This window comes from Cibotium barometz, chromosome 7, assembly GCF_041138505.1.
Source record: "Cibotium barometz isolate CiBa-2024 chromosome 7, ASM4113850v1, whole genome shotgun sequence".
Taxonomy (NCBI): Eukaryota; Viridiplantae; Streptophyta; class Polypodiopsida; order Cyatheales; family Cibotiaceae; genus Cibotium; species Cibotium barometz.
Window position 1 is genome coordinate 10,854,535 of NC_141052.1, and position 117,375 is coordinate 10,971,909.

Consider the following 117,375-nt stretch of genomic DNA (forward strand, 5'->3'; position numbering starts at 1 on the left):
TGCTCACTAATTAGATAATCACAAGCTTACTAATTAGCTAGGCACAAGAGGTACTTCAACACAAGTTATAGAGTAAAATGGGGTAATCACTCTCCCTCACCTCTCACACTCACTAATTAGATAATCACATGCTTACTAACTAGCTAGTCACAAGAGGTTCTTCAACACAAGTAATAGAGTAAAATGGGGAGAGTCCTCAATTATGACACAAATTTGATATATATACAAGGCAATAGTATTCACCCTCACTCAAAGTGTGTCCACTCAAGATGCCCAATACAATATGCAATGCTTGGCTCATAATTTTGCCTTATACAATAAGCAAATACACTTCTCATAATACATTATTCATTGTTTATCCTCGAGAAGCTCTTGCCTCTTGCGAACACATCACTTATGGCCATAAACAGGCTTCGGATAGGATGCCATTAGATTGGGCAGTCAAACTTCGTGTAGATGAGCATAATGCATGTTTGTCGTTTACTGAGAGTGGTGTCCGAAACCATGTTAACCAAGGTGGTTAACATAGCCTCCTTTATCTTGTAGATTCCATCCTCGGAATTTGTTAGTGAAAATAAGTTGATGCCGTATGGAGGAAGTTGTGTTGAGCAGCCTTCATTAGATTTGCAAGACAAGAAGACCAACAGTGACATGTTATTGAAGTAGACACATAAACATGAACATTAACATAGCAATTATATAATTTCACATGCACATATTGCAAATACAACTGGTCTTCATCTCTTATGTTTGGTACTAAAATGAATCATTGTTGCTTAGGCTAGGTAATGGAATAGGACTAATCTATCAAAACTTAAACAAGATTTTAGAGCATGCCTATGGTTATGACCTTAGTCTCTATATTATTTTCTAGGTAAACCAACCCAATCATATCTAGCCTATCTGAGAAGCTGTTATGTGGTAGGGAAATGTTTTATTGTCAACACTCTTTTTTTTCTTTTCTTTTCTTTTTGTTGTTTTCATTTGGCTTTTCTAGCCCTTTTAGCATTGTTGTTTAAACACAAGGTCCCACACCATGAAGACCTAGGCTTCGGTCGTCACTCTCAGGGTGTCCAAAGGGCCTACCAAGTATCTGCATGGCGATGGTTATCTTCTTGGTCTTTTTTTTTAAAATTTTTTTAAAAGTTTGTAATATCATAAGAATGTTTCCTCCACTTTTTTCACTTTACACTCAACAAACTTTCCTTTGCGTGTTGGGATTGTATTTATGTCTTAAAAAGGTATCTCTCTCTCTGTGTCTTTCCTCGTGCTCTTTGCCGAGCATATATATATATATATACACACACACACACACACACACACACACACACACACACATATATATATCTCCACCCCTCTCTCTCTCATGATTCTGCTCTTTTACTTACTGGATTCCTAGAATTCTTTTTTTGCACAAAAGAATTTATTCTAGCTTGTAGATGTTCCCCTCATTGTCACTATCATCACCTTCACTCTCTATAGTAATGTTGTTCTCTTTTAGTATCTCTATTATTTTAATTTTTTTATTATCTCTTATATAAATTCTTTATTATTTCACCTTTATTGAAAGCATACCTCAAATCATCAACTTTATTCTCATTACTTTTTCATCTATTCATGAACTAATCTAATCTTAGATGTAAAGCATTGAAAATTTTTTTGTTAATAAAAATATCAAAGATATCTTTAATTGTTATGTTGGATGGATATACCATTGTCTTCCATAAAGCATCAACTTTTTGTAGCTCCGTTCGTCTTCCTTGATATGGTATATCCAATTAGAAGATGGATAGTACTTTTCTATCTTGATCATTTTATGAATGGTTGTACAAAAATTATTGCCTAAAAGATGCTTTAAATGAAACTAAACCTCATTACTTTGATTGTTTGAATTTCTAAAATTTTCAATCCTTGTTTCTCTTGCTCTTTTCTTCAATTTTCACATTTCACTACATCATAAACAAAAGAAGTAAATCAGAACATAAATCTAATTAGAAGTGTTATTTAAAACATGTCACGCGAAAAGAGAACAATAATAGACATAACAAAAGTATATATACAAAAGTACATATGAGCTGGGTAATATAGACAGAGTGATAGTTCAAAGACGAGTGTGGGAATGGGTGAACAAGGTGTGAAACGGATTGGGAAATGTTTAACAACACTAGGCCTGTAGCAATGAGTTGGGAAACGTTTAACAAGCCCAGGCATGCTGCTCATGCTTGGTGGGCGAGAATGCTGCAATCGTTGAGGAGCATTTGGAGGGAGCACCCACGGAGTCAGCGGGCGTCTTGAAGTCAAAGGCGGGCGTCCGCCTTCGGTGTTGAACTGGTCAAAGGGAACATTGTAAAGGCGATCTGCCGTCTTTCAACGTCGACGTAAAAAAGTGCCTATGAATGTATGTATGTATCATGGTGAAAGAGAAGCAGAAGGCAAAATAGGCATTCCTTGAACAGACACGTCCTCAACGAACGGCTTCCAACATTTAATTATTTTTTCACCAAAAATCTCTTACTACTAAGGTTTTAGAGAAAACCCATCACTAAGGTTCCCCTCAGTAATTAATTGATTTTCTTTTTTTAAATCACTGTTGCAAGCAAGACAAAATGATAAATATATAAGTCACAAGCCATTGGCGGATTTAATTAAGCAAATCCAGTTCGTTGATGTCAAATGGCTATTACTTACATACATACACTCGATATATTTGGAGTTGATGTGCGTCTACTACAAGGTTTCTCTCTGCGTATTCACAATTCTGGGTTGGATGTTCTTCGAAGTTCATTGGAACCTGGTGCGTATAACACGCTCAAACGAAGAGAGATCATGCATGCGCTAATCTATCTTCGCGGATGCAGCAGTTATATGTACAGCAAATGGTAAATATATAGTGTAGTAAGAAGCTTGCGGGTGGATGTGTTCAGAAATTCTCCTTGTGAAAGACGAATTTGGTCTTGGACTTCTGCGTGAACTTCTGTGACAACGAGTCCAGCTCCTTGGTGAGACGGGCAGGCCCACAGTAGAAAACGCCTGGAGATTTTACATAAGCCGGTGTTATTAATGTTGAAGGGGGGCAGCAGCAGCAGCAGCAGCAGCAGAGCGCGCGCGCGCGCACACAGAGAGAGAGAGAGAGAGAGAGAGAGAATATTTGTGGGGCTATACTCTACTTACCGATGGTTTCAAAAGGATGCCTAGCTGCCAACCTTGCAAACACCTTCCTCCAATTAGGCCTAGCGAAGTGGGTTCGTACCTGTCGAATTCCAAAACCTTTCTAATTAAACAATCAATAATATAATATAATTATATATATATATATATATATTAGCCACCAATAAGCTTTTTTAATTGAAAGCCCTCCTCTCGAGACTTTACCCTCGTCCCAGATACAATGTCCATTCCATTCCTTGCATGGTGCAAGGCTTGTACCATGGTGATCAAGGCTGACCTTGCATCACCCTCCTCATACACACTTGTCAAATGGTTGTGCATCTCAATAATAGCCTGCACAAAATTCTCAACCACTAAGTTTACCAATAATTAATTCCACATTAAATTGATTGAGTTTTAGCAAACGTCGTGGTTACCTTTTGGTCGTTCTCGGCCACTTCATTCATGACTTCTTTGAACCATTGGAAAGAGCTCTGTTCCCTAGTCACCCAATAGAAATATACATTTTTCCTATTTCGAGATTTCCTGGGCTTACTTGGTGATGCTGCGCTACTCAACAAAGGGGAGCCACTAAATAGAGGTGATCCGGTGAATAAAGGAGAGCTGAACAATGGCGACCCGGTCATCAAGGGCGACCCACTAAAGCTCGGAGATGCACTAAACGTATCCTGCTACAAACACCGTTAAAAACATCAGGCTACAAGCTTCAAATAATTCTACTCCTCCCGTTCTAACCCCAACACACCTGGAATTTTCAAAAGACAAACACAATTTCTTCTTCTCTTTTTTGTGCAAGCGAAAGATAACTTTAAATTATATAGCGAATTTGAGTTTTTTTTAAAAGAAAATGTCGCCTGTCAACCACAGACCAACTACTAGAGGAGCTTTTTGTAGGCGCCCTCAATCTATAGGGGTTCGTGTGAATTCTGAGTTCGTTCAGCAAGAAAGTAATGGGTTAGGGCACCGATGAAATACTATGTGATTACGAATAAGCCACAACTGGTTCATGATGTGGAAACGAATCCGAGGCGATATGCTCTTAAGAGCCCGGTTCAAGCTCTTGCTCTCCCCAAGTAGAGCTTACTTCAATGTGAATTGGTATTGCCTGCCCAGTGCCCACCGCCTTGAGCCACCGTCTGACTCTGTTCCACAAAGTCTTGGCATGGGGATAGGCCCAAAGGAGATGGAAAGCAAATTCCTTGTGCGTCTTATAGAGCGGGCATAGGTGTGAAACATGGGTCCATTTAACCAGTCTCTCGTAGGTAGCCAGCTTCTGATGTAGAACCCTCCATAGAAATATGGTAATCTTCCACACCTTAGTAGTGTGACGTGACCACATTACCACCAAGTCCTAGGTGCCCCAACAGAGTTGAGAGGTGTACCATGGGGGTTCCACTTAAAGCCATACTTGTGATCCCATTGTTCACAGTCTCCTCGATCTAGTAAGAGGGCTTCTGCTTTCTCAGTGCTATTAATTGACCCGGATAATTGACAAAACTCTTCAACAACCTGCAAGAAAGCATCCACATTAGACTCTTCATAAGCAAGGATCAAGCTATTATCATCAAAGAACTGCGTAGTCATCTCTTGATCAGCTTCTAGAAGGGGGGGGCCTTTGAGAATACCTCGTTCTTAGGTACCACATGTTAGCAAGTAGGGGTTCTGTTACCACCAAGAACAACAACGGCACTAGAGGGCATCCTTTAAGGACTGACCTTTGCAATGAGAATTCCCCGGCGGCAACCCCATTTATAATAACCTTTGAATTGGCATTCCCAAGCACGGCCTTGACCATCTATATCAAGTCTCTTCCAAACCCCATTTTGTCGAGTACTTCCAGCATAAAGTCCCATCTAACCCTATCATATACTTTGTCTAGGTCCAGGTTAAGCATCATGCACGGTTTGTTAAGGACCAGGGCATAATCAATACAATATTGTACGTTGAGCACTACCCATAGTCACAAGGGACGGGGGACGGCCATATGTAGGGAACGGGGACGGGGGTAGGAACGGCACTTAAAAATTACTTTGTCAGTACCACCCACTCCCCTATACGGGCAAAGCTTGCATGTCCATGGATGTGCACCATCTCCGTGAGGGGATGGGGTGTGATTGACCTCATCCCACCATGTCCATCCCGTCGTCCTTCTACGGGTAGTTGGAACTTGAAGAGCCATTGCCACGAGGAGGATGCCATGGATGATGGATGTCTCCTTGTCACTTGATAGCTTGAGAGAGAGAGAGAGAGAGAGAGAGAGTGAGTGAGGCTTGAGCCTTGAAAGTTGAGGGAGGCTTGAGAGGCTACGGCTTGCTTGTGTGAGAGCTTGAAACTTGAGACCTTGGCCCTTGAGGCTTGCCGCTTGAGGGAGAGAGAGTGTGTGTGTGTGAAGCTAAAGCTTGAAGTGTGAGAGGAAGTGTGTATGTGTGTGCCTTCTTATAGGGAGGGAGGCAAGAGAGAGGCCAAGGCCCAAAGCCTCAAAGGCTCAAGGCCTATGGGCCAAGGCTAAAGGCCCATGAAAAGCCCCTCCCAAACGGCCAAAAAAAAAGGTCAAAAATGTGACCATTGCCCAAACAGTAACCTGCAAGCGTTCCCATGCAGCCGTCTCCCACAACCATCCCCTCTTGGATCCGTCCTCGGAACGTTGTCCCTTGTGAGGGACGCCGAGCTTGGGACGTCCGCCCGTCCATGTCCCACAGTGTTCCCGGGACGGCGTCCCCCCATTCCAAGGGTCCGTCCCCTCTGTCCCTTGTGACTATGGCACTACCTCATGAATTTTCCTGCCGTATACAAACCCAAATGATTGGAGTCCACCACCCTTGGTAGAATGTACTTTATAAAAGAGCAACTGCCTTAGTAAATATCTTATACGGGGTGTTAAGCTTTGTGAGCGAGCGCCAGTCCCCTACCCTCAAGCGATTTGCTTTCTTTGGAATCAGTTTGATGTAGCATCTATTCACTTCATAGGTGAGTTCACCACTCCAACATACAGTGTTGATCATAGAGCACATGTCTTGACTAACGAGCAGCCAGAAGTGCTAGTAAAATTTGATGGGAAGCTCATCAGGTCCAGGGATCTTTTCCTTACCTATCTTGCTGATGTTGAAATAGGTAAGGAAAAGATAGTGGAGAAGCTCAAGGAAGCACACAATAAGATGATAGATAGATAATGAATGTATGTTGTACAAAAATGATAAGTATACCCCAAGATGGGTGTATACTAGTACAGGGAAAAAACCTCCTAAAAAGGAAAAAAGTGTCCTGACTGGTCCTAATGTGTTCACACACATCACTACCAAATATGGCTACAAATCCTCCCTGGGAAAGATAATGTGAACAAGAGGTGAGTTGGTACTAAAAGTACAAAGACATACCAGGCTCTTTGGACTATGAGAGGGAGCCTATACTAATCTCCAAAGGGAAGGAAGTTCAAAGCTTTGCAAAAAGCTTCAAACTTCTCTTTTGAGACAGTCTTTCTACGGAGCATCTCTCCCTGACATAATGATAATGCACCTCAATGTGCTTTGCGCGAGCGTGAAAAATTGGATTCCTTGCCATAGTGCTCTGACTGTTAGTAAAGATGGTAGTGGCTAAGGACTCACCAATATCCAAATCAGCAACAATAAGGCATTTGAACCAAACACACTCAACCATAGCTATAAATGTTGCCCTGTACTTAGCTTCATAGCTAGAAGTGGCCACAATGGGTTGCTTCTTGCTAAGCCATAATATACACGAATCACCAAGGCCAATGTAAACCGGCCTGACGGGCGGTGAAACAAAACACTCGCACATAAAACACTTCAATGCCATTGAGGACCTAGAAAAGGAAAACAAACAGGGGGAGCTAGAGTGCTCCTGCAAACAGTACACGGACACCGATTGGCCCCAAATCGCAGTGGCGCCCCTTGCGGTATTTCTTTAATTGATTATAAGAGCTTTGATTACAATATAAGGCTAGGAACTCAGCCGTCGCAGTAGAACCCTTGAAGCCTGCAAAGAACATGTATCTGGCTTCTTGTCCACTCGGCATCCACAAACAAGTCCAGCCATTGTTCGCATCGAAAGACTCTTTCACATTGAGTCTGCATACAAAAGCTTTCTCCCATGATCACGGCTGCCACAACCATCCATAGCCTCTCACACTATGAACAGCATCACACCCTGACACATCCAGTGCTTTTGCATCACAACACAAACTCCCAAACTGTCTCTCAAAAGAGAACTCGTATCACAGCACAGCATACCATACAGTCGACACACCTGTTCCAACCCTCTCTACCTTCCAAGGGTACTATCCATCTCTGTCATGGAATTCCTTGTCCCTTGTCCAATCAGTAGCAAGGCTGTACCAAACATGTGTCCAGTCCTGTACCTTCTGCCTGCATGTGACCTATCTCCTGGAGAAACCCAAATACATGTTTCCTCGAGAAACCTACGACCTGTTTCCACATGAAACCCTTAGGCCTCTTTCCCTTTGAAACTTCTGTCCTGTTTCCATACATCTAGTTACCTGTTCCCTCATGAAACATCTGGCAACATAGAGATGCCCATAACTGTAGGTCCCACTGTTCCTTTCTAGCAGAGGAAGAAAACAATCTGCTCCATGAGCACGCAGCCATGCGAGCTTGCATCTCTCCCATGCCAAGAAACATAACCAAAAGATCTGTACTTGTAGCCAGAAACCCAAGTACATTGCTGAATTTGCAGCCAAACAAAAACAGCCCATAAACTGTCCCAAAACAGTCCCGAACCCAAAGCAAAGAGAAGCTGAAAGTTCCATCAGTTGAACGCCATCGAGATGATGTCTATGTTCATGAAAAACCAGCCCCTGTCCACCTTTATGTCAAGAGAAGCCAGCCCCTTTCCACTCAGGAGCAGAGCACACACTGTCTGTCCCGCACCGCCTGCATCTGCTCATTTGCCAAGGGAAAGAGAGAGAACATGACGTGCTGACACCCATACCTGCAGTGGCTATTCAGTCCACCTGCAGCCAGTCCAGCAGCCACCTAACACTTTCCCTTCTGCAACCATCAAGAGCTTGTAGAGCCTACGGTCCTTGAGAAAGAGAACCAGCCCACGTGTGCTCATCTATCCAGCAGCCGTCTCTGTGCACAGGAGAAAACCATGCGCTGCCTGCAGCCACCTGTTTGCCAAGAGAGAGAGAGAGAAAAGAGGCTTGTATTCTGTCCTGTAGCGCAGCACAGCAGCCAGCCTTCACTCTCCAAAAAGCATGCATAAGGAGGTATTAAGCTGCGCATGTACACTCTGCAGTCCATCCAGCATGCATAAGGAGGTATTAAGCTGCGCATGTACACTCTGCAGTCCATCCACGTGCATCCTCCACGCAGCCGACTTGTACCTGCAGTTCAGCATGCCTCTGTCTCCTGCCCTGCCCTACACAGACACCTGGGAGAGAGAAAGAGCTCAACGTGTTCTCCTATGTACACTGCCGAACAGCCCTCCTCAGCGAAAAAGCACACACACATCTAGAGATAGGCGCCCCTTTCTGCCTGCCAGCCCCTCTTTTTCCCAAAAAGCACACGTGGCCCCAAAATAGCATATGGGCCACGTTTTCTTTCATGAAAGGCATTAAAAATGATTTTAAAGGTTTTTAAAACCTTTTAAGTTAAAATCTCTTTGCCCCCCTTCAGACTTGGGGTTGTCCACATATGGGCTCCCTTTTTGACTCCAACCTGATGCCATTCACACTGTCCACCATGTCCCCGTGCACACCTGCATCTTGTCTAGAGAAAAACACAGGGTCGTGACAGCCAAAGCAAAAACCACTCGTGGACACTCGTGTGTTGTTTAACATCCAGCCCAATCTAATAATCTAAGTCTGTAAATGTATGCAGCTGTGATTTACCTCCATTAGGATAAAACAATCCAAAGTGGTTGGTGTCCTTTAAGTAACAGAACACCCATTTGACAAACTATCAATGCCTTGTGCTTAGGCTATGCATAAATCTGCTCAATACTAAGACCCTAGCATACTGAATGTCAAGCTTAGTGTTACATAAGAAGATAAGCATTCAACAACTTCTTGATACATCCCATCATCAAAAGAGTCACTTGTATCTTCAAGACTAATTCGCAAACCAAGTTTCATACGTGTAGCAACAGGTTTGTAGTCTCTTAGATTGAACCTCTTCAACAATGCCTCTATGTATTGTGTCCACAACATAATAATACCATCATTACACTCCTGAAACTCAATGTCCAAATAATAGTGTAACGAGCCAAGGTCTAACATTTCAAAAGACCACTGTAAGTTAGCTATAAAAGCTAAAATATGATAATCATCATCAAGACCTGTGAGTAGCATGTCATCAACGTATAGAACGATGACCAAAGATTCATCTTTCGTTCTCTTAATGTAGAGGATACTATCAGTGGGATTGTTACAAAAACCTTGTGCAACCAAGTATATATGTATCTTCTCATACCATGCTCTGGAAGCCTGTTTAAGACCATACAAAGTTTTTTTCAATCTATATACTTTTGATTTCTGACCTTTATAAACAAAACCATGAGACTCAGATATATAGACCTCCTCATGCAAATCCCCATTCAAAAAAGAAGTTTTGATATCCAATTGACATACATTCCAACCTTATGTACTGCTAATGTAATGATACTCTCCATGGTAGCCATACGACATGGAGGTACAAAGGTCTCACCATAGTCAATGTCTTTTTCGTGTGCATAACCCTTTGCAACGTCAACTTTACGTTTAAGCTTGTAAACACATTTCGTGCCAATGGCCTTTTTGCCATGAGGTAAATCAGACAACTCCCAAGTATCATTTTTTCGTAAAGCAGGATATTCAAATTGCATAGCACTCATCCATTGTTCTAACTCGTTGCTTCATCAAAGAAGACAGATTTCTCTTTATTACATAAATTAGCAATAAGAGCATGACCTACATCAACATGAGATGCATGATGAAAACCTGCACGTATTTTTCTAGGTGAAAGAGTGACCAATTTGCTATCACAGTGCTTACACCAACCATTTTGGTATACTTTTTGACTTCTCAATTTTTCTTTTTTCCTCATTAATTGTATTATCCACATTTGCCTCATCAATAGGTTGATCTATGGACTGAATAACATGCTAATTTTTAACTTGCGTGGATTGATTTTCACCATTCCTTTGAGTACCCAAATGCTCTACATCAATGTGTCCTGCTTTGAACAATGGAAAAAGAGTGTCGAATATGTTCTGTGTGAACACACATTTTACTATTTTTTACACATAAGCAAGGACTGAATTGCATCTTCCACAGATACAATATCTCTACTTACAAGAATCTGCTTAGTAGCAGGATGAAAGATACAGTAACCTTTACTTTTCGAGCTATACTCCACAAAAATTCTTTAATAACTAAGCTTGCTACGAATTTGCTCAAGCACAAGTATAGAAGCAAGATAACCAAAAATTTGTAAGTGAGCCACATACAGCTTTCTACCATTCCAAGCTTCAAAAGGCTTAATTGTATGCAAAGCCTTTGTAGAACACCTGTTCAGAACATATGTTGCACACGTGACTATTTCTAGCTAAAAACATGAGGTAACTCCTAACATTTGACCGTACAACATGCCATCTCCATGAGAGACATGTTTTTGCGTTCAGCTATACCGCTTTGCTGAGGTGTATAAGACACAATACATTGCGTTTTATCCCATGATTAGCCATGTATACATGAAACTCCTTAGACATACACTACCCCCTCAATTAGTACACGTAGGATACCAATCTTACATATAGAAACATTTTCAACCATAGCAACAAAGTGCTTAAAGCACATAAAAAATCTCTGATTTCTATTTCAATGAATATGCTCAGGTATGTCTGGAATAATCATCTTTGAATGTGACAAAATAGAGGTAGTCCCCAATAGATGGTGTCCTTATAGGTCCACATACATCATTGTATATAAGCTGTAATTTTTGGATAGCTCTATTTGAAGTTTAAACCATCTTTGGGAAATGATGTCCATTACATTTTTCCAAGAATACACCATGTCATGCTTAATGTAAACACAGCAAACTACGAAAGTTCAAGTCACCAAAGCATGCTTTCCACAACTTAGTATCACCCATTGCCTTTGGCAAAAAATGCTCTGACTCTAATTGCTTGTGTAGATAAGCAACACGTGCTTCATTATATACCTGGTACAATGACGCAAGCGCATCCAATCATGTTTAGTAGTCCTGCATGATTGAATGTGAGGAATGAAGATCCTCTTGACTAACAAAGCAAGAAATGCATATGCATGCGCATCTCTTCCATCCCACTTTGTTTGTTCTTGCGTAGGAGGTATGCTATCCTGTGATAATGTACCATATGAAGCTGAGTCCGTATTTGAAAATGTGCCTTCTTCATCATGTTCATAAGAGGAACCAAGATGTTTCTCAGTACCAACCACAACATTCCATAGCCCTTTGGCTACCAATACATGCCGCATCATATAGGACCATAATGGGTGTCTCAGTGGCGATGAATAACATCCAAAATACATCACTGACTGTCATTTCTGATAATATCCGAGCAAGTAATCGTGCTACTTGCAAGTGCTAAGTGATCCTTTGATGCAACCAAGGTGATTGCTAATAAGGCCACTGACAATGTACACCTGCAAGGTGTATGAAAGAAATGCAGAGTAAAGTGAGTAGAAAAGATGTAGAGATCGATGTTGCTAAAGTATAGCTCGTAAAAAAGATCCGGTGTGGTGAGTGTCTGATGATGCTTTCACGTGTATCTGCACACCCATCTGTAGTAGATCTAATAATACTACTCCAAAATCTGATGAAGAACAATGCAAATCTCGTCCCCGAAGATGTTTGAAAACACTGAAACCACGCGTTAATGACTAGGACCAACCGAGGTACTTTTTCCCGCTTTAGGAGGTTTTTTCTCCGTGTGCTAGTATACACCCATCTTGGAGTATACTTATCATCTTTGTACATCACACATTCATTATCTATCTATCACCTCATTGTGTGCTCCCTTGATCTCCTTCACTGTGTGCACGCGCATTCTTACAACCTTGTTTTTAACATTTGGTATCATAGCATATGCTCCTTGCTCCTGTTGATGATGTCTACCCTTCACCTTGAGTCGCTTGTTTTTTTGAATTGAATCAAGGAGCCAGAAGTGTGTAGTACTTTGTACTGCAACAAATTTTCATTCCGAGCACATTTTGGGAGCGTGTTCAAACTTCACACACATCACTACCAAATATGGCTATAGCCGTCAACAAATTTAAGTTCATCTACTATGTAGACTCTTCTTAGCACAGGGATACAAGGGCTATCCACCTTTCTGGTAATCCATGAAAGGAAATTATCAAGCCTCTCAAGGTATCCAATCTTCACCAAGGGCACAGAACCGCTGATCGAAGAGAGATGTGCTCTGAGCTGTGCGGCAATCTCCCTCTCATCTTCTGTTATAAATTCATCAGAGTTGTACCTTGTTGATCCGCTCCTACTGGTGTTTCTCTTTCACTTGTCAGAAAAAGAAGCTGGTAGGAGCATCCCCTTTGGAGACCCATTTGATGTGGGCACGGATCCTTAGTGCTTCCTCTTTCGCGTGAGCTTGGGCATGCAAGTATGTGTCTACGTCACTAACTAGTGTGGTGATTATCGGATTTGGTCTCTCTTGGTCAATTATCCTTATTAGGGTCTCTCTCAAACTCTCCGTAGTCACGTAGCACATCTTCCTCTCTTGGGAATTTTCTTGGCCACATTTCTTGTAGAAATTGGTGGCATACCTTATGCATCTGTCCCAACATTCAAGGGGGGGGGGGGGGGGGGGGGGGCACCAAGGGCAAAGCTTTGCAACACCCCACGGATCGGAAATCCCTGCATCAAAGCTCTCCTTCCCCAAGTGGGATATATAAAGCTTGAAGGGGGGAGGGGGAGGGTAGTGCTTCGAGATGTAGGGTCAGGCAGAGCGAAGGAAAGGAAGATGGATGCATGGTCCAGAAGAGTCCAAGTGGCCCAGGGTGGTCATTCACTGTTAGAAACATACCCTCAATTGAGCCTAGCCACCCTCCATTCTCGTCCAATTTGCTTGTTGGACATGTAGGTGCATGCGATGTTGAACTCACACATCTATTTAGTATCTACCACCAAACAAAACTGGGTGAACTTCTGCCATGCATCCTTTTCCGTATGGCTCGTGTCCAATCGGGGGTGGGTAAAATTTTTTGACATCTGAGTTATGTTGAAATCCCCCACAAGGATAACATCCTCCCCCTCCAGGATTGAGCTCAGGTGGTCCTAGAGAGTTGCTTTCTCAGCAGAGTTGTTCGAGGCATGAACTAAGCAAATAGTCAGATTGATAGATGAACTAAGCAAATAGTCAAATTGATAGATGAACTAAGCAAATAGTCAAATTGCTTACCTTGAGAGAGCATGACCATTTTGTTCATTATACTGTGGCATGCATGTCCACCTGGCCCTGCGCAAGATGGCCATTATTCCTCTAGACCGGTTTCAAGGAGCGTTAATGAAGAAAGAAGTTCCACCCGTCTCGAGATTAAGAGTGCAGTCTCCGCTCTTGCAAACATAAAAAATCAGCTTGCCATTTATCAAACAAAGATAAAGCCTCTCTTCTCTTTCTGGATGCACATAGCCCTCTGATATTCCAAGAAAGAGCTTTGATCTTGGTATAGATGGGAATATTAACCAACATCAATGATATCCTGGGGCATATCCAGGTCAATGGGATTAAAGACTGCTAGGGCTTCATACTTGTTCCCTAGAGTACTTGTTCTTTGGCTCGAGCTTCCTTTTTAAGAGATCCTTTACCTTGGCCTTTGGAGGGGGATATTTGTGTAAGCTTACACTATCCCGCAGCCCGCTGCAACGCAAGGACAAATATAAGTTGAGCAGTAGCAAATCATTAGGATGAGATTTCACTCGGGTCCAAGAGTTCGCAAGTCCTTTTGTTAAAGAAGGGGCACTTACACCTTTAGTTTAACCATTCGCAATGGAAGGAACTATTTCTTAACAAGTAGCAAGTTCCAACCACACGTGCCAAGACTCTAGCCCTCGTGGGCGTGTCGACCCAAGTTGGAATAACGATTGGGGCAACCTATTTTGCTTACACAGGGATTGTAGCCTGCACCACCCGCCGATCATGGTGTGAACAAAGCCATGAGCCTCAACACTAGGAGTTTATGCATCCGAATCGACAAGCTTCAACTCAACAACAAACATCAACAGGACTTACATCAAATTTCAATAGAAGGTCACACAAGTCACGCGACTCACATTTAGACACCTCAAAGGTTTTATGGACCTTCGTGGTAAAGTTGAAATCTCATGTGGCTTTACATTACACCTACCTACTTTTCCTATTAATTGTTATTCATCATACCTCCTCTTTTAACTTTCGAGGGGTAACACACTTATACGGTGAATCCTGAAAGCCCTTTGTAGAAGAAGGAAGATGGACTAGGGAGACTCCTTGTCTACGACCATGCCCTGTGGGGCTGGGTGTGGAGATCTTCCCTCATTTTAGGGATTTTCCCTAAAAGTTCGGTTCCACCACAATGGCCCTTAGAGACATTGATATTTCTCTCAACACACTTTGAATGATTAAAGTCACTATATAGATCTTTCCATAAAACATTGATAAAGCATCAAAATGATACATGAAGTTCATCGATATGCTTTATAGTGTGCACGTGTGCTCTTTATAGTGTGTATACGTGTGCTTTTAACTATACTATTCCAGTGGTAGCCAGATGTTGAGCACTCCACGTGCCTCTCCGCCCAGTCCTTAAGCGCGGTCACTTCCCAAGGAGCTTGAGGCTCACGCTCATGCATGCTTCTCAAATCATCTTCCCAACAAGTGCTGCTATTGGTGTCCTTTGTGAAGGTCCAAAACCTGCTAGACAAAGTCCCTTATGTTTCTTCTCAGTCTAGGGCTCTCGCCAACCTGCTGTGAGGCCACCATCAATAAGCAAATCAAGTAAGTGCTCCTTTCTTTTGCCGCCTCCTTGTCATTTCTCCACTAAGGAATGAAATGCTGTTGCGACTCAGGATTCATGCAAGCTTCTATGAAGTATTGCATATTCTCTGTAGATTTGAGGTCACCATCAAGGAGCAAATCAAGCAAGTGCTCCTTTTCTTTTGCCTCCTAATGAGCTATGGCTCAAAGCACTACTCCTTCCTGTCGTTTCTCTATTGAGGAACCAAATGATGTTGTGACTCAGGGTTCATGCAAGCTTCTATGATGTGCAATGCAGCATCCTGCCAGCATTTATGATCCATCATGCCATAATGTATGCATCTATTGTCACATTGATGTCATTCGGTTACATACCATCAGATTTCAGCTATCATGTATCATGCACCATGCATGTGCACACTGCAAATTCATGTCGCAGAATGCATGGAGGATGAAAACTTATCACATACAATGCAAAATTCTAATATCTGATTCTGATTCAGGTCTTTTTCTTGGATAGCACTCTCACTAGGTTTCCCACATTAGTTCAGGACGGCGTGTCTGGGTCTCCATATCTATGTGGTTCTAGGCACATTGTTATGTGATGAGATTGATGACGGTCATCTGCCCAAGTTGTTTCCCATGATCAGGTCGAAATGTTCAGGTCTCCGTATCTCTATGGCATAGTTCATTGATGAGATTGATGATGGTCCTCTGCACTAGGTGTTATGCTGGGCATATGTTGTGGTGTCTATTGAAGACATTTCCTGTACAATCTATTATTTTTACTGTATTCCAGTGGTAGCCAAAGGATGCTCCACATATCAACTCACTTCCCTCCGTCAGTCCCTTAGGCATGGCCACCTCCCAAGGAGCATGAGGCTCACGCTCTCATACACCATCCTTCTCAAAGCATCCCTCCCAATAAGTGTTTCTGGTCATTGTAATCGTTATAGTGGTTATTCTGAAAACCCTAAGTGCAACTTAGCCAGTGAAAGCATTGCCTGATTTTTTGCCCTTGATTTTCCCCCAATTTCCGTGGTGGACACTACCAATCCCAACCAAGGCACGGTCGTGGAGGTATAAGGAGGGGTGCCGCACTTCCCCATCTTGGATAACCTCTTCTAGCTGTTGAAAGTGGTGGAATCCTGCTTCAACTACAACTTCTTTGTGTCAGTGGTCTTAATGGCCTCAATAGAGGCGCAGTTCTCCCCTTCCAACCTCTACCTTTTGCACTACTAGGTGGTGCCTTTCCACCTGCCTTGACTGCCTCGCCCCCTTGCCCCCCACTTTTTGCATCCCTTCCTTCCTCACCTTCCTTCCTCAATGGCTCCTACCTCCTCGTCACCAACAACAGCACCACCCCCACAAGCTCACCATGTGAACTACATTTCCTTCAACTACCAACACTTGATGGCCCTTGATCTCTTCTGTGTCTGACTTCATGGTTGTCCACAACATCACTGGCTTATTAGCCCCCTTCACCTTGGCCATCCCCTTCCCTACAAACACAGAAGGTACCTCTCTCTCTCTCTCTCTCTCTCTCTCTCTCTCTCACACACACACACGCTAAGATAGGTGCTTCCTTGACTTTATCTTTTAAGGTCTGAATGATATTTCTACTATATGGGTTGATCTTCTAGTTTTTTTGTCGATTTGTCCTCCGAGAGTTTGTGTTCTCGGCGGCAAAAACTACTTGGTTGTACGGCGTCGAAATTGCCGTCTTTTTGCTCACGTCCTTTTTTTTAACAAGTGATAAAACTAGCAGCAGCAATTGACTGCAGAGAGAAGACTGGTGTCGCAGTTGGCGTTGCGGTACTGGGTGCATGCCTTGCTGGCCAGGGAGTTAAGAAAGTGCAGCTTCCTCTTCTCCAGGGGGGAGAGATTTTCTGCTTTGAGTAGAGCATCCTTGTTGTCTAGGATACAGTGGAGGAGGGGGTTGTCATGGAGATGGTTCTACAGGCCCTCCCCTAGGAGGGCCTGCACAGCTGCATGGGGTGCTCCCATGAAATGTGCTCTTGTTGGGACTGGATGATGGACAACACCTCCCAAAAAGAGCCGTTTCTGCCCCCAGCATCGTGTGCTAGCCCTTGGATCTGTTCCAGGATCTTTGCATCTCAACTTCGTCCAAATGATGGAAGAGGAGGCCATGTTCTCATCTTTATTTTCTTCGTCTGCATCTTCTTGTAGCTGATAAACTTGGAAGGCAGAAGCCCACATGTATTCTCATGGTTGGGTGGCTAATGTATACAATCTATTCTTCATGCTATTTTGACATGCCACATGGCAACCAGAGGGATGCTCCACGTGGGAAATGTCTATTCCACTACCTTGAGAGATCTCATTTCATTGAGGGCTGCAGGATGAAGACGACATCATCTGCATTGATGCAGCGAGACCCATCAAAAGGTGGGTTTTCTGGAGCTTGGCAAAGGGTTTCTCTGTGCCTTGCTATTTTCAGATGGTGCAGGTTAGAATACTGGGATCAAGAATTGGCGATGCAAGTGTAAAAGTGGTACGGTTTACCGCGGATCAATCAAGAACCAAGCCATTCCCTCCAAGAAGCCAGATTATGTGGAAATCCAAATGCAGAAACCCTGAACATGACTAGACAAAGGAAGTCGACAAAGCCCTCTGGCTGACGCAGACAAACTACAGCTATATGAAGATCTTGGAAAATTGGATTCAAAGTTGGGGAGAGCCAGTTCGAGCATCTACTGAGTGCAATTGATGGTGGAAGGAAGCAAGTGCAGAGAGCCTTCAAATCATTGCATGAAAGGGAAGATGGCTTGCAGAGAAGCCTTGAGGTAGACTATGATTCTGGTTGGAAAAGCTTGAAGTTCGAACACCTGCAAGTGTGATCAGCAGTTGCAGCAAGGTGGCTACCTCCATGCCCCTTCAGCAAGTTGAAATCCTTCATCCCGATCTAGGTTCCAAGCTTGATGAATTGACCATGGACCCTCTACATTGTCTTGCAGGTGTCACGTGCATCCCACACTTTGATGCCGCGTAGACATATCTGAACAAGAAGGTGCAGGACCTGGAGTGGAAACTGGTCCCATGTGAGCCCAGTCTTTAGCACAGCTATGGAGGCTCAAAGATGTCCATGGCTAGGAGATAAAAGGGAGAGAAATAGAGAGAAACAGTAAGATGTGATAATGCTCAAGATTACACGACTCAATGACGATTAGATTGATATGTTTAAGCTTAACCAAAGTACAATGCTTTAAAGGCATAAAGCCTTTTTTTAAAAAAACCCATTCAAACACACTAAGCTAATGACACATGATATATCCCATGACCTTCTTACTACACACACACATAATATCTAGCCTTAGAGGATATAAACACAACTACACACTTAAGGGGTGGTTCACACACATAAACTTCAGAGGTGGTTCACACACAAAGTGGACACACAAATAAGGGTATACACACACATGAAGCTCTGATTTCCCAACACAACTTGCACAAAGGAAGCAACCTCGACAAGGAAAGCACTAACCCCCACATCGTAAAGCCCATAAAAAATGGATGCTTACATGTTTATTCATTGCTCAAGGGTATTATGATGGTGATTCCATCATCTAGCCATTTTAAAAAAAGCCTCACCACCAACTTCTATGTCAAGAAGAAGCACACCCATGTCTCGAGTGGTGTGGCAACCAAATCAATAGCAAGTAGACCACAAAAACCCTCTCCCTAAAATGGAGAAGCCATAAGAACTTACTTGCACTCTAAACTACACCATTTGTGGTGGGGGGCCTACAGAGGGTATTTGGGACCCAATACGTGTCCTCTTCTCCCTCTCTCTCTCTCTCTCTCTCTCTCTCTCTCTCTACATTTTCAGTCTTCATTTTCAGATTTACATCATTCTAATAAAGCAAATACACCATTTGTGGTGGAGGGCCTACAGAGGGTATTTGGTACCCAATACTATGTCCTCTCTCTCTCTCTCTCTCTCTCTCTCTCTCTCTCTCTCTCTCTCTCTCTCTCTATATATATATATATATATATATATATATATTCTGCACATCTTATTGTGCGTTATATTCATCGTGAATGATTGCTGAGTTCTGAGCATTGAAGTTACCCATTCTTCCACCAAGCTTCCGCATGTTACATTTGTATCACAGCCTTCTTCAAGTGTGAAGATTCAGCCAGAAAACTAGAAAAAAAGAAGAATTTTTTTTCTTGCTTGTGTGGTTGGTTTCTAGACTCCAACAGACCACCCCTTTTGGTGCGACTCCCACACGCAAAGTGGATGGTCAGATTGTGCTCCGGAAAGGAAGTGCATTTTCCTACTATGGCAAGCTACGACAAAAAGAGAGAGAATGACAAACTTTGGAAAAAAGTGCACCAGGCAGTCCTTCGAGGGTGGCAGACTTGAGTGTGCATGATATGTTCCAGCAGATGATGCGAGCACTCGCTGAATAGAGCACCAAGTTGGAAGAGCAGAAGGCCCAGATCTTGGACCTAGAAGAGTGCACCCGTTTTCCAACCCCTTTTTTCTGTCTCCTCCTCCCTCGCCTTCCGTTGCCCAGATCCCACCAGCAGATCCTCTACTGAATGACCCTTTTGAAGGGTTATGACCGCAGCCAAGTTCGACGCTCGAATTGCAGATGCAAGTAATGGAGATATTCTAATGATGGAAGACCGTGCGGCAGCATCCCATGCTACTGCACAAGAAGATGCCAAGCGACATGTGTACCACAAACATACCTTGCAGCTTTGGACGCAAGAATGACGCCAATAGCTTCCTCCAGTCATTTTCCTGAGAAAATGAAATTCAGTAAGTATAATGGTAAACTCGACCCCACAACTCTTTATTCCTGGTTGCATCAGTTTGAAGCTTATTTTGCTAGCATTAGAAAAAATGATACTAACAGAATGATCTTGGCTAGTTGGTATTTGGAAGGTGAGGCCATTCCTTGGTGGACCTAGTGGATTCATGCCCACACCAAATAGGTATAGCGGCTTATTTTTGGGACGAGTTTATCATCAACCTTAAAGCGGCAGTTTCTACCACCCCATTACCTTGATCGACTTGAAGACGAGATTAGGAGGGCGCGCCAATACGCACAACCAGTCCTACAGTTTGCCAATAAAATTTCAAACTTATGTTTGCAATTGGGTTTATATAACAAGGATAAGAAAAGAAAGTTCCTTTATGGCCTTGACATGTAAATCCAATGGGAAGTGTGTATGTTTAGGCCATCCACCTTCGAAGACGTACTCTCAATTGTGCAGAGTGCTGAAATGAAGCACAATGGCAGAAAGCCCAAGACTTCCCAGCTTGCCACTCCCAAGGCAACCACCTCACGGGTAAAAGGCCAAAACCCAACGGGGTCTTCCCCAAGACAGAGCACAGAAGCCTCTGGCTCCAAAAACTTAACTAATGCACCAAAGCTTACTCCAGACCAAAAAGCTCATGCAAGCAAGACCGATGGAAAATTCAATGCTGAGGAGACAGCTCAGTACGAGGGTAGGTGTTTCTTTTGTCACACAAAAGGACACACTTCTAGGGATTGTCCAAAGAAGACTTACCACTCGACAGTCAACCACCCTAGTCTCCATAGCTTCCGTGGTGAGCCCAGCTCCCACACACACCCCAACGGTGGTCGCTAGTTCTTCAGATCCCAGTGCTTCCTTCAATGGACAAGAAAGTTAAGGGTTTTGGCACAGGCATGACGACAAGCATCAAGTTTGAAGCTCAAGGTGCTAAATTAGTGATTCAAGGCATAGAGTTTGTGCGAGAATTTATGGTTGCCCCTTTTGTAGGAATTCAGTGGTTTCACAAGTTCCAGCCAGATATCGATTGGGACAAGACACACTTTCCGATTATCCAAAATGTGTCCAAAGTCCCAGTGACCATTAAGTGTGAGCCAAGAATCCCGAACTTTTCTCTCATAAGCCACTTGCACGCTAAACAAGAAATCAAGATAGGCGCACAATGTGCAATGATATACATCCAAACTGCCCAAACGGTGGTCAATGCTTCAGGCTCTCCATGACACGTTCTAGAAGATTTTTGGGACAATCTCCCTCCCCAACTTCTTCTGTCACGATTGTGACGTATATCCTCTCTTCATTGCTGATTCCTGTTGCACATGCAAAGAGTAACCAGCCAAGGGAACCCCTCCCCTCGACTGGTTGTTGCAACTCTTTGCCAAAGGATGTACCTCTTCATCGAATAGCCACATCCCTTCGACGAATGGTTGTATCCCTTGATGAATGGTTGTGCCTCTACATCGAATAGACACATCCCTTAGCCTAAAGTTGTATCCTTTCGTCTATGGTCATGTCCTTTCGTCAAAGGACATGCCTCTTCAAATGTCTCTCTCCATCTCCTATATAAGAGACCTATTGTACTCAGTTTAATCAATTCAATTCAATATTCTCTCAAGTGTTCTCTTGAAGTCTCTTGTTCTCTAAGTTAAGTACTTAAGTAGTAATTAGTACACAATATGAGGGATTAACAACATAATCCTCACAGTGGTATCAGAGCGAAAAACCTTTCCTACCCGTGGGCTGTGAAGCCCTCACCCTCTCCGTGGCACTCTTTCACTCCTCTTCTCAGTGTTGTATGGAAGCAGCGGAGCGATGGTGAACTTGGCGTAAAGCTTTGCCCATGGTGATGTAAAATAAAATTAAAAATAAAATTCCACACCCACACACACGCACCTTGTGTGTCTCAGAGAGGGAACCCTTTCTGCACACCTAGATTACCCCCTCTCTGCTGCTGCCGGTGGTGGTAGCCGTTCGTTGCATGTCAGGAACCCCCCCCCCTCTGCTGAGTATGGAGCACCCCCCCTCCTCGCTTCGTTCGCTGCAGGCCATGAGCCCCCTCCTCGCTTCGTGCAGCTGCCGGCCCTGAGCCCCCCTCGCTGCTGAGTGTCGACTGCCCCTCCCTCTTCGCATCGTGCAGATGCAGCTGGCGGCGCCTTTTCGAAGAGGCGCACCCCCTCTTCCGGTCGGGTAACGGACGATTCTAGGCCACCGTCACCCTTATGCCATAAACAAAAAAAAAAGAAAAAGAGAGCATACTACGTGGCATTTGGGCCTCTAATCAAAAAAAAAAAAAAGAGTGAGCGCAAGTGTGAAGCCCCCCCCCCGCCCTCCTTTCCGTTGGCGATTCGACGCTTCACCCTTCCCCCCCCCCCCCCGCTTTAAAGATGCCGCCGACTGCACTTTCGCCTTCATCCTCTCTCCCGGCTCTGCCCGCGTCACACTGTGTGCACGCTCTTGCCATTCACGTGCATGCTTCATGGAAAATTTTCCGGAGGAGCCCTACATGGACATCCCCTACCTGAGTTACATCGACGAGATCCCGGAGGCTCTCCTTCCCGAACACAGCCCCCTTCGTGCCCCCACTCCGGGACTGGGGCCACTTTCCGCCGATGCTGGCTCGATTCCAAGTCTCCCGGACTCAAGTCTCCCAGACTCTCCTATCCCAGTAGCCCCGGCCTCACAGGTGTACCGCATACGTGTCAACAGCCCGCATGTAACTGAACCCGACACTTGGGCGATCTGGACTATTTTCCTCACCTGCGAGCCACTGCACCTTGCTCATTTCGAGTACTTCCTGTCACGGTACCCTCTGTTGGCACACTTTCTTCCAGAGTGCAATGTGGATGGCCTCCGCAATATCTCCTCCATGCGCCCTCCTGTGACATTCTACTGTGAGATCTTCGTCCCCGATTATACTCCATTATCTCCGGTGCCCAGCCCTTTGGCGGAACCAAACGAGGAAGCAGACAAAGTAACCTCCGAGGACGATCCCGAGGAAGTGGAGGACCCCGACTTCGAGTACGAGGATCCTATTACTGCTTCTCCAGCAGCTGTTCCTTCCATCCTACATCCCGGGTGGACCTTTCCTACTTCATCTCAGTACTCTCTCTAAGTTCTCCAGATGTCGACTTCGCACGACAACGTGCCATCCGCCGATCCTCAGATGGAGGCCTTGCAGATGACCACTCTTCAACAACAGATGGAGGACTTGCAAAGGGCCCTTTTAAACAGTATGGCATCAATGCGATCACAAATGGAAGACATGCAACAACGGCACCAACACCAGCGGGAGGGATCCAGGAAGTCACAGCGAGCGCGTCGATCGCGTTCTCCAACATCATCATCATCCTCGGTGGGCCGGCAAGACGATCCCTTAACTCCTCCCGATCCAACCGCCGAGGTAGACAATGTTGAACTCAAACTTTTGTATAAATTAATGACCACAGCACAGACAAGAAAGATGGATATCAAGTTACTTGAGCCCTACAATGGCCGCCGCGATAAGCGATTACTCGATCACTAGCTCTACAAGATGAAGGTTTATTTCTCAAATACCGAATTGCTCGAAAATAAAAAAGGTGGCATTGGCCAGTACCCTCTTGAAAGATACCGCCTTCCTTTGGTGGCGACGCAAGATTTCAGATGGCAAGTCTACTCGGACGTGGGATAAATTCCGACGTGCTTTTCGCAAGGCTTTTGAGCCTGCAAATGCAAACTTTCATGCCAGGTCTTCTCTCCGCCGCCTGAGTCAAACTGGCTCCGTGGGCCGCGTACATCTCAGAGTTTCAAAAACTGGCTCTCGAGATAGAGACTCAGCCTCTCTGACCAGCTTCACAACTTCATTGACGGGCTTGAACCCACGATCCAAGACGAAGTCCATAAGTACAATCCTGCCACCCTGGATGAAGCAATCTCGTATATCAAGCGCATTAGTGATTACAAGCGTCCTCCCATGAACTTTTCCTCCGGCGCCCGTTCTTACTAGCGGAATCGACCCAATGGGACTAGCCAACCCCAGCGTCCCAATCCTGGACAACCAAACTCTTGGCAACCATATTCTGGACCACAGTCCTTCCGGTCACGCTTCTCCGGGCAAGCTCCCGCATCAAACGCAGGATCCTCTCAGACCGAATCCTCTTGCAGCACAAACTGAGATCGGTCCCGACAGGACCGTCGTAGCAATGATCGGCGCCACTTCAAGCGAGAAACCTCTTCAGGACAGCAAACCTCTTCATCGACTGCCACTTCATTCCAACCTAGTCGTCCATGCCTATGTACGATTTGTTCTGGCGATCACCGGTGGTATGAATGTCCTCAACGCCCTAAACCCTCCAACACTCGGCGCAATTCTCAGGTGGACAGTTGCCACCATGCTGATCATAACCCGCCTCCTGTGAAAGACAAAAACAATCAAATAGCTTGCTCTGTTCGCGTTTCTGAAGTTGTCAGTACCCTGATGCTTAATGGCCAAAGTACCAACCCTGTCCCGGTGAATCTTTCCAAGCAGGTCCTTAGTCTTCTGGGTTTCAATGGCGATCATCCCATCAATGTGCTGGTGGACAGTGACTGTTCCACTAATTTTGTGGCACTTCTTTGGTTCACAAGCTTCGCCTACAGTCCTTCCGTAATTGTAACAAAAAGGTGCAACAGCTTCAGTTCCAGATTCAAGATTACCAAGATCACCTTAATTTTTCAATGATGCCGTTGTCACATTATGACATGATACTAGGACAATCTTGGCGGTATCGATATGATCCAGTGATCAGCTTTCGTTCTCATTCAATCCAGTTATACCATGATGGTCGAGAGCTGGAATTTCATGGCTTTTTTAGTGCCAAACCCATCACTGTTGTTTTTGCCCTGCAAGTCAAACGCCTCGTCCGCAAACGTGACTATACAACATCCTTGGTTATGTTATGGGAGATTGAAGCAAAAACTAGTAAGCACTCTCAAATCTCGTCATCAACAACTGCTTACTTCGAGCAACCCTTCTTCAAGCCTTTTCAGGAACTGTTTTCGAATGAAATGACATTGCCTCCTCGTCGTCCTGTGGATCACCCGATTGATCTTATCCCAGGTCAAACTCCTCCAACCCGAGCTCCATACCGTGTTTCTTACTCTGAATCTCAGGAGATACAAAGGCAATTACAGGATGCTGGACAAAGGTCACACCGCTCCAGCAAAAGTCCCTTCGGAGCCCCAGTTTTGCTTGTCAAAAAGAAGGATGGATCAATGCGGCTTTGCATTGATTACCGTGCTCTCAACAAGCTGACAATCAAGAACAAATTCCCTTTGCCTCGCATCGATGAGTTGTTCACCAGCTGCTTGGTGCAAAGGTGTTTTCCAAGATTGATTTGAAGTACGGCTATCATCAAATTCGTATCTGTAATGGTGATGAATACTAGACAGCCTTTCGGACAAAATATGGCCATTATGAATTCTTGGTCATACCTTTTGGGTTAACCAATGCCCCGGCCACTTTCATGACCCTGATGAATGAAATTTTTGGGCCGTACTTGGACAAATTTGTGATCGTTTATCTCGATGATATTCTGGTTTTTAGCCGATCTATGGTTGATCACAAAGAGCATTTACAGATTGTCTTTGAAGTACTACGCACCAATGTGCTGTACATCAACAAGAAGAACAGCGAATTTTTCAAGAACCATGTGGAATATCTTGATCACATCATTTCTGCTAATGGGATTGCAGTGGATCCTAAGAAGATTCAAGCGATTGTGGATTGGCCTTTGCCTCTCACCATTTCAGATGTTCGATCTTTCTTGGGACTTGCTAACTTTTATTATCACAACAAGGTGCATAGGTTTTCAGAGATTGCTGCCCCTTTGACAGAATTGACAAAGCTAGACAAACTTCAGTGGTCTTCTGAAGCTGAGCAATCCTTCAATGATCTCAAGCATGCCTTGACGACAACCCTGTCTTGGCCATTGCAGATCCCACCCAACCCTTTGATGTAATGACAGATGCCTCAGATCGTGCTTCTGGTGGAGTTTTGATGCAGAATGATCATGTCATTGCTTTTGACAGCAGGAAGTTTTCAGCCATTCAAAGCAGGTATCCTGTGTATGATAAGGAGTTTTTGGCAATCGTGCATGCTTATCGGACTTGGAGACATTATCTTCTTGGAGCAGATTCAGTTGTACGTACAAATCATCAATCTCTGACGTACATTTTCACTCAGCCTGTAATGAACTCTCGACAAGGCCGATGGGTTGAATTCTTGGCTAATTTCCACATGACTATCTAGTATGTTCCTGGTCTTCAGAATGTGGTTGCAGATGCTTTGAGCCGCATGCCTCGAGCCACTAATTTTGCCATCACAGATGTGCAAATGGAAATCCCTGCTTGTTTCAAAAATGAGTATTTGACTGATAGAGATTTTGGAGATGTGTTCCGTGCTCTCAAATCTTCTAATCCCAGTCTTGCAGAAATGAACATGTTTGCAGCCTACACCATCATAGATGAATTGCTGTTCTTTTCTGATCGCATTTGTGTGCCTCAAAATACTTCATTGCGAAAGATTCTCATTCAAGAGCATCATGAAGTTCCTTATGCTGCTCATCTTGGTATCAACAAGACATATCGGCTTTTGTCTGCTACATACTTCTCGCCTCAAATGCAGCAAGATGTTATCAAATTTGTCAAAGCTTGTCATTCGTGTCAGATAATGAAAGCCTCTCGACAACTTCCTCAAGGGTTACTTCAACCGTTGCCATTTCCCAATGAGAGATGGGAAAGTATCAGTATGGATTTTATTACCACTTTGCCTCGTTCATCTTAAGGCAATGCTCAGATTCTTGTGGTGGTTGATCGATTTTCCAAAATGGCACATTTCATTCCTTGCAAGAAAGCTGCTTCAGCCCCAGACGGGCGTCATTGTTCGTGCAACATGTCTTCAAATTGCATGGTTTGCCGAAGACCATCATCTCTGACAGAGATCCAAAGTTCACTAAACATTTTTGGACGTCTTTGTTCAAATCTCTTGGCACAAATTTGTTGTTCAGTTCAGCCTATCATCCTCAAACAGATGGACAAAGACTGAAAGAGTCAATCAGATTTTGGAAGAAATGATTCGACATTACATTCAATCCCGTTTGGCATCATCATTCAGCAATTGGATTAACTCCATTTCAAGCAGCATATGGGCATACTCCTCTTGTGCCTACAAACTTTGTTTTACAACACAAAGTGGCGTTGGCAGATTAGTTGGTTCAGGAGATGCAAGATGTGCTTGTGCAAGTTCGAGATAAATTGGTCCCTGTGCAACAAAAATATCAAAAACAGGCCAACAAGCATCGTCGACATACAGATTTTCAAGAAAGAGATTTGGTCTTGTTATATGTGGCACCTCACCGCTACAAAACAGTGAAGTCAGTTTTTCCAAAGTTGCGACCTCGCTTCTATGGGCCTTTCAAGATCCTTGAGAAAAATTCAGTTGTCAGTTACAAGTTGGAACTTCAACCTTCATGAGGGAAGGTTCATCCGACTTTTCACATTTCTTGGCTCAAACAGTATGTTCAAGGAGATTCGCCTGTTCCAGACTTATCTTCATATGTACCAGAAATTGAAGATGACCATATTATCCTTGTTCCAGAAGTAATTCTTGACGTGCGACAGAAGGAAACAAGAAGAAAGTTGACTACAGAATTTCTTGTGAAGTGGATGGATTTGGATAAGTCTGATTTCACTTGGCAAACAGATGAAGACATGCAGCAGTACCCTAATCTTCTTCAGGAATTCTTTGACAAACGGATGTCTATCATTTGACACATGGGTTTTATTTTAAATGGGAGGGAATGTCACGATTGTGACGTATATCCTCTCTTCATTGCTGATTCCTCTTGCAGATGCACAGAGTAACCAGCCAAGGGAACCCCTACCCTCGACTAGTTGCGACTCTTCGCCAAAGAATGTACCTCTTCATCGAATAGCCACATCCCTTCGACGAATGGTTGTATCCCTTGATGAATGGTTGTGCCTTTACATCGAATAGAGACACATCCCTTAGCCTAAAATTGTATCCTTTCGTCTATGGTCATGTCCTTTCGTCAAAGGACATGCCTCTTCAAATGTGTCTCTTCATCTCCTATATAAGAGGCCTATTGTACTCAGTTTAATCAATTCAATTCAATCTTCTCTCAAGTGTTCTCCTAAAGTCTCTTGTTCTCTAAGTTAAGTACTTAAGTAGTAATTAGTACACAACATGAAAGATTAACAACATAATCCTCACATCTTCCGTCCAGACTGGAGGACCACAAGATAGACCTTCTCCAAGGCTCGAATCCCTCGAGCAAGTTTCCATACCGCTTGTCTAAGGCAATGGAATCGGAGTTAGACCGCCAACTCCAAGAGCTGTTGTTGCAATCTGGCTTCATATACCCTAGGATATTGCCATTTGCACCACTGATTCTGTTTGTCAAGAAGAAAGATGGTTCTTCTCGATTGTGTGTCAATTATCATGCACTCAATAAGCAGTCTTGATAAGCATAATACGCAGTGCCTAACTATTGTTAATAGATTTAGCAAATTTGTTATGCTTATTCCATGCAAGGTCAATGTGACCGCCAAAGATGTTGCCCATTTATTCATTTGGCATTGATACCCGATTGGCAAGATCCCTAGAACCATAGTGTCAAACCAAGATGCCAAGTTTACCAATCATTTTTGGAGGGCATTGTTTGATAATTTTGGTACTAAAGTGAATTTTTTCAATGCATTTCACCCACAGATTGATGGCCAGACAGAAATCTACAACCAGTTGGCCTTTTGATGTACTGAAGTGTTATGTCCACGATCAGCAAGGTAAGTGGGAATCATATTTGCCTTTAGTACAAGTTGTTTTGAATGATTCTTTTTCTTCAGCTATTGGTAAGACTTCATATGAAGTAGTGCTTGGAAGACCATTCCAATCGCTATTGACTAGAACCTCATCTTCAATACCTAAAGCGAACAGAATGATGGAGTCTTATCAAGATATTTTAGAGTTAGTGAAAGAAAGGTTGGCTAAAACGCAAGAGGCCTACACTTGCCAAGCCAACAAAGACCGAAGAGATGTGAAGTTCTCGAAAGGAGATTGGGTTTATCTTCGGATTATGAAGCAAAGACTAAAACAAGTGGACAAGTGATGCCCAAAGTTATCGTTCAAGAGCTTTAGACCTTTTCTTATCTAGGGAAAGATCAATGAGGTATCAATGAAGTTGAAGCTACCATTGAGTTGGACTATGCACGATGTGTTCCATGTCAGTTGGCTAAAACCATATACAGGTCCGATCTCTTCAGAAGTGAAAGATGAAGCAGAACCAGATATAGTGGATAAAGCTAAAGTAATGATTCCAGAATAGATCCTTTTGGAACGCTTCAAGCATGACTCCAGTCGAAGACAAAGACAGTTTCTCACAAAGTTTCAGAACCGAGAGAGACAGAATTCTTCCAAGACTATCCGGCTTTATTAACGAACTATTTGGAGGCTACACAGATTCTGTCAAGTTAAGCAGAAGGGCATGTCACATGCATCCCGCACTTGGATACCACATAGACATATATGAACAAGACAATGCAAGACTTTAAGTGGAAGCCCCTAAATCCAAAGCACGTGCGTAGCTAATACAATGGTGAGTTAACAGCGTTGTTCCTAGTTTGCATGGGTAGAGAACACGACCTGATGACTCAATATTACAAGTAAGATTCAATTTTTTCAATTGAACACTTAAGGGCACTGAAAAGTAGATTTAGTTTTAAAAAAAGGGAGCTGAACACTTGAGTTAAAATAACACATAGAAAGTTATGCTGTGTAAAAACCAAATAGGCAGGAACTAGTGCTAGCACGTGAACGTGAAGCTACGCAAGAACCAGTGCTAGAGAGTTATGATGCATAAAAACCAAATAGGCAGGAACTAGTGCTAGCACGTGAATGTGAAGATAGGCAAGAACTAGTACTAGCACGTGAATGTGAAGGTAGGCAAGAATTAATGCTAGCATGTGAATGTGAAGCTACGAGTGGGCCGTGAAGTTCATCAATTACCTTTCACCTTCAAGAGTACTATGAGGCTCTCTAAGTTGTAAAGATGGAACATTCCCAAACATTATAAAATTATAATAATATTAGCTACAATTAAAGAGGAATCTATGAAAGTGTACTCCACATTATTGTAGCAAAAAGAGCATAATCATTATTAAGACAGTGCCAATTTCACATTTCATTGTTTATCCTACTCAAATATATCACCAAAATCTCCGTGAAGGAGCTTATATTGGTACTAATCATGTGAGAACTTACCGAGTTTGCCTTGTCTTCTTTCCAATCATTTAGAATGTCTCTGAGTATGCTAATAAACGGGGTTGCTCCAATACCCAATCCTACTAGTAGCATCACATTGTATTTCTTGTAATCTTGTGCTGGAGCGCCGTAAGGTCCATCCACTAAGAGCCTTGGGTACCTATATTGACATTGAAAAGTCCATTTTAACCCCACTAAATTAACGAAAAAGTTATTGAACATCATCATAAGGTTATTATCATTCAATACTTACAACAGCAAATTGCACGTAGGCTACCTTTTAATGTAGTTCTGAGCAGGGTTCTTTCTAGCCAAAGTCTATATTGGTATGAAAAGCAAAGAATACCAAATCAGTTTTTCTTGCGCAATGTATTGAGGCCACCAAGAGAATGCAAGAGTCAACAATTTAATAATTAACGATAATAGACCTGGGAAAACATTCGCATAAGCTCCCTTGTCCAATCCCCACAAGTTCGTACATGAACACTCAAATAATCATCTCCTGGAGCAGAAGTGATGGTGAAGGGATGCCTAACAGAGGTTATCAAAATAATAAGGTGTATTATAAAACCATGGCCAAGGCTTGACTGTGTAACCAATTTGCACTATTATTATTCACCCAAAAGAAGCTAGAAAAAAATAGAACGAGATGCGTTAATAATCTTGTGTATGGTTAGAATCAAAGAGGAGGTTAGACTCCTTGAATGCTTCTGCCCTTAATTCTGTGATTATGGTGTTGAACTTACCATTCAAATGGAGATACATTTGGGCATTGCAAAAAGATATACATCCCACTGTGATACTTGAAACCAAGAGGCTTGGTCATGTAGAGGGCAAGTACCTCCCCCGGGTAGATTGCAGCCTATGTATGGAGCGACACAACAAATCAAGTAAGGCGCGGACAATAAATACTGGAAGGGGAAACAATATACAAAAGGAATTTTGAAAAGGCAAAGGACATCAATAAATAATAATGCTTACATTTAGTAGATCAACCTTGTATTGCGTTGCTCTAACGGCCCGAAGCGTCCTTTCTCCACAATACAAACCCAAGGGAAGAGCAATATACATCCATGTCTGAACAAGGTAAAAAAAAGTCAAGGTTTTTCCGTATCATCATCATGGATAAGCAGCTGATAACATACATATCAATAATAATAATAATAATAATAATAATAAGAGAAAAATGGTTCTCCTCAAAACACAAAATCACATTGTGCTTCCTTTTTTTTTAATAAAATAAAAAAAAATCCTACAGATATTCTTACCGACTTTTGTGTCCAATCATGGGTGAGGAATAGGAAGATGGAGTGGATGATGAGGAGAGCGTAGACGAGGATGAAGAGGTGGTGAGAGTACCAGAAGGCATTGAAGCCAGTAAGCCTATGCATGGGCCAAGGTAGCTTGATAATATTCCTGCGTGAGGACCTTGTGGCAAGTAAGTAGGCTATGGCCATTAGGAAGACCATTAAGATCCCTGTCATCACCTCGCTCGTCGCTATAATCTCGCCGTATGATGGTTGATGGTTGTCAAAATCCGCGCCTATTGTTGTGTAGAACGTGAACGCGTTAGCATTTGCCACACGTGGGAAGTCACACGCCAAGTGCACACCCCCATGCAAAATCACCCCGAACACTATGGCCCCTGCTATGAGCTGCCCACCCACCATCATCATCATGTAGTAGTAATTCTATATTAGCCACACTATCTTTATGAAAGTCAAGCAGCAATAATACACAAAATAAAGTCGTGCTACTTGGAACAAAATGCAACAACATTGCTTTTGATATAACTCAGTGCACTATTTATTATTTTATTCATGCAACAAGAACCTTGAAAATTTTGTCAAGACAACGACTGTGATAATAATAACACTCTTGAATTTTAGCATATCCAGCATTGAGAAACAAGAACAACAATGAGTCAAGTCAAATAGCATTCAATGTAGGGAATGTGTACTAGAGGCCACACTAGATAAGAGTAGATTTCCATGGGGCCATTGAGCTAGGGTTCCTATATTCTTGCGATACTGATATTACCAACAACAACAAAATATAGAAGTGAATACACTTACATACAAGTCAAATAACATTCAATGTAAGGAATGTACTAGAGACCACAATAGTTAAGAGTCGATTTGCATGGAGCTATTGAGCTAGAGAAAGTTTAAATATTACACATGGGGCTCCTATATTCTTGCAATAGTGCCATCATAAACCACTTTTGCTTCACTCGAAAGAAAGCATAGATAACCGCACCATTGTTAGCCAAGGGCTTGCAATAGTACAACAGCACCACACACCCACATAGTTCAACAAGTACACAGTCATGAGAGAGAGAGAGAAGCACACAACTCAATAGTGATAGCATTTGTGATAATGAGTGGTACCAAGTACAAACCGTAAAGAACACCCAAATGATAAGAGAGGAGAGGATGTTCACATGTAGGGGAAAAGACCTCCTAGTAAGGGGAAAAGTGCCCCAGCTATACACACCGTTCACACACATCACTACCATCTACTAAATCTACCATGTTGTCATGTAGACACCTTTGACCAAGCTAATCGCTCGTGTAGAGAGTCTCTCTCTGGCATAATGATAGTGCACATCAATGTGCTTAGTGCAAGCATGAAATAATGGGTTCTTATGCACTCTAACTATCACTAAAGCTGTAAGAGAGAATGGTTGTCCAACACTCTAATCAGCTAAAAAGTGTTTAAGTCATACATGCTCAACTGTCGCTATAAAAGCTATCCCCTGTAGTCAGCTTCACAACTCGAAGTGTTTTGGATGCTTGTGCTGAGCCATGATACACATGAATCACCAAGATGAATGCAAAAGCCACTAGTGGACACTTTGGTGTCATAACATCCAGCGCAGTCAAAATCACTAAAGGCGAGCCAATATGACACACCCCCCCAAGATAGAACAATCCAAGGTGCCAAGTGCCTTGCAAATAACGAAAAACCCACTTGACAGCCTACCAATGCTTGATAGGTTGTGCATAAATCTACTCAATTAAGACACCCCATACTAAATGTTTGGCGGAGTGAGACTTCTCGACACCTTCACCACAGAGGGTCTTCGGGGTTGGTTTGGAGGGGGGAAATCACAATCTAACTAGGGCCATATACAGGCTAGGTGATTCCTGATCCTATCCTTTATAAAGCTGCACTCTACTCTAGCCATATGGTATGCTTGCTCTGTGATCCATGCTTCGCAAATAGAGGAAACAGAAGAAGGGCCTGAAAAGAACAATGATTGCCATGTGGATGAAAACACATACAATATCATCTTCAAGCTCACGGCATCAATGTCTCCATCTTGATATCAAAGGTAGGATCCCTGCTATCCCCATGCAGGCTAAGGCCCAAAAATGGGTGACAATGTCAACAAGATGGCTATCTTCCAAGTGCTAAGCTAGGGAGACTGCTTGAGAGTGGATGGTGTGACCAAATCCAACTTGCAATCCCATTCCTTGTCAAGAGTGACACTGAGAGGGAAAGACAAGACCACCGCTCCACTCCCTCGGGTGTGGTGAAGACCACACCAATGCTGCAGAGAGATGCAAAGAGGCACCACAATCTCTAAGAACTCTCCTGCCCCAACTGGTAAGCATCTGAAAAGACCATAGACCGCATGTGCCCCATGATGAGAGAGGGGGTGTTGAAGATTCGGGGAGGCTGCAATGGTCATCTCCATAAGATCTATAAACTAATGTATCTGTCGCATGGCTCTAGTAGGGGTTAGGATTAGTGGGGAGTGCTAGAATGTAACAAGGAGCCTAAGGGAAGGAGAGGGGGGAGGAGACCCATGGAGGAGGGGAGAGGAGGGGGAAACCTTAGAAAATGGGTTGGGGGGAAAGGGATCGGGGACCTCAGCTTTGCAGGGGGGAATATTTGGAGAGGGAGGAAAACCAAGGGGAGGAGCTCTATAAACTCAGAAAATGAGCCAAATTTTATAGTAATCTCCTGGACAACGTGGAGGGGGCACCTACCCAGTAGCACTCCTGGGGAGGAAAGACTGTTTGCCAATGGCTAGTTCCCTCCACCTACTGAGCTTGGGAGGGGAGGCTAGGCCGCTAGGATTGGATGATCATGAGCCTCCACCATACGCTTAGGTCCTACATCTCCTACTCTTGTCAAGCGCTCCTACTAAGGCCTCGGGCAGGGGCTTGTGGGGGGCTTTTGGGGGGGGGGGAGCATCCTCTTTGGGCTTGATGCTGAGGGTAGGACCAAGAAATGTGGTCCATCTACTGCAGATGAAACACATGCTAGGGAAATTGACATACTCTAAAGGCTTGGGAGCGTGATTACCTACAAAAGATCCTCTATGGAAAGCAATGCAACACCTGATGTCATGGTGCTTACTTTCCTAGCCATCTGATGTGGTCATCTTGTGGGACTCCAAAACCTGCCCTATTAACTGTCCAATCGATTGAATCAGAGGGCGACACTCCTTTTAGAGGTTGGGGAAGCTTACCATCTCACCGAGGAAGCCACATACATTGCCAGGGGATTGGATGCATGGTCAAAACCCATGGTGCCATCTCACAAAGAATGCCTGAGCATTGCATTTTGCAAGACGGGACTCTATTATTGCGCGAGTGTATCAAACTCCACGTGAGAGTAGCCAAACCCAAGAAAATAGATGCCAATAAATTTTCAGGGTGCGCCGATGAGAGTTACCTGGAGAAAATTCCAAATTTGTCTGTACGCAAGGCGACTCCCTACACTCTTACAAACCAAAGAAGAGCCGCGAGGATATAGTCGAAGCTAAGAGCTAGAGGTCCGTCTGAAACTAGGCAGGGATAATGGCGGGATGATGGAGCGCCTGCTACCATGGAGTCCTCCTATAAGGCAAAAGACCAACGGCGCCTATTCTTGCCAATGAAGAACAACCTAGAAGAGAAACACGAGTGTTAATGAAAAGGGGTAACGAGAGAGGGAGGGCTGGCGAGAGGGAAATCTTGCAAGAGGAAATGATAGGGAGTCGGTCAAGGAAAGGGGAGGCGAGGGAAAAAGGTCCCACTTTGCATATCGACAAGACTCTATTGTTTCACACGATTGCGGGTGAATGGAACACTTGAGGGTAGCAAAACCCAAGAAAATGAATGTCCGTGATTTTTTTGGGCTCGTCTCAATGAGGGCTACTTGGTGAAAATCCCATGCACAGGGTGGCTCCCTACAATCTTGGAAACCAAAGATGCCAGAGGGAGGATACACTTAAACCTAAGAGCTGGAGGTTTTCCTTTGAAAATAGGCAAGGGAAGATTGCCTTGGTTGGGAATGATGGAGCCACTGCCATGGAGCCTTCCTATAAGGCAAAGACCAGAGGTGCCTACTCTTGCTGGAAGAAGAACCCAGAAGGAAGCACCAGTCGTGAGGAAAAAGGGGTGACAGAAGAGCAAGAAATAGTGAGATGGAAAGCTCGTAGGAGGAACTGACAAGGAGTCAAGTAGAAAAGGGGAGGTGAGGGCAAAAGAAAGCGAATAGAGGAAGAGGAGGGCGATGCGGCCCAATGGAGGGAACTCAAGGTGCTGCGCACAACCAAGTGTGGGCTATGCAGCAGGTGAAGGAGCTGGCTACAAAGAGGAACGAAAAAATGATAGGAGGCTAAGGCAAAAGAAAAAAAAGGATTGAGACAAGCTCAAGAGGCAGGCAACAACGGCAACAATGTGAAGAGGAAACCGGATGTGGGGGGGAGATGGCAAAGGCGAGGGAAGGACAGAGGGGCTCGAGCAAGAGGTGCAGAGCAAGGGGAGGCTCTTCAACTTCCACTACTGTAGTCTTTGTCAAGATTTTTCTTTGGTGGCAGCTATATGAAGTGCAAAAATTGACTCCTTATGAAGTTTTGAAAAGCAAGAAGCCCTCAATAATAACATTGGTGCCAGCTCACATGCATGTTTCAATAATAGTAGTGGTGCCAGCTCACATGTATGTTTTGGGTGTCTTGCTTATGCTTTTGTGCCTAAGTAAGATTGTAGTAAGCTTGATAATAAGGCGGCCCTCAAATACATTTTTGTGGAATAGACTTTGGAAAGCAAGGGGTATATACTCTATCATGTGGCAACAAAGTATATTTTATCATTTTAGTGAGTAGAGATGTGGTTTTTGTGGAGAACTCAATGCAACCCATTATTTCATGAAATAAACAACAATGTATACCCACAAAAGCTCTTTGATACACTCCGCTTATACAACTTGGATTAGCCATATCTGGAGCATTCAAGTGCTCAACAAGGTGATGAAATTCAACCCTTAATAACTATAGATCCTTTGCCTAAGATTCAGCCTGTTTTTACAGTCCATAAATGAGCCCGTAGATGATGCTATTGTGGAGGATGCAGTGGATGAGGAATGGACATCCATTCAGGAGTCCAGAAAGGTGCCTAGATGGTTGTTGGATATATTACTTGATAGCAAACTCCTTTGCCCTACTAGCAAGACGCGTGTGTAGGTTCTCATTATGCATCTACTTTCATTGCCAGCGTATATAATGATAAGGAACCTAGCCTATGTAGGAGGCCTAATGATAATAAAAAATTGGTAGGAACATCACCTCTCGATAGGGCACACCATACTTTTTGGTCCCATGCCTTTGGCCTTGAGGGAAACCATGGAGGGGTATGCATTTTGGTCAGTGAGAAGTTGTTTTCGGAGGCACCATTGTTCAGGGAAGGGTGTTGTGGATTATAGTCTGGGTTGGGGAAGACCATGTGGGTTCCCTCAACATTGATGCCCCTAACAAGGTGGTGGGATGAATTAAGTTCTAGACCCAGGTGAGGCAGACACTTTCCCATGCAGATTTTTGGTGCTCAGGGAGAGATTTTAACATGCTAGAGGACCCATAGGACATGAAGGGAGGAGGCTTGGATACTATCACATGGATAGAGTGCATGACGTGGGAGGAGCTAGTCCTTTCCCTATGAGGGTCTAGGATCCATGGCCCTTACTAGAGTTTGGTTGCATGGTGGAGAGTCTTCGCTTCTCTAGATCAGACCAAAGGATACATGGACCAACCATCTCACACATTGATAGATTTTATGTGGATGAGTGGTCATGCAATAGAGGTGGTGTGATTGTTATTCTCACATGCACCACATTATCAAGCCAATTTCTAGTTGTTCTTCTTTTGGAGGACACATGGAGATAGTAGAGTGTCCTTCTTTTGGAGGATGCATGGAGATAGAAGAGTGTCTACATCCCTGATTACTTGGTCTAGGATCAAGAGATCGTAGAAGAGTCAAGGAGATTTGGGAGTCCCTTGCTTTAGGCCGGGAGAGGCCGACTATGGACTGCAGGAGATCAACACACTTCTATAGAACATAGCGTAAGATAGACTCGCCATGTTCTAAGATTAAGTGAGGAGATCAACACACTTCTATAGAGAATAGCATAAGATAACTTGCCAATGCTTGACTATAGATTGTAGGAGATCAACACACTTCTATAGAGCATAGTGTAAGATAGACTTGCCATGTTCTGAGAGATCAAGTGAGGAGTCTTTGTAGGGGCCTAGCCTTCCTCCAGTAGTACAAGATCAAACCCCAGACAACCTATGGGTAGATTCTCAGTTGGAGGCCATGCACAAATATCCAAACAATCGAGGAGAGGATGGTCGAACATCAATACCATGCCAGGGCCTCCTTTTGGACTCAAGTAGAGGACAAGTTTACTCATCATTTCTTTGAGGCTATAGACTCTCACCATCACAGAGACATGATTTGGAGGTTGAGGGGCCCAGACGATACCATTGAGGCATATCCCTCTAGGCTTTAGTCTATAGCCATAGGCTTTTTTACACATCTCCTTTTAGCAGACATCCTCACCTTGTAGGTGGAGGCGACAAGGGAGAGAGTGGCAGCATACATGGGAGGTGGTGCCTCCAACCCTCTAGGCTCTCTTGTGCTCCCCTTTGTTTCTCATCAAGCTGTGAGATTCACTTTGTGCCCTTCCATTAGGGAAAGTGTCCAAGTGGCGATGGCTTACTTGTATGTCTTTTTCTAAGCCACTGGGATATCATGAAAATGGTCGGTTTCATGGCCACCTTCATCGATGAGATCATGACCTCCGGACAAATGTCAACAAGACTTTCTGAGTGGATGTGCTCCACTTGATCCTGAAGGAGAGTTACTAGGATATCATGGAAGGTGGTTTCATGGATGCCTTCAATGAGATCATGACCTTAGGACACATGCTGAAGAGACTCTCTAAGGGGCTGATCCACTTAATTCCAAAGGAGGGTGATAACCATTTCGAGATTAGTTCGTATGGCACCCCATCACCCTCTTACGAAATGCTTGACAAATCCTTGGCCCATCATCGTCTTAACAAATGCTTACAAATTCCTCGCCAAAGCCATCAGCCAGATGCTTGCACCCTCATCTCCTTGACCTACTTTAGACAAATTTTGTAGGAGGACAAGACAATTCTACTTATGAATTTTGAGAAGGCTTATCAAAGAGTCGATTGGGCTTTCTTGGAGGGTACCATGCTTAGGATGGGCTTCTGGATGGATTACATGTGTTTCTGGCCTTTATTTGATAGGTCATAGCTAAGTGTTGATTTAGGGGGCCACCATGGATAGGTTTTTGATTTCTAGATTAGTGAGACAACCCATTCCTCTTCCTCTTCATAGATGAGGTAATGAGAAGTTTTCTCTCCATAGAGCAGACATGATTCTAGGGTCTCCGTCTCTCCATCAAATCTTAGGAGGAGCTTCTTAACTCCGAGTTCGGAGATGACACAACCACCTAGGAGGGGAACCTTTAGAGATTTCCTTCACCATCAAGACTTTCTACTTAGCCTTTGGAGCTCAAATCAACTGGCACAAGTCATGTGGTTTTTGGGTAGGATCTTTATCCAGCTAGGCTTGGCACCCAGTTGAGTCACCCTAACAAATCCCTGGGGCAGCACGATTAGATATATCGTGTTGTTAGGTTAAGATTAACATCTCATCCAAGCAATAGATTGGTCCCTCTTCTTCTGATTATTTCATAACAAGATTTTGTATTGGAGCACTGCCATCCTCTTCCTCGCCATTGGGGCCGCTGCATGCTTATGGGTAATCATGTGCTCCTAGCACCATGTACATCACATCTTGTGGGCATTTTCCATTGCATGCATGGGTCAAATTCAACAACTTATTTGAAACTTTCTATGGGCTGGGATCAAGGGGCCGATTGGATCAGACCAAGGTGGCTTGGAGGGTGATCACTTAGCTGCTTTTTGTAGACACCCAACTGTGCAAGGCAAGTTGATTGTTCAGAGGTCTTCTTCCTGTGTGATAGATGGGGAGCCAGAAGGTTTTTCTGATTGATTGGATTTGATCTCGAACCCCTCACTTGTTGGTAGCCCCTAGGCTCCTAGTGTGATGGATTTTCATGGATGCTGGATCTCGAGGCTTGAGCATTGCTTTTTTGAGAACAGATTTACAGTAGCTTGTTTGATGTGAGAGCTTGGGGCCACCTCAAGCCATCCCCTTAGCATCTCCCTTGGCCTTAGATGAGAAGAGATTCTGCTAGCCATTGATCTAGAACTGCCTCTTCAAGATAGCCAGCGGCCACCCCTTGGTGTGTGTTCTCACATAGCTTGGGGGGCCCCTCAACTTGGGCCTTGCTTGATCTCTTGGTGAGAGGACTAGCTTTAGGTAGCTTCCTTAGGAGACTCAGGATAGACATCTTGCTAAGATCCGAGGTAAAGAGTAGATAGTCCTCATCACCATTGACTCAGTCATCCACACCTCTACTATAGTTGGCTCCCTTACAGGAGCCCTCCCTTCCTCAGTGGGGCTAGGAGATTTTACACACCATGACATCCCTCTACAGGTTCTAGGATTAGATGGGGATCCAGCTCTCATTTTCTTAGTTGGATTCCATGGGCATGTGACACTCTTCCCATACAAGAGGACTTTAGTGGTGGCTCACTTCAAAGGGTCCGAATCATTGGCTTCCATGCACACCGCTATGGCACATTGAACCCCCTCTACTATCATAGGTGGCTCGAGATAGATCATAGAGACAGTAGCTCTAGGAGAGCCCGTAGATCCAGTGGAACCCTGGTGAATGGGAGTGGGCAGGCCCCTTTAGCCTTGAGAGCCCTGCCACACTCTTTTCCCACTACTTGATGAGGCTAGGCCGACAGATACTCATGAGATTGACGTAGATCACCAGTCCTCCTAAGACATCTCACTTGCTTCCTTAGAGACTATTGGAAGAAGTTGTGGGGCACTTTACGACCTCAAAAGGTCACTCTGTTTCTTTGGTAGGTTGCCCACATGAGTTTAACAGTTGGCACATGGTTTGCTATTTGGTGGTCGTGTAGTGTGTCAGAATATGCAGCGGAGATGATGACCAAATCTGGAACACAAGAGCAAAAACGCAGGTAGAAAAACAGCACAAGAGAGAGAGAGAGATGTAGGCGTGTAACTCTGCTCTATATACACAAGAAGATCCTGAGAAATGATACAAATAAGGTATGGGGGCTGGGGTCCTATATATACATCCCATAGAGGGTAGTTGGCCAGCAGAAAGAGTGCCCATGACTGAAGAAAAAGTCCCACGACTGCATAAATGCAGTCGGCTAGCATACAGATGCCCACGACTGATGAAAACCAGTCGGCCAGTAGCCCTGTAGCCCACGACTGATGAACATCCAGTCGGCAAGCACTGGAGTGCTCCTGGCATCATCTGGCAGCCCTCCCAAGCCTCAGAAAAATGGAAAAAAATAGGGGAAAAATGCGGGGAGTGAGGAAAAATGATAAAACACCTGATAAGGGCGGGCTCACCCACAACAAAGGCCCTGGTGTATAAATCTAAATAGGTTGTGTAACCAACCACTGGGAGTTGGGGTGCGGCCGCCTGAGCAAATCCTGAGAGAGCGACTTCGTGAAGAAGAGGTCCACCGTACTGTCCTCCGTCGAACAGAACTCTAGCAAGATGTCATCAGACGATCTGTTCACGAACAAAGTGCCTCTGGATGACCATGGGTTCCTCCAGTGGAAGCCCAAACCTGCAATGTAACCTCCTGTTGCTCCGTAAAACTGCTCCTAGGCTTGAAGTAGATCCCCTCGTGTCCGGATCTCCTCCCCAAAATGAGTCACTCCAACCGTGGAGTCCGACTTCATCCAACAATCCCCCTCCTGTGTACAAGAGTCCATGATCCTTCGCATGCCACAGAAACCACAGGAAACGCAATCCTGCCTCCCAAAGAGACATCTGCAACCATGAGCTCAACCGCCTCGTCAGGAAGCTCCCGTCCAATCTGGTGTCCATCAACCAGATCCATGAACCATACAGCTTCTGAGTCACAGAGACATCACACTGCTCACAAGGATCAACACCTGTTACAGTGCACAAACAAGTCCTGGAAACCTGATGAAACCTGTCAACCACCCCCTCTGAATCCAGAACCACTAAGCCTGGAGAAACCACCTCCTTCTGCAAGTAAGCACCTGTCACCTGCCTGGCTTTCCGAAAGGTCCCCGTGGAAAGAACATCCTCATCTACTGGAGGTTCTATGTCCCGAACACTACGAGACATCAGAGCATAAGTGACCTGTTTAGCTTCCTCTGACTCATTAACACAAGAACTACCAACATCAGTACTGGAAAGTTCCTGCCAACTGCTGCCATCTATTGGCAAGCTATCCACCACTTGGTCTCGGAAAGCCCGCACCTGCAGCGTATCCACACTTGAGTAGCCATTACCAGATTGCCACTCATCACATACCTGAGGACCTGGGAGAGAGAGTGCTGAAAGCCTGTAAACTCATTTCTCCACTCTGCCTTCCCAAACCACTAGGCCTGTTGCTTTGTCCTGGAGAGCAACAAAATGCTCGTCAAACTCCACCCGTACGCCAGTCTTGCACACTTGATGCACTGACAACAGATGAAAACCAAGTGCCGGAACATACAACACCTGGGAGGAATGCTTCCCCCCTCTGCCATCAAGAACTATCTCCATCCTGCCCTCACTATGAACTGGGATAGTGGATGTATCACCAGTAAGAATATGACCAGAAAGCTTGCAGAGATCCTGTAAACCGGAACGGGAAGGAGTCATGTGCCTGGAAGCACCACTATCGAGAATCCACTCCCAAGTATCCGTTGCGGAGAGTATGACCAGAAAGCTTGCAGAGATCCTGTAAACCGGAACGGGAAGGAGTCATGTGCCTGGAAGCACCACTATCGAGAATCCACTCCCGAGTATCCGTTGTTTGCGGAGAGTCCTCCAATCTTCTCCCTGCCTGAAGAAAATGAAGCATCGGTGTCCATCACCTCCAGGTGCAGAAAAGCCGGAGTCTTCATGATTGCTACTGAGGAATCTTCACCCTTCTCGGTCTTCTGCTTGGGACACTACCTCCAGTAGTGGCCTTTCTCGCCACAATCATTACAGGTCCTCTCTGCCTTCAGTTTCTCGCGATCAGCGTCACACTTCTTCTCAAAAGACTTCTCCGATGAAGCCTTCCCTTTGCCCGAGTTACGGCCTTTCGACCGTTGGCCAGTTAAGGCCTCCGAACCTCCACCCTGAGGAGGGTTCGTGAATCGTTCCTCCTGGTCCAAGACCATCGGCACAAGCTTCTCCCAAGTAATGGTGCTGAGCCTACCACCACTGGTAATCAAAGAGGAGTAAAATGCTAAGTACGAAGAGGGCAAATGTGACAGCAATGTTATGGCCATGTCCTCTGATGATATCTCCTTCCCAGCCTGAAGAACTTCCTGCTGAAGAGCCTGCTGCTTGTTAATATGCTCCCGCATCGTCGACGTGCAGGGCTCATAACCCGCATCTGTACTTCCAAGGAAATCCTCTTCATGGGCGATACCCTGTTGTAAAGTGAGGCCAAATGCTGCCATATACCTCTGGCCAGCGTCATATGCTTTACATGATTGATTACCTGTGGTGTGCAGTTGAGGAAAATAAACGAACGGACCCTGGCGCGTTGACACGGTCCCACATGTGTGTCTGAGCCTCCCGGTCCTTTCGGGTTGACGATAACTCCCCTTCCTCTATGTCCGGCCGTGGAACACCAACAATGATGAAATCGGCGAGGTCGTAAGACTCCAGAACAGATTCCATCATCACCTTCCATATGCCGTAGTTGCTCCCGTCCAACTGACGGTCCACCAGGAACGTGGGGAGTGTCGGGATCTTCACATGTCTCTTAGCCATCTCAAACAGATCTATCATAGCGGGGATGTACTCTGAAAAGGGTGGGTTGGTGGGAACAAAGAAGAACTAAAACCTGCAAACAAGTGGCTGTCCAGCAAATCAGCCTGCCTTCCTCTTGCTTCTCCTCTTCCCGATCAGCCCAAAACAGTCCACCAATCAGCCACAAAAAACAGTTCCCCTCTTGCTCACACAAATCCCAAGACCTATCTAGAGCCTAGGCTCTGATACCATGTCAAAATATGCAGCGGAGATGATGACCAAATCAGGGAACACAAGAGCAAAAACGCAGGTAGAAAAACGGCACAAGAGAGAGAGAGATGTAGGCGCGTGAGAAATGATACAAATAAGGTATGGGGGCTGGGGTCCTATATATACATCCCATAGAGGATAGTTGGCCAGCAGAAAGAGTGCCCACGACTGAAGAAAAAGTCCCACGACTGCATAAATGCAGTCGGCCAGCATACAGATGCCCACGACTGATGAAAACCAGTCGGCCAGCAGCCCTGTAGCCCACGACTGATGCAACATCCAGTCGGCCAGCACTGGAGTGCTCCTGGCATCATCTGGCAGCCCTCCCAAGCCTCAGAAAAATGGAAAAAAATAGGGAAAAAATGCGGGGAGTGAGGAAAAATGATAAAAATGATAAAACACCTGTGATAAGGGTGGGCACACCCACAACAAAGGCCCTGGTGTATAAATCTAGACAGGAGATGACTTCTAACATAGTGCTCATGAGATGTAGCCACCCATAGGAGCCGTAGAACAACATTGCCTTTGGGACTATCCCAAAGTGCAGTAGGTGTGGTAGAGGATTCTTCAACTATTCACCACCTCTTGGGATGCCTCCCGCATCATCACCTGGAAAGTAGTCGCCCCTGGGTGACAGAGTTAGGGCCCGCCCTCCATTATTAGGAAATAGTTGATGCTACTGATGACCAGGCGCTTAGTAAGCTCACGCATTGTAGGATAGAGTCTATCCCCTCCCCCAAGTCTCTAGGAGAAACTTGCTCCCTTGGCACTTGTCATAGATGAGGGATCATCAACATGGTAGATGGCACATGCTAATTTAGCCTAGTACCTAGTTTTCATATAACTAGTGCTTGGTTTTCAAATAACTAAGAAAAGGATCTTTTAGAAGGTAGGAGTGTATCGAATTTGTAGGCATTCATTTTACTGCTTTTTACATAAAAACATGTGCTAAATTGAGTTTTTAACAGACAACATCTCTACTCACCTAAAATCTGCTTTGTGGCCAAATGGTAGAGTCTATACCCTTTGCTTTTTGAGACGTATTGCACAAAAATGAATTTTATCATCTTATCATCTAACTTATTGTGTTGTTGGTTCAAGCACAAGAGAATAAGCAAGACTACCGAAATGAGCCTTCCTACCATTCCATCTTATTTCGTTATTCGCTCAGGCACAATAGCATAAGCAAGACTACCAAAATGAGCCTTCCTACCATTCCAAGCTTCGCAAGGGGCAATTGTTTGCAAGGCCTTAGTGGGCCATCTGTTTAGCACATAAGTGGCACACATAACTACTACTAACCAAAAAATATAAGGCAAATCTTGGCCTTAAACCATGTAATGTGCCATCTCCATGTGCGAGGCATGTTCTTCATCTCAGCCACACTATTTTGTTGAGGTATGTAAGGCATGGCGCATTGATGTTTTATGCATCTTTCAGCCATATATACATGAAACTCGTTTCACATATACCTCCCCTTCGAATTTGTATGAAGGGTATCAACTTTATATGTAGACACCATTTTAACAATAGAAACAAAGTGTCTAAAGCATGTAAAAACCTCTGACTTTGCCTTCAGTGGATACACCTATGTGTGCTTGAGTAGTCATCAATAAAGGTCACAAAGTAGAGATATCCCCCAATTGATGGTGTCCTCATAGGACCACATATATCACTATGTAGAAGCTATAATTTTTAGATAGCCCTTACTGATCCATCTTTCGAAAATGATACCCATTGCATCTTGCCCAAAATTTACCCCTCACATACATGTTTGACAAGAGCCTCAACTTTGGTAACTCTGACACCATCTCTTACCTTTTAAGGTGGTGCAACGACGTACCAAAATTTAAGTGACACCATCTCTTGCCTTTTAAGGCATAACAAACTACCAAAATTCAAGTAACCAAAGCGGGCATGCCATAACTCCATATCACTTACATAACACATGTGGTAGTAACTAAACAAGCATTATGTGATAATCTCTCATACCTATCCAACCTACAAAGTCCATGGCTTAGAGAATTGGATATATCACAGTGATGTCTTCATCACTCTGGTCATGAACTGTACACCTATCATCAACAAATTTAACCACTATCCTAGCAATGGCAGAGACTAAGAGTAAGATCTTTTTGATGCCTGAAATAAACAAGGCTTTAGAGAGAGTGATTTCCCCACCATTTGGCAATGAGAGCATAACCTTACAAACTCCTTTCACTAGTGTTGGCCGTTGGCCAGCTTGTGCCATGGGCCAGAGCCGCAATAGTAGCCAGGCAGTCGCCCCCCTACATGTTTTAGCACTACCAACAACAACACTTCCTTAACACCAGTCTCGGCACACCTTAATACCAACGGAATCCTAGTACCAACGGATACCTCAAGTAGGCAATATAAAAGGATGGATCTTGAGTTCGTAAGGTTGGCTTCCAATCGTATCATATTTACTCTCTTAAATAAAGCAAGACTATTCTTCTATTTCTTCTATTTCTTCTATTTCTTCTATTTCTTCTATTTTGTATATGCGTTTCTTTCCTAATTGTGTCTCTGTATATATATATATATATATATATATATATTGTTTGAGTACAGTTATCTGTTAAGTCATCCTGTCATTGTACTTCTTTCAGTATGCGATCACTGTAGCCTACGGGTAGTGTCTGTTTTGCCGCTCTCTAGGCTGCTCAATATGAGTACAACCATTTCCCCACTTATGATGCCATCTGTGATGCCTTTCTTCAATGGTTCAGGGAGGACAAGACATCTGTGCATGTGCTGGATAAGCTATGGAGGATGAACCAAAAGAGCTTAACAGTGGAAGATTATGCTGCAAAATTTAGGTAGCTTCTCCGTCGGTTGGATGTAGCGAATTGGCCAGTGGAAGAAATCCTCAATTCTTACTTCATGAAGGGTCTCAGCAAACAACTCAAACGCTCCATCTTGCCGGTGCCGACCTAACTACCATAACTATGGAGTAGCTTGTTGACCCAACCCTTAGAGTCGAGCGTGTGCTGGTAGGCTCTGTCAAAGGCAAAGGTAAGTCCAAGAGTAAAAGGAAGTCCAAAAAGTCATCCAAATCTTCAGATGAGGAGGATGATTTTGATGATTCCACAGCAAGTGAGGAGGAGGAAGAGATGGAGGAGAAAGATCGCAAGGCACGGTTGAAGAGCAAGAAGGTAGGAAAGATAGCCAAGGAAATGGTTGGCATAGCTGACATGACCATGGAAGGTGTGAAGTCCACTCCTACCGTCCGGTTAGGCACTTGGTGTGCAAGGTGTCGCAATCATGGACACGGAGCCAAAGAGTGCAGCTTAAGTGAACTTTGGTGTGCCATTTGCAGAACGGCCACACATACAATTGAAGCCTACCACTACAATGGCAGGAGAGCCCCTTTGTAACCAGTGATCCCAGCTCTCGTTGTGGCTGTTGTCCTCCAACTTGACGAGACAATGGCTCCACTGGTGGATTCGTACTGATGAAGGCCCCAATTCCGCCCACGCAAAAATAGTGCTCTAAGTACTACTTTCACATGCTTTTATTGCCATGAGCAAGGCCATTGGAAGTCGGGCTGGCAAATCTGGAGGAAGCATAGGGTAGAAGTAGAGGGAGCCTAGGCTTCAGTATTCGGCCCATTGGCCGTAAATGCCGCAGAAGTTCAAGCTCTGGATGAGCAAGCAGTAGCCCGGACCGATAACACAGGAGGCCGAATCATCAGCCGTGGTGGTGGTGACAAGATCCATGCAACCCAAGACTCTGAAGGTGGCGAAGGAACCAACCTTGGATAAGAAGGGGAAGAAAAACATGGTCACCTGCAGGAACATCATAAAATCTGAACAGAAGTGTCCGATTGGGTGGAAAAGTAGCAGGCCAAAGAGGGCTGTGGAAAAGCAGCAGGCCAAAGAGGGCTGAATCACCATTGAATGTCTCAGAGATGAACCCATTAGAGGAAGGTGAACTATCCTCGCCAGTGGAGATGCAACGGCCAAGGCAAGGTGCAGAGACACCACGGCCAAAAGGATGTGTAAAAGCACAACAGTGGGTAGGCTCACATAAGCCGAAACTTAGTTGTACAATCTATGGGAAGATCTGAAGTGGTAGCCGATTCACATGTCTGTGGAACAGCTCCTCACATTGGTGCCAAGTTTCCCGGAGTAGCTGATGGGTTGCCTTGAAACCTTAGGAAGAGAAGATGCTGCCCTTGCAGCTGGAAGCCTTGAATATTAAGAAGGCAGATACCCCACCAAGGAAAGCGCTTGTCTATGATGAAGCCATCCCAATGATCCAGGTCAAGTTGGCTGGAGTGGATATAGCAGAAATTCTATTCTACTACATGGCAGTTCCGGTTTCGGAGTCAACATCCTATCGGATGCAACATGTCGCATGCTTGGGTTAAGCAGATGGGAACCCGCACCATTCGCTGCTGCTGCTGTGAAGATGGTGGATCAGCACAGCAGAGCGAGTGCAGCCATCGGATTGATCTGCATGCTCACACTTGAAGTATCCAGATTTAGTTTCTAGATAGCAGTAGTGGTACTAAGATATCAAAGGTGCTTACCCAATGCTTCTCGGTAGACCTAGCTCCGCTAGGCGTGGAAAGAAGAAATTAAGGATCTTTGTCGTTGCTAGTAGGTGGAAGGTGGAGAAACTATCCCGGTCGAAAGTAGGAGTCAACATGCTGGAAGGATCAGACCTCGATGAGGACAAAGAGTATCTCCAGTAAAATGTAAACTTGATCAGCCTGTTCAAGGTTGACATAGTCCGGATAATGGAAAGATACTGCCCAAGCCCTCCACACTAGGATGAAGTCACCAAGGATCAGTTTGCTGATCCGCAAAGCACTAGGCAAATTCCAGAAGAAGCTAAAGATTTTTATGAGGCTCTGGTTGATGATGGCAGTACCCCGAGCCTACAATAGAAAAAGCTTTTAACAGGGTTGATGGAGATAAATCTAGGAACTGATAATGACCCCAAGATGGTTTGGGTCAATGCCAGACTAGATACTGAGTTCCAGGAGGAAGTCTGGATGTTGCTCATGTCCTTCAAATCAAGGATTTGTTTACATGGAGCTACACCGAGATGAAAGGGATTGATCCAAGGTTCTACCAACATCGAATCAATTTGAAGGAGGATGCCATCCCTATCCGGCAACAGAGATGCCGAATGAATCCAAACTATGCCAAAAGGGTGAAAGAGAAACTGGACAAGTTGCTTCACGTCGGATTCATTTATCCCATTGATTGGGCGACCTGGTTGTCCCTGATAGTGATTGTTCCAAGAAAACCAGAAGTTCCAAGAGAACCATTGATTGGGCAACCTGGTTGTCCCTGATAGTGATTGTTCCAAGAAAACCAGAAGTTCCAAGAGAACCATTGATTGGGCGACCTGGTTGTCCCTAATAGTGATTATCTCCAATAGTGATTATTCCAAGAAAACCAGAAGTTGCAAGTCTATGTGGATTATCGAAAATTGAATGCCGCAACCATCCCAGATCCTTTTCCTATATTGTTCATGGATTCCTTGCTTAATGCTGTGGCCGGACATGAGATGTACTCCTTCCTGGATGGGTTTAGTGGATATAATGAAGTTTAAATGACCCCGGAAGATCTGTAGAAAACTACTTTTATCATAGAATGGGGAGCCTTTGCGTCCAACATCATGACCTTTGGGCTCAAGAACGCTCCCGCAACATTTTAGTGCATGGTCTAGGAAATTTTTACCGATTTCTTGACCACTTTCATGTAGGTATTCATTGATGATTTCAGTGTTTTTGGGAAATCATCTCAACATTTGGTGCACTTACAAAATTGTGGCCTAGCCAAGTGCCGAGTTTCTAGATTAAGCATGAATCCAGCTAAGTGTGCCTTTGCCGTCCAAAGCAGTATGCTTTTGGGCCACATCGTCTCCAAGGAAAGAATTGTAGTCGACCTCGCCAAGGTAGAGGTAATTCGAAAAGCTCCAATTCTGACAAATGGGAAAGAACTCATAAGGTTTTTGGGGTAGGTCAAATGGCACAGCTGCATGCTCCGGTATCTGGCTAGGGTAGCAGTTTCTTTAAACCAACAGATGATGTAGATCAAAGCATTGTTGACCGAGCAACTACGGTAGGCAAATTTCCACTGGACCGAAGAATGCGATATCACATTCTGGCATCTCAAGCTCATGCTAAAGCACTTGTCGTGCAAGTCTCGAACTGGGAATTTCCCTTTCACGTCTTCATGGTGCCTCTGATGTGGCCATTGGCAGTGTTCTGATTGATGCACGAGGCCGAGAAGAAATGGTTCTGACCAGTCTACTACACCAGTCGAAGGCTCTCCGATGCCGAGCGACAATACTCAACCATGCACAGGGAAGCCGTTGGCATGATCTACTATGTCACCAAGTTTCGGCACTACTTATTAGGTAATAAGTTCACCTTTCATGTGGATCACCCACTTTGCTCTATCTAGTGGATAAGTAGAGTTTAGTAGGCAAACTAGCACGGTGGATGCTAATACTCCAAGAGTTCGAGTTCACAATAAAGCACACACCGGGTGCAAGTCATGCAGTAGGAGATTATCTATCCTGACTGGAGTCTGGAGAAGCCCCGAGCAGAGTAGTAGATGACCTATCAGATGCCGATCTATTCACAACTGCTGTAGTAGTCATCCCAACCCCCAATACTTGGTATGGTCAAATTTTAACATTTGTTACCATAGGTCTGATAGAGGATAATCTTCCTAGAGACCAGTTGAAGCAGATTGTAGTCTGCAGTTGGCACTTCCAAGTCATAGCCAAATAGTTATATAAGAAGGGGGTTGATTAGATCCTTCGCGGCGGGTGGTGCATTTCACCACATGATCAGGAAGCTGTCCTTAGAGAATCTCATCAAGGAATTGGTGTAGAACACTTCGTCACTCACGGAGAAGTAATCGGGAGGAAAATCCTCCAAGCAGGTCTTTGGTGGTGGCCGACTGCACTCAGTAATGCCTACACATGGGCCAAGTAGTGTGACATATACCAATGTCTCGACTAGCCAACATGATGTCGCATAACCCGATCCTTCCTCTTGAACCATTCCAAAAATGGGGCCTAAACTTTATAGGCCTGTTTAAGCCATAAACCCACTTCACCGGTCACAAGTATATCTTGGTGATTACAGCACAAAGTGGGTAGAAGCCCATGCTCTCTGGATAACATAGCAAAGTCAATTGCCATATTCCTCTACGAGATGATAATCACTCGTTTCAAATGCCCGATCGAGCTGATTGGTGACCAAGGAAAGCACTTTGTCATTGATGTCATTTGAGAACTGGTGGTCACCTAGCATCTCATCATCCATAAACGCTCCATAGTGTATTATCTGCAAGCCAACGGTCAAGCCGAGTCGACGAACAAAATCCTCAAGTAGATCCTTACCAAGTTGGTCAATGAAAATCGCACTGATTGGGATGAAAAGTTGTATTCAGCTTTATAGGCATTCCGTACAACATATAAGGTCTCGACTGGAATGATCCCATTCAAACTAGTATACGGCACAGAGGAAGTTGTACCGATGGAATTCCTAGTGCCGAGCCTCCGAATTGCCATTGCAGAAAAGTTAAGCCCACAGAGGAATCTTGTAAACATTGCCTAGACCAGCTCCTTGAGCTAGATGAAGAACGCCTCAAAATCTTCTTCGTCACAAGAGTCGTCCAAAAATGAAAAAAGAAGTGGGTCGACTGTCACTCTAAGTTCCGCATGTTCAAGGAAGAAGATCCGGTTTTGTTATTTCAGTCTCGCAATGGTCTGTGTCTCGAAAACCTGAAGCTCCAGTGGTGGACGGGACCGTTCTGGATAGTGGAAATTTCTACGACGGTGCTTTCCTACTTGGCACCATCAACGAAGAATGGTTCCAAAAGCTCATCAACGGCTATCGCCTCTATGACCCTACCATGCATTCCTTTGTCAGTGCTGTTATCAAATATAGCGGGTATATCACTAGAAGAGGCAAATGCATCCTCACCTCAGCCTGAAGAAACCATCACTTCGACCTCTGAAGTAAGTGGTAAAGTTAGGAAAGCAGTAGGAGAAACAGTAATGCCTGCAACATGAAGGTTTGTTTTAGTTGAGCCTAGAGGTATATGACTGAACCAAACTAGGAGAACCAAACTAGGAGGTAAAGATCGACATGGGAATACTACAACTATTGGCTCTGTTGAGCATGCTACGACTCTCCAGAATAACTATGACTAGCTGAATGATTGGTTAATCACCATGATAATGTCCTACAAGCAGAGTAACAAGCAAGATAACGACGAGATCCTTGCTCACATCAAGGAACTCAAGGCAAACTCGCTAGGAAGAAGCTTGTACTACCCTAGAATTTTTCTTTTTCGAAAATCTACTTTCGAAAATCCATCCCCAGAATTCACCTCGCAGAAGGCATGCTTCATCTTTCACCTTTCGGATCCATTCTTCTGCATCAAGGGCTTGGATGTGCATGCTAGAGGTCATTGGTACACCCTGTGCTAGCTATGATCAAAACTCCCCCATAAAGCTAAGGAGCATCTAACATGATGCCCATCTCTAGGCAATTGCCATTGACAAAATGCTAACGAGCATCTGACATTCCGAAAGACTGTAAAGTTTTTTTTTTTGGGTTCGAGTCATCAGATTGGGAATTTGAGCCACTGGGCATGCCAAGTGTTGGCTCATTAGCTAGCTTGTGCCACGGGCCAGAGCCGCAATAGCAGCTGGTCAGCCGCCCTACATGTCAGCACCACGAGAGCACCACCAACAATGCTTCCTTAACACCAATCGGCGCACCTTAATACTAAGGGAACCACAGTACCAATGGATACTTCAAGCAGGCAGTATAAAAGGATGGATTATGAGCTTCGCAAGGCTGGTTGCCAATTGTATCATATTTCCTCTCTGGAATAAAGCAAGACTATTCTTCTGTTTATGCAAATATCATGGACATGAGGATTATAACTATACCCACACTGGGCACTCATTTTAGAGCACATGTTCTGGTTTGGGTACCATGGGATGATGTGCACCAGGCTACCATTGTAGTAGGGAACCACCGAGCATATGTGTCTCTCTATACCGTTGACTCAACCAACACTTGGAAGAGACCTTTACTAGCAAAATGAAAGCGAACCTGAGAAGCTTTACCTTGAAACATTGTGGAGAACCATTTCGTTTGCAGGATGTATCGTGAAGTAAAGATATGTCCCATAGTTTGTTACATGCTTGAATTCAAGGCACACGTGGTCCATGGGGAGGGCGACCTGAGCGGAGAAGACTTTCTTTGGTGCTAAGGACTGAAGTGATGGACTTGGTGGTTCGAAGGTCTGGGGGGGCGACTGCATCTTGTAGGCTTTGCATGATAGTGGCATCCATTGTGCTGAACAACAAGGTGTCAGCATACCAGAGAGTATGAGACAAAGCGTTATGTACTGCGTGGTTAAAAAGAGCGCTCAATAGGACAAGCGCTTTTGCATTAACACTGTCCATGAAGGTGACTTGAGCCGAATTAGATCTTCTGCATGGTGACCGGCCAGGTGTCCCATTGGCCATTCCAGAGGTGTAGTTGAGGTGACGCCCACACCCTTGCCATAAGGGGAGAATCGGATCGTATCCGTCGACACGCGCCAGCATAGGACCGATACCTGATCACTAAATGGCAGCTCAGTGGTGGCCGAGGCCTGCGGCGGTGGCAAACCCTAACCCTCACCAAACTATCGATGCCGTACAGTTCTTGGAGCCCTTCCCGCTCTTTTTCTCCACATGTCAACTTGTTATACTAGTAGTGTTGAAAATAAATATTTTTGCATAAACTCAAAATAGCACGATTTCTATTAAATTTAGAGTAGAGGTTATTAATATATTTAAAGCCCGTCCATCAAGAAGATCATTGAAGACTTCTTCACCTTGTCCTGTCTGTCGTGTGATTCGATTTCGCAGAGCAACCCAAAAAATTCATATAAATAAAGAAATTGGAAGGGTCCTCGTGGAAGGGTATCGCAGCCGTCAAATTCCAGGGGCCTCTCTCTCTCATTTTGTAAAGTTGGTGACGAGCCACATTTGCTTCGCCACTAGGTCATGCGTAATTACTTGCCTGTTAGCATCTCGAGCAGTGCGTATCTGATATGTCTCGAATAGTCTTCTCTCTCGCCTAAAGGAGAGATCAACCTTGCAGAGTTGAGCGTAAGTTGAGGTCTCTGCCAAGGGATTGCTATCGTCTATTTTGTAACCTTCGGTGGCCAGAAAGTTTTCGAATTGCCCGTGAAGATGATGGTGCTCGTTTGAGCAGTTTCAAAGATTTCCATTTATACTTAGCCCCTTACAAGGGACTGGTCACAAGCAGACGTGGTTTCGGAAGGAAAAGAACCTTTTCCATGTTCATCTATGAGCTGAAGTTTAGTCCCGGGCATCCTCAACTGGTTAACAACCCGTGTGTATTATTTTTTTTTTCAACGTTTGGAATTTGGATGTCATGAATTCAAAGACATTTTTTTTTTGTTGTTAACAAAGCTGTGTTTCCTTCCTTGAGGGCAACATAGGTGCCCATGGAATGTAGCTAGACCTATTTGGATGTCCAACACTACAACGTATGTAAGAAAGTTAGCCTCTAAAGGCTACCACGTTTTATAGAGGAGAAGATATGATGTCAAATTGATTATTAGAAAGAGGTAGCAAAATTAAACCCCTTTCATCGTCACAAAAAAAGAAGTCTTCAAAACTAATAGTTTGAAGAAGATAAGCCACTCAATGAGAAGTTGGCTATGACAACAAATTGATCACACAAGTGGATATGTTAATTTATCATGTTTGGAACACAAATTTGATGGGAAATCTAAAAGCTTTTAATATACAAAGTTGATGCGAAACTTTTGCACACATACATCAATACCTTTAAGTTGTTTGAACGATTAAAGAAGAAGTATACTCTTTAGTTGTTTGAAGACAAACCAATAAAGAAGAAGTATACTTTATGACAAGGGATTTGGAAAGCTTTACATGTAATATTGGGTGGAAAGGCTCCAAAATTTATAGTAAAAGGGTTGCAAGAAGTCTTATAAAGATAAGCACATGTTTGTGATACTTAAGAATTGTTGTGTGTTTGATATGGGTACTAAAAGTTTATGTTTAGTGTTTGATAAATATTATTTCTTGAAGGGTCACATTGATAAAGGTGTATATGTTGTCATTCTCAACAACAGTTAATGATTTGGTTTGTTGAATGAATGGTGTAGGGTTGTATGTGTCTAGCCTTTGAGATGTTGTGAAGTTTGTTCGGCTTAATTTTTAGTTGTTTGAAGGTAGTTGAGGATATCACCCAAGATATTGTTGGGTGTTCTTTGCATGTATATCAACAACATTAGGGATGTTCTTTACATGTATATTAATAACACTAGGGATGTTCTCTCAAAAATATATCATGAACATGTTTCGTGGTTTCTATATTGGTCAACGATCAACAAAGGAAATCATGTGTTTCTATGAAAAGTAGTGATGTGACAAAGAGTGGTGCTATAAATAGCTAGAGGCATGATACTATACATTAGCCATGATGAGTTTTGATTGTATGAAGACAAGCAACTTATGTTTTGAGCACCCATATTTTGTTTAAAGTATGTATGAAAGAAGGTTTTGAAAAAAGAGGGTCATAGTTTTGTTCAGGAAAAGAAGATAATGCTCAAAATTGAGCTATATTAGCAACCATGGATGATTAATGCTACCAAAATTTTTTCAAGACATGATTTTTCCTTTGTGTACAAAAGAAAAGAAAGCTTACTTTTTTATGTCAAAGATTTTTGAAGAAAACAGTGAAGAGGGTTGTGTGGATGTTGAAACCCATCCTTGTTAGATGGAAGAGCCGAGAAGACTATTTAAAGATGGAAACCAAAGAAAGTCATGTTGATTTGAAGACAAAGAAAGCATTAAAAGAATGGTTTGTTAAATCCCAAAGCATACGAAGAAGAAATGACGACAAGAAAATTTCTTATACTTTTGGAGTTAGGCACATACTTGTGAATTTGGCTTAAAAAGTTGATGTGGATCTTACAAACAAAGGCTTGGCATGAGAAGCTTGTTGCTTTGTGTAATAAGTTTTGGAGATGGAGTCACTACATGTGAAGGAGATAAAGAAGTGTAGCTAAAACAATAAAAAAATTATTTTTTCAAATGGATTTTCCTTGTTTGGATGGTTTATGCAAGTTATGCAACAAAGCTTTCCTTTAAAAAAATGTTTAAAAAAAAGGAAATTTCATTATCTAGATGGTTTATGCAAGTTATGAAATAATAAAAAATGTATTTTTCTTGTTTAAAAAAATGGATTTTCCTTTTATGCAAGTTATGTAACACACACACACACACACACACACACACACACACACACACACACACACACACACATATGTATATGTATGTATATGCATATGTATGTATGTATGTATGTATATATATGTATATATGTATGTATGTATGTGTGTGTGTGTGTGTGTGTGTGTGTATCTATTAGTCCCAAAAAAAAAGAATGGTCAAAGGCTCGTCAAAGGCCACTTTATTGAGGGGATGTGTTCGTGAGTTCCATGTGATGGGGTACAAAATAGCCATGTTTAAGAAGTAGGGTGCATGTGTTGGATTCAGGGTGCATGTGGTGTAGTTGATTAAAGAAGACTAGTACGGGAATCACGTGATGCTACATCATTGTTTGGAATGGCATATATATCACGTTCAATTTATGTGTTTTTACACACATAAAGTAACTGCAATGGTATGTGCGTTCAAGAGCACGAGTGTAAGAGTGAGTGTGAGTGTGAGTAAGACACACAAAGACAAATAGAATGCTAATGATTTCATGAGTCACCCTACATAGTTGGCAATTCATCACTTTTCCACAAAATCTTTTCCCAAACATGAATCTCTTCCCAACCGTTAACCCAAGCTGAGCGAGAGTGTGAGTAAGAGAGACAAAGACAAATAGAATGCTGATGATTTCATGAAACACCGTACATAGTTGACAGTTCATCACTTTTACACAAAATCTTTTCCCAGAAGTGAATCTTTTCCCAGGCGTAAACCCAAGGTTGTTATTTCTCCTCTGAAAATTTCAAAATTAGGGCTCCTCCTCCTACCACTTGTTAGATTCTCAGAGAACCTTCAATGAATAGATGGAATAGATAACCAGGTTTGAATCCCAACCGCGAAAACAGATTCCAAGCCCCTCTGCAACCCGTGACCACGTCTTGTAAGCAGACAGTCTGGTCCTAGGAAACCATGCATTACTTATAGCAAGCAGTCACGGCATAGCTCAACGTAAGAAAGCATAAGAAGATGGCTGATGCAGGCTCGACCTCAAAAAAGGTCTGCAAGGCTACTCTTCAACGCTTCAGTTGCTCCCTTAATGGATCGAGTTTGCGCGGAGTTCAAGAATTCTTCGAACTGGGGGCTTTCCTCTGCTTCACGGGGATGGTGCCCATACACGAGGGTTTGTTATCCATAAGTTCCACTTCATGGGAAAGAGGTGATGGTTACCAATGCAGCACAGAGAGACCTCCTATGAAGACCTCTTTTGTAGCACCCTCCCAAGCTTCGAGGGGGGGCTGGTACATGCCATCCCGTGGTGCCCCTCCTTCGATCCGGAGCAGTCTGCTCCATTAGCACCCAGTCTGGGTGTCCTTCTCACAGACCTGCCATATTGTATGTGGTCAGAGATTAAGAACATCGCAGGTGTCCTCGGTAAAGTTTTTTATGACCTCTCTCCATGGACCAAAATGAAGGATAAGGCCCTCAAAAATTCTGCATAACGTGGGGCATAAGAAATGATACCCTCAACGATCTGTCCATCCCTGAATGCCATGATATCTATGTTGCCAAGTTTGGGCCTTTCCCTGACTCTTGGTTGGGCCTTTACCCCTGACTCCTATTGTAAATGCAGAGCCGGGGCAATTTTCCCGTGTCTACCCCTATCAGCCCATGAATGGAGGCGGCCAGAGGCAAGAAGGATGAAGCCTACCCAAGGATGGAAACCCAGAAAACACTCAAACGAGGAGGAAGCTGCTCCACCGGCAACAAGGAAGCGAAGGATGGCTCATCCCCGGACCCCTCGAGAAAACTAGATTGACCGAATGCAACAAAAAGCTCCTCCTCTTCAGGTTATCTCCTTGCTAGTAGGCTCCCCTTGTTTTCAAAGGATACCAATACATAATATCTCCCCCTAGCCGAGGGGTCACTCAAGAAGGAAATCCAAAGGGCTGTAACTACTTAACAAGTTTTCCATTCTGGCGAACCTTGACAAAGAGACATAAAAGAATGACGGGAAATACCGGCATGACTCTATTCTCTGAACCTATGCATAAAGACACATGACTCTATTCTCTAAACCTATGCCTGCATGATTCTGTTCTCTAAACCTATGCATAAAGACATATGCACAATCGCCTCATGGAACGTAAGGGGATTCTATTCCCTAAGGAAGAGAATGGAACGCATGAGCATGTGGCACAAATTTAACCTGGATTTCCTATGTGTACATGAACTGAAAATCGGTGGGAACACAACCCCCTCTCTAAACGGGTAGAATATCTGGTTGCATTATTGCCCCCCTTAGAGGGAGTGGTGGTACAACAGTATGTGTGGGGCCAAAATGGGAGATCTTGCGAACACCCAAAGATTTGAAAGGAGGCCATGTGACAGTACAGGTCAGGAAAAATGGGGTGGAACTGTTAGTGTGCAGTGTTTATGCTCCTCACTGCTCTGAAGAGTGGGCTACCTTGTGGCAAGAGTTCACTGAAGTGTTGGTGGATGAAAATTCCATTATCATAGGAGACTGCAACACGTGTGAATCGAAAGAGGACACACTGACCCAAGAAGGGACATGGTGCAGTCAAAGGCTGAGGCTTGGAATCCGTGAAAGCATGTATGAAAGCTAGTGAATGCCAAGGAGATGGACCCTTGAGGATACATGTCCTTGTTCACATGGAACAACATGCATGAGATGATGACTGGAGAGCAGCTTGCCTCGACAGATGCTACATCTCCAATGGTGCATGGTGGATAAACCCGTCCTCTAAGCTAAAGCCATTTGCAACATAGGCCTTCAAGAGTAACAGGTCTGCACAAAACAGAATTTGACAAGGGCACACACCAAGCCTGGCAAGCAGCAAGGTGCCAAGGCGTACACCTTTAGAGGTATAGGATCGTTGCATAACCTGCTCCATAAACTTCTGTAAGAGATGGGAGGAATGAAGCAAAGAGACTCCTCCAAAATGTAGGAGACTATTTAATGGCTGAAGACAAGAGGAAAGCAGAGGCTGCCAGGACGTAGGCTAGAGTCAAGTGGCTAAGGGACAGTGATACCCCCACTAATTTCTTCTTTAGAGCAAGTGAAAAAGAAGAGAACTAAAGACGACATAGCCAAAGTTGTGGATGCTCAAGCATGATTATAATGGGGCCATAGGCAATTGCTTTGTTGAACACCTGTCAGCCCATGAAGATAATGGGGCCATAGGCAACTGCTTTGTTGAACACCTGTAGCCATTGGTATGAGGAAAGACTAGACCATGCTAGCCAGGATGGCCAACAAAGTCGCAAGGGAGCAAGTGCATGTATTAGCGAGGCCTTTCTCTGAAGAGGAGCTAGAGTATGCAGCTAGCGAGATAGGAAGGGAGAAATCCCCAGGACCTGATGGGCTCCTGGTGGAATTCTATTAACATTTCTGGCCACTCATAAAAGGAGACTTATGCACAATGATTAACTTAGCACGCAGGCTGGGGGGACTACCCAAGGAAGCCAAGCTTTGGTAGATCAAGCCAATTCCCAAGAAGCCAGATAGGCTACTAGTGGGAGATTGGAGGCCTCTCACTATGCTGAATACATCCTACAAAATCATGGCCAAAGCCCTAGGTTTGAGAATCAAGTTCATGTTGACCAAGCTAATGAGCCCTGATCAATTTGGGTCTGTACAAGGAACATGCCTGAGGTAATACTGAATATCATATGTGGTATTGGTTATGCACTCTCAAGGAATGTGAGGTTTATGCTTTTGAACCTTGATCTGCATAAGGCCTATGACAGAGTGCTTGATAGAACTTCATTAGTGATGTACTGCAACACCTGGGCTTTGGACATAGATTTGACACTTTCAAGATTGAGAAGTCTGTTAGGAAGGGATCCCCCTTGCTTCGCTGTCCTGACTAGTATAAGGCCTTATAAGAGACCTCAGGCTCCCCAATGACCAAGGGCAATTTGCCTGCACTCGGGGGTCCAAAAACAATAGCCACCACGAGGCTGAGGCCATCCACATTTTCAAGGACGAGGTTGAGGAATTGAGTAAAAAGGATACTTTCAAATGGTAATACGCCCATGGCTGACAGGTCCTTCGGCTCTTAGGATGCCCGATTGGTGTTGACATCATGGCCAAACAAGATGCGAGCACACAGAAGTTGACCAAAAAGATGTCACACTGGAATATCTATCTCTGGTTGGCAGAATAACAGTAATCAAACATGTGCTCTGAGCCATGGTAATCTTTGTAGCTACCGTTTATGTATTTGAAAGAACCCTTTAGGCCAAGGTGGAGAAGATCCTCAAAGATTTCTTATGACAATGGGGAACTAGCCACAACTGGCACTCCATCCCATGGGAGCAAGCTACTAGTCCTAAAGAATGGGAGGTCTGGGGATCCCAAGCCTCCAAGTCAAACCTATCGGCCTAGTCTCGAAATGGCTAGGCTAACGAGATTAGACACTCAGGCTGCTTAGTGCATTATAGCTCGGTGGATGCTGGAAATTGCTGGAGGGATGCCTGGGAGATGGAGGGATAAGCTCTTCTCTGGAGTCAAATGCAAAGTCAAGCAGTCCCCATTTGTAGCAGCGATGGTAGGCTGCTGGCACAGTCTATTGGCAGAGTGCACTTGAGAAGGTAGAGCGAAAAGGCCAAAGGACCGCGACATGAGATGCTTTCCTCCTATAAAGTGTGTGGTGGTTGAAGGCCCGACTACTTGAACGGCTGACCGTTAGCCAGTCTTGACATCAACAAAGCAAGAAAGATCCACAAGAAGGTAGGCCGCGGCACCTTTGGAAGGACACTACAGAATGGAAGGACTTGCACAAAGTCATAGAACAATATGGTCTCTCTCCAGGCGAACAACTACTGCTATGAACGATCCAAGAGCAAAATGCAACCGACCGGCCATCTGCACCATTTATCTCAAACGAAAGTGGTGGAACAATTGGGTGTCGAGACAAAGCCGAACCACTGGACCAATAATCACACGAAGACAAAGGAAAATGGTTGGCCCAACTGCCCATCATATGGGGCACTAGAGACCCCGTGGCAGCATGGAGAAGGAGGATAGTACACAGGAGGCTCCCGACACGACTACATAATGTCCCATATGTTGTTGTACGGACGAGAACCGTTTCCACCTCTTGTGGGCAAGCAAGAACACAAGAAAATTCCACCTTGAAAGCAATCGCTCTTCCGCGACACTAAGAGGATGAAGCCAGCACTACGGCAATGGATCAGCCATCCTACGAATTTTTGGGATGCGAGAAACAACATCCATCCTACACATTTGGGAGGCGAAAAATGGTGATACACATTTGGGAGGCGAGAAACATCACCATTTTGCGCTCTACTCTCCATCCTACACATTTGGCAGGCGACAAACATCCCCATTTTTGGAACAAGCACACGCGCTCAAGTCCGCAAGTCGACAGCATACAAAGGAAGTTCAAGCTTTGAGCCTGCGTACGTCAATGGAGTGGCTATATGCGAACCCTCCTTATAGGATGTACAGAGGTCCGCGACACGACCTGACAAGATCACTTTGTAATCTCCTCCTCATAAATAAAGATATCTCCCCCTCTCGCGAAAAAGAAAAAAGAAACGAGCAAGTAAAACTGTTTAAAGGTGTTAAGATACCATGAGCCGCTTTTTTTCTTTTCTTTTCCTATAGTCATACACGAACGCTGATAGTTTATCCCAACACCAAAAAAACAAAAACCAAACCTTTTTTACATTGCTCAAAAATAGGGTTTGTGATGAGATAGTTGCATACATATTAATTAGTTACATGCAATATTAATGGTGGCATGGAAAGCCCTATTGGCATTAAGGTGGTGAAAGATGTATTTCTATGAATTTGTCACGATGATATGACAAGCATCCTTAGCAAAAGTTTGTTTGGAAAAAATTTAGAAAAGGGACAAGTTTTTAATGTTTTATAAGTTCTCTAGTGTGGTGGCTATGTCTTAGGGGGGTCACTCTAAAAAAACCCATATAGCACATGCACTCTATCAAAACCTATATAGCATGTGCATGAAAGCATGTATTTAAAACATTTTTTAATTCTATCTATTTTTTAACGCAATTGTTCACCTTTTTTTGTCTTCATATTTGGTAGTAATGTGTGAACACGCTAAGACCAATCGGGACACTTTTTCCCTCTTTAGAAGGTTTTTTTCCCATGCTAGTATACACCCATCTTGGCGTATACGTATCATCTTTGTACAGGACACATTCATTATCTATCTATCATCTCATTGTGTGGTCCCTTGAGCTTCTGCACTGTGTGTGTGTGTATTCATGTAACCCTATTTCCAACATTTGGTATCAAAGCATACGCTCTTCACCCTTGTTTGTTGTTGCTTACCCTTCACCCCGAGTCACATGTCTTCTTGAATCGAATCAAGGTGCCCTTCTGGGAGAAGAAAGAGGACCTTTAAGTGTGCAGTGTTGAAGTTTTTTCATTTCGGGGTGTTTTGAGGGCCATTCGTGCAATTTTTATTTTTTTGCAGACATCTTTGGGGACCAAATTTGCACTACTCTTCAGCAGATTCTGCAATAATATTATCAGATCTACTGTCTCTTACATGTAAATCTTTCATGAATGAAATGACTCCTTTTTCTTTATGAAATTATGGATTTTTTTTTCAAAATCGATTAAAAAAACCTCTTCTGTAAATGTATTTCTATAAATTTATCTTAAAATTTTGAATTCAAGAACCCCTTCATTTGAACTCACGTGGTATACTTATATATTTTAAGGTGACCCCCCCCTCTCGAGGTGTGCAGATACATGTCAAAGCATCATAAGACACTTACCACATCGAATCTTGTCTACTAGCTACAATTTAGGGACTTCAATCTCTAAATCTTACGAGTAAAATTTCTACTCACTTTACTCTGTATTTCTTTCATACACCGTGTAGGTATCCATTGTCAGTAGTCTTATTAGTAGCCACCTTCGTTGCATCAAAGGATCATTTAGCACTTGTTGTAGGTTGCGTGATTACTTGCTTAGGTATTATTAAAAATAATAGATAGTGATGTATTTTGAATATTATTCGTTGGGGATAAGCTTGATAGGACTAACTACTCGTTATGATCCTATATGATGTGGCATGCATTGGTAGCCAAAGGGCTATGGAATATCGTTGGTATACTGAGAAATGTCCTAGTTCTTCTAGTGAATATGATGTAGAAGGCACATCTGTCGACATGGACACAATTTCAAATGGACGTTATAATAAGATAGCATACCTCCTACGTAAGAACAAATAAAGTGGCATGGAAGAGATGCGAAAGCACATGCGTTGCTTGGTTTGTCAGTCAAGACAGGAGTATCATTCCTCGCATTCGGTCATGCAAGACTGCTAAACATGCTTGGGATACACATGCGTTGACCATTGTACCAGGTATGTAATGAAACAAGTGTTGCTTATTTATGGTAGTAATTAAAGTTGGAGCATATGAATGAAGGAGACTCTAAGAAAAAGATTCTCTCTAGAACATACATATCTTTCACACATACAAGTCTAATTTTAGTTGAATCAAGTACTTGAGTAATAAAGGAGAAGCTATAGAAGGACATGTGCAATTGATCTATCTAATGGGTCCAATGCCTTCTAGAGAGCTTTTAAGTGTGTACTACCACATATACACCAGTCCATAACTTATACTTGGGCTAATGTTTATATTTCCAATATATTGACATTGTATTAATGTTTATATTTCCAATATATTGACATTATATTAGTACTTTGAGAAAGATCAGCCCAATGTTATAGAGTATCCCTTATGATCATGAAATTGAAGATTGCAAAGACGAAAGAAAAAATTGTCTCGGTTGGAGACGGACAGGTGGCGTGAGAAGTGCAAAACATTTTATTAAAGAAGTTCTAGCTTGTTAGAGTCTTGAAGAAAAGAAAACTAACGCTTGAATGGTTCCTTGGTGGTGGATAAGTGCTTGGAGCAAAAAAGGGGACCAACCTTGTGGAGATTAAGATTGTCATCAAAGGGGAAGACATTGCCCAAAAACGTGGATCGAAACCACGTGATCGTGTTGCGACAAACGGGCAAAAGGATGAGAGCCATGTTGAGCTTGAGAGTCTCCGCAGCCCCTTTTGCCGTGCAAACGCAGTAGCCCATCACCTGAAGTCACCACAATATAAAAGAACCAAGATGGTCCGTTAAAGTTACTGTATGCTTAATAATTTAGTTGAATGCTAGAAGATCAAATAGATTCTGGATCTCTTTCATGCAACATAAACATTAGACTAACCTGGAATGCCGATCGGTTCTTGTACTGGATAAACTTCCAAGTGAAGAGAGCAACCATAGCTCCCACCCACAGGCTCAGCACCCACAAACGTTGCCACTGACTTTGCACATGGAAATTGAGCTTCTCAAGAAGCTTCCTTAAAGGCCCACGACAATATTGAAGAGGAGCAGGCATTAATGGCATGCTCAACGTTTGACTAGTATCATCAAGTTCGAATCCTTCACGGAACAATGCCTCCAGCTGCGAGAGCTGCAATGCAAAGTACAAAATTTTCAATTGTTTACCGCTACTATTAATGTGGAGACTACACAAGCTCCCCCACGAGGGACTGAATAGGAAAGTGGACGAACATTAATATGCTTTGCGCTTTCTTTAAAAGAGTTATCAATTCAGAATCAGAATCATTAGGTATTATCTAGGTTTTGACTTATCTAATCATTGTATTTATTTGAGAAATGTGAGGTTCAAGTTTCATTCCTTGTACTTATGGTGCTTACATGTGGTTTGTTAAGCTGGCTATGCCATCACTTTTATCATATGGTTTTCTAGATTGCGTATTGTTTCAAACATGTACTTTACTTCAATCAATTAAAGAATTCAACCACATTCTTTTGTCCTGCCTTTGCAAAAGAGTTGTTTTTATCTAGAAAACCCGCTCTCCTGTTTTTCAAACATGCAAAAGACAAGATTGGTTTGCTTACTATTGTAATATTTTTGGTTTTTACCTTGAGATTGATGACGTAAGCAAAAGTTACGTCATTAAGAAATGTGAAAACAAAACTAGGATTTGCAGAGAGGTAACCAGCTGAATCAGATACTTCTCCCTAAAACAGTCGTATAAACTGTTTTGCCAAGTTTTCTTCGTAGAGGGAGAGAGGGAGAGCTGAGAGAGAGAGAGAGAGAGAGAGAGAGAGAGAGAGATCGTAATAATTGTAAACCCCATTATCAAATGCCAAATACTATTTCGTTCTAGAAGTTGGAGAATAATTTTTGAACAATATGGGGCGAGTTCTCCACGGCGTCAGGCTTGTGCGTGTGTGTGCGCGCGTGTGCGTGCGAGGGTTATGAAGTATTTATTTATCTCCCCTTGTTGTTAATTGTTGCCTGGGGTCTGTGCATCTGGATATAGATGTACCTCGATGTAGCCTTTGTTGTCTCGGTCAAGTTCTTCCATAATCAAGGCTGCATACTCCTCGGCTTGCTCCCTCATCATGGATAGCTTATTTGCTGATGCACTCAAAAGTATCACCTACACACAGCATGGCCCCAGCACGATCAGTACCCGGCAATGCAAGAGCACCACCACCAATGGCAACACGCAACAACCAAGAAAAAATTATGCACCATCGATGCACTGAATAGTTAAAAAGTACACGAGTCCAAAACTAGGCGCCGGCGTCCTACCTCTTTGACCTCTTTTTCGGCAATCCGGCCATCAGAATCCTTGTCACATCTGCACGTGAAATGAAAGAAAACGGCTTTGACTCTTTGAAATGTTAGGTTGTTTATTTTGTTGACATGATATTCAAACGTGGGTAGCTGACAAAACTAAATAATACTGAATCTGCCTGCGCCATGGAGGTTAATTATATGAGTTATAATTATGCATACAAGTCGAAGAAGATTTGGGTGCGCGAGTGGAAGCTGCGGTCGGAGATCTGATTCCAATACTTGCAGAGGTCGTCTTTGGAGATCCATTTCACCTTGTCCACCCCTAGCATTCTCCTTGTCAAACCATCCAACAGCTCCACCGCAAACTCCTTTGACTCTCTCATCCCTGCAGCACCATCAACGTTCACCCATAAACCACCTTGCCAAATTTATAGTCTTTCTTTCTCTTTAGAAAATGCAAATTGACAACGAAGAAAATGAAGGAAGAAAACGTGTCAAGAAGAAGTTTGGGTAGGTATTAAATCCTTCAAAGCCCAAAACATTAGCGTTAAGTCTTGACTATAACATTGAAATTTATAATCAATCATTAAGGGGGACTCCGCTTTAACGTTCTCGAGGTGTGCCAAATAGGAGCTTACTAGGAAAGTAAAAAAAATCACTAGCATTGATTCCTAATTTAGGTACAATATGCAACTATTCCAGGCACAAGTCCCTGAAAAAGCACAAGTTGAAGAAAGGCCCCTGAAAAAGGATCAAACTTTGGCATTTCGCACATGAATACAAATGAGGTCCAACTATTATTACGGACTTATTTCAAAGAGATGATACAATCATCACAATCGAACATTTCGGAGCAAAATTTTTGATTTTCACAAGTGCAAGGATTGATGAAGTGCTGCAAGTTTTCATTAGTTATGGATCAACATAGTGCGCCATCAGTTGAAAGGCATGTTCATAATGTGAGAGAGAGAGAGAGAGAGAGTACCAATGCATGCAGCAAAGTCGGATCGGCTAAGCATGCGGCTGGAGGGATTTGCCAATGTATCGAATCGAGTTTCCACTTCTCTCCAAAGGGCCTCTGGGTCCTTGTCATCGGTGGTCTTGTTGATAAATCTTAATCCTTCCAAAGCTTGCTCCGTCCTGGACATGGACTTTGCAAGCACCGGCTGGTGCGCCAGCGCCTCTGGCGTGACCAGTAAGCGATCTCTCTCCCTCTCCGGAGAGAAGCTAGTCTTACTAGTGGGCAACCTTAATCGCCCATTAATGGTACTATTGTTACTAGCTTTTCCCTCATCATTTTTCGCCCCTTCATTCTCGTGCTGCATGTACTCTTGCAAGCTCTTCGACGTCGGGCTCCTCAAAGGGCTACAACTCCGCTCATCATTATTGTTGTTGTTGTTGTTATTGAGAATATTGATGCTGTGCCCACCCGCTTGCTTTACGCTTCTCAGTGACACATTATCTTGCCTCACATCTAACGTTAACTCTAGCATCACCCGTTGGTGGGATTCGAAGCCAGGCGCACCACCTCCAGTACCCCTTGAATCATCTTCAACACTTGCATGCCAGTGCACAGCACCATGATTGTTTGCATTGGGATTTATCCCACATTCGACGCTGATCCCAAGGATATGCTGGCTCTCTGTGCAGGGAATTTGTAGCGATGTTTTCACTGGTTCAAACATTTTGATGAAAAATAGCACTAAGCCAATTGTTTTAGCCTTTCATTGAGCACTTAGTACCACAAACAGCAGGCTTGGGGCGCACAAAGGTTATGAAGCTCTTCAGTGGCCTTAACAACCTTAGAATATTCATGCTGAAGGTGGCCCTTGACATCTCCAAAAGGCTGCCCGGGCATTTCAATTGCTGTGCTATCTCTAGACAACCTTTGCTGGCTAATGTTCGGATCCAGAGAAATGTGTTGCAAGCAATGCTCACTAATTAGGCTTTTGCACCCTAGTGAGGAACGGCAAATGCATATGAACGTATGGGTAATGATGGAGGAGTTAAGCCTTCCAATTCATGATTAGATGTAATTGAACGTCTTAAGAAATATGCTTTAATGTGGAGGGAAACTTAACGAAAGCATGCATCATGATAAATACTGCAATGAATGTCCTAAGAGTAAGAGAAATTGTTACAGTCACTAGGCACGAAGCATTCCTGCAGGAAAGCAAAAAGCTATGAGCAGATCAAAAGCTCATGAAAAGAAGAAGTGAAAGGGAGGAAAAAGTGAAGGTGGAAGTGGGTGATGAAGGGCGCCAGAGGAGAAAAAGAAGGGAAGGTGGTACGTGAAGAGAAGGGGCCCCCTCAATCAACAAGGGTAAGTAAGAGAAAGAGCGTGTGAAGAAGAAGAAGTAGAGCAAAAGATGCGATCAGCAAGCAACAATTTGAACCTACCCACACTCAAACTCCGAATCCATCTTTGAGCGATGCTTCCATCACAACAAAAAATTATACGCCATATAAAAAAGAAGATAATTTAAAGAGAGCATACACAGACTTAGCCTTAGAGCATTTTAGTTGAGCTCATCATTCTCTCACTTAAGGCTACAGAATTGGGGTGAAAATAGACACTAATTCACAAGTACAACAATTAACTAGTGGAAATCAACAAACAGATCATCGATCGATCGGTTGAATGATTTCGACGCTTCAATTCTCCTCAGCCGCGTTTAATCTTCACACTAGCATCATTGCATTCGTCACCAATAGAATTTTCACTCATGCCTTCAATTCATTTCTTGTTTTGCTAGCTTTACTATATTTATTCATTTATTATCACTTTTTTTAAAACACAAAAAAAATAGGAGGTGATCACGACCGCACTTCTAACAACTCCACTAAAGCTCACCTACAAAATGTATCTCTCTCATGCCCACCGCTTTCCATGATCAACGAATTTTCAAACCCCCAACAAACCTGATTAACCACTTGATTAATGAAGACCACATAGCTGTCTAGATATTTTGTTGCTGCATGGACGGGATTTTGTCGTATAGAATCCTCAATGTATTACTCATCTAAGCACACTCTACAAATGTTTCTCTCTCTCTTTCTTTTTTTCCACTACTACTTGTCAAATGTGAATAGGACATGCTAAAGCTTGAGGTGTGAATAAAACCCTAGGTCTTAGCTCATTAATGCTAGCTCACCACCAACTAAGCTTTGCCATGCCTCGACATGCTTTGCCGCACAAAAATAATAAGAAAACGTCATACTACTTGGTAAGTTACTATACAACAATACATTCTCATTAGGTTAGGTACGTGGTCATGATTTGTGACGGGTTGAGTGACTTTGGTCTTCCTTCAAAATGACGTTTTTTAAGCTTATCTTCATATATGGCCACTCAAAATAAATAAATGGCTGTATTTAATTAACGACCCAAATGCCAAAAACTAGTATGATGCCTTTAGAAATGCAGAGCCATCATGAAGAGTAAGCCATTAAGTCACTCTTCAAAGCTTTCACTCATCCACACGTATTTATTCAAGCCATCATGAAGAGTAGGCCATTAAGTCACTCTTCAAAGCTTGTACAAGCCCTCCTAAAAGACATTACAAGCCCACATTTTCTAATATAATTCTACTCTTTTCAAAATAAAAAGAAACTACATTAGTATCTTACAAGGATGATTTTTGATGGGCTGGCTCACCCTTCAAATTGACGGGTTTATTAGTCGAGTGTCTCTTTTACCTTATTTTTTCATGATCACTCAAAATTAGTGCCTATATTTGACGACCAAAATGCCCCCAAAAAAGGGCTTAATGCCGATCAAAAAGCAACCTTGGTATCTAGTGGTGTTTCTAATGCTAAGTCATTATTCTTGCTTATGTATTATGTCATCATTACTTGAAGTACAAGAAGAATCTATATGAGGATGATCAAGCATGTTTCTAGTTAGGTAATTAGTAATTGTGTACTAGTTTGTCCACTTGACTAGAAAGATGCAAGAAGCCAACTTTGATTAAAAGTAAACCCCCTCTTTTGTACTCTATGCAAGGGTTGTTTATCCTGACCATACAAAATTTGGCACCCCATTACAATCAATGAACACACTTTTTTTTTTGGGGATTTTAAACATACACAAACATGCACATGCACGCTCGTTTTTTCATTTTACACATACACACACATGTGTATGTGTGTGTGTGTGTGTGTGAGAGAGAGAGAGAGAGAGAGAGAGAGAGAGAGAGAGAGCTCTTAAATTCTCTAGGCTAGCATAATGGTCATAGTTACAATTATATAAGAACATAACAAGAAGCATAAATATAATTTGATAGAACTTAGAAAACTACAACAGTGAATCATTTATGATCATTCAATGCTTCTCCAATTCAAACACATTCAACAATGCATAAAAGAATGTTGTTTTATTAATTTACATATGTGTGTGTGTGTGTGTGTGTGTATTCATTTGTGTTTTTTGAATTTAGAGCATACTACATGTGTGAGAAATTGAAAGGAAATGTATTAGGAATTTTTTGGACCCAAAAAGGGCATCCTAAAAAGGATTCCTAATTTTAACAGATTAGAGCTTAAAAAGCTGGGCTTAAGGGAGACAAAGGCTATGATGACCCCTATTTTTTGCCTTGCCACACCAGCCATACCCCCCTAGTTTCACTTTTTGAAAGGAATATTCTCATACTCTCTCTCTTACTTTTTTACTTTTCTCATACTTTCTCTCTTACTTTTTGAATTTTTTATCTTCACTCTCTATAAATTGAATCTTTCTTGTTGTCAGTTTGAAATCTCCTTTCTCATTAACTCCCACCATATCTCCCTTCCACATCAGCAAAACATTCTCGTATTTAGGTGGGTCCCAAAAAGTGAATTTTTTATTTTTTATTTTTTTACATTTTGAGGTGAAAAAAACACCACCCAACCAATATGTATGATGAAAATAAATTTTTTCCTCCAAAAAGCTTGTAATTCAAGAGTCATGTCAGAAGCCTGTTAGGAGCCAGTACATCCATAACTAACTTTCAGGTCCCCACAACCCCATAAACATAACTACCTGTCAGATCCCGAAATTGTGGGGACCCCAAAAATTATTATTTTTTAATTTTTCTCATAAATATAATTTATTGATGAAAAACTCCATGTTAGTATATTTGTATATCAAAAATATCATTTTCTACTTAGAAAAATGGATTTGTGTTAAACCTGCAACAACAAAGTTTTAACAGTCTCTCTCACTCACTCCCTCTCTCTCTCTCTCTCTCTCTCTCTCTCTCCCTATGAGGATCTCTGTGCTTTAGCTTTTTCCTCTGCTTAGCTATGGAGCCTTTACAAGCTGTGTGTGTAGCCCCTTGTGAAGCTAGAAAATGGAAGGTTGATTTACACATTCGTATTCCTGAAGAGTATGGCAGCTCTAAAAAAACCCATCCTACTGATGCACAATCTATCCAAGCTCGTAGGATAGCTAAGGAGAAAAATGTAGATCTTTGGGTTGATGGGCATCTCTATCCAGTTGACCCTCCATTTAGAGCAAACCCTCCTTTCCGCAATTTATCATCTTTTATGCAATTTGTTGGTGAAGGAGAGCTTGGCTTGTTAGGATAATGCAGAAGATTGACTACAAGTGGAGCTTGGCAAACCCATATTCTCCAATCTCAATTGCAAGCATCACAATTCAATCTTTTACAATGTCAAAAAGGACTTAAAATATCATCAGATAAAATGAAAGAGATTCTGGCAGAGAATGTGGAGAAGGATGCAAAGATTCAAAGGCTAGAGGAACTTATCAAACGACTCAAAGCAATGCCAAATGGTGCTCGTGAACGCAAAAAGACATTGGGTGGTATAGAATCTCTTGTGTTTAAAGGTGGAGCACAGAAGAAAAATATTCGTACAAGAAAGTAAGTAACATAAACTTTCATTATGTACTCAGTGATTTAAACAAAATAGTCATGATTTGTGATCTGCCAGGAATTTTCTGCCAGGTGATTCACAATGTCAAGCGTATCAAATAATGATGATGTGCAACGAGCTATAGGACAGTTTTATCACATTGAGGGCACACTAACATTAGACACAGGGTGGTCGAGAAGAAAGAAAATCAAGACAACAAGTACCAGAATTTCACTATGATGTTTACAATAACATCTTTGTTCATATTGAGAGACTACAATAAGCTATGGTGAAGTTCTATGGTCTTTCACTAGAAGGTGAGAACTTGCAATTGCTACTACTCATGTTTTTTAGTAGAAAATGAAGACGATTACTTTGTTTTGAATATTGTAAATTACCATTTATTTGCAATTTTGGTGGGGAGCACACTTTCATTTGTGCTCAAGCTAGATGAGTGCCAAATTGTGAAAGGTCGGAAGATGGAACGTATGAGCATTACGTTGTCGTGCCATGGCACGTCTATGGTGTGAAACCATGCATGTGAGGCCATTAAATGCAAATCCAGATGCATGGGATTAAGTGCCATGACTTGAGTCATTATATGATGCCCATGTACATATGTTCATATTATATTGTAAATAAGGTTCAATAAGACGAGCTGAAGCTGAGCCAGGTCTGGAAGCCTCAGTACATGAGTGTGGTGTACGGATGGTTACCAAATGCAGGGCACTGACTCATTCGGAAGGGAGGCCGCTTTGGAGCATGGGGTAATAATCGTATTTTGGTGAGAAGTATGATGCTGATGATTCTAAGCTTGTGGGCAGCTCTGGTTTTGGAAAGGTCGTGGGCGTCGTTTGTCCAGGAAGAACACAAGGAGAAGGAGAGGCCATTGTAGTAATGAAGGGGAGAATTGAGAGTAGAGAAGTTGCTGCTGGGGCGGCCCTTGGTGTGCGTAAAGAAGGTGGCCGCTTGGTGATTCTGTAGAGCTGAGGCGAGTGGAGAGCTAACGTGAAAGGAGCGTAGCCGCAGGTGCATGGCTAAAAGCTGCAGCAGACAGCATAAAGAAAGAGGCCGCCGCCTTGTATAGCAAGGCCGGGCTGGTGAAAAAGCGAGGTTGATGAGCAGAGACAAGGGGGTCGTCTACAAGCGTAGAGCCAGGCTGGTGATATAGCAAGGACACGCAGCTGACGAGAGAGAGAGAGACACCTTGCTGAAGGCTGCAGGCAGACGGGTCTGAAGAGGAGAGTAGCCGATCGGTGCTCGAAGACCGCTTGGAGGCGAAGAAGGTTTGGTTTATATTCTTGTTGTTGGATTCAATAAGCAGGTTTCCAAGAGATCAAAATCTCATCTTCATATGATGAAGCTGGCAAAAAGTGAAGTATGTTATGTGAATGGTTACATGTATATGGGAATCTTTTGAAGATTGTGCTATGCCTACATGTGTTATGTATGAAGCATTTGGATAAAGGGTCAGGAGATCTATGCTTGGAACTGGTCATGTTCTTGACACATAACTTATGTGCAATCATCAAGTTGAATTTGGGGATGTTTTGAAGTGAATTGGCACATGTACATGTCATCCAAAATGGAGATGTCTTATGCCTCTTGAAGAGATATATATTCTGTTTCCTTGCTGGTATTTGAAACGACTCTCACAGCCAGAAGTCTCGCACTTGCCCAACAATACCGCCCACGTCATGACAGCTTTGGTGAACCTGACGTGAAACTGTTGGGGTGAGAGTTAGTGGTGAAATACACAGTGCAAGCTATGGCTGAGAATCTTGAGGGACAGGGGGTTCGTTTTGACCCTGGGATTATGCAAATGTTTCAGATGTTTACTATGTATATGCAACAGCAGCAAGCGGCTGAGAGGGGGCAAATTTCCACGACTAAAGCACTGCAGTCAATCATGAAAAAGGTGGATCAATTTGATGGTAAAGACATCACAAAGTACCTGCGCAATTACACAAAGGAAATGGAGCTAAACAGGGTGACTGAGGAGGATATGGTTCGAAGCTTTGAGCTGGTATGTGTTCCCGAAATAAGAGAGTGCATAAGAGGATTACAGGCAGCACATGGTAGCAGAAATTGGGAGGAGTTCATTGAAGGATGATTATTTCATGGAGGATTCCGAGCGGGTGACCAAACGAACTTTCTTGGAGTGGGTTACAAAACCCAAAATTGGAATTTCTACCACAGAGTTGCTAAGAGAGTTTGAGAAGCGCTATGCTCAGCTATCAAGGATAGAGCGCACAACCTTAGACAGGGAAAAAACAGAGCTGTTCTTATAAGCAGCTGGGAAAGATCTCCAAGAAAAATTGGAAATTCTCCTTGAGCATAAGGATACAGAGCAGGGGCTAAAGAATGATTGGAATGATGTCGAGGATGCGGTTTTACCATGCTAGCAAAGCGGCAGCGAAGGAGGGATAAAATGGTGATGAGCTCGGCAACTCCTATAACTGTTACCCCCTGAGAATCTACCAAAACCTGTTGCTGCAATCCCAAAGGTAGAAGGGCCGATGGAAAAGCTTATTAAGGGCATGCGAGACCTAAAACTGAAGATGTCTAGGATTGAGGAAAAAGGGCTACCATTAGGGCAGGCTTCTATGCAAAAGCCTCAAAGCAAAGAAGGGTTTACATTCAGATGTATATGGTGTGATGACCCAAAACATGCGAAGAAAGACTGTGCCAGTTATAAGGAAGCTCTCAGAAACCAACTTGTATTTTTCAAAGATGGAAAAATCCACCTTACAGAGTTTGGTCTTCCGTTAAGCACAAACTTTGGGAAAGGAGGGATGAAAAAGTTGGTTGAGGATATGGCTGCTAGCCTATGGGTTAAAGGCCGGTCAATCAAAGCAGGAATCTGAGAAGGATGCAGACTATGAGAATGAAGATTTTTGGCCATCAACAATGGAGCTAATTGCGTCAAAGAAGGTGTCTAAGCAGGCTTTGCATGAGGCAGGAGACTGTATACGTCTTGAGACTGGCTGGGAAGAACCTGTGGATTCTCTATCTGTTCATGCCTATATTGCAAAATGCCAGAATAATGAGGCACAGGTTGAGGAAAAGCATAAGAGGGAAAATGAGGAAGAAGGGCCATCAAAAAGGGTCACCCGTGGTAGTGGAAAGAAGGACCCTGGGCCATCACATGTGCCTTCGCCGCAAAACCAGGCTCCACAGGAAGTATCAATGGAAGAAGCGCCAATAAAGATGAAGCATGAGAAGGAGAAGGGTAAAGGGAAAAGTCCGCTCTACAAACTCCAATCTGATATTGAAGCCGCAACGGATCTCCAAAAGGTGCTAGAAGAGAGGATTCTAAATAGTAAGGTAGAATTTACACTAGGGAAAGTCTTGGGAATTGCAAAGAAAGAATTCCATGATGAGATAATTGATATTATACGAAGGAAAAGGCAGTCCATAATTGAATCTATTCCATCACAGGGGGAGACAAGCACTTCCAAGACTCATGGAGTACAGGTACAACAAAAGGAAGAGAGAGAGAATGTGGTGGAATGCAGTCACTCTACTAGAGGGGCACGACAAGTGCGCTTTGTGGATGAGGGTGATGAAAAAGAAGTTCTTGCAAAAAGTCATTACTCCAAGAACCATTGGGCAAGGGCCACCACAGAAACCCTTGTCAAGATAGGAGACTTGGAAGAGCCGTATGTCGCTCTAATCGACCATGGGTCTGAAATAAATCTTATGGCTAAAAACCTCTACAACAAATGTAAGTGGCCAATGGATGTAGATCACGGGTGGATGATTAAGGCGGCTAATAACTCATCTGGAGAGCTCTATACAGCTTGTCCAAATGTAAGGATAACTATAGGGGATGTGAAAGATGATCAGAACTTCTTCGTCCAGGAGATGTCATCGTATCCCCTCATCCTTGAGCAACCCTATATTACAGCTGTGAGAATGGTGACAAAAGTCTTGGACGATGGCTCGGCGTATGCAAGAATAAGCAGCAAAGATGGCAAGAAAGCTGTTCAGTTCTTGAGAGTTTGCATCAACCATGAAAGGAACCGCGAGTCTCTTCGAGAATAGTCACTCCCAAAGATAAACAGAGAATTCATGAACTACAGGGAGATGAGGGATTTTGGCCAGGTACCATTGTAAAGCGGGATTGCAATGGTACAAGGGGCAATGAGTTCTCGCAGGACTCAATCAATGTAAATAACTTTTCAGCAAACTTTCAGAGATTTTCTAGCTATGGGTCAATAGTCTTTGTAAAAATCAAGGATTTGAAGCGTGGTATGCGTTGATATGTACAAAATGTACAAAAAAGTCTTGAGCAGTGTGGTCTTTTGGAGAAAAATGAGTTTATTTCAGGTGTGCTTGACGAGGTGTCATTTGTGGATACTATGGGTGAGCTTTTTGCCATGGAAAGCGCATGCTTACAGGGTGGGAATGAGATGGTAAAAGTGTCATCTATGGGGATGTATGATATAATCCGGGAACTTGAGGGAATGGAATGTAAAAACATGTATTGTGAGATGGATGCTCATGTTGATACAAAGTATAAAACGGTTGCAAAGAAGGTGAAACCAGTTGCCTTGTCCCTGCCACCAGAAAGCAAGGAGAAGATAGATGAAGCCTCTATGCAACCGAATCTCAGAGATCCGAAGAAAATTGGGCATAAGTTTACACAGGAAACCCTAAAAGAGCTGAAGATCGGTGATAAGGATTTCTTGTTACCAGTTGAAAAGGAATGCTTTGAGGAGATACTTGTAAAACATGGGAAGGCCTTTGCTTTTCAGCTGCATGAGATAGGCTGTGTTGATCCAAGCGTAATAGCGCTAATGGTGATCTTCACTGTTCCACATGTGCCCTGGAACCTAAGGCCGATTCCAGTACCAAAAGCTCTCTTGCCAAAGCTGATGGAATTACTAAAAGAAAAGATCAGGATGGGAATTTTGGAGCCATCATGCGCTCCATACTCCAACAGATGGTTTACCGTGCCAAAGAAAAATGGAGCATTGCGCTTCATTCAAGACATGTAACCTGTAAACAAGGTCACAATCAGGAATGTGGAAGCAGGTCCGATTGTGGACGAGTTTGCAGAAGCATTTGCAGGGAAAGCTATATACTCTATGGGTGATCTGTATTCGGGATATGATCAGTTCCAGCTGGATATACAAAGCAGGGACATGACCACAATGAAAACTCCTTTGGGTTTGGTAAGGATGTGCACCTTACCACCACAGGGAGCCACCAACTCAGTGGCGCATATGATGAATGGAATGAATAAAGTCTTACGAGACTTCATACCACAAATAACTATGCCTTTTCTGGATGATGTGCCCATAAAAGGCTGTGATGAAAAAGATAAAGATGGGGATTTGGATTCAAAAGGGTGCCACAAGTTTGTGGCAAATCATATAAAAGATTGTGATAAAATTCTATCCAGGCTTGAAGAGGTGAATCTTACTTTGTCTGGATTGAAATCAGTGTTTGGGGTTGGTGAAGTACTAATCGTGGGGCATCTTTGTAGTACTAATGGGCGCAGACCTTGTCCAACCAAGATAGATGCGATACAAAGAATGAAAGAGATATGCATTAATGTTACAGAGGTGAGGAGATTTCTTGGTGCATGTGTTTTTTATGTTATATGGATCCCACATTATGCACATGTAGCAGATCCTCTCTACCAACTTTTGAGGAAAAATCAGAGATTTTTATGGAATGCTGCACATATTAAAGCTATGCGGAAGCTGAAATGTCTGCTCCAATCATCACCTACTCTAAGGAAGGTAGATTATGAGTGTGGCAGGCCTGTGATTCTAACAGTTGATACTAGTCCTACTGGGATAGGATGGGCAGTAGGGCAAGATGATGAGGATGATCACAGGTATGTAATCAGGTTTGGAGCAAAGGTATTGAGCATTCACTAACGAAATTATCCACAGATCAAGAGGGAGTTATTGGGAGTAGTCACTGCTCTAAAATGTGAAAAAGAATATCTTATTGGAGCATCCGTGCTTGTGGAAACTGACTGCTTGCCACTCCTTGGGATGATTGCAAGCTGCACCACTCCAGATATCGCTATGCTCAGGTGGATTGCCTATATCAAGTCACTAAATCCTGAGTTTAAGCATATTATAGGGAAGGACAACCCAGTTTGCAGATATGCTATCAAGAGCCAGGTATGAAGATGAAGAAGGGATGATTAGTGACATTGATGATGTAGGCACAAAGTTCTATACTACTGCACATGCAAAAGGGGACCATGCTTGCTTATCAAATGCACTTGAGTCTTTTACTGAGGAAATGTATGAAGGAGATTGGTTGCTTATTGGCCAATGCTTGAGTACCTTGACAAGGCAGGAAAATTGGCTGACTTAGAATTCAAGAGGATCCGCAGAAAGGCATATGGGTATTTTCTAAAGAATGGGTACGTGTGGAAGCATCCTAAGCAGAGGAATGCTATGCCACAAATAGTTATATGTGATAAAGAGACTCAAGGGAAGCTCATGAAAGAATTCCATGAGAGTCTCTGGGCTGGACATCGAAGTGTGTGGGCCACCTTTACCAAAATAAAGGAAAGATATTGGTGGAAAGGAATGTACAAGGATGTATCCCAATATGTGGAAACATGCATGGTATGTCAAATGTACTTGAATGTGCGACATCGTGATGGCCTGCAACCAACCTACCCGCCTGTCATGCACTACAAATGGGTAGTGGATCTAGTTACAATGCCCTTGGGAATCTGGCAGATGCGGTACGTAGTACTTGCAAGAGAAGACCTGACAAATCAGGTGGAAGGGCGTGCTCTTAGAACAAAGAGCACGGAAGCAGTATGCAAATTTCTCTTGGAAGATGTGATTTGCCGGTATGGTTGTGTTGGGAAAATAACAGCTGACAGGGGTGAGTTAGATGCTGAAGAAGCAAGGGAATTCTTTTCTAGAATTGGCATCAAATTGGCCCTAACATGTGCTTACAACCCTGAGGGCAATGGTAAAAGCGAGCGAGGACAACCTCCAATCATTAAAGCTTTGGCTAAGGCATGCAAAGGAAGAATGCGGGAGTGGCCAAGGCTGCTACCATATGCTTTATGGGCTGACCGTACAACTCATAGCTCAGTGACAGGATACATGCCTGCAGAATTAATGTATGGTCAGAAGCCGGTAATGCCAGTTGAAGAAGTAGTCCCAACTTGGAATGTATTACCCTGGGTGGAAGAATTGAACAGGGAAGACTCCTTGCATTGCGAATGAGGCAGTTGGAGAGAAGGCCTGAAGATGTAGAGCTTGCTAAAGCTCGTTTGAAAGATGCAAGGTTGAAAAATAAAGAAAGATTTGATAGAAGACACAGACTCCGGCCAAAACCCATTGAAGAAGGTGATGGGTCCTAATGTATGATAGTAGTCTTGACAACCAGTTCACTGTGCAAAGGAAGTTTGCAAAAAGATGGTTTGGCCCTTACATTGTCAAGCATGTGCATGGAAATACCACGTATACCCTGTGTGAGCTTGATGGAACAGAGATAAAGAATCTTTTAGTAGCAGGCAAAAGGATCAAGATGTTTAAAAGAAGGCATGACAGTGATCCTTTTGATTTGCAGGAGACTCAAGATGAGAGGCTTGATAGTGATAGCATGGATATGGTTGAAGAGGAAGAGGATGATCTTCCTGGTAATGTAGAAGATGAAGACGACATCCAGATATATGTGGATCTTGATGATGACTTGGCACATACCGGAGGATGTGCAGGTTTAGAGGCGGTGGATGTCGTGCCATGGCACGTCTATGGTGTGAAACCATGCATGTGAGGCCATTAAATACAAATCCAGATGCATGGGATTAAGTGCCATGCCTTGAGTCATTATATGATGCCCATGTATATATGTTCATATTGTAAATGAGGTTCAATAAGATGAGCTGAAGCTGAGCCAGGTCTCAAAGCCTCAGTACATGAGTGTGGTGTATGGATGGTTACCAAATGCAGGGCACTGACTCATTCGGAAGGGAGGCCGCTTTGGAGCATGGGGTAATGATCGTATTTTGGTGAGAAGTATGATGCTGATGATTCTAAGCTTGTGGGCAGCTCTGGTTTTGGAAAGGTCGTGGGCGCCGTTTGTCCAAGAAGAACACAAGGAGAAGGAGAGGCCATTGTAGTAATGTGGTGACCATTATTGGGCTTTAAAAATAATAAAAAATATAATACAAGGTGGCCAATGTGATAAGGGACCACGTGGAAGCTTTTGTAGCTGCCAGCGGGTTCCCTCCAGAAGCTGGCGAGAAGCGAAAGCTGGCGCCTTGCTGGAGTCGGCCTGGAGAAAAAGGGAAGGCCTCGTTGATATGATGCTTTTTGGGTGATTGTGAAAAGACTGGGGGCAGCTCTGGTGCACAGGTAGAGCTGGCTGGAGCCTTGTGTGACAGACACGGGAGAGAAGGAGATTGCCTTGCTGCTAGGCATAAGGCGCACAGAAGCGTAGCATAAGGCGGACGATTGCAGTAATAAGGAGGGGCTTGGTGTGAAGCAAGAAGAAGACAAGAGGCGAGTTGCTGAAGGGGGTACGAAGAGCCGGGCTGGGAGTGCGAAGGGGTAGAGAATTGAGAGTAGAGAAGTTGCTGCTGGGGCGGCCCTTGGTGTGCGTAAAGAAGGTGGCCGCTTGGTGATTCTGTAGAGCTGAGGCGAGTGGAGAGCTAACGTGAAAGGAGCGTAGCCGCAGGTGCATGGCTAAAAGCTGCAGCAGACAGCATAAAGAAAGAGGCCGCCGCCTTGTATAGCAAGGCCGGGCTGGTGAAAAAGCGAGGTTGATGAGCAGAGACAAGGGGGTCGTCTACAAGCGTAGAGCCAGGCTGGTGATATAGCAAGGACACGCAGCTGACGAGAGAGAGAGAGACACCTTGCTGAAGGCTGCAGGCAGATGGGTCTGAAGAGGAGAGTAGCCGGTCGGTGCTCGAAGACCGCTTGGAGTGTAGCTGCAGGCGAAGAAGGTTTGGTTTATATTCTTGTTGTTGGATTCAATAAGCAGGTTTTCAAGAGATCAAAATCTCATCTTCATATGATGAAGCTGGAAAAAAGTGAAGTATGTTATGTGAATGGTTACATGTATATGGGAATCTTTTGAAGATTGTGCTATGCCTACATGTGTTATGTATGAAGCATTTGGATAAAGGGTCAGGAGATCTATGCTTGGAACTGGTCATGTTCTTGACACATAACTTATGTGCAATCATCAAGTTGAATTTGGGGATGTTTTGAAGTGAATTGGCACATGTACATGTCATCCAAAATGGAGATGTCTTATGCCTCTTGAAGAGATATATATTCTGTTTCCTTGCTGGTATTTGAAACGACTCTCACAGCCAGAAGTCTCGCACTTGCCCAGCAATACCGCCCATGTCATGACAGCGCTCATGAATGAGGCCATGATTTGTGCATGCGAAAAGACTACGAAACCAAGTTTTAGTGTGTAATCTAAGAAAGAGGTCTGGTGGCTTGGTGCATTCTTCGAGGTACCGAAGGAGACACATGAGGTATTGACATGGATGTTGGAAAGTACTCCCTGGATAACAGATATAATCAAAAAGCAAATTGATGGTCAACTTTTAGATGTAGAAAACATAAGAAAGTTCAAGGTGGATTGGCATCATCTTGGGGGAGATTTGAAGACAATTAAATGCATGATGGGTTGTGCTCAAGGCGTGACATCAAGATGGCCTTGTCCATACTGCAATGCTGAGATTGATATTCCTAGGCAGAAAAAGACAAATGGAAAAGGTATACAGAAGGTTGGTTCTATTGGGAAGGATGCCTCGAAAGGTCCCAAGAAAGAGAAGAAGCAACAAGAAGATGCAGTAGATCCAACCGAGTCAACTGATGAGATGAAGATGGGGAGCAACCAAATGCAAGATGGGTGGAAGGTGTCATGTCTCGTGATATACTAGGAGAACCAAACAGGAATTTAAATTGGAGCCCCATCATTAATTTTCCACTAAAGAATATTCACTTTTGCACACTTCATGCATTCATGAGAATCTTTGATCGATTGCTTAAGTGCCATATCGATTATGCATTCACAATGCCTACACAAGAGAGGAAAGTTGCAGCCCTTGGTAAATTACAGCATCTTTTGAATTCTCTGGGCTGCCATGGCGAAAACGTGAAAATTGAAGTGAATAGCAGGCCTCTGGTATGTCATACGAGGTTGCTCAAAAGGTCTCCATGATTGGATCAAAGGCAAGGAGATTTTTGGAGAAGCCAGCAAACATAGAGAATTTAAAGAAGACTTGGGGACTCTGGAGAGACGTGTGTGCAATCACTACAAATGTAGATTGTCCAATGCCAGCTCTTGTAAATATGCGCAAACAGTTTTGGATAAATTTCAATAACATGGTTCACATTATGAATCAAAGTAGCACAACTGCCCAAGAACGAGCATCATTCCAACAACATATCATAGAATTCACCAAAAGTGTACTAGGTGCTTGGGAGAGAGTAAAGTAACACACTATATGGTAAGTTGTACAGTAAAAAAATAAACTGGCGATTTAACCTTGACTTTTTCTAATTAAATTCTATTGTCATGTGTATAGCACATGACAATAGAATAAACACACTATATGGTAAGTTGTACAGTAAAAAAATAAACTGGCGGTTTACCCTTGACTTTTTCTAATTAAATTCTATTGTCATGTGTACAGCACATAGTTTATGCGCATGGTGCGTAATTGATGAACAAGTATAGATCGCTCGACATGTGGAGTACCCAAGGGATGGAGAAATCACATTATAAAGCAAGAGGGGTTTATTTCAAAAATACAAGACATGGAGGTGGAGCTTCTGCAGGAGGAACATGTATAAACTATCTACAAAAGATGTTGAATTGGTTTTATCGCACAACCTTTGGTGGAAGGGTATTGGTTAGGGAGTGGGCCCAACAATCTAAGCTTGTGCAAGAGGCACAAGCTTATGTAAGAGGAACAAGCTTGTGTAAGAGGCACACAAGGCTGCAAAAACTCATGCTCGGCTTGAATGGTTGTAGACCAATGCTCCCCATAGGCATGGTGCTTGGCGTGCACGAATGAGGAGACAAGGGAGGCGTTGGGTTGTGCACGCACCAGCATAAATCTAGATGTAATAAGGCTAAGAAATTAAGTTTAGTTAGGTTTTTTTTTCCCATAAAAAAAACTATTAATAGTTCCTTCTCTCACTTTATTTTCATTTCACTTTTTTAGAGAGCTTGAGCTCAAGATCTACGTAGACACCCACGTAAAGACACCAGCACATCACCACATTAGCATAGTCGAACATGGATATAGCACGCACCAAGAACACCGCACGTGTTACCATGCCTTCACAAAACATAGTGCAAGGCACCCAACCAACGACCACATACTGGCGACACCACGGAAGAGAGTGACCCCTTGGATTCTAGGACACGCCCAATGGGATCACCAGAGTCCACCAACCCTCCTCCCACAGCAACACCAGTGCACACACATGCCCTTCTAGTGGGAGCAAGCGTGTGAAGAAGACCCCACAATGCAGCCACCCCAGAGATCAAGACAGAGAGGCCGATGATGAGTAGTTTGATTGGGTTGGTGAAAACATTCCTACATTGCGCAGCACCATAGGTGGCAAGACCCTACTACCAGAATAGGGTCCCCTACCTACCCGGGAGAAACTTGATACTACACAGGTACCACAGCAATAGGAGGAGGAGGATTTAGACTATGAGAGAGACCAAGGGGAGGTTCTTACAAGTGCGCACAAGCGTAGAAAGGTCAAGCTCTTCAAGCCAAGGAAGTCCCAACCTCGCCCACCAATGCACTAACACAACACAGAGAGCTCCAAGGAGAAGGATGCGCCAAGGGCATAGGGCTCTACAAGAAATCAAGTTTTATCAGAGGAACACTGAGTTGCTGATAAGAAGAGCCCCTTTTGCTCGCACAGTGAAGGAGATTCTCCAACAATATAGAACAGAGTTCCGTGTGTAGGGGATTGCCCTTGAAGCATTGCAAGAAGCCTCCGAGGCTTACCTTGTTGGGCTTTTTGAAGACACCAACCTCCTTGCAATACATGCAAAGAGGATTACCATATCTACCAACAAGGACATGCAACTAGCTCGGCCCATTCGAGGCAAGTGGCGAGACACGATCTAGAGATCTCAGATGTTAATCTTTTTTTTGAAGCAACTCTTTTGTTTCAAACTCCCCTTTGTAACAAGCCTATCTGGCTTTCATTTGTAACCCCTTTTATAATTAAAATTTTAAGTTTCTTTTATAATGTCTCGGTGTCATCATGTTTGTTTAACATGGAGTGTCTATCATGTGCCAGTTTGTCACCCAAGGCATCAGAAATACTCTTGGAGGACTGAGGAAGCTGTGCCAGAATAGTGCGAATTTGGCCTCTGCAAAACGGCGATGTAGGCTCAAAATTCACAATGTTCTGGCACTTCTCCCCTAGCCACTCAGGATCATTTCTGATGCATTTCTAATGAAGTTAAGCACACTAATTGTGAGAAACAGTAGTTTATAAGATAAAAACACCTTTAATCATGTGTAAAAATATAGTGTTTATCATCCAATGCATCAGAATTACTCCTGGAGGACTGGGGAAGCTATGCCAGAACAGTGCGAATTTAGGCTCTGCAGCGCGACGGTGCAGGCTCAAAATTCACACTGTTCAGGCACTGCTCCCCCAGCCACTTAGGATCATTTCTGATGCATTTATAATGAAGTTGAGCACACTAATTGTGAGAAATAGTAGTTTATAAGATAAAAACACCTTTAACCATGTATGCATCATTTCTGATGCATTTATAATGAAGTTGAGCACATTAATTGTGAGAAATAATAGTTTATAAGATAAAAACACCTTTAATCATGTGTAAAAATATAGTGTTTATCATCTTATGTATCAGAATTGCTCCTGGAGGATTGGGGAAGCTATGCCAGAATAGTGCAAATTTAGGCTCTGAAGCGGCGGTGCAAGCTCAAAATTCTCACTGTTCTGGCATTGCTCCCTCAGCCACTCAGGATCATTTTTGATGCATTTATAATGAAGTTGAGTACACTAATTGTGAGAAACAATAGTTTATAAGATAAAAATAGCTTTAATCATGTGTAAAATTACATTGTGTCATCCACTGCATCAAAATTGCTCCTGGTGGACTGGGAAAGCTATGTCAGAACAGTGCAAATTTAGGCTCTGGAGCGGCGATGAAGGCTCAAAATTCGCACTGTTCTGGCATTGCTCCCCCATTCACTCAAGATCATTTTTGATGCATTTATAATGAAGTTGAGTACACTAATTGTGAGAAATATTAGTTTATAAGATAAAAACACCTTTAATCATGTGTAAAAATATAGCGTTTATCATCCAATGCATCAGAATTGCTCCTGGAGGACTAGGGAAGCTATGCCAGAATAGTGCGAATTTAGGCTTTGCAGCAGCGGCGGGCGGTGCAGGCTCCAAATTCGCACTGTTCTGGCACTGCTCCCCCAATCACTCAGGATCATTTCTGATGCATTTATAATGAAGTTGAGTACACTAATTGTGAGAAACAATAGTTTATAAGATAAAAACAACTTTAATCATGTGTTAATTACATTGTTTGTCATCCAATGCATCAGAATTGCTCCTGGAGGACTGGGGAAGCTATGCCAGAATAGTGCGAATTTAGGCTCTACAGCGGCGGTGCAAGCTCAAAATTTGCATTGTTCTGGCACTGCTCCCCAGCCACTCAGGATCATTTCTGATGCATTTACAATAAAGTTGAGTACACTAATGATGAGAAACAATAGTTTATAAGATAAAAACAGCTTTAATCATGTGTAAAATTATATTGTTTGTCATCCAATGCATCGGAATTGCTCCTGGAGGACTGAGGAAGCTATGCTAGAACAGTGCGAATTTAGGCTATGCAGCGGCGGTGCAGGCTCAAAATTCGCAATGTTCTGGCACTGCCCCCCAGCCACTCAGGATCATTTCTGATGCATTTATAATGAAGTTGAGTACATTAATTATAAAAACAGTAATTTACAAAATAAAAATACCTTTAATTATATATAAAAATATATTATTTGTCATCCAATGCATCAGAATTGCTCCTGGAGGGTTGGGGAAGCTATGCCAGAACAGTGCAAATTTGGGCGCGAATTTGGGCTCTACAGCAGCGGTGCAGGCTCAAAATTTGCACTGTTCTGGCACTGCTCCCCCAGCCACTCAGAATCATTTTTGATGCATTTATAATCAAGTTGAGTACATTGATTATGAGAAACAGTAATTTACAAGATAAAAATACCTTTAATCATGTGTAAAAGTACATTATCATCCAATACATCAGAATTTCTTCTGAAGGGCTAGGAAAGTTGTGCCAAAACAGTGCGAATTTGGGCTCTACAGCAGCGGTGCATGCTCAAAATTTGCATTGTTCTGGCACTACTCCCCCAGGCTCCCAGGGTCATTTCTGATGCATTCACAAACGCATTGATGGTACAAACTAGAAAAAACAATGATATACTTGATGAAAATAAGTTTGCAAAAATTGTATTGTATTCATAATAAGAAATGATACATCATCTTTATAAAAGCTTTCTTACAATATTGAGCTTCCTTCTCTTGTTATTGGGCAGAGTGTGCTCAAGGAGTGATTGGGCTATTTCTTGAGGATCCTCTATGCCTATGCTTTTGGCTATACCTATACGAGCAAGAAGCTTACCCCTAAATCCAGAACCAAAAACATCGAAGGCAAGGGATTTTTTAATCAGAACTATACATTTGGTGCTCTGTGCCGCCATAGAGGCTACACAGAGCACCTTAGAGAGGGCTTTCAAAAAGAAGAGAGTGAAGGCAGATTGAGGGGTCTAGTCCCTGTGGTGGATAATGGTGATGCCATCCACAGAAAGTCGACCAAGATAGTGCGCCAACGCAGCATCATGTCCATGGACCTTGGCTTGGTCTCTACTACCGCTGCCTCTCCCAACAAATGCGTCAATTTCAACCACTCTCTGCAATCAAAGGAAAAATCAAAATATTTTCCTATACATAATTACAAATGTTTCTAGGTTGTAAAAGGTCGATTATTACCTCTTGCTCAATGTCTTCTTTTGCCAAAGTGCTGGTGGGGCGGAGAGGTCAATCGAGGACTTAGCCTCATCCTTTTGCTTTGGTCTCCTCCATTACTCCAGCAGTAAGGGTATTCTTTTCAGCCTCTAGCTTGTCTTGTAAGGTTATGAATTCCTCCTCTGGAACTAGGGCTTGCTCCGCGGTCTCAACCACAGTTTCCTTGACCAAAGCAACTATCTTTGCGATAGATTCTCCAAGCACTATCTAGGTGAGGATTGAGGTTGGACGTATCAAGGTCCATCTCACATCGCGTGCATATAATGCCCAAGCATTCATCCATTCTCAAGCCAGCTGTCTTTTCAAGGTCATGAAGAAATAAGTGTTCTTCATCTTCCACCACAATGGTGCTCAAGAGATTGATCCCAAGCTCTGGCACAGCACCTTGGTCTCCTTGTGTGGAGAAGATGGCCCCGCATCTTCTACTACAGTGGGCTGTTCAGCTGTAGATTGTGCACCCTCTGGAAAGTGCTCTGATGCAAGTTGCTCTTCTACACCAGCACTTGTTCCTACTGCCTTCACTTCCTTGTCATCCCTCAAATACCATGCCAATTGCAATGCAGGCGCATCTCTACCTCCTCATCTGAATCCTCATCAGCTGATGAGGAACGCAAAAGTGGCGAGCCACGAGAGGAACCTAGTTCCTAAATTGCCCTTCCCCAACCTCTTCACCTCCTGCTTATTGAAGGTACAGTAAGCTCCTGCAGGGATGCAGATGTCGATGAAGCGTTCAAGGTGCTAGATGTAGGGGCAAACATATTGTTGAATGTACTTAAGCAGCTCAACAGGCACCCATCGATCATTGGGGCAATGGGGAAAGGAGATGGAGTGGGGAGCCAAGTATTGCTCCATGTATGTAATCTGCGTCTCATAATTTTGGGACACAAGGGTGAGCAACTTTTCAAAGTCGACTTCATGAGAGAACATGACAAAGAGCTCGCTCTTGCCCGCCCACGGGGTGGTGGAGAGGAACTCACAGAAGTTGTCAAAGTGGGTAGCCATGTGAATGCAAAGAGATAGTGTGAGCTCGTGCTTGGTTTCTATCGCGTGAAAATGAGAAAGAAGGCACCTTTGGCTATTTATAGTTAAAATTTAAAGTTTGGCCTTTGTTGAAATTTGAGCATAATGATGAGCTATGGTGGATCAAACACTAGAATCAACATAATTAACAAAGTGATTAAGAAATGATTAAGACGTAATTAGTGAATAATTAGCAAATAGATTAATGTAGGCATAGATACTCAAAAATCAGCAAATTCTCATTAGGGCAATGCCTCAATTTATAGAGTTTACATCAAGCATCTAATCCCATTGATTTCTCCATGATTCACTCCCAAAATATCTCCACCTCTTGCCTGATTCTCTCCACCTCTTCTCTTTTCCCTGAATATCTCCTAGAATATCTCCACACTCCTAAATTCTCTCATGCTACCCATTATTCTCTCCCAATAGATTCTTCTCACCTTTTCACAGGTTCTTTCACAATTACATCTCCTCTTTTACAGCCTCTATCCAAGAGCTTGTTCCCACACACACCCTATTCACTTGTATATTTCAACACCTCCCCTCAAGTGAATAATCCTAGCACACCTGGACCCTGTATCAAGTTTCCCTCTTACTTGATAGCTCGTGACCAGTGCCTCAAGTCCCTAAACTCCATAGTCCTTGACACTCTCTCTCTCTCTATGTGTCCAAGGCTACTATAAGTGCCCGCGACCTTGACTAAAGTGCTCACACATACATCTACCACGTGGCCTATATCATCGGTGGCTCAGAGATGGTTTTACTTTATTGGGGAAGGTTACATTGGGTTGTGGGGTCTCTCTCTCTCTCTCTCTCTCTCTCTCTCTCTCTCTCAGAAAAGATGATCCGACTCCACTTCCCTGGGAGCCTCCATGAAGTTTGCCGATGTCGTTCCTTCTTCACTGGGTTTGCTGTAGCAGTCTCTCGCCATGTGTCCTGGCTTTCCACATTTGTGGCAAGTGAAGGTCCTCCCTCCTACTCTGCCTCTTCCTCGTCCTCGTCCTCGAGAGAATCCTCCTCGGGTGAAGAATGCTTTTTCCTCTCCTACTGTTGAGTCGAGCCATTTCTTCTCTTTGCCTCTGCTCTCTTGCTCTAGTAGAGCTGCTTCTATCTCGTGTATCTTCAATTCAGGTACATTCTTTAGTGTTGCTACAATGTTTTCATAATCTCCTTTGTCCACACTCTTTAGAAGTACAGCTAATGCTTCATCATCTTTTACCTTTTTGCCAATAGCTGCCAGCTGTTGCTTAATGCTTTTATATTTGCTCAAGTGTGTGATTAAAGGTTCACTTTCCTTCATGTCCAATTTGTAGAATTGCATTAATAGATTTATCTTGGAATTTTTTGCTTGTGTACCAAATAATTTATTGAGTTCATCCCATGCATCTTTTGCCCACTGTATCCCTGTGATATGATGAATGATTTCATCATTTAAACTGAGTGCAATAAGTCCCAATGCTTTTTCATTCCTACTCTTCCACTCATTTTCCCCTCTCTCTGGGCATTCATCTCTCCCTTCAACTAATCCCCACAGATTTTTCCTCATCAGCAAATACATGGTTTTTGTCTGCCATGTATAAAACTATTCCCCATTAAATTTGGCTATTTCCTGTGCTGAACTCATGGTGATGTGAAGGGGGTCTTAACTCTTGATCCAAATTCAAGATTCAAGGACAGTGTCTACCTTTTACAACTCAATCTGGTGTTTAATAGATGATTACAACAATTTTATCAGCATAAAATCACAAGAAATTACATTAAATTAAGGGTAACCAATTTGTACGGGATGGTTGGAGTATCAAACCAACTCTGATTTGCAATCTGAAGCTTTAGGGATTTGTATCAGATACCTAATGGTTAATTTGAACCCTCAATTGTACCAAAATATAGTGATTAGTACTGATTAATCACTGATTAGTAAATTAATGCTCTGGTTTGTGTGCAGAAAACAGAGTATGCGGGGACTCCCGATCTGGTGCCTTCCACTTCAAATAAGCTCAAATGCTTTCAAAGGCATCAATAGCAATGAGGCTAGTAGAGGATTAAGCCAAGAAACACAAGATTTGACCAAATAATAAAAGCTTAATCTCTGGTTTACCAAAGTCACCTGCAGATTTGATGAAGAGCTTTGATCTCAATGTAGACTTGATGAAATTGATTTCTGTCTTCATCAGCTTGTAGAGCATGCTTCATTACCCCTTGGGCTAAGAGGAATTAGAGACATTTGAACTGAGCAAGTAGAAATCTCAATTCTCCTCCAGAAAAAACGTGCCGACCAAATCGCTGATTTCTGCTTCGTTTCTACGCAGTTTGTAGCGCTGTCTTGCTGAGCATGAAGCTAAGAGTGTAAGCTAGCTTGTGTTAAAAGCTCAAGACCTAATGTTGACTGTGCAAGAAGAATGGAGTCCTCCACTGGCTGGGGGTGAAGGGGAGAAGTGAAAACTCACTAAAAATTGATTTTTTTGCTAATTTTCTACTAATCCTAATTAATTAACTAATGGGCTCATAAATCTGATTGATTCTAGGCATGGCTCTGATACCATGTTGAAATTTGAGCATAATGATGAGCTATGGTGGATCAAACACTAGAATCAACATAATTAACAAAGTGATTAAGAAATGATTAAGATGTAATTAACAAATAGATTAATGTAGGCATGGATACTCAAAAACCAACAAATTCTCATTAGGGCAATGCCTCAATTTATAGAGTTTACATCAAGCATCTAACCCCATTGATTTCTCCATGATTCACTCCCAGAATATCTCCACCTCTTGCCTGATTCTCTCCACCTCTTCTCTTTTCCCTGAATATCTCCACCTCCTGCCTGATTCTCTCCACCTCTTCTCTTTTCCCTGAATATCTCCTGGAATATCTCCACACTCCTAAATTCTCTCATGCTACCCATTATTCTCTCCCAGTAGATTCTTCTCACCTTTTCACAGGTTCTTTCACAATTACATCTCATCTTTTACAGCCTCTATCCAAGAGCTTGTTCCCACACACACCCTATTCACTTGTATATTTCAACAGCCTTTTCACACTAGACCGCTAGACAAAAAAATTACAGTTTGTAAAAATATTAAGATTTCAATTAAATAAAGATTGGTTAAAAAAGAGCCTACTACAAAATTACAAGCATGTCATCTAATCTAAAATTGTTATAATGTCTTCATTTTTTGCCCCTCTTGTGACATTTACTTCATGTTGATCTCCATCTCCTTGTTGACTTGAAAGCTTGTCATTGCCTTCATCTCTATCCTGAAACTCTTGCCCCTCACGTGCATCAAAACAGAGGCTATTTTTCCATATACTCAGTTCATCTTCAAGCTCTTCCACATGCCTACTATGTCCCCCATTTGCCATGATTCTGAGACCATGGTTGTCCCCTCCTTACACTTCCCAATCTGTAAAAATATAGAAAGTGGCACAATAACCAGAAAGTGTAAGGGTTAACTCTAGACATGTAGTGGAATTAGATATACCTTTCTTCTCATCAACTTGAAACTTGACTCTTCCACATTGTCAAAGCCCATGATGCTAAAGTGTTGACGCAGGGCTGCTAGGCTTCAATGCTTGCTTGCTGCCACTCGCTCAATCTATCCATTTTTAATCATCACAGCTACCTCAATAGGCATAATTTCTTCTTCTGAGGCTTGAAGTGGGATCCATGTCCCGTGCTTTTGCATCCATCTTTGGTAGTGCAGACGCATGTACAAAATAGAGCATGCCTTCAAGAACCTTAAAGCCACTGTAGAATCTACTACATTGCACTTGTACACATCACCTTGATGTGACCCCTCATTAACCTCCCAACCCCCTCCTAGTAATCCTTGAATGAGGTCAGACCGTACCTCCTTACAAATACACATTGTTTTTATTTGGTGCATTGGCATGGAATTGAACATGTGCACAAAAACATGTAAAGGACAAAACCAATTTAGCCCTATTGACCTAGATGCCTTTGAAAACTTGAGTGATGTCTTGATATCACTTTACCATCTTAAACTTTAAGCATAAGATGGTCCAAGCATCAGGTTTGGGCCATTTGAGATTGTTAAGAGGGGGGTTGGGGATCTCTTCTAGTGTGCCAAATAAACCTGGTTTTTTATCTACAAAATATGAGTGAGAAAAGAAAAAGATATTGTTCTGTACAAGATCACTTGGGCTTTGAGATACAAACATTGCTTCTCTAATGGATGCATGCATAGCATAGAAAACTCCAGTGAGGCTTTGGAGTGGTTGTTCCTCAATATAATTAGAGGGGAAAATATGTGGATAGAGACATAAGCAAATGGAGAGTCATAAAAAAATTTGAAATAAAAAATCCAATATTAGCACGTTGTTAAAGCTGTGTTTATGTTACATTGACAATTTGAAGGAAACCTTGGTCGTTGGCCTTGAATGTACAGGTCTCCAAGAGTATACACATGTTGCACTATGGCAACCAGTCCTTCCTTCTTAGTATGCTTGAAGCCTTGTAGCTACCTCTTCCAATGATGTAGCATAATCCCCAGTTGACACACTCGATGTGGTCCCTTAGAGCTTGGCTGCATGTAGACCCAAGCCCCAACCACCCTGAATATTGTTGCGCCCAAACTCCATTCTCATCTCTTGTGTTATGCAGCACAAGCTCTTCCACCTTCTCCCTAGGTCTTCTCACATTACTAGAAGAGGCCAGGGTGGTAACAAAAGAGAAGAAGGGAAAAGAAAAGCTTGTTTTACAACAGAAGAGTGGAGAGGAGAGAAAGTTCAGGGTTTTCAGTGCAGTAATGGAAAGCTTAAAAGAGGATTAGAGTTTGAGAATAGGCTTCCTGAACCTAGAGTAGACTAAAGAGGGATAGAGTTTCTGCAGCAATGGAGAGGGAGGGAGCTTGAGAGAGAGAGAGAGAGAGAGGGAGATTGAGAGGGAGGGAGCTTGAGAAGGAGGGAGAGCTTGAGAGGGATGGAGTTTCTGCAGCAATGGAGAGCTTAGAAAAGGAAGAAAGAGGGAGAGGGAGCTTGAGACTGAGGGAGCTTGACAAGGAGGGAGAGCTTGAGAGGTATGGAGTTTCTGCAGCAATGGAGAGCTTAGAAGAAGAAGAAAGAGGTTCAAAATGAGCTTTCCAAACCTAGAGTATGTTGGGGAAAGTTTGAGAGGAAAAACACACTTTTGGAAAAAAACTGGAAATTTTTAAATTTTAGGGTTTAATCTGCGCAATTCTAGGTGGGGGGACCTCTAAGTTTGGGCCCAAGAGGTAGGGGGACAAGAGTAGTAATTAGGTCCCATTAGCAAACCAAAGCCTAGGCCCCCTAGGGTCAAAGAAATCAAAAATGTGTACCCAGCCCTCTTCCTATTGGTCCATTCCTAATCAAAAGTTAATCCAAGAGGCCCTCTTTGGGTCCAAAAAAATTCCTAATGGATGACCTATAAAATGGAGAAGCTCAAAACATACTCTATAGTTAGCAATAGTCTAGTTGTGAAATAAAAGCCATTTTTGTGACATTTTGAGGTATTTTTAAATTAAACACATGCGATGAACTAAAGCACATCCTTCATAAATTACTATGGACACAGTGGTAGGTAAGATACAAGATTATATAAGGGTTTATGCATGTTAAAATGGACTCAATAAAAATTATCAAGAAATCTCTATTGATTAGCTTTTCAAGTGAAGGAGGGGTATCAAATTCTATTTCATGAATCATAGCTAGACATTGCCTCCATTCACTCTCCTAGGTTAAAGCATACTATGATGTGTTGATACAAAAATGTGTAATCCTCCCCAAAGGGACTTTTAATCCTATTTAAAGCTACTTTAGAACTCAAGATGGGTTCAAAGATGTCTTAATTGTTCATTTACTTAGCATTAGATTAAGCTTTTAAAGAGGATAAGCAATCAATTTTAATTGATTAAGACTTTTGTGGTTGATTCCTTATAGGGATAAAGGATTAAGCATAGACGCTTATCATAACCATGGAAGGTAGTTAAATTAATTAGAAAGTTTAAGAAGTAAAAAGTAATCTTATTGATTGGTTTCTCTTATGAGGATGATTAAGAGTTAAGCCATATTCTTAATACATGCATAATTACATTTGGCTTAATGACTATACAAGTCGCATGGATTGTGTCTACTCTTGTTAATGGAAAGATTGAAGTTTGTATCCATACCCTTAAAGGATATCTAGCGGGTAAGAAAATAAAGTGCAACACTTCCATGGCATTAGGCAATTCACATTACTTAAGGAACTTACAAGTTTTTTTTTTGCTTTAGGTAGTGAATAAGAAAATTACAATAAGCCAAAAGCTTATGAGACTCTTCTTCTTCTTCTTTTAGGTAAGAAAAAGAATAAGTTCACTCTTACCAATTTTTCTAACCAAGTTGGGAGCTTGGCAACAAGTAAAGCTATCTAAGCAGAGCTAAAGCATAAGGGGAAGCTACGAACTACTCCACCTATCCACCTAGAAGACAACTCTTGATGATTAAGGAAGTCTTGTACACAATACTAATCAGGTTGGCTTCCTTAATCAAATTTTTATTCGATAACTAAATTAAGGATCACAATACTAATCAGGTTGGCTTCCTTAATTAAATTTTTATTCGATAACTAAATTAAGGATCACAATAGATCCCCACTACCCCCCCCCCCTTTTTTTTAAATCAAACCCAATTATAGGAAATTCCTTTCTTGACCATTCCAAGGAAAGTGGTGTAATTGTATTATTGAGTAATCACATGGAGAATCATGAGATGAGGTGGGTTAAGAGTCAAGAAAATCCTAACATAAATTGGTCTTGACTATGTTGTCATGAATAAAGAATGACACGTGTAGGTGTGGAATGCTTAAATAAGACTCATGTCTGGAAAAAAAAAGTGAATGATGTTAATTTGTTTTTCCAAATGGTTATTTTCCAATATTTGATGAAAGGATAATTTGATGTAATTGTCCTAGAAGCATTGTGTAGGCCATGGAACCATGTTTATGTGATGCATCATGGGGCCTATGTATATAAAAAGATGAGATTCAGTGCACTGATGTGGTGATGCCACTATGAATTTGCCATGTGGTATCATCCATTTGAGTGGTGACCACATGGGGCTATCTTGCGAGATAGTGACCCTCCTTGAGAAGAGCGTAGTATCAAAGTGTCCTTTGGATCTGGCTACATAGGTGGATAGGCTCTTGTGTAATGTCCAATGATCCTAGATGCATGCTTAAAGGGAGAGATATGAGGATTCATCCAAACTGGATAGGGATTTCCTCAAGAGGCCTAAAGTACTTGGCCATAATTTTGAGGTCCAAAGTAATTAACCACGATGAGAGGACCTAAAGGACTTGGTCCAGAGCATTTAATTTATGCATATTAAGGTAATTATTAGAATGATGATGATGACAACGTTGATAACGATGAATTCAATGTTAATGTTTCCTTGTAAAAAAGTGCATGTGCATACTTGTATTCAAGAGATGTGTGAGTGAAAGCGAAGAAAAAGCATTTTAATTTTGGTGGGTGAGTACTTCATCAAATCCATAGTTTGAGTGGTTGGGTGGACAACTAGACCCACGGTGTGGAAGAATGTGGGAGAGAAACTAAAGAACATAAGTGAGAATAGAGAAACTAAAGAAGAGGCAGATTTAAAAAAATGTAGATTAATAAGAATCAAAACAAATGATAGAACAAGGCAAGGAAGGTCATCCTCGAGGCACACAATAAAGATAATAGGTTGATGGAATAATCAAAACAGGTGTTAGAAAAAAGCAAACAGAGTCATTCCAAACGTGGCACAAGGGTCTCCCAAAGTGATTAAAGAGACTCAAAGTGTTCGGCTAGAGAATTACTGATATTAATTTTAAGGTATGTGTCCTTTTAAATGAAACTCAAAAGAGATTAGATATCTCTTAGATAGAACCCCATATCTTCATTATGAGGATAGTGGAGGAGAGAAAAATGAAGCCATAACATTTCTAATATGGAGATCAAGGTAGCTAGCCTTGTGCTTCATGTAAAATTTATTGTGTTAAGGATACAAAGTGAGGAGAGATAATAACTAATTATACTTTGGAGATATTGGCTAAAATAGAATAAGACTAATCATCATTCAGAGAAGGTTATGATTACAATGAGGAGAGGAATAAGAATAAAAAGATTTTGATGTCTTGTAACATTATGAGAAATCGCAAAAGAAATCAATGTTAGTAGAAGGGTTAAATTTTGATCATGGAAAGATGATAAAGAAGAAGAATCCATAATAAGTGGATGCTAATAACTTATCCCATTTGTTGATGATATTAAATAGATTACAAATAGACTTTAGAGGGAGGAAGAACTTTTTGAGATTTATGGTGTTGCTACCTAAACAAATAGATTTTAGAGGGAGGAATAATTGTTTTAGAGTTATGGTGTTGCTACCTAAACAAGAAAAAGGAAACCTCTCAATATACTAGAGAATCGAAAGGACACTTCTCAAGATGGAAGGGTTGATAAAAAAGTTATAAAAATTGGCTTAGATTAACAAGTTTAAAAAGGAGTCAACCTAGAAGGGGGTCATCTTATGTATATGTAATTATGCACATGCAATAATAGGAGAGGATTTAAAAAAATGGTATAAATAATTATGTTAATTTTTTAAATGGGGGCATTTTAAATACATATGTCTACTTGCACATGGATAAAAGGGGTTGTCATAGAGTGACCATAGCATATAGGATTATATCAAAGTATAAGACACTAAAAGAATCTGATATTAAAACTAATTTGATGCCAGTATGATCTATATCTACCAATTGGAGGATGCCATGTGGTCACTTGTCATATATCCTAAACATAATGCAAAGCTCAAAATTTATGTGAGTTCATAAGCAAAAGCTAAATATAATACCGGCACCTTTCCTTTGCCTTCCGTAAAGCTATCTAAATACAATAAAATGGTCATGAAATGTAACGTCTCCATGGATTTATTCAATGGCTATAACCAATACCATCATAAGATCAAGAGAATACCACCTTCATTAGAGTTTATTTCGTTAAAGCAATGTTGTTTAGGTTTTGTAATCATTAGATACATTCCAAAGATTAATAAAACTACCTATTAGCTTTCATGAGGTCTCCACACACGAGGGCATTTCTAGAATAGATTATATGTAAGCAATGAGTTAAAGTACTTACAGAACCTCAAACTCTACTTCCAAAAGTGCCAACAAGTTGTAGATCAGAACGAGAGCAAATTCTGCGGAAAGTCATGATAGTCCAAAACCCCAAAGAGGGCCATATAACCTCTCGGTTTCTGTTGTGCAGGTAATTTTAAGAATCGTTTCCATTATAAAATAACACTTTGAGACATTAATTAACATTCATGCCCAAATAATGCTCATAGTGCATGTGAACCCTCGGCGCCAGCTTGGAGCTGGAAAAGTCTCGTAAAATTCAGAGTCATGCTATATTCCCAAGTTAATTTAAAAATGAGTCTCAAAAATAATGAGCCAATGCAACCTTAGATAAATGAAAACCCAAAAACCTTACTTGAATTTGGTAAATGGGAGCCTTGGCTTAGGAAACCTTTGATTAAATACACACGCGGGTATGGTAAATGTAGAAAATGGGTGTTACGATTTTCTCTAGATAGAGTGGAACCATGTGAATTCTTTATTCACTTGTATTTTCACCTTTTCCAAGTATTACCTTCACGTGAGCTCTCTCACAATAGTAGAAGCTTTTGACCACCTTCAAGCTTGGCAAGCCATTTCCCTACTCCAAATCACTCCAAGGTACATTGGATTTTCTTACTAAGCTTGCTATGTCTTAAGTATAGTTTAATCTAGTGATCAACATACTTAATCATTTCTTCCATAATCTCATCAAGAGGCTTGAAAATTCTATTTTTGTTAATCACTTGCTTGTAATGTGATTTGATTGCTTGAACCTCTTCTCTTCATCATTGCTATCCCTTGCATCTCAGAGGGTGATCTACAAGGTCCCAAGTGTGGTTTTTGAGGATGGAATCTATTTTTTCTTGCATGGGTGCCATCCGATTTAGATCCCCTTATGGTTCTCAACAAGGGTGGCGGGCTCCTAAACTTTGAGATACCTTTGACTTAAGAGCATAGTTTATAAGATTCTTGGTAGCAAGGGTGGTGAGGCCTCCTAAACTTTCTTAAGAGCATTGTTTTTACAAGATTCTCTTATTTTGCTACATTTTGAGGCACACCCTTAATGGACAAAGGTTCTAATCCATCCAAAAGTTATCTATACCACTTAGGGAATGGCTTACCCTTTTGTGGCACATCAAGCTCTAGTTCTTTATTTTAAAATTCCATCTCCATAGTTACAAGGTGTCCTCCATTAGAATTCGAGAAAGTTTGTGTTGTATGTAGAGATTATGTTAATTTGCTCATTTCCTTGTTGGAGGATGAAGAAGAGGGAATCTCCTCCTCTATCCAATGTGGTTGTTCCTAGAATATCACATCACGACTCACTATGTTTGTAGCCATATTTGGTAGTGATGTGTGTGAACAAAAACTAGGACCGGTTGGGGCACTTTTTCCCTTTTCACCCCCCATGCTAGTATACACCCATCTTGGGGTATAATTATCATCTTTGTATAGCACACATTCATTATCTATCTATCATCTCATGTGTGTGTGTAAGTGTACATACTTATAATCCTATTTCCAACATTTGGTATCAGAGCATATGCTCCTCGCCCCTGTGATGCTGCCTACTCTTCACCCTGAGTCGCTTGTCTTCTTGAATCGAATCAAGGAGCCCTTCTGAGAGAAGAAAGAGGAGCATGAAGTTTAGTACTTTGTACGACATGTTTCCCTTTTGGACGCGTTTTGGGGACCGTCCGTGCGATTTTTTAATTGTCTATAGACATCTTCACCGTCTAGATTTGCACTATTCTTGATCGAATTCTGAAGTAGTATTACCAGATCTACTACAGACAAGTGTGCAAATACAAAAGCATCATTAGACACTCACCACACTGGACCTTGTCTATGACCTACACTTCAGCGACATCGATCTCTACATCTTACGATGAGTAAAATTTCTATCGCTTTACTCTACATTTCTTTAATACACCTTGCAGGTCTCCATTGTCAGTGGCCTTATTAGAAGAAGCCACCATGGTTGCCTCAAAGGATCCCTTAGCACTTTGCAAGTTGTGTGAATACTTACTAGGGTATTATCAGAAATGGCAGATAGTGATGTATTTTGGATGTTATTTGAGGATAAGCTTGACGGGACCAACCACCCGTTATGGTCCTATATGATGTAGCATGTATTGGTAGCTAAAGAGGTCTATAAAATGTTATGGTTGCTATTGAGAAACCTCATGCTTCCTCTAATGAACATGATGTAGAAGGTACATCTGCAGACATGGACTCAATTTCACATGATACAATACAACAAGATAGCATACCTCTACGCATGAATCAAAAAAGTGGGATGGAAGATATCTCTAGGGACATGCTTGCTTGCTTTGTTAATTAAGAGGAGTATCATTCCTCACATTCGATCATGTAGGACTGCTAAACATGCTTGGGATGCACTTGCATCATTGTACCAGTAATGAAGCACATGTTGCTTATCTACGTAAACAATTAGAGTCACAACATATAAATAAGGAAGACTCCATGGACAATTTCTTTATAAAAATCAAGAATATAATGAATCAAGTGGGAGGTGTTATTATTAAGGAGGGGTTAGTAAAACAATGGTGTTAGTAAAAGCAAGTGGCAAAGGGAGGAATTCCAAAGGGACAAGGAGGCAACACGCATGGAGACTGCTTATGCTGTGAGATGATGTATGTCGATGGCGATGTTCATGAAGCTCTAGCATCTTTATCAAGACACCATGATGGGTATCTTGGCTCCCGTGGATGTTGAGTCATCAGGTTGCGGTGTTCTCTCTTTTTTCTTTGGGTGTCTTGTCTTCTTCTATCATTAAAGCGTTGGGATCCTGTGTGGATAGGAGTGGTAGTTGATGGCGTGGATCCATAGGCGTTGAGCCAAAGAAGAAGTTTTGGGTAGGATTGATTAGACATGAAGCGCAGTTATTCGGGTGCAGTAGGGATGATTAAGATCTAGGCGATAGATTGTACCATAGACCAAGCTTGATCCCACCATGATCCCCCCATCCATAGATGTACCTAGATGGCTATCGATGATGAAGCTTTATGCGGTGTTTGCACATAGGATAAGAGCCTAGTGAGATTTGCAGTTGTTGTGCATGGGCGAGGGCAAAAGGTGTGCCTGTGGTCCTAATCACCTAGAGACTCTCTCTCTTTTTGAGAGGTGTTTATTGGTCAGCACCCCTAAAGAGGGTTTTATACTGAGTGGCCCATGTGGCTAGAATTGTGAGCTTACCTTTGAGTTTATCTTGGAGTGGTTGGATAAGCTTAGCCATGTGTAGCACTATCCCTTGGTTTAGTGAGGACAGAGTCGAGGGGGGCAGGGTGGAGCTTCATGGATGAGGCTTTGTGGCTTGAAAGGGTTGGGTGAATTGAGCTTTAGAGTGCCCATGGGATAGGTGTGGGCAAGTTCGGAGGATTTTGTTGAGGAGGAGGGGCCTTGCCTGCCTGTTGGGTGTGGTTTGGGAAAATTACTGAGGGATATGCCTTGGGAGCCAAATGATGGAATTGCCATCATGGAAGCCTTGGGCACCCAACGCTGCCGCGAGTGATGAAGGTTTGTGGTTGGCGAGGCTTCTGGCTTTTTTGTTGACGAGGCTTTGAGTTATGAGGTGGTTGTTGACGCAGAGGAGAGGCTTTTGATTATGGCTTTGGGAGCCAGAGGTGTGTGTTGCCTTCATGGAAGCCTTGTGCTTTGAGCACATTGGTAGGCACCCATCGTTATTGGCTTCGTTGTGCTTGGGGTTGCTGAACCCGTGGTTGTGGGACCTTTTATCAGGGCTTCTCGGGAAGTTGCTATGGGGGGAATGAGCACAAGCGGCATGCTTGGGTAGCCAGAGGCAAGGGTTGCCTTCATAGTAGCCTTGTGCTCATAACCGCCGGCAGTCGGGGACAAGCTAACATTGAAGCTTGGGCTTAGGGCTAGTTTTCGTTGGCTAGTTGGCCTTTTGCACTTGGGTTTTAGAGATTGCAGTTTGGGGATCCATAGTTCTGTGTAGCCATCGTAGAATTCCTGAGCGGCAAGAGGATTCTTGATCACCCACGAGGTCGGGGTGCTGTGTGGGTGTGAGGATGTAGAGCTGAGGGGCAATGTCAACGACAAGGCTTGTTTGTCATTGGTGGGTGGTGTCGACAGTGGCTGATCGACCAGCTTAGGTGAGCCATGGGGTGGGGGAATAGGGGAGACTGCCGGTGATGAGGAGGGGGCGTGAGGGGGAAGGGAAGTCAAGGGTGAGGGTGTGGATGATTTCCTCTTGGGGACACAAGAGGACAATGGCCTTTTTGCCTTTGATTTCCATGGTGGCCGTTTTTTCACGCCAATTGATTTAGCAGCAGTGGGCATTAATCAACTCTTTTCCAATAATAATTCGGCCTTGGAGTGCCCCTGCATCAATGACATGAAATTTGCACTCTAAATGGTTATTTTTTTATAGATATTTTAGGAACGAAACAGTGGTAGAGGCTAGTGTGCAGCAAGAGAGCCTCTATTAATGAAGAGAGAGGGCTCCAATTTATAGATTTCATGTGAAATTTGAATATAAGTGTTTTCTTTTATTATTGTGGGTTTTCCAAGAGCTTTTCATGCCTCCAAGATATATGAGATTAGTGTGGACCATAGGATATATGTGGGCTTTCCACCATTGTAGACCATTCTCGGTCAGGAGTCCAATCCATATTCTTGGTGGGTTAAGTTAAGGTGGTAGTTCAGGGGCAGTGGAAGATTTACCAGTTGTTCATACGGTATCCAATGGTGGTGAAACTTTACGAGCGGGTCCATGGGGCTTTTGCCCTCTAATTGCAAAGTTTCACCACTATTGGATGTCGGATGGGCGGGGTGGTGTGTTGACACCCGCTATTTTTTGCAAAGTGCCCAAGGGGTCCCCTATGTAAAAATAGCGGGTTTGGGTTGGGCAGCGTTATCATACAGTGTCCGATATTGGTAAAAATTTTCAAGCAGGTCCACGAGGCCCTTGCTCCTCCACTCACAAAGTTTCACTACCATTGACCGACGGATGGGTGCAACGGTGTGTTGCCACCCGCTATTTTTTGCATAGTGCCCAAGGGGTCCCCTATGTAAAAAATAGTGGGTTTGGGTAGGGCATCATTATCATACAGTGTCGATGGTGGTGAAACTTTGCGAGTAGGTCCATGGGGCTCCTACCCCTCCGCTCGCAAACTTTCACCACCATCAGACGCCGGATGGGTGGGACGGTGTGTTGCTACCCGCTACTTTTTTGCATAGTGTCCAAAGGGTCCCCTACACAAAAAAAGCAGGTTTGGGTGGGACATCGTTATCACACGATGTTTGATGGTGGTGAAACTTTTCAAGTGGGTCCATGGGAGGCTCCTACCCCTCTGCTTGCAAAGTTTCACCACCATTGGATGCCAGATGGGCGGGACGGTATGTTGCCACACCCACTATTTTTTGTGTAGTGCCCAAGGGGTCCCTTATGCAAAAAATAATGGGTTTGGGTAGGGCATCATTATCATACGGTGTCTGATGGTGATGGTGAAACTTTTTGAGTAGATCCATGGGGCTTCTACCCCTCCATTCGTAAAGTTTCACCACTATCGAATGCTGGATGGGCGGGACAGTGTATTGCCACCCACTATTTTTTGTATAGTGTCCAAGGAGTCCCCTATGCAAAAAATAGCAGGTTTGGATGGGACATCATTATCATACAATGTCCGATGGTGGTGAAACTTTGCGAGAAGTTCCATGGGCTCCTACCCCTCCACTTGAAAAGTTTCACCATGGTGTGTTGCCACCTGCTAATTTTTTGCATAGTGCCCAAGGAGTTCCCTATGCAAAAAATAGCAGGTTTGGGTGGGCCATCATTATCATACGACGCCCGATGGTGATGAAACTTTGCAAGCGGGTCCATGGGACTGCTACCTCTCCACTTTCAAAGTTTCACCACCATTGGATGAGGGTGAGACAGTGTGTTGCCACCTGCTATTTTTTGCATAGTGCCCAATGGGTCCCCTATTCAAAAAATAGCGGATTTGGGTGGGGCATCATTACCATACAGTGTTCGATGGTGTTGAAACTTTGCAACTAAATCCATGGGGTTGCTAACTATCCACTCACAAAGTTTCACCACCATTGAGCGCCGGATGGGCGGCACGGTGTGTTACCAACCCACTATTTTTCGCATAGTGCCTAAGGGGTCCCCTATGCAAAAAATAGCGGGTTTGGGTGGGGCATCATCATCATACGACATCCAATGGTGGGTGGTGATAAAACTTTGCAAGCGGGTCCATGGGGCTGCTACCCCTCCACTTGCAAAGTTTCAACACCATTGGACGTGGGATGGGCAGGAAAGTGTGTTGCCATCCACTATTTTTTGCATAGTGCCCAAGGGTCCCCCTATGCAAAGAATATCATGGCACCTTACATGTACAAACTATATAGAAATACAAAATCACAAAAGACATAGTCCAATGTATAAAACTTTATAGAAATATAAAATCACAAAAGACAGTCCAATATATAAAACAAAATGTGATACAACTAGTGGATGTCATACATAGAAACATGAGGTCATAAATACAAATGGCATGTAGACTGGTTGATACAAAAGCATGATGTGATATACATCTACACGATGGCTAATCCTCATCTAAGAGCACTTGATAAGCTCCATCATGTCCGCTGCCTCCTCCTCGGCTCCTGTAGTATAGCCCACTCTGCAATGGTCCTTTGAGTAAGATGCTCCTCTGCCATGGTTGTGGACTCACCACGTGTAGCAGCAACATCGTCACTAAGCTCATGGTGATCACGTGGCCTTTATGCGCATGCCTCATCTCCCATAAGTGGAGGTCAATGGATATACAAGCAACAAAACAGCCACATATAGACTGGTCCACCGACGTGATACGTGCCTCGAGACCTCCAACTGGGGTGCATAAAGCAACCTGCTGAGCTTGTAAGATAAACTCATCGATACAGGCCCATCATACTCTCTGTGCCTCCTTCTGGTGATAAATCCCTCTCTATGATGGGAATCTGAAAATCTCAAGCATATCCTCAGTAACATATCCATCATCTTCCATGATATCCAGGTAGCATGCCGATGATTAGTGCTACCGATGGGCCTCCATGAGACAAGATCCATAGTCATTGCTAACCCTGGGTACAAGTCGTCTATCCCCGAAAGGGGATATAGGACAAACTCTACACTGCACTGACAAGTTAGACATCGAGTAGTCATCACCAATGAGCAGACAAGGAAGTAAAGATGAAATTGGTGGTGGCACCCTAATGTGTACCACCCCCAAATGCCAAACTCATCGAGGCAAATTCCACAAATTGCAGTACCAGTGTCCGCATGTGGTTTCACAACCAAAGAGTCTGGCGATAGAAGGTGATAGATAGCAGTGCTCGAAATCACACAATGGTGAGCTGCATCTCTGCCAAGTTTGGTCCACTCCCATGTAGTGCTCTATGCGGTAGTATGCAATCCATCTCTCCACGTCCACCTCACCGACTAGTTGTCTCTGGTGCTCAATCTCCTGGTGTGACTCTTGCACCTCAAGAGTGAGCCATGACACCTGTCATCAACAAGGCTCATCTAGCTCAGTATCTTGAAAAGTGAAAGTGATCAATATTAAGACAAGTACAAGAAAGCATACGTGAGCAGCAATGGGAAAATAATTTAAACAATGTTCTCACATGGCTAGGGGGTGCTGGTAAAGGTGATGCTCCCCAAACTCTCTCCTCGGCTTGGCCTAAAGTAGAAGCCTGGGTGTGAAACTATGCGGGGCCTTACACAAACAAGATAAAATATAGGTGGATAACGCCCCAATGTAGAAATTCACATCATAATTGGATTACTCTACAAGGATTTGGGAGAATACCGTGCTAGTGGTCGGCTCCAATAAGAGAGCCACGATGTGTCGAATAGCCTCTGTAGCATTATGGAACTAGTGACTGATCTGCACACCTAGCTCATGCACTGTGGCAAATGGTAGCATCTCCAATCCCCACGAGGTGTCCGAAGAAGTGTAGGTGGGAGATGCCTAGCCTGGTTACCAAGCCTCTTGTCTTGGTCCTAAAGCCAACCCACACCATGGCCAGCATCGGGTCGATGATTATGATAATCTACCTTGAGCCCCAACATGAACTTCGCATATAACTGTTGTGGCAAAGTAGATCAGAATCTCTAATTATGGGGCAAGGCACCATAATACACCACATATCATAGTAGAATGTGGGATGCCATAGCTACATGGGTGCACCAAGCCGCCTTAAGTTGCCCTGCAGTCGTGACTCACCTATCCTCAACTATAATGTCCTCTCTCTGATAGAGGGTAGCTGAGATACCTCTCGTGAGACAAGCCGTGAAATACTCGTCCACCTTGCTGTGTCTCTAGCCATGCTATCAAAGACTCTAAGTCGTCGAGGGAACATAGAGTCTCTAGCATGCCCTCCAAAGATGCAATAAGATGCATGGTGGAGAGATGTAGATCTCTCTATCTACGCGAAGTTGACTGCATGAAGCCTCTAAGAGTGTGACCATCTTAGGGATGGTCTCTAGACATGGTCTCTAGACATGCCTCACGAGCCATGATAAAAAACACAAAAACGTAAAACATCAAACAAAAAAATCTGAAGGAACAAATGGCAAGCACATATATCAATTGAAAATACACAACTTACATGAGTGTGAAAATGCTTAAAAATTAAACGTCATTGAACAAAATAAAGATAAAACTTGGTTGCAGTATTCAGCACAAAGAAAGGGATTTACATGGAAAAAAGGGCGGGTTCGACAATAAGACAGCTAGATACAAGCTCAAGCGAGATCGACAAAGCTCTTGGCAATAGCTCCATCGAGATCCGGTGATGGCGACAGCAAAAAAAGACCAATTGACAGCAGCGTAGGAAAATACGAGGAAAGGACGATAGAAAATGAAAGAAAGGGAAAAGTTTGGGAATTTTAGGGTACATCTATCTCGGGTGAGATATATGGCACCAACTTATGTATCTCGCCTGAGATAAGATAAATATATAATTAATTCAATTTACATATCTTGCTCTCTTGAGATAAGATAAATATATAATTAATTTGATTTTTGTATCTCGCTCGAGATATGATAAATATATAATTATTTATATTTCCATATCTCGCCTGAGATATGATAAATATATAATTATCTTGCCCAAGAAACTTTTTATCGATTTTCATATCTTGATCGAGATATAAATATACATACTGAGTTGGCATGGCACCATGACCAGGCAATCTAGTCAGCAACTCCACCGATCTTGCTCGAGATACGTTGAGATGTTGACTAGATTTCCCGATCATGGTGCCATGTATCTTGCCTGAGATATTGTGTGGCACCTTTTCACGAACCTACGTGGCTGACACATATCAAACTTACGTTTTGAAGAAACACTTAAGTAATTTTGAGAGTACCTTATCTTGTTGTAAGCTTTTCTTGGGTAGATTTTTTTTGTCACTTAAACTTGAGGACCTTTCCTAGCATTCTACTTCCCATTTGTGTTTTAGGTGTATTAAAGTGATTCCATGCATTTATTTTGTTTTAAGAAGTGCTTGTATAAGTAGATGTACAATAAAGTGTATGAAAGTGAGCCAATAAGACTCTTGGCATAGCTCTACTAAAGCTTGTGAGGCTAATGAAAGTGAGTCAATAAGACTCTTGGTGTAGCTCCTACTAAAGTGAAAACAGTAGATGCATGAAAGAATTAAGCTTGTGAGGCTAATGGAAAAAGTATTCAATTTTTTGAGAGAGGGCGACTTTTGGGGGAGGGGGTATGGTGATGAGTAATCCAAACAATGAGATCACTTTAATGCACTTTTTCCATTAGCCTCACAAGTCAACTTAAAATTTAAGTACAATTCATTATGTGAAGAGGTTGTTGTTGAGCCCCCCTTCCCCCCCCCATCTATTAGTGAGGTTTAGGTTATCACATTAAGTATGAGTTAATTATAACACTATGAAAACAACCTGTTATGTTTTCATCTTTTAATGGGAATCTATGCGAGGGGTCATACCATGGACCCTATTTTCACCCAACATGCCCCCCATCCCAGAGATGCACCTACTAAAAGGATGTTAATGGTATCATTATGGTGCATACAAACTTACATTACTTTCTATCAGCGGGTGAGTAGGTACTTGTGTCCACTCTCATAAAGCAACAACTACCACAAAAGTGGGCCACTTAAAAAATAAGAATGGCAATCTAGAATAACAACAATCCAATGAGTTTACCAAGTGAAGTGATTGTTGAAATGATTTAGGAACTATGTAGATAATTGACGAGGATTTGATTTACTCCTATTTATGGGAGGTTATTTTGGAATTTTACCCTTATTTAGGTAGATTGTTCTTGTGCTTCCATTTTGGTATTTTCCTTCTTGTGAAGCAATAAGTTCTTATGTTCACTACTCTGAGAGAGTACGTTCTTATGTCTATTGCAAAGTTTCTACGACCAATGGCATTGATGCCCAAAGTGGATTAAGGAACAATTTAAGTAATGCATTATACTCTTGATAAATACTAAAGGACTTATTACATCATAATTATATTCATTAATTATAAAATTGGGGTGCAAAATGTTTTTAGGCATCTATAGGCATCTATAGCATTGTCTAGATTGGATTGCATCACCTTTACTACCATGGATTTATCTACTTTTGTGGCCTTCTCTCAGGTAGTACCCTGCTTTGTAGTAGCCTCTTCCCCATAGGTGCTTCTCTATCTCAACCTTTTCTACTTTATTGTTGTTGCCCCCAAGAGGCGTCTTTAAATGATCTTATAAGGCCCCATTTCTAGAATTGGTGCTTCTCTATCTCAATCTTTTCTACTTTATTGTTGTTGCCCCCAAGAGGCGTCTTTAAATGATCTTATAAGGCCCCATTTCTAGAATAGGTGCTTCTCTATCTCAACCTTTTCTACTTTATTGTTGTTTCCCCCAAGAGGCGTCTTTATTAAATGATCTTATAAGGCCCCAAGAGGCGTCTTTGAATGATCTTATAAAATTAAGGCCCCATTTCTAGAATGGATCAAGGGGAAGATCAAGGATATACTTATTACTTGTGAGGGATCTTGCAAAAACAACACCCCATTTATTAAATGGCTCAAGGGGTAGATTATGAGGCACACAGTCTATCACTTACGTTAAAATTTTAAACATCACATTATTGGGTAAATTTTATGCATCTTTTAACACCATAGGCCACCATAATCCTGCTTGAAAATCTTTTTGCTCTACAACTTTCCCTAAGAATAACCTCTGCTTATCCCTGAGTCTTAGTGGGCTTCTATAAGTAAAACTTATTTCTCATGTTGCTACACACACCAATGGAGAATCTAATTAATCCCCATCTTATATAACTCATCTGATATAGTTCATCTAGTTACCACCATAAAAGATTGACTTTAGAGTTCTATCTTGTTTATTGCATTTAAAAATATTTCCTCTATTAAGAAAAATAGCATTTCATCATACCCAATCCAAGGGTACAAAAACTTCAAATAAATTTGCATCCAAAACAAATTTAGTATCCTATTTTGGTGATTGTCTTGTGTTGATATATGCGATTACTATATGCTCGTTTATTGTTGGTTATTACCTAGTGTATACTAATTGGAAAATTTAAACTCCTATAGCAAATAGCATCCTAGTGGGCCAACTTTATTACTAAATTTTACCTATTTACCAAGAATAATAGGCCTTGATGATCTACATAAAAAGTAGATCATCAACAGCAGGTAGTGTCAAAATTTATTGACTTAAGAGATTATCCCAAGAGCTTGTCTCTCTATGATGGGGTAGCTCAAGGGTCAACATAAGTTACAAATAGAAAAAATCCTTCTGGGGCATTGCTATAAAAAATCGTGCTATGCATCCTTCTTTGTGAAACAAGTATATAGGGGATAAGCCAAGTGTCAAGCTAGAAGATGTAAGAGTTGGATATGACACTTAATCTAGCCTAGAAATTGGCCTAGATTCTTAAGATTCCATGGTGTAGTGCTTTGATCACCTTGACCTTTTTAGAATCCACAACAATCTAGTTGGTAGACACTACAAGTCCTAGAGAATACCATTTACCATTGTGAGGCACATTCAAGCTCAGTCATGCAAATCAACACTTTCCAAAAATACCCACATAACTATGATCATGTAGTATTCATAAAATATTTCCTACACTATCCTTTGAAATGTTACCAGAGAATTCTTAAAACCAAAGGTCATGTGATGGCAAAAGTAAATGATCCCCATTTCATCACACACACAAAGGCCATCTTCTCCCAATCTTTTGAATCCATTAAGACCTAATTATGTTCATTGAAGCCATCTACAAATGAGTACAACTCATGGCCTATTACTTTATAACATCTAGTACAAAATCTATGAATGGGAGTGGAAATGGATCTCGGGGGGTGCACTATTAAGAAACTCTATGTATCACGTGCATTCAAGGGGTATTAAAAAAACCCCTTACCTGTAAATTTTTTATAAATAAAATGACCCCTTTTTCTTTATGGACTTATGGGTTTTCTTTCAAAATTGATTAATAAAACCCCTTCTATAAATGTGTTTCTATAAATTTACCTTCAAATTTTTGAATTAAAAAACCCATGTGGTATAGATTCGCAGCTTCTCATTCTTCTTTGGATCTAACACTATAGGTGATAGCCATGTCACTTTATCCATTGGGTCTCGGTGGATGAATTCGACTTTTAATAACTTATCAAATTCTTCCTTGTTCTGTTTGGCATGATTTGGATTTTTGGATTTACCTGATAGCACTGCTACTTCATTGGAATTCTATCCTCCTTGAGATTGAAGTGATGCAGGTCTTCTTTATATCTTTGTAGCTGGTAAAATTAAGGATCTATCCCCTTCATATCTTTATAGCTCCATGCAAACACATTCACATAATATGACTATAAACATAATAGTCTACCCCCTTCATATCTTTTTAGCTCCATGCAAACACATCCACACCGGTATAGCTTTTCTTATTTTAGCTTTACACTTACACATACCATCTTTGGATCATTCTCATCTCCCAAATTTATGTCTTCTAGCTTATCCTTTTTGACTCTTTGAGTGTGCTACATTTCCCTTTCATGTATTCTTGAGTTCTTGGTGGTGAAACATGTGGACCAATTGTTGGGGTGTATTAACAGACGATTCGGTCTTGACATTCACCTCAAATATTAAGGCTACATCCAGATTTTTCCATAGAATCTCTTCATCTTCATCTACATCCACCCATCTAGCCAATTTAGGTCTTTTGGACAAATTGGCGAACTAAATATTTTTGGCATATCTCTAGATGCCAATGTTATCCATACTATTTGCTTTTGGTTCCTTATGTGGCCTTATTATGCTTAATCTTTTCCTGATACAACCATGGACAATAACATTGGGTATGATCCAAAAATCTCTTCCATTTTAGAACAATGAAGAACATTGGGAATTCACAACTTGCTATTTAGATATTCATACCTCGAGTTAAGCCCAAGGCTTTGCTGGACCACCATTCAGATTGTGATACCTAGTTCTACGAGTTGCACCCAAAAGAATATTCACTCTAAATTTACCATGCAAGACCACTCTATTGATGACTTTCCACGCAAATATGTAATGTTACCTCTAGAATCGAAGGCGCATCCTAATCTGCAAATCAGCTATACTTTTAAAGTTGTGTGCACCCTAAGGGACATTATTAGTTCTCTTATTTATGGGTTTTGCTTCCATTATCTTATGTGTATTCACTAACTTTTAGGTCAATTATGCTTGGTAGGAGGAACATGAATTGATCCATTGTTATTTTTAGCTTTGTCTTTGTGAGATCTTCCCACATATCACATAGTGAATTTTCCCTTTGATCCAATATGTGGGCTAGTTTGTTCTTTATGTTTTTGAGGTTAGTCTATTTCTAGCTCCACTAAGTTTTGGGGTTCCTCCATTACTGTAATCTTTGGGACCTCTACTATTGTAACTTGCTTTGGAATTTTTTGCCTACTCTTGGACTCCATCGGATCTGATGTGGTCATCTTCCTTGGGGGAGGTTCAATTTCCTCAATATTTTCATCTAAGAGGGATGTAGGCTTGGATTATCGGCTATTCACCCTTAGTTTTCTAAACCATTTTGGTGGTTGTTAGTATTCACCCTTGGGGGATGGAGGCTTGGACTATTGGCTATTGGTATTCACCCTTGGAATGGAGGCTTAGACTATTGGCTATTGGTGAACCCTTGTGATGTGGAAGCTTGGACTGTGTGGCTATTAGAATTCACCCTTAGGATGGAGGCTTGGACTATTAGCTATCGGTATTCACCCTTGGTTTTCTTCTTAACCATATTGGTGACTTGCTTTGGGACCTACTTTTGCTTCTTCCATTTGACCAACTTGTCTTTCTCCTTTGGCAGCTCCCCTGAGGTAGATAATTTTGATGGACCCTTTAATTATGTGATTTATGAGCACCTCAAGATGGTCTTCCTTACTTGCCAAAAATTTCTCAATGACCAAGATATTGATGATGATCATGGATTGGGGTTTCCAACATCCTCGATTTAAAGGCTCACATTATGTAAGTCCTAATGGTGCTAATGCCATAGCACACAATCCATATTTTGGTGACTAGGTCCTTTTCAATAGAAGCCGTGAAATCCACCTCGTTGCTCGTGTCCTTGTTGGTTGTCACAATAGAAGTGGCTGCCTTGGTCACTGACTCCTACTTAATTCACTAGCACTACCAATAGAAGCACTAAAATCCACCTAGTTGCTCGAGGTCTCAATGGAAGTGGTTGCCTTGGTCCACTGATTCCTACTTAATTCACTACTTAATTCACTAGCACTACTAGCTATGGTGCCACATTTAGTTTCTTAGGTTGTTATTAATGTTGGACCTTGGAATTATAATAACATGCATTTGTAGAATGAGTGGTCATGCAACAAATAGCACAGTTCAGCTTGTATTTTCTTTGTGTTTGACCTTGATAAGAATATATAATACCCTTCTTCTTTTTGGACCTTGCTTGTTTGTTGGGAGTCAAATCTATCAATATTGTTGTGTTTATTAGAATCGGATGAATCGAAATTTCAAGATTCCTGCTAGCTCTTCTTCTTTTCCACCCTTCTTGGGTGAATCAGATAATTCCAAGTCTTATTTTCAACAAGAATGAAACTTAACTGCAACAACCTACTCAAATTTTTTCCTTATGAAATCGTTGGAGAGGTGGTAGCAAGACTAAAACTTTAAACTTGTACAAATGCCACGAACAAACATTCAACCCCAAGAGGTAACTTGCATCTATCTTATTATTGCACTAGCCTTTAGTTTCTACAGTTGCACTCACTTTTGACTGGTTTGTAATTTCTATAACAGTTTACACTAAAGTTTTATGTCTAAAACTTGTCCAAAAATGCAATTTTAGAGCATTAAAAAAGTAGTGGAATGAATAAGTCCATACTAACCACACTAATCCATACCATGGTGCACCTCTAAGTGGGAGAGAAATTTGTTCCAACTTTACCCGAACAAACATTTGGCCCCAAGAGGTAATTTGAATCTATCCTATTATTATTGATTTTCTAGAGACTTGGAACATCATTTGTCCCAATGGTCTTAGACTTTGGACTAGTTTATAATTTTTATAATAGTTGCATTAACTTTGGACTGGCTTGTAATTTCTATAGTAGTTGCACTAATTTTTTTTAAATCTAAAACTTACCAAAAAATCCACTTTTAGAGTATCAAAAAAGTTTTCTATAATTATAATGGAGTAGCAACTTTAGTAGTTAGCTTAAGTTTATGGTCATGAAGCTTAGGTTTATGGTCATAGGGCTCAAGTATAAAAGGTGCTCATGGACCCTCATTTGTATCTTTTGATCATATGACTTTTGAATGAACTTTGGAGCCTTGTGCTACCATACATTGTCCTATGGGAAGGTTATTTCCATCCTTTGGTGAAAGGTTAAATCACTTAGGCATTATGTGTGATTCTTACTGATTGCATGCTAATCAACATGATGATTTATCCCAAATCTTAGCTTATGGTTACCTCATCAACCAAACCTTGAATTCAAATTTTGATTCTATGACTACCAAAATGAGAGCCATTGAAGATCAATTAGGTCAATCCATGAAGCAACACCATGAAGAAGCCATTGAGGATAGAATTGGTGGGGTTCATGAAGAGGCAGGCAACCTGTGCATGAAGTTCATTATGGTGGTCACTCACAAGGGAGGTAAACAAGCTATGCAAGAGGCTTCTATGAAGACTCCTTCATTTGGATTTATGATGGATGCTAGAAAATATCTCATAAGGGATTTGAGGCCTTCTTCATTTCAGCTCAGTATTTCTTAAGAGAATAGTAAACCACCACAAGATTCATTTATAAGCCTATGGATTCTTGCTATGGAGATGCCAAGAGGGTACCATCTTATTAAAAATTAAATCAATCCATCATCATGGTACATGAGGAGATGCTTTGGGATAAGGATGAGGCCGATCATGATTGGGGGCACATGTCTTTTGCATAAAGACAAGTGGAAGCTCATGATAGTTGGATGGGATTGACTTCTTTTATTAAGAAGGAGTACAAAGACTTTGCTCAATTTGCCAATTCTTACATGCAATCGCAAAAAAACAAGCCACATCATAGGATTCTTTCTACCAATGCTTCCAAAGATATCAAGGAGTGGGGTGATGGTTCCGCTTTGCATGAGTTGGAGGAGTGGATCGCCAAGTTAGAGACTTATTTTCAGCTCTACCCCAAGAGTGAGCAAGATAAAGTGTAATTACACTTGGAAGATTATGTTCACCAATGGTGGAGACACATAGTTAAACTTGGAAATATACCACTCATGGGATGATTTGAAAAGAGAGATAAACTTGACCTTTATTTTACCTTTGGGGCTTGATATATACCATGAGCAATGGTATGAGATGTGTCAAAAGGGCATGGTAGTAAGGGAGAACATAAAAAGCTTTATGAAGCTATCCATGTATGTGAAAGGGCTCAATGAGCAAATGAAGATGAAGAAGTTTATACATGGGTTGGATTCTTCCATTAAGGTGGATGTGTCACGGCTCAAAGACCACCTGCCCTTAAAGAGGCTATATAGCTCTCATGGATCTCCATCCCATAGCATATGTGCACCCTTGTGCCATCCATGTGTCCATAAATGCTCACATGCCTTGTGCACCCTTGCACTTTCCATGTGCCTACTTTTTGACCATTAACCACCTTTTACATTCATCCATTCACATCCTCTAATAACCTTAGCTTGCATCCCTTCTAATTTCATAGCACCCTAGGCTCCATCTACCTTACTTCCACATACATGTGCCCCATACATGACATGAAAAGCATCATATTTCAACAACCCCCCTTGGTGCGCCCAAAAGGGTATCATCCTAAGAAGGTAATGTGACATACATAGACATGGCATTTGCCCTCCCCCCCCTTAATGGAGACACATACACATACATCTCTTAGCCTATATCATCGGCGGGTGGTTAGAAGTGATTACATCATCATGAACATACATATGCATAATTGCCCATTTCTAATGTATCTCACTCATAGTGAGCTCAGAGGTTGGCATACATCAACTATACATTGTGATACCACCATGTCATCACACCACCTTCATAAACATCATGGACATGAACATAGACAACATCATATCCACTTACATATGGGCATGTCTTTCCATAAACATCATCATAACATCTCGGAGCGATGTCCTTTTCAAGAATCATAATTTGATCATCATACATCATGGTCATAAAACATAGATATAGCAATGGCTTTTCGCTCACGTACTCAGTGGTTGTCACATTTTGCAAATGTTTTATCATAGCAACATAGTCGTGCATGCAGAGGAGGGAAGCCCTTGATCACCATCGAGCCTGAGAGGTAATGGGGGGAATCCTCTTGCCTGCCCACACATGCCCGACCACCCACGGATCTCTGTCTTGGGTGCCCTCACCCCTAAACCCCGGCTCGCTCATCGTCCACACTCCAATGTGGATGGTATGGGATCCTATCGTGCCTCCCATACGTAGCCGCTCTACAGGCTACGTAACATTACTCCCCCTTTAAAAAGAGTTTTTGTCCAAGAACACAAACTCCAGAAAGTTCTTGGTTAGCATACTCAAGTGCTCCCATAAAGAACCCTCATCTTTGTGATCTTTCCAGTTAAGAAGTGCCTCATAGTACACAATATGCCTCATGTTCCGATCTCTAAATCCGAGAATCCTCTCAGGTTCATGTGGAATAGATGGTGGTTCTATCAACTCCACCAAAATGCTTGGAGAAACTATGTTCTCTTTATAATCAACAGTTTTTTGCAATCTACTGACATGAAAGACAAGATGAACTTGAGAGCTCTCCGCAACAACTCAAGTTTGTATTCTAATCCACCAACCTTCTTAAGGATTTTAAAGGGACCACAATATCTAGGTGAAAGATTTTCACACTTTCCCGTGTTTAAAGTCTCCGACAAGAATCCATACATCAACATGAATGGACTAAAATCCAACGTGGAATGTTTCAAACTGTTATAAGCAAACTCCAAATGTGGCAAGTACTCTTCCCAATTAGATTTCTCTTTACTGACATACACATGGAGCATGTCTTCTAACACTTTTAACCATTAGACTACGGATGGTCTGTTGTACTCATGCTCAGAGTAGTTTCCAGCTTTTTAAAGACTTCCCTCTAAAAGTAGCTATTAAACTTCCTATCTCTAGATTCTGAGACTATATCTACGGGCATGCCATATAGGTTGTACAGATGTTCAATTAACAACCTAACTAACTTAGGTGTTTTCACCGTCTTTTTAGTAAGTATGAACTTGACCATCTTGGTCAATTTGTCAACCACTACCCAAATGGAATCATTCCCTCGATTCGTTCTAGGTAGACTAGTGATAAAATCCACGGGAATATTTTCCCATATCCCTTTGGAAATATCCAGTGAATGAACCAAACCTCCAACCTTGAGGCACTCATGCTTATTGTCTGACACTTCTTGCATTTTAGCACAAAGTCATGGACGTCCTTAAATAAACTAGGTCTATAAAATGTCTTTTGACTAGTGCATAGATCTTTTATATCCCGCGATGACTAGCACTAGGACTATCGTGACTTTCTATAAGAATTTGGGCCCGAAAATTACCAATGGCTGGTACACAAACTCTACCCTTGTAGAGCAGGTACTTGTCATCAATGGAATAGTGTATGTACTTTTTTCCCCAACAAAGTTTATCACTTGTCAAGAACTTGAGGCTTGGTTCTGGAGACTTGAAGAAGAGAATCCAAGCCAAAAGGTAAGATTGCACTGAATGCATTCCCATTCACATGTCTTCTGTGTTAGCAGTTAATATTATTTTATTTGCTAGGCTTCTTTGGGATTTACATGTTCTCTATGTTAGTAATGAGTAGTGCTATATTTGTAGGGTTGTCATACATACTGAGACAAAGAGAATATCAATCCCAATCTTAATCCAGCAAAGCAACTAAAACCATTCGTGACATCAAGAATGGCAAGAGAAATGATCAAAGAGAAGAAGTTCAAGGAGGTGGTTCAACGAGATGTAGTGGATGAATTTGTAACCAACAATACAGTTTCAACTCTGCACATATTCAATCCGCCATGGATTTAAGTGGAGTACGGGTTATAGTGCCATCCAGAAGTCAGTGTCATCCCTCCTTGAGGCCAAAGGCTTTAAAGCAAAGTTACTTCCAACACCTACAAAAGTTTGGAGACATAGGGAGGAATTAAACACAAAGCAACTTCACTATGTTGGTCACTCATACCACATTGTAGGAGAGTTTAAGGGAGAAGGTGGCAACATATTCTACAATGAACACAACAATATATTCATGGACTTGGAGCTCTTGCAAAAGAGAATGGTGGAGTTCTATTATATTACATTTGAGGAGGTAGGAGAGGTGTACTTCAGTTTGTCATCAAGCTGATGAGTGCGAGATTATCAAGGAGAAAAAGATGGAAAGTTTCACAATAACACTTATGAATAGGGCTCTTTGCAATTGCAGTAGGGATGATCCAAAGTATTTTAGTGTGCAATCTGAGAGAGACGAATATCTGGTGGCTAGGTTCATTTGAGGTTAAGAAAGAGGACCATGAATCCTTGTTTTGGGTATTTCATCAGACACATACCCCCAATCTCATAAAGAACAGATGAATGTAACCAGGATGCTCCATGTAGAGAAAAGGGGGGAATTTCAAGTCCAATGGCATCTTGCGGGTGATTTAAAGACTCTCAAGTGTTTATTTAATTGTAGCAAAGGGTCCAATGCAAAGTCTCCATGCCTTTATTGCATGGACTCTAAGTGGTGGAGACGACCACCGAACAGATAAATTTTGGATGAGAACTTTAAACCAGTGTTTAAGATTCCTCTTTCCAATGTGCATATATGCACGCTTTATGCTTTGTGTCGTATCATAGAGAAACTAGTATATCTCCACATTGGCTTTGCTTGGAAGATCAAGAATGTAGCAGAGAGGAAAGAAGCCATCAGTGCATTGGAGAAGGTGCTATCAGAAATTGGACTACATGGAGGTGATGTCCAAATTCTAAAGGATACTAAAAAGTCATCAAATGAAAAGGAAGTTCCAATGAAGCCCTCCATTGGAGGTGTTAAGGCAAGAAGATTTCTTTCTAAGCCAATGAATAATCAGCAACACAAACCTACAAA

The 117,375-nt window shown here is 42.4% G+C and overlaps 1 protein-coding gene and 1 pseudogene across 1 annotated transcript; one reads left to right on the forward strand and one right to left on the reverse strand.

Moving 5' to 3' along the window:
• Positions 1-2,511: 2,511 nt before the first annotated feature.
• On the reverse strand, positions 2,512-67,886 carry LOC147636667 (respiratory burst oxidase homolog protein D-like). The gene is made up of 16 exons (XM_086800130.1): positions 66,561-67,886; positions 65,795-65,960; positions 65,588-65,636; positions 65,319-65,432; positions 64,184-64,432; positions 63,892-64,053; positions 31,492-31,878; positions 31,205-31,300; positions 30,970-31,085; positions 30,652-30,754; positions 30,501-30,541; positions 30,224-30,383; positions 3,585-3,836; positions 3,373-3,501; positions 3,172-3,250; positions 2,512-3,030 (listed from the first exon to the last, which is right to left on the reverse strand). Exons 1-16 carry the CDS (start codon positions 67,258-67,260, stop codon positions 2,921-2,923), a joined length of 2,913 nt encoding a protein of 970 aa, XP_086656256.1. The 5' UTR covers positions 67,261-67,886; the 3' UTR covers positions 2,512-2,920.
• Positions 9,831-17,037, forward strand: LOC147636668 (uncharacterized; annotated as a pseudogene).
• Positions 67,887-117,375: the final 49,489 nt, after the last annotated feature.

Excerpts from the sequence above, each read along its gene's own strand:
- LOC147636667 (XM_086800130.1), bottom strand. The coding sequence starts at position 67,260 with ATGTTTGAACCAGTGAAAACATCGCTACAAATTCCCTGCACAGAGAGC. Across the intron at positions 65,961-66,560 it reads CGACTTTGCTGCATGCATTG|GGATGAGAGAGTCAAAGGAG; the intron begins GTACTCTCTCTC and ends ATGGTGCTGCAG. Across the intron at positions 3,031-3,171 it reads GCATCCTTTTGAAACCATCG|GCGTTTTCTACTGTGGGCCT; the intron begins GTAAGTAGAGTA and ends TAAAATCTCCAG.